The 109644-nt window shown below is 38.0% G+C and overlaps 2 protein-coding genes across 2 annotated transcripts; both read right to left on the reverse strand.

Moving 5' to 3' along the window:
• Window positions 1–3903: 3903 nt before the first annotated feature.
• On the reverse strand, window positions 3904–55804 carry LOC131689367 (protein I'm not dead yet). The gene is made up of 9 exons (XM_058974415.1): window positions 55547–55804; window positions 15030–15147; window positions 14229–14742; window positions 14086–14171; window positions 13777–14025; window positions 13505–13711; window positions 13239–13336; window positions 4978–5258; window positions 3904–4906 (listed from the first exon to the last, which is right to left on the reverse strand). The coding sequence occupies exons 2-9, from the start codon at window positions 15068–15070 to the stop codon at window positions 4631–4633; spliced, it is 1752 nt and encodes a 583-aa protein (XP_058830398.1). The 5' UTR covers window positions 15071–15147; window positions 55547–55804; the 3' UTR covers window positions 3904–4630.
• Window positions 55805–75081: 19277 nt separating this feature from the next.
• LOC131690309 (protein I'm not dead yet-like) lies at window positions 75082–91239 on the reverse strand. Its single transcript, XM_058975979.1, has 11 exons — window positions 91050–91239; window positions 85171–85383; window positions 84965–85110; window positions 81818–81912; window positions 79193–79697; window positions 79026–79105; window positions 78722–78970; window positions 78448–78654; window positions 78082–78179; window positions 75628–75908; window positions 75082–75566 (listed from the first exon to the last, which is right to left on the reverse strand). Exons 4-11 carry the CDS (start codon window positions 81838–81840, stop codon window positions 75291–75293), a joined length of 1719 nt encoding a protein of 572 aa, XP_058831962.1. The 5' UTR covers window positions 81841–81912; window positions 84965–85110; window positions 85171–85383; window positions 91050–91239; the 3' UTR covers window positions 75082–75290.
• Between the last annotated feature and the right edge of the window lie 18405 nt (window positions 91240–109644).

Here is a 109644-nt window from a genome sequence, read left to right on the forward strand (position 1 = left end):
TCTGGCAAAATCGAGTTTATTTCAACCTGCTCACCTCTATTGAGGACTAGAAAGATTGTGGTGTGAAGTAATAACCGCTTGATGAATGAAAGTTGTCGTAAATTTTACATATTTATATATTTATTTATTATTACCTTTTAAATTTTTTTTTAGAAAATTTTGCATATTTATTGTACATTGCAGGAATGTTATCGTTGATAATGACATTATTTTTCGTGAAAGAAACGCAATTTCGTTCAATTCAGTAAATGTTTACGTATATGATGAACGTTTTCTTTGTCGCACGAATTCATTTCGTTTATCTTAGAAAAGTTTTCGTATTTATTTGCCTCTTTGTGTTTTCAGTCGATCATTTGGGATCGATGTTTGACAACATCAATTTTTTTTATTTAAAAAAATGGATGTGGCCAAATCTATTTTACTGTGGTACGAAGAAATGGCCGCTTGATGAACAAAAGTTTTCGTAAATTTTACTTATTTAGTTTACATTGCACGACTATTATCGTTGATAACGACATTATTTTTCGTCAATGAAACGAAATGTTTCGTGTATTTTAATAAACGTTTATGTATATTACAAACGATTTCTTTTGTCGCATTCGATCTTTTAGGATCAACGTTTGACAGCACCGATTTTTTATTAATTAAAAAGATCGATCTGGCAAATTCGATTCTATTTCAATTTGCTCATCGTTATTGAGTACTAGAAAGATTGTGGTGTGAAGAAATGGACGCTTGATGAACAAAAGTTTTAGTGACTTTTACTTATCTATTTTACATGGCACGAATGTTATCGTTGATAACGACTTTATTTTTCGTGAATGAAACGAAATGATTCGTTTATTTCAATAAACTTTTGTTTATATTACGAACGACTTCGTTGGTCTCACGAATTTATTTCGTTTATCTTAGAAAATTTTTCGCATTTATTAGCCTTTTATTGTTTACAGCCTATCTTTTGGGATCGATGTTTGACAACACCGATTTTTTTAGTTAAAAAACAGATCTGGCAAAATCAATTTTATTGTGGCATGAAGAAATGGTCGCTTGATGAACGAAAGTTTTCGTAAATTTTACTTATTTATGTACATTGCACGAATGTTGTCGTTGAAAACGACATTAATTTTCGTGAATGAAACGAAATGTTTTGTTTATTTTAATAAACGTCTATGTATATTACGAACAATCTCGTTGGTCGCACGAATTCATTTCGTTCATCTAAAAGAAGTTTTCGTATTTAATAGCATATATTCTTTTGACATTGCTCCGGCAGAGAAAAACTCAAACTTATTCATATAAAACCAACGAGCGATGTCTCAACTGAATCCGTACTGCTCCGGATTCTGGATCAACTGGAGGCGGAAGAGGTTTAGAAAATCTTCCTGAAACCGGCAGATACGGATACGGCTACTAAATAGTCAGACCGAGACCGTCGTGATGATCAACACTTATCTGACGTATAGCAATTGAAGCTCTGTTGACGTTGACGGTTCGACGAATGGTGCTCGTAAATATTATAAAGATATTCGTATATACCAGCGAACAATTCGTTTGCCGAACGAAGCAGTTTCGTAATAAGCCAACGAAAGTCATTTCGTGGTATTCACGAAATACTCGTAATAAAAAATAAATGTGTTTCAATAGAACTACGAACAATTCATCATATGTACGGAAAAATCGAATATTTTTTGAAAATTATCTGTGCGAAACTAATGCACAGCGATTTACGAATATATTTTATCAGTTTATTGTTGAAGACTGTAAGTAAAAATACTCATTAGTTATTAACGGTTGTAACATTTCTTACCAGCAATTACAAAATTTTACGAAAAGGAACCGAAAAAAAAAATTCGTTGATTTTTTTATGAAATAAGTAAAAAAACATTACAAAGTGAGCTTACCCTATTCATAGGTTTCTAGAGTGCCACGCATCAAACCTTTATTATGCGTGGTCTGGACATTGAAAATAATGCGTGCTCGTCCATTTTGGTTTGCACTCTTATGCGTAGTTGAAGTTGGTGTAAAAAATTTCAAATTCTTCAATAACTCTAAAACGAATGACCCGCGCCGCCGATTTCAGGTAAAAAATTTCCATGCTGTCTTCAACAATAATTTATTTTTTACATGCAGTCTTCAATAATATTTTGTGGTTTTAGTACCACAACATTTGCTTGGAACATCATTTGCACGAAAAGTTACAGTGAATAAAGTTATATTAAAAAACTAAATTAAAGGAGTTGCCTTGGAAAACGATAACCTTAAGTTCTACAAGTTCAAGTTGCTCAACAAAATTCTATGATCATTTCTAAAACTTTGTCGAAGACACCAACTTTCTACCTCGTCAGTATAAAAAGTTAATTTTTGTAGTTCAATCATAGTAAGCCATGCCTCAATTAAATTTTTATCAGATTGTGGGGTATATTGATACGAACGATTGCTCCAAAGACACCCTGTGAATATATCCGATGGTTTGGCCTCTAGTGAATTAAGTTCATGTTTTTGGCATTTCCGACCACTGTGCTTTGCTTGCTGGCTCGTGGTGGATTCGGATTGGTTTGTAGTAACTGTTAAGTCAACCGACTAAACCTAAACCTCTTGTATTTCGCAATCTCTATCCATGGAGGCAACCGTTAAGTACTGCTTTAGTAGGGATTGTGCTCTTGTTTATTTTGTTTTGTGTTAATCGTCATGTTTTTATCCATAGCTACACACCAAAAAAAATTGAACTTTATCGTTGACGTAATTGCAAACATGACACAATTCAACAAACCGTAATTTACGAAATGACGGAACATTACCGTGTATCGTTTAATTTTACATGAAACATATACTTTACATGCGCAATGACATAAAATTACGCATCCTACCATTCAGAACAAAGGCTGTATGTGGAGTAAAATTACATGATTTACGAAATAAAACGTCATGTAAAATTAAAATCAAACGTAAAACTAAGTCATTTTTGATGCTCGTGTATGTCAGGGTCAGGAGACGTAAATTTACACTATTTTTTCTAGGTGTGTACTTTTCCTTACTTGCTGTCCAACCTTCGTGATATATCTGACCTGCTCAGGTCTGCTGCAAATATAGTCATCTGTTGAGACATGAACCGATCCGGAGGTGTCGACCATAAGGATTTATCTCTGTACAACTTCTCGGCAGCGGTATTTCACTCTATACCAATGCCCATTTTCGCGATCCATTTCGCTGCCACTCCAACGGAATAATCATCGGCGGTAAAATGTCTCTAGATAACGATATCCAGATTTTCTCCAATTTTGTGTTTTTCCTCCTTAGCTGGCGTTGCTAACCCGCTGACCGACATCTGCTGTCTACTCATTACTGTTGCTAATATCGAAGCTTGTCGAATCGTGAACTGATCCTTCAGAGAAGTCGTCCAACTTGACATACATCCCTTTCCAGCCACTCTCGCAAAGTTTTGTCCTTGGTTTTTTCATTGACTTGTTTCTAGAGTGACCAAACTCAAACGACATTTCATGTGTCAAAACGGTTTTCATTATATTTTTTTCCTGAACAGGCAATTAATAAATTTTTAAAAGTAATTCAAAACCCTCATGGGGAGATTGGAATCCCCAACCCTTCCTTGCGTACCGGCCTGAGCATGAATCATGTTTCATCAAGCTGACCAACTCTGACGAAAAAATCCGGACACCTTCCAGCAACGAAGCGTAATCGTTCACCACACTCAGGTAGAAAGTTCGCATAGCGTACGGGTTTTTCGGCAGAGTTGGTCAGCACATGGTCAATTCGAATACTTCGAGACTACCTGTATGTCAACAGGCATATTGAAACGTGACGGTTCTCCCTCTAAGGAAAGACACGTTGAATAATTAAAATAGTATATAATTAGTCTGTGTGATATGTTATATTAAAACTGGTATATAATTTTTGTATTTTATTTAATTAAATTAAATCTCTGTCAAATATTGTCCTACCAACATATGTCATCCAGATTGATGCACTAAAACAAATTACAAAATCTGTGCTATTCTTAATGTACTTCGTTTCAACTAATCGTGTTGTTTCGTTTTATCTGTAATTGTTCTTGTTAAAATCTATGAGCTCTTAGTACTGATTTTTGCTATTGGAAGACTGCTCTATTTCGCACGCAGAATTGCGAATGGTCAAAATTATAATCATCAATAGTAAATAGACTGAACTTGTAATTTCAGAAACAAAACTCAACCAACACCAACATTCAAGTTAAATGCTTTTCTTTCTAATTTTAATACCATCGTTGGCTGAAACATTAGAAAAAAATCAGTGGATTAGATATGCATATTTACCTAGGTAGAATTAATTTCCACTGAATATCGTTTGAATGGATTCATTTGCCACAGCCACATATTCAACTTCAGGTCTTCTAACATCCTTTATTGAAAACTTAAACCATTCTTCTTTATTGCTTATCTGCGAAAAATGAGGGCTTTTTATCGTGTGAAATGCAAAATGTTTTAACATTTGCCCTTTCTCTAATAACCCTTCTATTAAACCTATCCTGAAAGCTTGCGCACCCGCACACTGCGCACTTAAAACCAGACGTTTTGGCACAAATTTTGGTTCCTACTCAACGTTTAAGTCTCCGAAAAGCCACCTTTAAAATATTCGTCTAGTGTATCGTCATGTTTGTTGGTCGTGCCCAATCCGGGAAGCTGGTTAGTTCTGGATACACAACAGCTCCCCAGGTCGGAAAGCTGGCCCAAACCACAAACAGTGTGAAGATCGATGGCCCAATACCAGCAATGGCCATATCCTTGGTTTGAATGTTGCCCACTCCGGCTACGATGGCATTCGGCGGGGTTCCCACGGGCATATGGAAGGCGAAACTGCAACATAATTGCGCCGGCAGCATCAGATACAGCGGGTGAATCTCGATCGCGATAGCCTGTGGAGAGGTAGAACAAGTACGTGTGTAATCACATCTTACCCAAGACTGTTAGCTGTGAAAAGTTTTACCATTTCTGCCAACACCGGCAGCATGATATTACAAATTGCCACATTGGAGGTGAACTCAGTCAGTGTTGAAGCGGTGAGGCATACTACGAACAGCAGTACTAGCGGTGGCAGCGTTTTCAATCCGGATAGCGATTGGCCCAGCAGCGCAGACATTCCGGAAACACGACCACCTTCAGCCAGCGCAAAACCACCACCCAGCAGGAAGATAAGACTCCATGGTACTTTCTGGTGAATGAATTTCCAGGTAATTAGAGCAGGGGTGGGTTCACTTGGGAGGCGACCTGGAAGGCGAATAAAAATTATATTTATGCATTATATGGATACTTAAGGGGTTACATATGTTGAGGTTGGCCAAAAAACCCATTTTTTATTCTTCTTTCGTAAAGTTCAGGTTCTTAAGAATGTTTTCTCAAATTTTTATATAGATCCGGGAAGTGGACGCAAAGTTATAGCGTTTTTCATGTTGCTCCCTTACGGAGGCGTGGCTTATACTTGAAACTTTAAACGAGATTATCTCGAAATCATGTTTCCCGAAAATGTTTTTGTTGTGACTACGATTGCCGAAAAAGTTTTCAACCGATGTTAAAACTTATTTTTTAGCTTTTCGTAATTTAACTGCCGTGTCCTTGAACGATTCCATTTTTTGGTCAAAATTTTCATATTAACGTTAGGATTTCTTTAACAATTTTTTTCAGGTGAAAATAGTTTTGTTTATTTTTGGTAAAATTGTCCCCGTTTCCAAAAAGAAGAAAAAGTTTTTTCAATCAATCTTTCAAGAACACCACAGGTACATATACTAATGAATTTTATTTTGTTTTATGGTTTCAGTTGAGCTGTTGGACTGGAATCATAGTTACGGAAAACTTCCTTGAAAAACGCGTTTTACGGAAATTGCTCTAACTTCGACAATTATTAATATTTTTATTTTCAAATGGATTTTGCAAATTGGACATTGTACTACCCTAGACGTATAACAAGTATTTCATAAAAATATATACCTTTACAAAAAAACAAACTTTTCAGTTTTTCCCGCATTTCAACATATATAACGCTTTGCGGAAAAAAATTCTGAAAATTCTGGATTGCTCGGTAGCTATTGATAAGAAAACTTATTCTCTATCGTAGTGCATAGCGGCTCGCAACCTTTAAGACCTGATCAAGTTGTACCAAACGACGATATTGTCAGTAAAGCAAGTCGGAAGATTCTGCTTACGCTCCGATGCGAACATAAACTTCATCAAACTGGACAGAAAACAGTGTAGTTGTTTGCGGATTGATTTAAGAGGCAAGCAGTCATCGCTAATAATGAGCTCCTAAGTGCTAGCGAGTGGAGGAGATTCCGAGAAGTCAATTGAAACAAAACATTCTATGTTGATGGATCGAAACCCGAGGAGTTAACTGGCTGCGGAATGTCCTATCACAATCACCACAGATTCTTACAAAGTCAGTAATATGATCATTGACACTTTGCCAACAGATAACCTATGTTCTATAGAATTGCCTTAATTTGGATCCCTTCGAAATCATTCCGCGTAATGGGAAGATGGACACTTTGGCGAAGGTGGCTAAGTATTAGCAAGTGATATTTCTGAAAGACCAATTACCTATAATCAATTTTTCAGTATTTCGTGTCAGGGAACGCTAGAAAGTATGCAAATCTCATGTAACATGAGACTTAGGAAGGCGACTACATTTCGTTTCAAGAGGATGGATATAAGTCGAGACTTAATTAGGGTGATGTCCCAGTTCATTTCAACTCATTACATTACATTACGCCTGTGGAGAGCTTGAGCTTGTGGCGATGGTTATCGCGACATCAAATATATTGTCTGGTCGTGCGTTTACTATTGTGGTATTCCTCAAAACGAACAAAATTATTTCTTGCATCACGAAACACCGATGTCGCGGGATGACCTGCTAGCTGCCCTGATCTTAACCCAATATAGACGAATTTTGCGCCAACTCGAACAAATGATGGCAGCACCCTCTCAGATTTTAATGAAACTTTCTGTACATGAGAACTTTGTCACAAAAAGCAACTTTGCATGCTTTGTTTTTCCAAAAATGATCTAGACTGTCTTTTTAAAAGGGCCAAACTTTTTTTTACCATTTTTTTCAAATGGCTGTAGTCTAAAAATGACAAATCTTACAAAAAAATTGTTGGAGTGATTTTCACAAAATTAGTCAAATTTTTTAATCAAAATATTGAAAAAATTCTTCATCAACTCCTACACTGAAAAAAAAAATCGATTTTAAAAATTTAAAGTCGGTTTACAAAAAAAGCATTTTTGATTTGGATGGAATTTTGTTCCAAGATAGATAATTATGTTTCCTACCTACCGTCAAAATTTCAAGTTGGGCACATTCAAGGAAAAAAAGTTGTTTGAAAAAACTTCTTTGTCCAAACTGATTTTTTTTCAGTGTATTTTTATCGAAAACTGAACCAATGAAAGTCATAATCATCTCAGAATCCATTTTCCCAACTCCTAATTGCCTGATACATGCAAAAAGTATCAGTAACGAATTGGGTATATATTCATAACAAAGTTGAATGAAGACTGAAAGACTGGAAGATTGGAGGACTGGAAGACTGCAGTTCATTTGTTTATCTCAAAAATGATAGATTTTATGAAACAATTGACAAACTTTTCTAAAATATATTTTATGTCTGATAGACCAGCAGAACAAGACAAAAATAAGAAAAACTTCGCAAGCTTGTGTAGATTACAGTCAAAATATGAATTAAGTGCAGAATGGCATTTTTTGCAATATCCCATGGAGAAGGACACTGTGATGCTATTGGTGGCACTCTCAAGCGAATGGCAAAAGGAGCCAGTATTGCTACTGTGAAAATTCCACAACAACTCCCCGAATGTTATATAACTGGGCAATTGAACAAACTGATAAAAATATCAAAAATTAAATTTGTGCCACATATCCACTGAACACTAGAACAAAACGTCAGAAGAACTCGAAGAACTGTATAATAACGCCAAAACAATATCTGGCATTCAGAAATTCCACAGTTTTGTGCCTATTCCTGGTGGCAAAGTAGAGACGAAAAGGTATGCTAATTCAGAAGATGAACCAAAAATATTTACCTTGCTTAGAAATAATACAAAATATCATGCATGAAGATAGTTTTAAGACAAATTTTATATATAAACATAAATAAATGATTATGTAAAATTCAATACATAATGTTGTGGTTGTTATTTCTTTCCCTGATCTTTCCTCAGCATTAAACAAGAAAATAAAGAAGTAATAATGGAATATTTGTTTAATGACATAAACATACATACCTTTTTGGGACAAAAATATCAAGAAAGTTTGAATCTACGTAAAGGCATAAAGCAATGATTTCATTACATCACACTTATAGTATTTTGGTAATACATTATTCAGTGAAATAAACAACCATAAGTTTTAAAAAATATATTAATATTTGGCGGAGTTATGGCTTTTTCCCCGAAACCCTTTTTTATTTAAGAGGTTTCCGGTGATGACGATTGAAGACCAATAGATTATCTAAAATCCCAAAACTCAAAAAATTTCATTAGTATATGAGAATTCTTCATCCCTTAACGATTAGTTGAATAAATAATAGTTTTTTCCTGCATTCGACAACGTTTTTAGTAAAAAATTGTTGTTTTAAGCTCTAAAAATTGTACTAAAAAATTCTTATTCATGAAACAAAAATTTAAGCATAAAAAAGGAATCGTTAAAGTAAGAGAAAAACTAATTACGATCAATTGAAAAAAATTTAAGAAAATCGATTAAGTAGATTTTCGGTAATCGTGATCACGGAAAAACCATTTTTAGTAAAACGACATTTCGAGATAATTGAGTTTAAAATTTCGAATTACCACTGCTCTTGGTAGACGAAGCGTGCTTGGAAGCACTGTAACTTTCGATCTATTTCTCAGATCTCTATAAAAATTTGAGAAAACAGTCTTGAAGAGTTGTATTTTCAGATAAGGTAATAAAATAAATTTCGATTTTTTGAAAAATGAAAAGGTATGTATCCCTTTAATAAAAGTATACTTAGTTGCTAAATTAGACAATATCTTTTCACAAACTGAGTTTTATTAAATTCTGAGATGATTATGACTTTCATTGGTTTAGTTTTCGATAAAAATACACTGAAGAAAAAAATCAGTTTGGACAAGAAAAAGTTTTTTCCTTAAAATTTTTTTTCCTTGAAGTGCCCAACTTGAAATTTTGACGGTAGGTAGGGAACATAATTACCTATCTTGGAACAAAATTTCATCCAAATCAAAAATGCTTTTTTTGTAAATCGAGTTTTAAATTTTTAAAATCGATTTTTTTTTCAGTGTAGAAGTCGATGAAGAATTTTTTCAATATTTTTATTCAAAAATTTGACTAATTTTGTGAAAATCACTCCTACAACATTTTTTTGTAGGATTTGTCATTTTTAGACTACAACCATTTGAAAAAAATTGGTAAAAAAAGTTTGGCCCTTTTCAAAAGACAGTCTAGATTTGAATTTACGTAAAGGCATAAAGCAATGATTTCATTACATCACACTTATAGTATTTTGGTAATACATTATTCAGTGAAATAAACAACCATAAGTTTAAAAAAATATATTAATATTTGGCGGAGTTATGGCTTTTTCCCCGAAACCCTTTTTTATTTAAGAGGTTTCCGGTGATGACGATTGAAGACCAATAGATTATCTAAAATCCCAAAACTCAAAAAATTTCATTAGTATATGAGAATTCCTCATCCCTTAACGATTAGTTGAATAAATAATAGTTTTTTCCTGCATTCGACAACGTTTTTAGTAAAAAATTGTTGTTTTAAGCTCTAAAAATTGTACTAAAAAATTCTTATTCATGAAACAAAAATTTAAGCATAAAAAAGGAATCGTTAAAGTAAGAGAAAAATTAATTACGATCAATTGAAAAAAATTTAAGAAAATCGATTAAGTAGATTTTCGGTAATCGTGATCACGGAAAAACCATTTTTAGTAAAACGACATTTCGAGATAATTGAGTTTAAAATTTCGAATTACCACTGCTCTTGGTAGACGAAGCGTGCTTGGAAGCACTGTAACTTTCGATCTATTTCTCAGATCTCTATAAAAATTTGAGAAAACAGTCTTGAAGAGTTGTATTTTCAGATAAGGTAATAAAATAAATTTCGATTTTTTGAAAAATGAAAAGGTATGTATCCCTTTAATAAAAGTATACGTAGTTATTAAATTAGACAATATCTTTTCACAAACTGAGTTTTATTAAATTCTGAGATGATTATGACTTTCATTGGTTTAGTTTTCGATAAAAATACACTGAAGAAAAAAATCAGTTTGGACAAGAAAAAGTTTTTTCCTTAAAATTTTTTTTCCTTGAAGTGCCCAACTTGAAATTTTGACGGTAGGTAGGGAACATAATTACCTATCTTGGAACAAAATTTCATCCAAATCAAAAATGCTTTTTTTTGTAAATCGAGTTTTAAATTTTTAAAATCGATTTTTTTTTTCAGTGTAGAAGTCGATGAAGAATTTTTTCAATATTTTTATTCAAAAATTTGACTAATTTTGTGAAAATCACTCCTACAACATTTTTTTGTAGGATTTGTCATTTTTAGACTACAACCATTTGAAAAAAATTGGTAAAAAAAAGTTTGGCCCTTTTCAAAAGACAGTCTAGATCATTTTTGGAAAAACAAAGTATGCAAAGTGGCTTTTTGTGAAAAAGTCTTCATGTGCAGAAAGTTTCATTAAAATCTGAGAGGGTGCTACCAACTCCGAAAACGATTTGGCGCGAAATCCGCCTATAGAACATTTGGGATATTTTGTTTCAGCGTGTATTTCTAAAAAGACGATAAATTGATACAACACTTTAGCTGAATATAGCAATTCAACAAGCATGGGAATAAATCGACGCCTAGGTCCTGAAAAAACTGGTTGATTCAATGCCACGACGTCTAGCAGAGCTCGAGCTGGACGTCTTGAAGCTCGAGGAGACTGAACAAAGTATTAAATTTCGTATTGAAATCTAATTTGAGGATAATGGTTAATTGGGTTTTGTACGATATATTTATTTCTTATGAGATGTTTGTAAATGAATTCATTTGAAAATAATTATCAAACAATAAAGTCAAGATATAATCCATGTGACTTTTTTCGGTTCGAAGTATCACATAGAGCTTGATTCACTTTGGTTTTGGTTGTAGAACTATTATTTTAAAATTTTCATGGTGTACTGAAGCAGACGAATCAAGTTAAATGCGAGTGAATCCTTTCTTGAGCATATTTTTATCTTGTAAATGCATAATATGAAGAAATAAATACATCATTTTTTTTCATTTTGCATTAGAAGACTCCCTTAAGAAAAATTTATTTAAAATTTTAAATAATCAGAAAGTGAAATTATGACTAGGGAATAAAAAAAAATTAACAGCTTCGGTTTAATAAAAAGAAAGAAAAAATATATCCCGATTTTGCTCTTATTCCCACTAGCCAGACTAAAATACACCAAGGGGTCGATAGAAACAGGTCTTCACTGTATTCTCCCTTACGACAAACTAAATGGGAACTCAACACACTCTAATTGGTTTCTTGTCGTACCGTGTACTGTCGTGATGATCTCAAAAGCATTAGCTCAAAATTACGACTTCTCCCTGCTTTAAAGCTTAATCGATAACTGAACAGTAAGCTAACGATACAAAGCTCCACTGAGTGGAATGCCATAAAGCTTCAGTAAATCAAAAAAGCTTTAGGATGATTACACTGCTTATCGTGCTTTGCCGAATAAGTGAAATTTCAACAATTTTTCGTTCTACTACAATTTATCAAAAGAATTAAAATTTTAGAAGTAATAGAAATTGTAGGTTGTATCTATTACAAACGATATTTGTATAAGCACATGTAAGTCATAATTTTTTTTACTAAATATGCGAAATTTCTGTATTTTTACGTATTTTTGTAATGTAGAGAATATAAAACTGTTTTCTAAAAACTATAGCTGATGTATTCAAATATGTAGGACATCGCATTTAAATGAAAGCTTTTTGCAAATAAGTTAAATTATTGTACTTCTACCAAGATTTCATTTTTTTTATAAAACTGTAACTGTAACTGAAATTAACTAAAAATTAGGAGTACGTCATGTAATTTGGTAAATATGTTTGAACATCGGATAATCGAGTTACGGATAATCCAATCTGGCCTGAAATTGTGTAGTAGTGGTTATACTTTTTGAATATAGCGTCTGGTACTTATTATAGTAATAGAGCCTATAGTTACCCTATTTTGCATCTCTTGCTTTCGATTTAAGAAAGGAAGATAATGGCAGTATCAAATTGTTTAAAAGGTGTGTAATGATAAGGTCGGATTATTTTCTTTATTAATTATAAACAACATTGTGGATAAATTAACGGTCTGTCATATGAATTACATCATGATGGGACATTCTTTGCTCATCTTGAGATATTCATTTGACTGCTTAGGGTGATGGTTCACTCTGTTTTACCCTGTTTTGAAAGATCGTTTATTAATTTGGAATGGCACTGATAGATAACATTCACTGTTGGCATCACTGTTCGTAATGTGGAAGGCTTCGCTCGTAAAGCTCTTTCCGAGCAGTTCGCGGTTTGTATAGGATTTTCCATACAGAGTTTTGCCTCATTTTCATTATTGCACCATATAGTAAATACTTAGGAAATCATCTACCTTTTGAAGAATAGCTGCAAATCAAGGTTTTTTTAATTTTCAACAATGCACTGCTAATAACTGAGCCGCAAAGAACTTCAGTAGATCAAATTTCTTGTAGAGTATCGCAAAACTACCCACAAAATACTCCGTCAGTACAAAATGCAGTGAAAAATAGGTAGTAGGTATGTTTTCTTCATTCATGCATGTGAGCTTCGCGAACCTAAATATTGACAAATATTCACGAGTGAAGATTTGACGCTGCTCTTAAAAATTTCAAGTTTCATCGTCTATTTGCAGTTTTCCCATTTAGTGACCTACTGTGAAGCTTTCAGACTGCTCGCTTGGTGTGTCGTTCATGATTAATTAGTGAGCACAAAGTTTTGGCTACTTTGTGACCCATAGTTAGCAACAGTCGCGCGAGTGAACGAATTTTCCCATGCTTGCTCACACACGCACACATAACCAACATATTTTGTTAGGGTTTCACACGCCTGTTTCAGGAAAATCAACATCCAACATAGCTATTCAATGAAAGCCTTAACATCCCCGGTATAAAATCGACAGAGTTCTTAATACATACCAGGATTCCTTCTGAAAAATTTCAAACAACGCCAGTTTGCAGGAACTACGAATAGCATCATGACGACGAATATAGCCGGAGTGGCGTCCTTGATTTTCCTGTAAATTACAAAATGGGAAATTAAAACGACCAAAGCTACAGGTAGGAGCGATGTAAATGGCTATGACAACATTTTGAGGCCTTGTATAGCATTTTTGACTAAAGGGTTTAAAGGAGTAATTGGTCCTATAATGAGCCACTAAATTGCTTATAAAAATAATACTTACACGCCTGGCAGTAGATCGGCCCATCCCGTAATAAATCCAGGCTCTCGCAGGAAGAACAATACTACAGAAAGCACGAACAGAAATGCGACACTCTTCTCGTGGGACGACATTGGACCAAGTTCATTATAACGGGTCTCAATTACACGACGAGCCACAGCTTCGCCTTCTTTGCCAATCTCAGCTGCTTTGGCTTCAGGGCTGTTTGGTCTGAAAATCGAAAAGCCTAAATTAGCTTATCCGTTCTAAACGACGCGACAATTCAGCCAAAATACCTGAACATTCCCATGAAAACCCACTGCAGATATACCCAGGTGAGATACGTGTAAATCAGCATACCGGGAACGTTGTAGAACATGTATCTAGGAAAATCAATGCCAGGAGCGTTAGGAAAACGACTTTCGTAGATGCCTTTGAAGGTCAAATTGGTTCCTGATCCAACGATCGTACCGCAACCACCAAGAGATGACGCATAAGCAGCTCCGACGAAGTAGCAGGTTGTTATCTTGGAAGGTTTCAGAGGTCTACGAAAGACAAATGACACCATAACCATAGTTTATGTTAGAATATGGCAGAATACTAACTCATCTGACTCCTTTTTATCTTTGCCAAGCATTCCTTCCTCCTCACTGGACTTCTTTGGTCGAACATACATTTCACACAGCCCTTGCTGGAAATAATTGAAATGTTTATTTTCGTCATCATATCATAGGTAAAATGCTCATACCGATTCCAGCTCTTCCAGCACAGCCTGCATAATCGGACACATCATTGCAACCGCAGCCGTGTTCGAGATCCACATCGAGATGAACATCGTAACTGCGATCAGACCGAAATTCAATCTTCTCTGACTGCATCCAATGATCGATATAACTTTCAGCGCCACCCTTTTGTGTAGATTGCAGTACTCGACCGCTAGGGCAATGATGATACCACCGATAAACATCAGCATGGTTTCCTTCATGTACATCATGGTAGTCCGGTCGGTGCTCAACACCCCGAGAACCGGAAATAGTACGATCGGCAACATTGACGTAATTGGCAGAGGCAAAGCTTCCGTCACCCAGTACATCGACATGATCAACACTACGTACATACATCGGTAGGCAGGTGACGTATCAATGAAGAAAACTCCTGCCGCGATGATTGGAGCAAGAACAACCAGCAACGCCCGCCAGTATACGGTGATAAACTTGGATATCCGCCTGCAGCAACCCACTCTGGGGGCAGCTATCGCTTCTCTGCAAAGAATAAGAGGGAAGGTAAAAAGATCATATCAATATTAATTCTCCAAAAGAGGTAAAGGGTTTTTTGTAAACAAACTTATTTTGTTCATTATTCCGCTGTCGAATTGAATTTCATCAAAAATGCACATGAATCAACATCTTTACCCTTGGTAGAAACAATTTCAAATGTTTTCTGGGTTGAAATTATAACAAAATCAGCAAAACAGTTTGTTTACAAATCTTATTAGCCCTATTCAAAAGTTGATATGGATATCGTATTTGTTAAAGTTCGATCAACTTACAACGCGATCGCCTCTTCGACGCCATTCGTCTTGGTCGCCATCGTGTCAATTAGGGTTCTGAACGGTAGTAGAGCTAATACTATCTACCCTTCCGGTTGAAGTACATTGAACTAAGTGTCTGCAAGAAAGAGAAAAATATTAGAAATGAAAAATTGAAAAAGGTATAATGCTAAAAGAATGGGTATTTTCGTATATTGTCAGGATTATGTTGTTGCCGATACATGAAAATTAAAAAATATATTTTAATGAATTCATTGTAAAATATTTGGATCGAGGGCGGCTTGATTAAATAATTCTGAAGCTTATCAAACATTTTTAAGTGTGGTTTGAAAATTCACGTAACAGTAAATATTTTATACTCAAGCATTTTATGTCCAATAATGTCATTCTAATCTAAATTGCTGCGTTATTTTGTGTAATGTTACCGTTTCATAAATTTGTTTTCTGAAAATCATTTAGAGCCGTTTTTTCCTCTTCGTTTAAGGGGTTATATACAAATTGTTGCAAAAAAGTCAGCTAAGTTCGTGATTTTTTTAGTGTTTTGGCAAATTTTATTTGAAAAAGTGAAAGACTGTTTGTTGGTAGCACTATCGAAGATAGAAAAAACAAGTTTAATTAAAAATATTCCAGGTTGTCGTAGTTATAGCCCATCCCCCGAAGCATGTTTTTGGCAGAGGTTTGCGGTGAACGCTCTCCCAGCCGAACCACTCAACTGAAATCCAAAAACTAAAAGGATTATTGAAGAAAAATGTATTGTGGTGTACTTAAATGGATCAGTTTCCCAATATTTTTTTTCTTGCCAAAAAACATGTTGGTCGAAAAATTGAGTTTTGTGGTGTTCAAAATTTTAAACAAAAATTCATTGCAAAGAATCGAACATTTTTTGATGAAAAAGGAACCGTTCAAGTACATGAGAATGTTAATACAAACAACTCAAAACAAAAAATTTTAAAATCGGATGAATTGTTTTTGAGATATGACGTTCACCGCAACGGTACTTTTCAAAAAACTTCATTCCGAGATGATTGTGTAAGTTTTGTGTAGACTTCATTCGTAAAAGAACCAGCACACGGCAAACGGCTGTAATTTAAAATGTAATGCTCCGATCTGGATGAAATTTTGCACCGAAATTTTCAAAAGTATGTATTTTCAGAATATTCAAAAAAAATTATTATTTGAGTTTTAACTTTGTATATAACCACTTTAGTTTTAAAACTTATACAAAAGCTGGACGTTGCTGCAAATATTGTCCCTTAAAGTTTCAGATCATTCCTCGAAAATTTGTAAAAGTTTTTTTTATTAGTAGGATGGATTGATTAGTCATAAACGACTTCTCTTGTATCTTACAAAATTTATTTACTTCATTTTAATGGTAATGGGATTAATAATTTGAAAGATTTAGAAAAGGTACATTTTATGTTCCACGTGCTGGTAAAGTGGGAAAATTATAGACGACATAGGGACAGAATTCAAAATCTACCAAGGTTTTGTGCATGACACTGAAAATTATCATTTAGATTCCAAATATATGATTTGTCGTGATAATTCGTTCACAAAGGACGCTTGCCTTGTGAAAGAAACCATAGAAAGTTTCAAATGCGCTGATTGTCACGAAAACCCTAAATCGAATTTCTGGGTATGTCTTATTCGAGAAAACAATATGAATTCTCGTTCAAAGCTACAAAAAACAACATATAAATTTTTTACCTACTTCATTAGCCATTTAACAAAACATTTTTAAACGTGTCAATCCACTTCTAAATAGAAATACAACTTCTCTACCTACACAAGGATCTTATTTCTCCATTCTATATCCTACAATGGTACGTCATCTCATGCTTCAGTCACAGGTAACGCGGCTAAAAGAACGATGACTACCATGCTTCCAATTTCATATCCACGCAACGCTTCCTTTGCTCCATTGTATCTAGGTAGCGTTACAGAATAAAAATTGAATCTTTTGTAGCAATCAGTGTTTCAGTTGATGACTGTAATGCTAAATTCTACCTCATTGTTTGAAGCTTTTCAAACTGGATGCGAATTTTCCAACAAAAGTGAATTTAAAGTTTAATGATTTTAAATAATCATTTAAATTTATTATTTCAATGCTCGTTCACTAAAAAAAGAACGAAAACGAATTTTTAAACGTCTTGAGAGTACACAATGTGCATGTACTGCCGTTGTGACCGAAACTTTTTAAAACCAAATATTAAAATGAAGAGTAACTCTAATTTTGTTCTTCATCGATTTGATCGAATTGTTCGGCGGAGGAATAGCAATAGCGGTTAATGGCAGAATCAAGCATCGCGTTTTACCTTCTTTTAACTCAAAGGTGATCGAAAGTTTGGGTATTGAAGTTGACACCGACCTTGGTGTCATTTTTATTGCTGCAGCTTATTTTCCCTTTCAATGCAATGGCCAGCAAACAAGCCTGAAGGGAGACCTACAAATGCATGCAAGGAATCGAACGAAATGGTTTATAATCGGTGATTTTAACGCTTATCATCGATCCTGGAATGATGCTCAGTGCAACGGTAAACTACTTTTATTGATTGCTCTGATGGTTATTATTCTGTTTTTTTACAAATCCACCTACGTGCTAGCCGTCCATAAGGAATCCATCAACAAGATTTGCATTTGTTACTATGTTTTAATTGCCGCAAGGTTCTGCTGTATCGATTTTGTTGGCTATTTAAATTTAACTAAGAGAAATGAAAGCAATGAAATTGATAGACGGATATATATTCTAGAGTGAATCAGTAGAGTGACAAGAAAAAAATGACCCCTATCGGCACATCCCTGAGTCGATTTCTAGTCCCACCAGGAGTACTTGCACCAAATTTGAAACAAATCGGACGAGTGTAGCTACCGGACCAACGTGCCTGAAGTTTGTATGGGATTTTTCAACAATTTACATGGAGAAAACCCACTAGCTCGCAGTTTTGCCGCTAGGTGGCACTGTATGCATCGTATTATCACTGTTAGTGAAAATTAGAAAGATAATTTAATTGTCTACAATTTTGCCGTAGACTGCTAGTCAATCCGGTTTTGTTAAAAGAAGTTATTAAACTTTTAACGAAGTGATGTCAGAGCCAGTTTTGGGGCCTAACAATGCATGGTTGTGTATCAGTACTCGATTCGTACGAACAAAACTTTTTTTGTGAAATAATCGTTAGGTTTAGCTCAATGGTATGTTCAGATAAATTATAGTAAATAATACGAGTCATATTTTGATTAGAAAATTTTAGTTCCACATGCTACCGCATAGAGGGCGCCAACACTATCTTTTCAACGGAGAGAGATACAAATTTGGTGTCTTCTACAAAGTTATAGAACATGCATTTTTCAGTATTTCTTCCGAGCATCGTGATACTCTATCTCTTTTCTATAAAAAGTTAGTATTGGAGCCTTCTATGCGGTCACAGGTGGAACTAAAATTTTCTAACCAAAACATAACTCGTATTATTTACTACAATTCTTGTAAACATACTATTCAGCTGAAACTAACCATTATTTCACAAAAATGTATAGTTCGTAAGACTCGAGTACTGATACACAACCATGCACTGCTAGGCCCCATGTAAAACTGACGCACACATCACTTCGTTAAATGTTTAATAACTTCTTTTAACAAAACCGGATTGACTAGCAGTCTAAGATAAAGTAGTAGACATTTAAATTGCATTTCTTATTTTCACTTATAGTGATAATACGATGCATACAGTGCCACCTAGTGGCGAAAATACGAACTAGCGGATTTTCTTCATGTAAATTGTCGAAAAATCCCATACAAACTAGCTACACTTGTCCGATTTGCTTCAAATTTGGTGCAAGTACTCCTGGTGGGACTAGGAATCGACCCAGGGGTGGGCCGATGGAGTTTTCAAAAATTCATCATTTTTCTGGGCAGTCTAGTGAATCAGTTATAAACTTAGAACGGAAAACTAAGACTAGGCGGGCTCATATGGACATGATCGAAAGGAAATGTGAAAAATTCTTTGCCTTCTGCTAAGTAGGAGTTGGGCGTTGTACCCAAGTCTACCGCATGGTCATTGATAGAACATAACTCATCATCATGGTTTACCGCCGACATATGGGAACAGGACTCTTCTATAACGTGACGTAGTATGTTTTTGCTGAAAGCTATACATATAGTCTCCAGTCCAGAAATAAAATATTTTTCAATGTCTCGATTACAACCCCATCCAAAGCACTTTCAGAAAAACTAAACAGAACTAGATTTCATTATGTTAAATGAGCGTAAGAAATTTTAAAATTTAGGCCTATTTCTTCGGATTGCTTTTTACTTTGAATTGCCCTACTTCCCGTCAACGTAGGAATCTAATATTTAAAAAAATTAAAATATTTCATGACCCAACACAAGTAGCAATTGAAGTTTTATAGCACGCTACACGTGCATTCTAAGTTTTATGAGTGGCTATAAAACTACCGTACAACCTCAATTGTTACTAGGGGCAATAACATGTTTTAAAAAAATGGGTGGGTAATGTCAGAGACATAACCGGAGTGAACTAGAATACACTTTAGACTGGTTATACAAATGCTACAATTTTGACTATCTTCTGATAGGTTGTATTAAAAGCAGATATTTCGTTATTTCTAATGAAAATACCGAAATATCGATACACGTGCATCGAAATCTAAAATATTCGAACATATTTATCTATATGGTAAACCTAAAAAGAGCATTTAATGAATGTTATTGTAAATTGAATCATTACACGAAACTGTCAACAAATCATACAAATGATAACTTTTTATTTCGTGCCATTCTACGACATGCCGACGATATTGTTCACAAGGGGCTCACTTACTATCCAACGCTCTTGGCAAGCTACTTTCTGATGCTTGTAATAACAAACTTCCATTCGATTCTTTGTTGATAAATGATGGCCCTGAAAATGGCCTTTTGTTTGGGGTGTATTCGGAATTTAGTTGGAGCTAGTGTTTTGTGCCATCTGAGACGGCGTGCTTGGTGAACTTTTCTGACATCTACAAACGGACGGCCGCTTCTTCTTGTATCCTTCAACAATGTTCGGAAACATTTGGATCGACGTATATGGTACGACGATACAAACTGATATTGAGCAGCAGCATGCTAAGTTTTTATACCTGACTACAGCACAATGAAAGCTCGTCCTTTTTTGTGTTGTCCTCAATATGTGTTCTTCGTAGCTCCTCCTCTTCGTTGGTCGATACACAAACAAATTATGTTGAACGCATCGGAGTGCCGTTTACTTAGTAGCTGTAATGGAATACCTTGCTGCTAAAGTGTTTAAATTGGAAGGGAATGCTGCCCGTGACAGCAAAAAGACGAATTATCCCACGTCTTCAGCAGATGGTGATTCGTAACAACGAAAAGTTAAACAAACTGCTCTCCGGAGTGACAATTGCTCAGGGCGGTGTGTTGCCAAATATCCAAAACCGTAAAAACCGTAATTTTCAGGACGACCACATATTTTTTGATAAAGAACAAAATTGAAATTGTGTTTCCAATACGGAGATTATCGAACACTCAGGGTAAATAAAGTAATGTAATACGGCACCTTGGTAAAATATTTGAGAATTGAAACCTTTTTTGAATGCGCCTAGTAAAAATGTTTCCCCTTCACTTCAGATTGTTTCTGACCATATTTGCAATTTGCGTACTGAAATAAATCATAATTTAGGGTTTAACCCAAATTGCTCTCCAGAGAGAAACAGTCCATGAAACAGAAAATGCAAACTTATTCTTTGAAATGATTGGCTCTGAAAAGGGCCTTTTTTAATGATACAAGCGAGTTCTACCTTTGCAACTTCCAAATCCATACAAAGTGCGTCCCTGCCGCTTCAGAGTATAGACGACATTCATTGCGGTTTTGCGCTTAGCGTGTTCAGTGTAGGTCACGGCATCTCGGATGACATTTTCCTGCACACCATCAGCATTCGTAGATTAAATCGGAGATGCATTTTACACCACCATGACGAGCCAGACGCCGAATGGCGGATTTGGTGATTCCTTGGATTTTATCACGAAGAAACTTGCGATGACGCTTGGTACGGGAACGCAAACATGATACCGCTCATTGTACCGTCCGGACGAGCATGTTGCTCGTGTGGTAAGCGAGCACCCACTACTGATACAAAACAAGCTCGCGTGACCTGTATATATAACATTCCCGTATGTAATGAAACGCTTACATGCTCCTTTTTGACGGCTCTGCGTGAGATATGCTTGCAAATTGCGCATTTTCCTCGCTGTTTTCGAAGGATTTTCTAAAAAGCCTTACTATGCTATATTTTGTATATTATATAAGGATTTGTGCCCTCAAGTGCAAAGACTGGTTTTACCAACAAATTTTCACCTCAGTAAGAAATTTTGGTTTTTACCAAATTTTCCTCCTTAAGGTGAAATATAGCATAGTGCTTTCGCATAGGCCTGCTAAGCCAAGACAAGTTTCGGCTTCACTGTGTCTCATCGGCATAAACAGAACTTCTGCTCGAACGGGGCATCACGATTGATCAGTCGTTCGATTGAAACACAAAGTGTGTTTTAGTTTTAAGGGATTTGCGTCAAGCCGGCGCTAATCTATTCCGACAATAAGTTAGTGTCGGTTTCTGATGAGGCGAAGCCAAAACGCAACTGAGTATAAAATCCTTGTTTTGGTTTATTTATAGTAGTCGCACTAATTCCGAAATTTAATACGAAATACGCGCACGAGTTTCCGATCAGATAGTGCAAAAATATTGCGATTTCGTTCAGTAGAACGGAAGATATTCGCAATTCAAAACTGGGAAAATTTCTCAACTGAAATTTTTGAATCGGAACCCCATATTGAAACGTTAGAAGTATTCTACTTCAAAATTAGAAAATTTACTTTCTACCCTCAACATTGCTCACAACTTCTACAAAATATTTGTATTTTGCGTTACTTGAACTACATGGTGAAATACAGCTCCATATGTCTATCAAAAACGAAGAAAAAGGGAATCCGCCAGCTTACCCCAACCGCCAACTAGACCCGAGCTCCCCTACTCTAGTTTCATTATCAATGAATTGGATCACTCAAGGATGCATTAAGACATTCTCCGCTTTATATTATTGCGCCTGTAGTACGCTGTCATTGCTGTTGCTTGGGCTGCTGTAGGTCATACAACTCTTGTGTGGTTTAAATCTTCCCACTAATGGCGGTTCACATCTTCATGCTACACAAATTTAGGGAATAGCACTATCTTACCTTTAGAAATGACTGCAAAACAAGAATACAAATGTCACAACACACAAATGGCTAAAATAATCTCTTCGTGTAATTTTTGACAACTCTTTACGAAAACACTAAGAACGCGTGCTGTTACTACAAGTGCCAACTGGAAAGTAAATAGTTTACAGTAGCTGTAACAAATTAATCATTCACAGCATAATGGGTATTGACGGGGTTTACAACTCCCCATCGTTTACTACGTGAATCAGCTTGTTGATCTACGGTGGATGTTCCCTGATTAGCATTATCGATGTACCGGGTGCAGCGACGCTGGTGGTTCAGAATGCTGGGAACACGAGTGCACAAAAACTGATAAGAACCAATGATGATAGCATGTCAGCAACAAGTTTATATCCTGATGATTGATAACAGCGGCACTGGTCGTGCCCACACTGCTAAGTGGTTGGGCGTGAACTACACAGTAAACTTAACTAATAATGAAAGAGCAACGACTGACTGTAGGTCAAGTTTTTAGTGTTTGGTGTCATCGTTTGCAGTATGTAAATTACATGGTAATGTTCATAGGCTTGCCTGATTTGACGACGATTTTGGCAATAAAAAAACTGAAGATTCATTAAAGCAATCAGACAGGAAATGACAGATTAAGTATTTTATTTTTAGCGTTAAAGTCACAAAAAACATTGTGATAAGTTGCGTGACCCGGAATTAATGATTGAAGTTTATGTCGAACATCATCTAAAGATGCACCTGAATCAAGGACACGCCTCCAACTATTGTTTGGTCTCCAAAAGATCTATCATTTATAATCAAATTCTGCAATAGCAGATTTTAACATATCATACTCTTGAATAAAACTGTTAGGCGCTTGAACTGAATAAAAGTTTCATGCTTCTCCGTTGATTACGGCAGTGTAGAACATTCATCAGCACATTTAATTCTTCAATTGATGAGGGAGTATGAAATCAACAGCTTCACTAGTGTTATGAGAATGTAGATCATGTGCAAATTGAACTGCGACTCGTGTTAACGTCGCAGTATTGGTTTTTTGTTTATTAGCTGTGGCCCATTCGTGATTCGCGATTTTAATTGAGTCTGAAATCAATTTCGCGTCAAAGGCAACACGAAATAGTGCTTCCAGCAAACATCTTCAGCTCTTCGCTTACCCAACAGCAATATCTATATATGAATATACTATGCTAATCTAAAGAGTCTAAATCAATTCATCGATCGTCAAATAAACAATAAAATGTGCATGGATAATAACAGTAAAATGTGCAAACTATAGCTACTGCTAATTGAACAAATGGCTATAAACCCGCACTTATGGGTAGAGATGTCAAACTTAGTGACTGTATTAACTCTCGTAAGCATGGAATGTGCACAGATATGTTATCAAAAACAAATGCATGCAGTAAATCTTGTTATAAGGGATGTTATCCCACGCCAAACAACCTTGAAATTTCCTGTTCAACAACGCGTAGATAATAAAGACTGAAACCAGTTAATGCAGGAACGAAAGTGTGACCCTAATTATCTCCTGTTACACAGGCACATCATTCTATCAATTAGCGCAGTATCACATCCAGAACTAGTTCTGTGCGGCTGCACCTTAAACCAAGAATATAGGAATCGACTCGTGACTACGTGCACGTAGTTCTACACTAGCAAAAATCTAAACGGGAATTCTACTTTCCGTACACATGAAATGTATGTCAATAAAATTATTATAATCTTAAAGGCTCGATTAGGCGCACATAAACTTCTCACGAGGAAGTTGCCATGAAATCGAGTTTGATGTGGAAAACATGTATAATATCAATCTGAACCACAGATGTTGGAATATTTTGCACATGTTAGTTTTGTGAACATAAATATACAATAGATTCAGAATAGCAAATTTTATTAGTGCACGACAGCCGCATACATTACGACCAGTTTTCAATAAATGTAAAATAACACCAAACAAACCACATTCCACTTCTAAGACCCGGGCTTTCCATTCTAAACGACCACCAGCGATAAGCCAGGCGGTAGAAACAGAATCGTCCTACTAGCTCGCAGCGTGATAACGCGCAATGCACTGCGTATGTATGTAGTATCACTGTTGTGTTGGCGTTGTTTTTTGCTTCCTTCCACAGGTTAGCTTGGGTGATGACGTCTCATCTATTCCGGAGATGTCGTGTGATGCAATGCGACACCCCAATCACATGGCGCAGTTCCATGCGTTGTCTATGGCTAGATGGAAATTGTATTAGATCGGTTCCCGCCAGAGTGATGCCTCTCTTTTCTATCTCTCCCTCAGTTATGAGGAAAATATAAAATTATCAGGATCAACTGTTTCCTAGGTGTAGAGGAGTAAAAACAGCAAGCCTCTATAGACGATGAATGACTCCATGTCATCCGCTTATCACAACAAATCTTCCGGAGGCACGCTCTGACTGTTGTTATGATGTAGACAAACTACCTCGTAGGTTGTTTTTCTACTTACGACATAGTGATGTTAGACAAATCTGTTTTTGTTTGTATGATTGGACAAACAGCGCCTATAGAAATACTATGGAATAGCATGGCCAAATTCAGGTCAATGTTCGAAACTTGACGCTGATAACAAATCATTTGAAATGAACAACAGTTACAAAATATTTTTTTTATTTTGATTATAGAGGTTTTAACCTTAGGGTCATAAGCCTCTTTTCGGTATTTTTTAATTGTAGACAAACCACTGCACTGCGACCAGTATTCATATCTATTGTGGTAGAGTATCTCTTTTCGGGTTAGATAAATCAATTTTGGAAAATTCTCTCTATTCTATGTAGGGGGTTGGGGATCGAACCCAGGTGAAAGCTAATCGATTTATCAATTATGCTAAGCCTGTCCTCAATTACAAAAGATGGTGAAATCGGAACGGAGATGTTTTTATTAACTTACATGGAAGATAGTATACTTTACATGATTTAGGTACAAGGGAGATAACAATAAAAAAAATTAGCATGCGCGTAGAAAATATGTGAGCAGCTTCGTCTCTCTTTCAGTCATATAAAACCCTAATTAAACTATAAAATAAGACAATTACTTCATAATTCTGATTCACATTATACATGAAGATACTGAAAAACTATAGACGTATCTATAGGGGAGAGTGGGGATAGATGAACCACGGGGATTGGTGAACCACTAAGCATAATACGTTACATTCTACCAATTTTGGTCAAACCTTATGCGTTTTGGTAGCTTTGTCGGTAAGCTTACCTCACACGCATTTGTAAGTGTTTGTTGTAACTTTTACAGATAGTCAAAGTTATTGTAGATTAAAAGTTGCCTCGATTGAGACCTTGCGTTTTTTTGGAAAAAGTTTGTGGTGTCCCTTCTGTAAAAGTAAATATTTCCTACCAGCTTAACATCAATTCAAATTTGATTTGGCATGTGGGGATGCATGAGCCATCGGCAGGCTGAAAGTATAAGTTTCTACCAGGTTAATCACCAAAAACTTGCGCGGATTCCCAAAGGCTCAACCACGTGAGTCTAGAAATTAGGAAAGAAGACGAGGAAGAAGTAGCATCACCACCGACTCACCATAAATGAAATTGATCAAAGAAAAACACGATGGGAGAAAAGAAAGAACACAAAAATACTAAAAACAAATAATTTGTGATATGGCTTTTATACTACAAACATACAAATGAAATTATTTTTAAGCGCAAAAACAAAATGAACGAACTTTTTTCGTATGGTTCTACGTGTTTTATGATAGTCTGGATAATGGTTCAACTATACCCATAGTCTTTTTGCATACTTAACAAAAAATTATAAAATTGTGATAACACGTTACTTTTGTTTACAAATGATATTGCATATAGTAAGGCAATGTTTGTTCTTTCATATTCATGCATGTAGAATATTTTATCGAAAAAGGTCTAATACATATAACAATTACCAACAAATTAGTTCATCTACCCCCACTCCCCCTACCTGCATTTAAAAAATATCTTTCCGTCACATAGTTTTATTGCACGGTCTTGCAGTGTGTTAGTGTGAAAACCGCAGCTATTTTTTTCAAAACCTTTTATCAGACATGTGAACAGTTTTCCTAGTAACTGTATTGAATAATTCGAATCATAACGGATTCATATAACTAATATAGAGACGACAGTACTGTCTTTACGCATGGGCACACTGTTCCCGCGATTTAAGTGGCCCCATACTGAGGATGGATCTATTCATTATAAAGTCTGTATTCGGTGGGTAAAACTCACGTATGGAAGCTGTGCACTGTCGTTCTACGTATAATTGTCCCATGTATATAGGGACTCACATAGAACATGGGACAAATATGCTTATAACAGCAGTGCAGGAAGTAGAAGAAAAAGCTTTCACACTTGGCCAAAAACAACAGGAGACAGCCTACTGGGGTTGTACTGTTTACGTAGAACTACACTGCTAAATGCTGAATAATTTTATTATTGAGTGACCACTTGAAAAACACGGTTGGGTTCTCCAAAGATCAATTGAGTTATTCAACGCTTAATATTGATTTTATATGATTTAGGTATATATCTAGAAGGTTAGATCATTTTATTTAACCTCAACTCAAACACAACCGCACATGGATAAGACTAAATGAAATAGATAAAATATAATTTGGTGAAAATACAAATATTTTTACATCGTTTGTCAATATAGTAATTATATCACGGATGGTTTGCATTTTAGCGCGATATAACCAAAACTAAAATAAAATTAAATAAACTCATAATTAACCAATGTATCTATCAACAGCAAGTGAAGAAGCTAATAATTAGCCAAAAACCTGTTTTAATCTACCTAGTGGTGCAATTGTGCCTTTTCGCAAAACTATGATTCCATAGCTGGTTATGTTCTATTCTATTGAGGAAATATCTTTTACATTCTTAGTACACCTATATACAATGGCTCGCCATCCACGAACTTGATGAGCTACTTGTCGACGCTGAAACTTTCGAAACAAAAAATATATATCATATTTGATTACCTTAAACAGAATTAGTTCCGTGGGTGTAGACGATGGAAATGAGGGAGTTGTGGGTCAGTAGGAGGTGGGGTAGTAGTCTGAGGGGGAGGGGTTGAGGGGATTGTTTTGCGATATGTGAAGGAGTAACAGCTTGCAACATAGCACTGTTGAAAACCAGAATACCTATTTAAGTCAAAAAATTGGTCTGGATTAGGTTGGCTATTTTCAGAGTGCGAGAAAACCTTTCTATATGAAAGGAAAAAAGTGAGCACTATGATGGAATAGGTATATGGGAAATTCCGCACTAACCAATCTGTAACTCAGGAACCGAAAGTCAGATCGGAACGAGATTCAAAAGCAGCCAATTGAAGCATTGCATCGATTATTTCAAATTTTGAGAATAGTGGAAATCGGTCAATAATTTTTTGAGAAATAGGTGGCAGCATCGGCAAGTTCTCTGGAGCATTAATAGCTTCACGCGATTAATTTTAAAATGTAACAGATCAGGAATCAGTACCGACTGGCTCAAACGGCACGTTCCCCATGTTGATAGGAGATTTGTGTATTGTCATGATTCGCTTTTACATCATTTCACCGATGAGAAGGACTGGGGATGTGGTAAGGTTAGGGGTAAGGAATATAACGACACAGAACAATTAAAACAGAGGATTCTGAACCTCCGGAAGGATGGTGAACGATCTGCAGGTGCTACAATAGCATAAATAAAACTTCCAACCCCCGGAGGGATTTGGAATTTTTATTTAAACAGTGAGCGGATAAATCAACACCCCCGAGGAGATATTGGGATAACAACACCCCCGAAGAGGGCTAAATACGGCTTACACTATAGCTCTTTACAACACTGGGTTAAGAACAATAGCATATCCAAGTTTAAGCTCTCTGTACATAGGTTCATCTATGTATGAAGAACCAAAAATCCGGAATTGTATTACTTGTATATATTAAATTATAAGAAGTTCCGTAATTGGATTCACAAAGATCACACAAATAGTATTCAGAACGCTGAATAGTAGCCAGGTGATAACTCAATTTGCAATGGTCAATCAGTTCCCTGACTAGAATTCTTCAATTGTGCTTGGAAAAATGCAACAAATTCTTTGACATTTTCGGACTCCGGAATGACCGGGTACCCATAGAAGGTAGATAGTATTTTAAATGCTAAATTCTTCGCCTTGAGTTCGACATGTGATTACTAATTTCGATCTCGAATCTGCCGAACTAAGTGGTTTTAGGACAGCCTGACTGCTAAAGCAAAAATAGATTCTTTTACCGCAAATTCCCTGTTAAGTGTCGATTGGACGCCACAAAGATTTCTGCTTGGAATACGGTACAATATCTACCAAGCGAATGAGACTGGTTTGATCAAATTTCACGACAATAGACACCAGCACCGGCTCGGCCTTCCAACAAAGAACCGTCAGTATAACAACGGCCATTTCTCGCGAGGAGGAATTCTCATATTGAAAGTTTTAAAAGGAAAACTGCGTGTGAGTGTAAGGTCACTGGGAGCAAGTGTGTACTTATCCAAAGTAACCATTTGTGGCCACAGCCTTGTGTGGCTAGTTGCACGATCTATTGGGTTACTGCCATCGACGCCAAGGCTCCATGGAAGTGGTGACAGTACACCAACTTAAGGACATCTGCAGACACTCAGTTTCCTTATCTCTACTTGTCCTAACGATGAGCACAGATATCGGTTGCTAAGCGTTGCGTGTATCCAGTTCGTGATATATGAAGGCACTCAATGACCTCGTGTTGCTTCCAAAATCGATTCAAAAGACACGTTTTCCAAAACACTTTCAATATTGAGAAAAACTCCTAAACTTAATTGCTTTGGTGAAAAAGCTTTTTCATTGTTGTAGACAACATTGTGTAACAGGGTGGTAGTAGACTTCCTCCGCTTATATGCATGTTGCATTGCATGCAGCGGATGCTCGCCAAAGCCAACATCTCGAATGTAGTTGTCGATTAAACGTTCCACTGATTTGAGATGGAAGGAGGTTTAAAGCTTTTGCCTCCTCATAAGTGAGGCGGCCACCTTGGAAATGAATTTTACAGTTACTTCCCGCTATTCTAATGGAATGTATCCTGTTGCAAGACTACAAGTAAGAACCTTTTTCAGAATATGATTGAATTGTTCATATGCTCCTTGTAGTAGAACTGGAATGATTCCACTTATACAGAGCAAAACGTTCAATCGCCCATTTGATCGTTTCGGTTGTCACGGTTCTATGAGCAAAGGCCCAAGAATCAGAACTACCTGCAAAGAACTCAGGGGCAGTCGTCAGTGATGGCTCCGTACAGCCTGGAAAGTGTGTGTCAAAAAGACAGTTGAGTTCTACATCTTCGTCATATTCACCATTATCAATTCTAATAGAACTGACATAAAAGTCTTTTGATTTCGAAAGTAACTAATTAAATCTGCCAATCTCGTTGAAACTTGAGACATTTGGGCAAAGGCTTTTACAACCATTTCGCTCAGAGGACCGAAGGGCATTTATGTATGCTTTGCGAGCCAACTTAAATGTCTCAGACCAGTCCCTACGTGTGCGATTCCGAGCTCTTCTATATAACTTTTTGAGTCGAGCGAGTTCGGTGTTCCACTAAGCACGCGTAACTCGAAACAGGCAAGCCTCTTGGTATGCTGCAACTATGAGTGAATTTTTTATCCATAACCTCATCCAAAGTCACGCAGAAATGTACTCGTCGAAGATACCCCCGAAACCTAGTTGCCAAGCCCTCTTCGTAGAGGTCCTAGTTCGTAGATTTGGGATTACGATATGTGACAATATCTAGCGAGACCCTTATGTTTCAGTGTGCAATACAACAGAATGTACTAGACAAGAATTGAGTTTGTTTCATTTTGTTATATTTTACACATTTTGCTACATAAAAACCAACGGCTCAGTTAAGCTAATGCAGGGAGCCATGTATAATACAATAATTAAAAAAATCTAAAGGCATGCAAACAAGCGATTAACTTAAATCAGACTCTCCACCAAAACAAATTCAAATTATCTCCGTAAGCCAAACATTTATTGCTCTAAGAAATTTGCAGGTTGAGGATTTAAGCTATAATGTTGGGCAGGACAACTGCCGCTGCAGTCGCGACACTAGCATTTTTATCCGCAAAAACTGATCTTGGAACATAACAAGTCGAAAATAAATAATTCCATTAGCCTGATTTTACGACATGCCAATCAGTTTTATCTTAGTACTGAGAACTACCGGTACAACAGTTCAATCATTCATTGCAGGCAAGGATAGTCGTCAATGTTTAGAGGTTTGTGACGAAATGTTATGAGTGTTTAAATCATTCTAAAAATGCTGCGTCATTTAAAGTTGTAGCCTTTCTCAATTCGTTTCATAACATTATCGAAGCTGATGAGCGTTTTTTTATTCTATTTATTCTCGTACATAATTTTAACATCTAAGTAAAATAGAGTTATGGAAATTTGGATATCACGAATTTCTTGAAAATCTGTAAATCCTTTAACCCTTTCACATAAGACTGTTGGAGTCAAGAAACAAGAAAAACCTGTTTTATCGAGATATGGGTGTATCTCGCGGTGTCAGAATCTGCTTAGTTTTTAGATTCCGATGATCATTAATATTTTCATAAAATATTTTCAATAGTCTAATTCATGGAAAGGACAATCGAAGACAGTCTGAATTGACAGTTTTAATCAGTTTTCAATAATATTGCGAGATAACCAAGGTATGTCAAAACTTTAATTTTCATTGTTGAGGAATTCCACGAAGATCCGTCCGAAAATCTTTAAAATCGTGACCAACCATTTTAGATTTCTATGAAACAATCATTTTAGATTTCTATGAAAAATTATTGAAATTAATGCACATAGAAAAGTCTACGCCCTTTTGAAAAATTGCTCTTGTATCAAAATATTGCAATTGTCAAAGAAAACGATGGAGATTCATAAACCGAACACAACTTCAAAGTTTCGTTAGAATTGACGATAGACATATTTTGTGATCGGCCGGTTTCTCATGGAATCCCTCTGCTCACTGAAACTATTGCTGGCGACGCTGCACAGTGGCGGCTCTTCAAACAAAGGTCGGACAAAACCTCAAATGTAACCTAATTTGGCTGAAAATCACAATTTAAGCCAATTTTGAGGTGCTGAGCTCATTTTTGATGTCAAATATTAAATGCATTTTTTCATACAGTGTCATTGAACCTTTCTTATAACTATGATCCCGTTTTCATGATAGATTTTCCGTTACTGTTCACCAATGTCAACAATATCATAAAAAATGAAGAACACTACTTAAAAAGCATTGTTGAACGTGTTGGTTTACTGTAGATTGTCTAACTATTTTACACAAAACACCATGTGTCTCCATATCAGCAACAAAGCTTCAAAATCTCCTTAAACCTTTTTGCGCACCTAGGCGCAGAACGAGACCATGATATTCGAAAAGTAGAGGAAATTTCACATAGAATGTATACTATGTGACCGTTCCGAAATGATTCCGAAATTTGTACAGAATACATTAGTGAAGAAAGTATTTTTGATCTGACCACCTTATACATGTTTAAACTAAAAAGTCATAGTTCCAAGCAAATTTACCAAATGTATTTTACTCACTAATCAAGTTCTTTAGTTCCTCTACACAATGAAACTAGTTGTGCTAAAATCGAACCAAAATCAAAAGAGCAACATGCATTTGAAGTGAACAGAGCAATGGTGGTTTCGGAAATGAAAATCATTAAAAAATCCGGACTTTGGCACGTTTAAACTCGTGTTAAAAATCGTGTTCTTATTCAATGATCATAAAATTTCGAATATACATCATTCAATACATGAGAAATTTAGGAAAAATATAAAATATCAATATTTCAAAAATAAATTTTTGAGGTTTTGACCAGCCTCCGGCCACTGTGCGCTGCTCCAGTGGAATCTAAAAGACCAATTGCAGTATCTTCAGTTCTACTGATAACTGCTAGTGGTCAAATTAAAAAGGTGTCGAAACCAAAAGTTATAGGTATTAATACACTTTGTTCTTTATAAATAGTATGGATATGATACTTGCAAAAACAGGTTTTAAGGATTGTCGTATACGAAATCTAAATTACAGTTTTTGATAAATCTGAAAAAAATCTCGGAATAGTCAGATTAAAGTGATACTGCACTGTCTCTTCAGTGCTTTCAGTGACAACAAATTACTTCCTCATAGTCGGAGTCTGTGCTGTTATATTCTTCAAACAGACTATTTCTCTAAACGACTTGTATTTGAAATACATATAAATTTTCTATTGAAACTCCAACGAGCGTAAAAAAATGTTATCCGGTTACAAAGTATGCAAGGCTAGACCAAATTATTATTATTATCGTGCAATCGTTTGCACACTATCTTAAACACGTACCCAAAAAAAAAATCAGATGTTGTTTTCACCCTGAAATTAGGTTGCGCTTATCTCCGGTTAGATTTGAAGATAGATAAGTTAGCGATAATCCATAACACAAAAAGTACAGTACTAACCACAATTTATTTAGCCCTGTGTAGCTGCAATAATAAATACATAAATGTTAAAAATCAATTGCTCGATGTTTCAAGCAATACCTACAACTCACCGGTATAGTTAACAAATGATAAGAATCGTCCAAGATTCTCAGCCGAATCTAACACAACCGCTTTTGTCTCTAAACTGCAGGTGGCGATAATCTAAACGACACTCACTAGCAGCGGTATCCCGGTAATCACATTATGCAAATTTGCGCTGGAATTATTCTCGCAAGCAATGATTCTATTAGCAGTTACCGCCAACCGCATCGTTACACCAAGTCGGGAGCTACAATTAAGACGAAAGCCTTTTTACAATCGTTTAGTCTGGCCCAACAACACGACAATCAGTGCTAAGTTGAAACCGGTGTGGTGTCAAATAAAAGACAGTTAAATACGCAAGCCGCATGGTAACTGCTAATTTATTAAACCATAAAACGAAGGACGGCGAGAGTTGAAATGCAGTTCAAAGCTGTGTCGAGTTGTTGCTGATCAATTAGAACTGTTCTCTTCCTGGATGGACATCATAAGTCGGCGATGCGTCAACGAATCACTTGAATATTGTTTATCTATATGTACGTTATTGATTGAATAATTTAAATTGATAGTTCAATTGTCCACTGAATAAGATTTCTTGAAGTTTAGTACCAAACTATGGTGGAAACCTATCGTACATTTCTTTCCAAAGATATAAATTGGTTGAGGAAAGTGGATTCTTATGAATTCTGGGTAGGGATGATTCGAGTTCGAGTTATTGAACGATTCTATTAAAAATGCCATTGGAAGACTAACAACTTAACCCCAAACCACGATGCAAATTTTCTTCTGCCCAATGTGCTCAGCGTGCTCTTCGTCACGTATTACTTATGTGCAACGCAAAGAAATAGTTTATATATTCGTTAGCATCGCGAATTGATAGCGGTTTGTCTATCATATCGTCCATCCAGTCGGCCGGGTCTATGAATGAACAGTACACAACAGCTGAGCAACAATGGTCAAAAGCTGACGCAAGCAAGCGGTCAAGTTCAAGAAATCCGATGCGCGTGCAATAATGCTTTATGACAGACGTTAGTTCTACTCATCTAGAGTCTCCTTTTTAAGTTCTATTTTTAGGATTAAAAAAATAATACTAACTGGATATATGAGTATATCGCTTCTCGAATTTTATTCTTACTTGCTTCTTAAAAAAAGCAAAAAGATGATTATGGCTCTAAGAGCTTTGCTTACTTGGCGTGGAAAGGACGTTTATTAACGATGGGCAATGTGATTTATCTAACTGGTATAAAATTGGTGTTAGTTACTGACAAGGAAAATCTTAAACACTAAAAAAAACCAAACTTTAATGTAGGCATTGTGGCCTCATAGACAAAACTTGGTCTAATTCTAAAATTTCTTCAGCTTGGGAATTTTACATGCTTTTTTGTTTTTTTAAAATTCAACATGAATGAAAAATTGGAATAAAATAAATGTATGTCGAGTGAAATTCGGCATCGATTAAAGCAAGATTCCATCAAAACTATTGATTATAAAAGTTGAATACCTTCGTTTATTTCTTTTAATTAATGTTCTTGTTTATGGATGTTGGAACAATAGAAAGAAAACACCCATGTAAAAGTTTCCTGGTAATATAATTATCAATTCATAATTATGTATAATAGTGAAAAGTATGCCGCGAACATGAAGGGTAGGAAAAATAACTAAAAAAAGTCGTTAGCCGAGAAGCAAATTCCAAAACCTAGCTTAGTGGTTTTGGCATCTTTCGTGATGATCCCGAACATCACTGCTATTGTAACTTCCCCTTTTATGAGTCAAGAAACTCAGGTATTTAAGTAGTTGAATACATTGCAATAGGGTTTTGATTATAGTTTTCATTTCCAAACGGTTATCAGCCTCAGCGGCATTCGGGCAATAAATTAAAAAAATCCCCTGATCCCAGGAATACATAAGAAAAATAAAAGGAATGACTTATGCCCTTGAAAATAAAAGAATGAATTTAAAAGTTTTCAAACCTGATTGATAGCATATATATCTGTCCTAGAACAACTGTCAGAAGATATCGACAGACTACACAGCATTGAATCATATGATTACTCGTCACTCAGTTTATACAATATCATCTTCTTTTGAATAATTTTGCTTGGATCAACCTTGGATAACCTAAGTTCTGGTAATCACGTTTACGATTGGGACGATATCGTGAACTTGAGTTACTATTCAAAATTGGAATTCATTGCAGAACATTTCGATGGGATGGGATCAATTCGATGTAAAGCATCTTTAATTACCTTGGATAAAATGATTCGGCTGCTCCAGGGTATTATGCGATCAGGCGAAAAAATGTGATACATCGAATCCGTTCCCAGCACAGTTGGATTCAGCATCACTCCGAATTAAGATTGAATCAAAATAAAGCGGATAATGGACAAACTACTCAGCGATGGGTGAAGTCTACCATCGATTTCCTGTTACGAGCGAGTATCCGAATCAAGCATGGGGAAAATTGCATCACGAACCGTTCGTTCGCACTTCACAAAGAAGCTTTCTTCAGTGACGATGCATCCTATTAGCTTAGTAAACAATGCATAGCAACCTGTCGCTGCGGACACACGCGAGCCCACGGCTCACAGAAACGAGGCTTGCTACTCCGCGAATCCTTGAGATAAACAAATGGATTTCTCGAATGATGTTAATTGACAATATTTGAGCTCTTACGGTGAAAAAAATAATATGCAACGGATTCATGACGTAAATTACGCCATAATTACTCTAGACACAGTGGATAATCAGTGCATCTTTGTGATTATTAGCGAAAATCAGGAATTTGGCTGCATGCCATAGAAAACATATCTCATCGTAATTTCCTGTTACCAGAAAAGGTTTTGGACGTCGGCATAGCTTCCTTGTGATCCATCAAGTGCCGATCATTCGTTAGCAGCAAACAATAAATGAATTTCATCTAATTGTTTTCACCAACGATTTCTATGACGCGCACTCGTCAAATGTTTACACTCTAACCAGCTAGCCTAGTATATGTAAGCCGTGACGCGAGCCAAAGTAATAACAAACATCGAAGAAGTACGTCACTTGCTTATGGCTTCGCTCGCGAAGCTTTTCTTGAGCAGTTCACGGTGTGCATAAGATTTTCATTACACAAATTTATTTCATTTTCATATTCGCACAATTCAATAAATACTTGGAAAACCATCTACCGTTAGCTGATAATCAATATTTTTCAAAATTTGCAACAATGCTTCGCTAACAACTGAGCCGCAAAGAACTTAAGTATGTCAAATTCCTTGTAGGATATCAGGAAACTACCAGGGACGCGCTTTTTTAATAAAAAAAGTGATAAAATATATGTATGTTTGATACATGCATCAAGAAACCTTTGTGAGCTTCGCGAAGCTATGTGACAAACATTCACGAGTGAAGATTTGACGCGGCTCTTAAAATTTCAAGCTTCATCGTTCATTCGCAGTTTGCCCATCTAGTGACCTACTGTGAATTTTTAAGACTTGTTGCTTGGTGCGTTATTCATGGGTAATTAATGACCTCTAAGTTTTGGCTAATTTGTGATCCATAGTAAGCAATAGTCGCCCGAGTGAACGATTTTTCCCATGCCTGATCCGAATTGCTTGGTCTTCAAAATTACTGCATCCTTGAAAGAGATATTGAAAGAGTTGGATGTGATACGGTGTTCTGTACTTCTTCTCGTACAGATTTAAATATCTCGGAATGCAAAATTGTATGCATAATTCATATAATAAAATTTATATTGCAATTCCAGTATAACACATTAGACGAAATATGCATTCCGATGAACGGACCAAATACCGTTTACAAACCATCCCAATTTTTGAAAATAAAGCTAATCATTTTTTTAAAGAAATCAGCCCAATTTCCGTAACTAATCCCTGTTAGCAATCACTTTCATCGAAAATCTATTTATTTAAATAAGAAATAACCATTCAACAATATATGAATTGGTTCGTCGGTTGCGGAAATATCATGCGCACCACTAACGCTACTGTAAGGAGGTACTTCGCGGTAATAGTCGGTGAATTGGTCGATTTTGGCATGAAAACATGAACATTCATTAGCGAAGACTTGCGTAATGTTTGGACGCTATACCTTAAAAATCACAAAAAATGTCTTCATAGTTCATATTACCGAGTTCAAAGATATATCGACTATTAATCTGCGAGCCAATTGAAAACGTATAATTTACAATTACTACCCCCTCCAAGTATTTGTCGGTCGAGATATTGCCTGCAGATTTTTATTTGCAGAAGGTAAGTTTTATGAAATAAATTTAAAAATCCTTTTCCCGGAATTCCCGAATCCCGGGAATGAGGAAACACCGGTATTCTGGAATCCCGCGAAAACTAAAAATCCCGGGATTCCCGGGATGGAACCTCTAGATTTGAAGAGGTAATACTCCATACCATACGAGGTAATACTCCAAAGATAATATCTCAGATGTCTTTGTAAGATATTAACTATGTTTAAATAAGCAACGAGTACCAAGTGGTGGTGTCATGCCACAAAATCAATCTGCAATTATTTTATTCATACTGTGGATCGAATACGTAGTATGAAACAGCTTGCAAGTAGGACGCGAAATATGTTATCATCGATTTGGATTACTTGCTTATCACCAAAACATTAAGCAAGTATACGCGCGTGCTACCTTTTTTCGAGGCTTTCTTGTTATCGTAGACTTATTTATTTACACCGTCTGGGGCGCAGTTCTTCATTGAACGACCAAATGAGAAATTTTACGTGAAAGTAGATTTTAGATTAAATAAATGATCTATTGCTGTTGAGGCAGGATCGTGATTTTCAGCGATTTAAACATTCGGGGTTCGATCACGGACGACTCGTGGAGGCGAAATTTCAAGCGGGCCAGTTAACACCGTTGGAATGGAGATCACTGGGAATAAATACACACTACTAGCACAGCGGAAAACTTTTTCGCGGTGTGGTCCTCTCGGCGGTTTAATTGGGAAAGTGTAATATTATTAGTATTCTAACTACAATTTAAAGCTACGTTCAATTTTCTTGCACTAATTTTGTGGCAAGTCAACTTGTTGGTCACATTTCGCATATCCCCATTACCGCGCCGATGTGGGTGGTGCTTTTATCTGGACAGACCACGTGGTGCTATCCGTTAAGTTCGACCGAAATTCAATGATCTTGTAAGAAATTTGCAACTGCGGATTCAAAACCAACCTTTCCATCAGCAACAAAACGATGTTCGAGTCCATCGTAATATATGCCTGTTTAATTGAACAACAGCGTCCACAAGGTCCTGGTTTTCCACGTTGATGGGCAGAATAAATCTCCTTTACTCGTTTTCTATCTACCACATCTTTTTATAGACTGCACCTAACTAGGCGAATCATTCAGTACTGACTCTAGGCGAACCAGGCTTTACATGCATTACTGAGTCAATGATGAGTGAACTTTGGTTTATGATATCAGTGACAGTGATGAATAAGCTTATTTTTTGGAAATCACGCAAATTTGAGTTTGGAGTACGGATGGATCGTTCATGGTACTATCTTTCGTGTTTCTGCAACTCACACAATTCACTGGATAAATTGCTCCTCGCATCAGCAGTTTCTACTCAGACAACATCGTAAACATAACAAATATGGTTTACAGTGAGTTCATTGAATAGACTAGAGATGTTATTAGCAAAACAGTAGAAATAGCAACCCTCCCGCAACTTGACTTTTAGCCTAAGTTGCTTGAAACCACCGTGTTTCGAATGATGTCGCCACCATAGAACGCCGTCCACTAATTGCGATACTGTAAATTTCCATGCGAGAAAATAATTTCGTGACGTCTTTTACGAACTTGTTTTCTTTATTTACATTCGGAAGAGATAATCAAGATGATCATTTCCAAACAGCGTAATAATTTAAGATAAATACAAACAAGTTAAGGATTACAAATTGTGCCGAATGTAAAATATAAAATGCATGATTTGATTTGAGTGCGCTTCTAGTGTGAACTTTTTCCTCTACCATTGCCCTTGAAATATCTTTCGCATATGACAATTCTCGAAAGTTTGTCGTTAATCTTTACATACATTTAGTTTTGTGATTATCATTTTTCACTTCGCATTTAACAAAGGCAGGATTGACTTCGACTGTTTATTTCTGACAGTATAGCATCTAACTGATAGGTGCTGCGACATGTACGGTGCAAAGGTTTCCACAAAAATCAGAAGTGATGACAGTTCATTTTTTATCGGAGAGGGAGCAAAATAGTCCAGTATCATTTTGTGTGTTTTTTACATAGCAAAACAAATATTACTACCTAAGACTAAATAAAGGTGCTCACTAACTAGTATAAGCGCCGCTTGTTTGTATGCTGATGATTCCAAAAAATCATGAATCATTTAAAAATAATGCATCGGAATAAAGATGCATTTTTATAACAAAACAACACCAAACGCCCAAAAAGTCTTCAAAAATGAATTATCGAAAGCAAGTAAAAGTAAGTAAAAAATGAACAAGAAAAATTTCACTGTGAACAAGTTTACGCTTTTTTTAGAAATTGTTCTTGAATAAAAATTCATCCGCCATTTTAGACCCACAGACCCAAATAAAGTGGTTTCAACGATTTTTATAGGAGCTGTCAAGTTGTTCCCCCTCTGAGAAATAGCTCCCTAGTCAAACGGAATTTGAGCCGATTTTCTTGCTTGTTGCGAATCGGTATCGAATGTTTCGTTTGAGCCGGAGGTCTGGCGGAAGCACCCTGAATTTCAGCTCAAATTTCGATAAATTTTCCTGTGTCAAAAAGTTTACGTTCAGCTTAGTTTAGATAAGCTATTTCTTGATCAATCGTAGTGTACATATTTATATTTCGATGGAGCAAAGCAAAGCTGTGGTAGCGTAGACATGCCCTTGTTCATCTCATTAGTCACGATGTCACACTATTTCGCTGATAACTCGGTTTACACCGATTGGATTGCGTTTAAATAGGTATTAACATCTTTGCTTCGTTCTTAAGAAGCAGATCAATAAAAAATCTTGTTTTGAAAATGTAAAATTCTTGCGTTAGAGCGAAGCGAAAAGTCGAGTACAACGCACCCTTATTCATCCTACCATTTGAGCTGATGCGTTGAATAGAGATAGCAGACACTGCTCTAACTAATGTGTTCAAATGAGCGGGATAAATATAGGTGCTAAGATGAATTATTGCACGGTAACCCTACAGCATTTCGTTTCGGAACATGACTTTCTGTTGCGATATAATTTGCAACTGATTATTAGTATAGAAGAAAATTACAGGATCAGTGTAATGCTAATACAGATTTTAATTCCTCTAGTCAGGAATCGAACACACGATTACTATCGTGTCCTACCTACGGTATGACCGGATCAGTTTAGCTTTTCGTATATGTTTCATTGATTTCCCCAAAACTTCTGGCTTTGATGAGAACAAACAGTCTCGCTCCTGTTCCCTAACAATGTTTCCAACTCATAAATCTGAGCATTCCCACAATGCACACTTAAATCTCACTTGATAGGTTAATTGCTCCATTACTCATCTTAACAGACCAACACTCTCGGAAAAAGTCGAATAAGCATACGTGTATTCAACCTATAAATCAAGGCCTAATCAAAATGAGTTTGGCCCGCACCTAATATTTGTTATCAAACTTATTATATTTTGTTTCAATAAATCTCCATTATCTCGTACCCGAGCTCATCTCGCTACATTGGCGTAGCCAAAGGAATTTAACGTGGCTAGATAAAATCTTGTATCCTATAAAATAACATATCATCCATTGCTGAATAAGCAAAATAAGCATCAACACAATTATTTCGCCATTAGTTTAGCTTAGTTGACCGCCCGTGAGTTTTCCGTGATTGATCAAAGCCTGTTGAAATTGCATATTGAACCAATTGTGTGATACTTGGGAGTAGTAGAGTAAGGTGGGGTAAAAGTGCGCGTGGGGCAAAAGTGCGCATAAGACTTTTAGAAGCACACAAGCGCTAGAACCTGGCAACTCTGTATGGATTTAGTGTATCATTAAGTCAACTAATCGCACATATAAGCATGAAAGGTTTGAATATAGTGGCTTGAAATTAAGGGGGAAGGACCATTTTTCGCTGATTTGATATTTTTTTTTGAATTTTGGGAATCATAAATTAGCTGTTTGAATAAATCAGGATCTATAAAACTACAGTACCCTAAAAATCTTCAACATATGGTTCGTTGCGAGATATATTTGATTTAATGAAAAAAATTCAGTAATTTTCGTAACAATTGAATAAGTTAAAAAACTGACAGTGGGGTAAAAGTGCGCATAGCATATCCGCCCAAATCAAAAGACGCGAGTGAAGCTTTTTATATAAAAATTGAACTAATTCTTCCATGATTTAAAGAAGGGATAAGCATCTTCAATAACTGCGAGCTCACCGGTCAAATTACGACTGATATGAGCGGTTTAGGAGCAAAAGCATCAGCATAATTGGTTCCAAGGAAAAATATAGAGTGCCGAAAGCTCAGAGTAATTAAAAAAGAACCAAAAAACTATGAATATGTAAATAAAGATGTATTTCCAATATAAATAGCATATTCGCAAGAATTCTTGTAGTGATCTACCCAACTATGACAAATAATGATGTTACCAGGGGTGACAGTTTGATCATGAACCACATTGTCTAAAAGATGAAACATCCAAGTTTTTTCAACATAATGGAAAACTGAACAACATCAACCGAGGCAGAGGGAGGGGTACTTTTTAGTTAGGAAGGAAGAGTAAGAGGGGATGGATATCCTAAAATTGATTAGTTTAATTTATGGGCGGAAATAAATCGGCTATTTAAGCTGTGCGCACTTTTGCCCCGTGCTATGCGCACTCTTGCCCCGATCATGGGGCAAAAGTACGCATTTGAGTATTCATAAGAAAATAACTATTTCTCGGATTACAAGCAAAACCAAGAGATATCTAGTGTTACGTTTTGAAGATGTGTGATGAGAGTTTTAATTTGTAATCATGCCGATTTTCTAGTGCTTTTCTACCAATAGTTATTTTACGAAAACTGTTAGGTGCGCACTTTTGCCCCACCTTACTCTACATCATACTCAACGTGCAACCTAAAGAGACTAAGATTATAATATGATCAATAACGCCTTGCAGGTCAATGTTAGGATGGGAAGGAATGTTAGTTCAACACTTCTGACTATTATGACCGAGGAATTCCCTGCATCATCCACAACTGTCGCAGAATAGGATAATGATAGTAGATTATTCAGGATATATCTTGGTAGATATTGTGATTTAGCTAAGTAGTTACGCGCGTTGTCTTTTCATTTCAGATCAAAGTTTTCAGGTGTGCGACCTCCAGGATAAATATGAATGCCGTTCGAATAGACATTTTAAAAATTATTCTTCCGCGAGGCGTTACATAAAAGGATAAAGCCGCGGAAGTATTGCGTCTTACTAACACTTAAATAATCATTTCCAAAGATTGCAGTACAAAGAAAGCGCACAAAAAGTGTAAAAGATATCCCAAATGAAAGTGAAGAAATTCACTGCGAAATGTTAATGACAAGTTGGCATCTGGGAGCAGAGCAATACCGGCAAAGACCAACCGAGTGCAGAGTACTGCACTGGATGATTTTGAAGAAAGGACCAGGAGTGCGATTTTGCAAAGTTTTAGCTTTTGATGGCCCTACATTTTCTAACCGAGTTAAGCTCGGGAATGTTGAATTTTTTCCACTGTTTAGCTATGAAAAAGTAGTACAGAGCTAGTGTCAGACCTTCATGAGACCTCACGAAGTCACTTTTGGAGGTATTCATCAATACAGATTTGTCGGTAGACGGTTCCAGATTTTATAAAAAAAACCTAATTTGACACATCTACAGATCGCTTGCAACATAAAAAAAACTGTTTGTGCAATTCGACAGCTTCATCTTAGGCCAATTCAATAAATTTCCTAAATGAAAGTTTACCTTTTTAAAAACGGTTTTTAAACCAAAGCTTTGGAAGTTATACCTTGGCGTGGAAGAGCCGGTATGTCAATATATGCTGTTACTTAGTGTAGAATTAAACTTCATCCTTTACGGCTATTATACAACCACCAGAAGAAACCTAAAACGTTGGTACACAATCGGGAATAGCGAATCAGAAAAGGTGACTATAAGTCAGTGATTCACTAAATACAGAATGGATAAAGGCTATGATGCAAAACCTTACGGTCCGTCCAGGTTAAGTCTTCCGTACGTAGCAATACTTTGACCTAGGAACTCCTAGCATATTGTAGTTTTAGTCGCCTCTTACGACATGGGAGAAGTTCCCAGAGGTCCTATTCTTGGCTGAAATAGTGCAAAAAGATTTCAGCCCGCTGGACACCACACGGCTTACAATACAATTATTTGGCTATCACGGGATACATTTTAAATTAGCTTCAAATTTAAATTAGGTTCAATTTTAAACTAGTTTCATACACAAAATCTTTGAAAATCTTCTCCCAACTATAAATTAGTATTTAATGACATTTTAAAGTATCACCAAGCCTTTAGGGTAATAGACTTGATGATGCGAGAAACGGAGGCCTGAGGAAGGAGTTTTCTACCACGTAACAGGTCGACAAAGATACCCGGATACCAACAAAACTGAAATACTCATTACTATGACATTTTTTAGCCAATTTGAACATTTTTGAATGCGTTGGATTCAGGATTCAGGATTCGGTATTGAGTAAGTCTACTTTTAAACTGTGTGAAAATAAACCGAATGAATTAATCTTATTCGCAGGAATTCGGGTTTCCGGAGGAATGTCCCAATATTGGGATACTATGTGTGAATTTCAAAGGAAAACTGGCAATATGGGTATTAAAATTCTTAGGATTAACTCAAAACACAGCATCTCGTAATGGTGGGACCATTTGGTGATTTGACCCCGGAACGGACATTCCGAAACTGATTCCCATGGGGGCCGTGAGTGGCCGTTACGCAGTCAAATTATAATCGTTCTCTTTACGTATGGGTCGCAATACAGTTGGTTTTCGTCAGTTACAAGATCAACATAAATAAAATGTAAAATGTATTTCTCCTTTCCTTAAGGTTTGCTCCTTAAGTGAACAGCCTCATCTCTTTAAAATGATCATTAAGCAAACTGTAATGCTACTTTGATAATATATTCTCGAGGAAACATTACGGGTCACAACAGTAGTAGTAAAATTAGTAGAACTAATTTCTCATTTCAAAAATTTTAGCTTTAAACCGTTTATCGGGATTTTTCCTTCAAATTATTTTTAACACTTTATTGGTCTTCGAAAAAAGCAAGGCCATTTTTATAAGATAATAAGGGGCCGTTCATATACCACATTGACAGAAATACCTTGGTTTTTCACCCCCTCCTACCCCTCCGTGGACAATGTACCCCTACCCCCTACCCATGATGTCAACGTGGACTTTTCCCATTTTTTGGCCGGTAATTTCACAAAAAAACCTTAAAATGCCAAGAAATTATGGATTTTTCCAGTGTACCTGACTATTTTGATGTTGAATGTTATCCTAATAACATACATTTCGTTTAAACTATGTGCACAGGTTTTATTTTTTTTTTTATTTTTGTAAAAATCTCTCACTTTTAGACAAAATTTGTTTAAAAGAAGTTTTTAAAAATTTTGTGCCTAAAAGATACATTTTTGCATCCATCATAAAATCTCCAAATGGAAGTAACATATGAATGCTAGAATTGGGTCGTGTAACAAATCAAATTCAAAAAAATGAGAAATGGTAGAAGATTAGATGAAATGTTTCTGCGAGCAAAATTGTGCTAGGTGAGTTACAGAACTGCATGAGCGATTTAAATGTTTCCTACTATTGGAAAAAAAATGAAAAAATATCAAGCGCTTATACCAATGATGGTGCTAATTTATTCTACTTTCTAAAAAAGGAAAAAAATAAACAAGAACCCACATGGAAAATTCTCATATCCAACTCTCCTCTCCATGGACAAACGTGGACTTTTTCGTACCCCCAACACTCCCCTAAACTGTCCTCTTGGCATATGCATGGCCCCAAAGAAAAGACATAGGATTAAAACTTAAAGCCAACTACCAGAATTTACTTAGGAAAAATTTCTGACGCACCGTTCCTCACCAACCAGAATAGAAATATACAAAACCACAATTTTTGCATGAATTCAGTTCAATAATTTTGCGTTATGTTTTCTCTTGATATGCATTTTCCGTGCAACATTACTTCATCTTTGGCAGTTTCATTAATAACTTAAAATTCATTCTGCAAGTATAATTATTATAAGTAAGCTCTCATCACACTGCTAGCTGGATGCAAAGATTTTTCATCATGCTTTAAGTCGAAGTCAAAAGATTGATGGTGCAGTACGTACATATTGCCCTCCCGTCTCCCAGTTCATGTAAAAGTTAAAGAGCTATTCAAACAGGGTTGCTATGATTAATAATAAAATCCACTTGTTTTGAAGTCATGCTGCTTCTTTAGTTAATAACTTTTTTCAGTGAATTTTCATAAACTTAAAATGTTCACCGAATGTGTTCAATAGAAGAATACTTTTAGAAATAAATAGAGTTCTGAATAATTGATTAATGAGGTGATTTTTTAAGAATTTATTTTCATTGTTAACCGATTTTCCATACAAACTTCCATATAAACTTTGAAATTTTTGGAGGGTCCGTAGACACAACCGATCGGTACCAAAATTACTCAGGGCCATAAAAGGAATCAGTAGAGCCTGGTGGAGCTAAAAGTCAAAAATTGAACTAGTCTAGTGAGCATCCAAGTCAGCCTCACATGGTATGTTAGAGGCAAGCACAAAAGTAAGCCTAGCAAGGTACGAAAAAGTTGAGCACACAAGTAAGCCTCGCATGGCGTGATAGAGGTGAGCACAAAAGTAAGCCTCATGTGGAGTGTTAGAGAGTGAATCAAGGTGTGACAGACCGAGCACCCAAGTTAGCCTCATACAGGATGTATGAACGCGTGAGCGAGAGTGAGTGAGTGCATCAAGTACAGCCATCCCCCAGAAGTAATACCGAGAGGTAGTCCCTGGGGGAAAAATGGCGGTGCCCAATGGAATTTAGTCGGTATTACCTAGTCATGGTGTCACCATGAGAGCCCGACACTCCAGTACACCCCGTGTGGTGGCTTGGCATCTACTAATTGCACGTGTACTAGGTTAGCGCGTAAATTGCATTGTCCATTGAAAAAAAAGACATGGTAAAGCTAATTTATTTATGAAAATTATTTTTTCTTTATTTATGTAAGTTAAATGTGCTTAGAAATCTAATGGAAGGTTCGTGGACATTAGAGTGACAGGAAAAAATGACCCCTGAGTCGATTCCTAGTCCCTCCAGGAGTACTTGCTTTAAATTTGAAGCAAATCGGACAAGTGTATGGGATTTTTCAACAATTTACATGGAGAAAACCCACTAGCTCGCATTTTTGCCACTAGGTGGCACTGTATGCATCGTATTATTACTGTAAGTAAAAATAAGAAAGATAATTTGATTGTCTACAACTTTGTCGAAGACTGCTAGTCAATCTGGCTTTGTCAAAAGAAGTTAAACTTTTAACGAAGTGATGTCTGAGCCAGTTTTACATGGGGCGGAGCATTGCATGGTTGTGAACCGGTACCAGTACTCGATTCGAACGAACTAAACATTTTTGTGAAGTAATCGTTAGGTTTAGCTCAATAGTATGTTCAGAAGAATTATAGTAAAAAATACGAGTCATGTTTTGGTTTGAACATTTTAGTTCCACATTTTACCGCATAGAGGGCGCCAACATTAACTTTTCAAAGGAAAGAGATAGAAAGTAGGTGTCTTCCACAAAGTTGCAGAACAGGCATTTTGCAATAATTCTTCCGAACGTCTCGATATTCTATCTGTCTTCTATGAAAAGTTAGTGTTGGCGCTTTCTATGCGGTCTCAGGTGGAACTAAAATTTTCTAACCCAAACGTAACTAGTATTGTGTACTATAATTCTTCTAAACATACTATTGAGCAAAACCTAACGATTATTTCACAAAAATGCATAGTTCGTGGAAATCGAGTACTGATACACAACCATGCACTGCTAGGCCCCATGCAAAAGTGACTCAGACATCACGTCGTTAAAATTTTTTTAACTATTTTAACAAAGCCGGGTTGACTAGCAGTCTTCGACAAAGTTGCAGACAAGTAAATTATCTTCCTTATTTTCACTTATTGTTATAATCTGATGCATACAGTGCCACTCAGCGAACTAGTGGGTTTTCTCTTTGTAAATTGTCGAAAAATCCCATACAAACTTCAGGCACGTTGGTCCGGTAGCTAGACTTGTCTGATTTGCTTCAAATTTGGTGCAAGTACTTCTGGTCGGACTAGGAATCGACTCAGGGTGAGCCGATTGAATTTTCAAAAATTCATTATTTTTCTGGGCAGTCTAATGGACATGTTCTGACTGATTAGTGCAAACATTGTGAAAGTCCATTCAGTACGATGGAAGTTAACAACTTTCAAAAACACTACCTTCTATTTTTTCCGAAATTTTGAAAGGGGGCATATTGTAAAGTGAGTCGTAGTCAAGACAAAAACATTAAAATTCGAAAATAAGTTATTTGTTTGAAAGAATCTTTTTGTAGGACAGCATAAGTGATTAAAGTGTGAATTGTTGTACAATTAGGTGAAAGATGTCGGTGTGTATTGCGAAGATTGAACTAGTAGCGACGAAGAAATTTACTAGTGTACTAAGCACCCGATTTTGAATTTGAAAATATAAATACTTTTATACAATGATTTGAGGACGAATTGAAGTTCACGATTTTTTTTTCGGATGTGTCGAATTGTATCAAGAAAATCATAGAACTTAATAAAGGCAAACTAGAGTAACTAGTAACAAGCAAGTAAAAATTAAAACCTTCATTATAGAACGGAAATCACTAAAACTAGTTTTTGGAAGATTTACACTAATTGCTGAAACACTGAATCATCCTATTTACTATAATTATCATCAACTATCTAAACTTAATTAATTTGTCAATATTTATCCGAATGCAACGGACCATAAATCACGACCATCCAGATCATTTTCCATCCAAATCTGGAATCAAAGTTACGCTTGTATCATATCGGTATACTTAATGCACCAAACGGCGCCAGGTTTCTCAACACACTGTTAATTATATTAAATTCTAATACATTTCGGGCGTGATGCGCAATGACCAGGACAAATATTTGATTAAACGCTTCCCTATGTAGAGTACGTATACTATTCAGTTTCTGTTAACAGTGTTCTGGCGCTGATTTGCACACGTAATCGTCGGCTTTTATCAGAAGCGACAAGGCCTACACGTGATCGAGTGCGCACCGTGACAAACAACGGCGTTTACGTGAATGGTGAAAATTTGGTCATGTGGCATAAATATTGCTAAGAAAACCTAAAAATAAATCTATATGACTAAAATTAACTTACTCGTCAGCAGCAAAATCAAGGTAATAAACGAACTGATTTCAATCACAATATGAGTGAAATTCTCTCCAAGGAGAACCATGAGTGCTACGCTAACCGATAAATTGATCTCGACAAAAAGTGAATGATTGTGAATATTTTGCAATACTAAATCAGCGACGCGTGCGGACTGCGGAATACGTCACAGTGGGGGCCAATCACAAATATAATCTCGTGGGTGAAGTTGATGCTAACTGCGCCGTGGTTGAATAAAGCGACGTCCGATGTTTTTAGCACCGTACGTCTTGCTGACGTAGTTCACTAGAGTAATTTGTGATTTTTGCACAGCTCAGTTGTTACGCATCAAAAACTTCTCGGATTCGTTTTTTTTTTGCAAATTCTGAACCACATTTTGCAACTCATTCTAGCGTAATTCACAGGGCAAATAAATAGTCAAGGAGCAGCAGATCGGTTTGAATGAGTGAACAAAATACTGAAATTATGTCCGGGTTGTTTAAAAGTTATTTATAGGGTATTGTTTATTTGGAAAAAAAACACCTTCAATTGACATTTTATCTTAACTTGGACATGTTCCTTCATTTAACGTTGTTACATTACTACAATTATATTTGGAAGATCACTTTCAATATTTTGTCATAAATTTGTTAAGCATTAGGTACTTCATTATATTTATTTCTATTCCCGAAAGCTACAACGAAACGTTTTGCATGCATGAAGGTCATTCAAGTGTGGGTTCTTCTTTTAGAATAGATGCAGATGAAAGTTGAACTCATCACTATCTTGCCGGTTTGTATTGATTTGCGCGTCTGATATTAATTGGTAACGTGACGTCAAATGTCGCTACTCTGGTATTATTTACGTTTACTCTACATTGTGTATGTTAATTATTGGTACAAGAGCCAACTAATTTATCTTACTTACCGCGTTAAATCCTAGTCTGCAGATTTTTATATAACGGTTATCCCACCTAAACATACTGTACGGGTCAATCAATGAGTGTATAAGATTCGAAATTGCTGCTAATTGTCATGGTGCGATAAGTGACTTTTTGTAACTACAATTATCATTTATGGCAAAATACGACTTTGTTCCATATGATTTTTTACGTCTACGGAAGTTCTTCTTAGGACGAGCGTAATTATTTTGATTGCTTAACAATGAATTTGTTTTTTTCCTATCTATCGATGGAAGTAATGACTATTATTTACACCAATATTTTGGTTTCATGCAGTCTGCACTGTATCTGTAATCATAGGCGGCTCCAGCCAACTGATAATAGGGGGCATGTCTTCCTGACAAAATAGAGTCGAATTTTGGCAACTTAACCCATTCATGTTGATGGTGTTTGTGGATAACAACGTTTTTAAACAGCTATAACATAACATAACATGTTTTTAAACAGCTATAATTTTGGCAACTTAACCCATTCATGCCCATGGTGTTTGTGGATAACGTTTTTAAACAGCTATAACATTTGTTTGAGGCAATATTTCATCACAAAAACAAGTAAGTCTAATAATTGTGACTATTGCCTTTCATTTGAGAATTATCAGTTGCAAGGATCAGCTCTAGAACTGAAGTTATTGCAATTAGTCTGATTGGATTCCGATGTAGCAGTGCTGCCAGGGACAGTTTATGTTGATGACGGAAAATTTATTTTTCATATAGCTTCGTTATGTTCAATATTTTTGAAAACTGATAAAACTTATCAATTTAGACTGTCTTTGGCTACGTTTTCCACACAATTGTACTATTGTAAATATTCCAGAAGAATTGCATTGAGCATTAGAAGGTAAAAATTGAGCAGCTTTTAGCATTGCAAGGGAAGCACCTATCTTTCTGAAAGAAGGTTTTTCGTGATGCTTGATCCCACCGTTTTCAAAAAAAAATATTTTTGAAACATTACATGTACTAGAAAAAAATTGGACATGAACGGGTTAATTTTTAACAAGGCTCGTATTTGGAGTTTGACGAATAGTTGAACAAATCACACCATCCTATAACTATTTTTTCTCTACTAATCTTCAGGGAGACAATCTCGCCATTGATTCTTTTTTATTACAAATAGCTCATGGTGATTCTTTTCGTGTTGCTCCTATTGGTCAATCTGAAGAGTTTTGCTATAGCAAATCTGTTAGTGATATAAACTCAAAGTAGTGTCAATGCACAATCGTGTTATTTCACGTGCAAAGTCAAACATCAAAATTACAGAAAAGTTTTTGATATTAGCTTCAAATTCAAATCTAGATCGTTTATTCAAAATGACATATCTACAGTGAGTGACTCTCTTTGTTTACTTTCTCTTTCTATTTTTACGGTGTCACTATAGCACTTTTCACTTATTTTAAAGTACAGATCGAAAGAAGGTAGTTTTGAATAGCATATTATGCAAAGAGTTGAGGGATAAATGTTAAAGCGACAGAATTATTAACAGAAGACAAAGTAAACAAAGAGAGTCACTCATTGCAGATATGTCTTTTTGAAAAAACGCCCAAGAAATGATAATTTAGAAGTTAAAATGAGCAAGGACTGTTGTCTGCTTTATTGTGGGCGCAGGGCCACCGAGAGGAGGGTGAGACGGGGTGTTTCCCTCCGAGCCCGGAGTTTTGAAGGGGGCCCGGATTTTTCACAGAAGCTAAAATTTTGGACAATACTTTCAAAAAAAAAGGTCCATATCTTGTGTATGATTTCACTAAATTATAAACTACTGCATATTGGATATCAAATATATGTATTTGTACCCAATTAGAAGATCAGACAAGGGCGGGCATAGCATAGTTGGTACATCGACTGCCATGTACGCAACTCATCTGGGTTCGATTCCTAACCTCGCACAAAGAAATAGAGAATTTTTTAAAGAAAATTTTCTAACTTGAATGAAGTGAATGGGTTAAAATTTCCATAAACGAAAAAATTAGATCAGACTTGCTAGGGGTAATAAATTAATTATTTGATTCGAAGTCATGAGGTTGTCTTCAAATTTCGTCAACATGGAACCGATTTTTTTGATTTATTGTCATATCTTCGCAACTGCTGGGAAATTATCAAAAGTAATTAGAAAAAAAAGGAAACCTCTCAACGTTGCCACACCGGTTTATGGAGGAAAATTCCGGGTCTTTGTTCATGTAATTCGGATTTCGCCCGGATGAATCCAGTTGGATTATTTTGCAATGTTTTCTTCATCAGGAACTCATTTTATAAATCGTCTAGCACACAGTCATTATAAACATCATTCTCGGATTGCGGACCCTAATCGATAGGTAGTGCCCCTATCGGTGTTGGCCCATATATTTAAAAAGTGCTCACCACCATTTGGGTTCAGATTCACTTTACACCAAAGGACCTTCACTTCAATGGATCAACGTATTTTATGCTCCTCACAAAGATTTTTTAAGACATTGAAGTATGATTTTACGCTCCGTGTTTGTTTACTGTAGAGCAGAGCACAGTTCGCTTGGGTTACCCTTCACAGCGAGAGTGGCTGGTGCTTTTTGATGTTTTGCAGATATTCAAAGATGTGAAGTACTGCCCCCACTAAATCAACAAAACTCTTCACAAATGCGAAAAAATACACCTAAATGCTCTACCACAACATTACACTCTGCGGTGAACGTGAAGAATATATGATATATTTTATGATACGAACTACATAAGAAATAAAGCAGAGCATATTTATCTTTTATGAATGTTTTCGTAAACAGCATAGCGTAAAATCCAACCACAACCCTTATTTGTAATTTCGCTATTTTCCCCATTTTTACATAGATTTTTTAAAAATTGTGTTAATATTTCGTTTATCAATTTTTTTCAGCACTTTAAAAAGCACTGTTTTAGGGCGACTTAGTGGAATGTTATATTAAACACTTTTCTTTTTTGATGTCTTTCGCATATTGATACACACACTGATGAAGGCTGCAAGTCGTGGTATATCTGCAATTTCAACACTCTGCCTTTTTTATCTACCAGCAAAAACACAAGTTTTATATCGAAATTCTAAAAATGATGTTGGAACGTTGTGCTAGGTGTAGCTCAAGATTGCGATGAAAGTTTGGTATTACACATATTGCCCGTGCTTTTCCAAAGGAGACGCGGCGATTATTTTTCGTCACAGTAAGATTCGTAGCGCTATTCAGCGCACGGTACGTCGCAATGTATTTCTTATGGATTAATGACACTTTAAAAAAAGTGGTGCAATATTGTGTAAAAACCTTATTGTAGATAAAGCATGCGAAAACCTGATACTTTGGAAGTACAGTTTCAGTCAGTTTTATTGACAAATTCACTTAAAGTAGCACACATTAAACTTCAGTAATACATATTTTCGATGTTTTTCATATTATCACCAAATGCGCCAATTTGTAACCCGTCAGGGTAACAATTCACCACTGGGTGAAAATATATCCTTTTTGTGTATACACTCCGTAGAGTGTATTTGTTTACTTAAAGTTATGCTCACTGCTGTTCGATACCGTTCACATTTAGTGTGTAAATTTTTGTATAGTTTCGCATTTGTGAACGGTGCATGCCAATGCAGATAGGTGTAGTAATTTTTGTTGTACAATTGTTGATAAATAACGTAGAGATTAGTTAGGTCGCCGTTCTCCTTTTGCTGTTCAATTGGATGCTGCATGCAAAGGCGATGACCGCTATGCATCGAGGCGGTTTGTCGGTTTTGTTTTGGTCGGGTTGAGGGTGGCCATCGCAGACATCTAGAAAATAGTCTTTTTTGGGACTATTTTCCGCCACCGTAACTGTGAGAGCTAAGTGCGCGCGTGCGACAATGAAAACTCCTGTCGAAAAGTGCCAGCCCGTGGTCCAGGTACTCAATAAAGAGTGGTGCTGGATCGCCGAAGTGGGATAGCTAAGTGCAAAGGAGTCTTCGCTTCCACGGATAATCGTCAAAGATCCCCAGCATCCGCCCCTCTCACTGTAGAGAATAAACCGAACGAGCCTTGCTCTCCTCTACAGCCAACAGTCAAGGAGAGGGAAGCAGGTAGGACAACGGCTCCGCCTGAGAACAACACTGTGGTGTCTTATGGGATTCCTTGCGGGGAGCATAATCCGGTGATCCGTCACCACCGTCGCTAGGAAGTTTCCGACAAAAAAGCAAAGCTCACCTTCCTGGCTAATTGTTAAGGACCGCTGCCGGAGGAGCCAACAACCAAAGGAGAACGCGGCCGATGTTGTCCCGGCCGGTCGGGGGAAAGAGCCCGCCTTTCCGTCCGCAGCAAGGACTCACCACCAGCAGCAGCATTTAAGTGGAGAAGTGGAAGAAATAAACACAGTACAATTTATTTCTTTGTTTATTTTTTGTTGTATGCGAAAATCCGAAATTCTGTAGAAGCACCTAGGCCGCCCTGAAAAGAAGGGTCTGCCGGGCAAACAAGAACCCGAGTAGTGGGCAAACCGCTACTTACAAATTCAATTCGTGGCCTCAAAATGATTGAATGGCACGTTTCCAATGAAACGTACAATATGATTTAAAAATACAGTATAATTTTGACAATAACCGATGGAATCTTTCAATGTGAAAATTACCCCTGCTTATTGTAGGTAATGTAAGTTTTAGTCAGTGGTTTTTTTCTTGACTTAGTATCTAACTTAAGTAGATTACTTCTGTTATTTTGGAAACGAATCTTGTGAGCCATTTAAGCCTGTGCGGATCATCTAAATTGATTTTAACATCATTGTGCTCTTTTATATATTTAAAAAAGGCTTTTCTAAATCCAACATTTAAATATTCATAAATGCGGATGTATGCGAACTAAAACATTTAATTTATGAATAGCTTAATATTTCAAACTGCACTGCAAAATTTTCAAGCAACATACATCGAATAAGAAAAATTAACTCCAACAAGTACAAACTATACAACTTTTATATAAAAGAAAGCTACACTCTTAGAAACATATTCCTAGAATACGATAATTGTCTGGCTGCTCTCAGGTTCACTGACTGCGATGATTGCCCCTAGCCCTCTATTCGTTCTCGTTTGCTAATAACTTCAATCGTCTAAAGTGCATCGTACCAGAACAATACATATCTGATCACACGTCTCTTTTTGTGCAGCAAACGATCCACTGATTTGCCGAGTTGCATAACTGCACGATCTACAATAAGCGGAAAAGAAACCGTCTCCACAGCCTGGCAACGGAACGAACGAGTCAAAGGTAGAGGCAGAACTTGAAGACTGAACCGCGTGAACGAATGTTCGATAGTGTCTGTGTGGCTGCAATCAATTGTCGAAAAAGCCGAAAGTGTATCGCTATGAAAATCCTTATCAATACGCTCGTCGGACCTGACCCTGATGCTCTGTGATTTATCATGAAATTTTACGAGTTTTTTTTAGTAAGACCTTACATCACCCGATTCAGGTTGCAATAGAGTATAGATGAGTTAACAACATGCTAGATTACTTGGATTAAACTGAAAATATTCAAAAAAGAAAATAGTTGCATGTGACAGTGCACCAAACCAATTAATATCGACGTAGTTGTTTCAGCTAGTTCAGCTCGTTTTAAATAACGAATTCAGGTGACTGGTATGCTAGTAGGACTAATTCGTAAACCGCCAGTAAATGCATTATCACAAAAAAGATTGCAATAAATAATGTAATTGCATCACATCACATCAATAGATATCTTCTTTTATACAAGTAGTGCAGGCCAACAGACTGTCAAGCTCCTCTAGATCTGGTTTATATTCTGATATTCCAGTTCTAAAGTAACCACTTAATTAATATGGATGTGCAGGAGCTTTCAGGCTTTAACCAATTATCTGTTCCCTTAACTAAAAGCCAAAATAATTCTTCGAGATTACGTAAGTTACAATTTTTGGTATTAGATAGCAATTTAGTCAATATAAGCCCAACAGTCTAAACAATTCTTGTCGTCTCGACAAAGGTATAATACATAAGTTTTTCTTTGCCCGGTTTATTTTACCCCATTCCGATACTGGTGATCTTGTTCAAATAGACAAATTTATTTTTAGCTCTCCACGAGTTTTACTTTTTTCTATTGATGACTCGTTTTTACCAAACAAAAAACATCAACTTTAACTAAACCCAACATTTCCACTTTTTGAACCTTGACCATGTATCTATTTTAGTTTCCTTCGACACGATGTCACTAATGCAAATATTCAACGTCACATATATCACCGAAATAACATAGTCCGAAGCTGGAAAATACCACTATGTAATGTACATGGAACATTTGTCGAAATTGATGCAACACCATCCCACAGTCCAGAAACCAAGAGCAGGATTTATCGTATAATAATAAGAAGACTAACACTCACAACTATCATGAAATATTTTGCAGCAATCCCACTCGCCTCGATAGATTTGGCAATCAATGAAATTTCACACACTTTTTCTTGACTTCTGCCACAACTTTCCTCTGCCGCAACTAGGCAGAAAGCGCACAAGGAAACACACCGCCGTCCGCCACGATTATCGTGCCAGCACTGAAACATATGAAAATTTAAATTTGAACCCGACTTGCCACTTGCCTTTGCCGGCCGCTCGAAACACTCCAAGCAGGCGGAGTCATTCAGAACTGGGACTGCGAGTCGGTGCGCCTGTGGGACGCTCAGCGCAACACGAAAGTCACTTACTTATACTGCGCGCAGTTGGACAGTGGGTAGATGTGGGGAAAATTTTGATCAAAATGTTTAATGTTTCTTTTCATAGGATTGCTTCTTATTTGTGTACAAGTTCTACTATAACATATTTTTGGATAGGGGAATGTGGTCGGTTGTCGGCACACCTTTGTTTTTTGCTCACAACATTACTCCAATTATACAATAGGGACATAGGCATACTAATGAAAAGCTAGAGGCCTTAGTCAATAACTGGCGAAAGAATTTAACGTATTTTGTCACCATGAAAGGTTTACCAGCAATTTAGTAAAATGATTTTTTTTTTCAGTTCGTTTATTTGATAAGGCAGGTTTGCGTTAGCTTAAAGGTGCCAATTTTGTTTTGTTTTAAATTTTAAATTACTTAAAACTAGGGGCTTACATATTGATTTTTGAAATTAAACTAAGGCTAATTTATAGCTATACATATACACAAGGGGGTAGTATAATTTTCGTAAGATTAGAGGGGTCATTTAGTTTTTATGGCAATATGGTTTGACATTTTTAGCAATGAGATTATTGGAGCAAATAATGTTTAACTAAGGGGGAAAAATTTTACGACTATCTTAAAAGTAGAAATAATTAGAGGGCGTGATTAAATTTTGTAAAGATTCGGAGACATTAATTAGAGTTATTTTATGTGGTAGTAGAGTTGGGCATTTTCAACGAGATCATATAATATAATAGTTAAAACTAGAAAAGGCAAGAAGAGCTAAATGCTTCATGAAGATATTTGGGGGGGGGGGGGGGAAGGGGTGTTACTTCTGTGTATAAGAGTCAGGCGAAGTAGGGTGGACAAACATGGCAGGGGGAGAACATTATTTCAGTTTCAGACTTCGGGAGATCAACGGATGGATTACAGAATCAGGGTGGTTTTCATCAGGAAGAATCATGTACTGGGACGCCGGGTGGTCGTTCTTGAGATGGCAGGGGTTTCTCCAGACGATTTCGTAGTGCGGCTCAGATGTTGATCGGCTACATTTCGAGTTGTGCGTGTGATGTTCGTGCTTTAGGTCCCGTGTTTGTTGGCTCATTCGACAGGGATGTTTTGTGTCGCCTTGGAGTCGCATCAAACCATCGTGGGTGTATGGTACAGGTGGAAGAGAGCGCTTCTGAGAATGATAAGGAAAAAGGGGAAGTTAAAGTTGGATATTGATGGTTTTTATGAAGGTGTATATAAGGGACATATAGAGGACATCGCGGCTTGCCAACACATCTCGAACCGGGACGTTGGGTGGTCTTCCTCGGGCCCGGAGGGTGTCCATAAGCCGAGACCTGGCGGAACTGTACTCGGTGCACGCCCAGACTATGTGCTCTATATCGTGATAACCGTCGCCACAAGCGCAGATACCACTCTCCACGAGCCCAATACGTCGGAGATGTGCATCCAGCGTGTAATGGTTCGTCATGAGTCGGGACATCACACGAATGAAGTCACGACCCACATCCATCCCCTTGAACCAAGGTTTCGTCGATACCTTAGGGACTATCGAATGTAGCCACCTTCCTAGCTCCCCATTGCTCCACGAGGTTTGCCAACTTTCGAGGGTTCTCTGATGAGTAATACTGAAAAATTCGTGGAAGCAAATTGGTCTTTCAAAAACGTCACCTTCAATGGCACCCACCTTAGCTAAGGAGTCCGCCTTCTCATTGCCCGGAATGGAGCAATGAGAAGGGACCCACACCAAGGTAATCTGGAAAGATTTGTCAGATAAAGCACTCAGTAGCTCCCGTATTTTCCCCAAAAAATACGAGGAATGCTTTCCATGTTTCATCGAGCGAATAGCGTCAATAGAACTCAGACTATCCGAGACGATGAAGTAATGGTCTGCGGGTAATGTGTCAATGACTCCAAGGGTATACTGAATAGCAGCTAGTTCTGCGGCGTAAACTGAAGCAGGGTCACTGAGTTTGTAGGAGGCGGTGAACTTTTGATTGAAAATACCGAAGCCAGTGGACCCTTCGAGGTTTGATCCGTCAGTATAAAACATCTTAGAACAGTCGACTTCTCGGAATTTATTATAAAAAATATTTGGAACCACTTGTGGGCGTATATGGTCCGGAATTCCAATAATCTCATCTTTCATGGATGTGTCGAAGAAAACAGTAGATTCAGAAGTATTTATGAAATGCACACGGTTGGGATTGTAAGAAGAAGGATTAATATTTTGCGCCATGTAGTCAAAGTACAGGGACATAAAACGGGTCTGAGAATTGAGCTCAACAAGCCTTTCGAAATTTTCAATCACCAACGGGTTCAAGATATCGCATCGAATGAGCAATCGATATGAGAGTTCCCAAAATCGATTTTTCAGCGGGAGAACGCCCGACAGGACTTCGAGACTCATCGTTTGGGTCGACTGCATGCACCCTAAGGCGATACGCAAACAACGATACTGAATTCTTTCGAGTTTGATGAAATGTATGTTCGCGGCGGATCGAAAGCAGAAGCATCCGTATTCCAGTACCGACAGTATCGTTGTTTGATACAACCTAATTAGGTCTCCTGGGTGGGCACCCCACCACGTTCCGGTTATTGTACGAAGAAAGTTGATCCTTTGCTGGCATTTCTGTTTCAGATACCGAATATGGCATCCCCAAGTACCTTTCGAGTCGAACCAGACCCCTAGATATTTTACTGAGAAGACCTGAGCGATAGTTTGACCCATTAATAGAAGCTGTAGTTGTGCTGGTTCACGCTTCCTAGAAAATACAACTAGCTCAGTTTTCTCCGTGGAGAATTCGATACCCAGCTTAATAGCCCATGCAGACAAATTGTCCAAGGTATTCTGTAATGGTCCTTGTAGATCGACAGCTTTGGGTCCCGTAACAGACACCACGCCATCGTCTGCAAGTTGTCTTAACGTGCAGGAATTGTCAAGACATTCATCAATGTCGTTGACGTAGAAATTGTATAACAGGGGGCTTAGACATGAGCCCTGGGGAAGGCCCATGTAGCTAAATCGTGATGTCGATAAGTCACCATGCGAAAAATGCATGTGCTTTTCCGACAACAAGTTTAGTAAAAAGTTGTTTAAAGTCGCTGAAAGACCATGCTGGTGCAGCTTCTCTGAAAGAATGTTGATAGAAACTGAATCAAAAGCCCCCTTTATATCTAGGAACACTGATGCCATCTGCTCTTTACTAGCATAGGCCATTTGAATTTCGGTTGAGAGCAACGCAAGACAATCATTCGTCCCTTTGCCTTGGCGAAAGCCAAATTGTGTATCTGACAGTAAGCCATTTGCTTCGACCCAATTGTCGAGGCGGGATAGGATCATTTTCTCGAACAACTTCCGGATACAAGATAGCATTGCGATCGGTCGATACGAATTGTGGTCGGAGGCTGGTTTTCCTGGTTTTTGGATGGCGATGACCTTCACTTGCCTCCAATCGTGTGGGACAATGTTAGCCTCAAGAAACTTATTAAATAAGTTCAACAAGCGTCTCTTGGCAGAGTCTGGCAGATTCTTCAACAAGTTGAATTTGATTCTGTCTGGCCCTGGAGCTTTATTGTCACACGACAAGAGAGCAAGTGAGAACTCCACCATCGAAAAAGGTGTTTCGTTCGCGTTATCGTGACGGGACGCGGCGCGGTAGATCTTCTGTGCCGGGGCGGAATCCGGACAAACCTTCTGGGCGAAATCGAATATCCAACGGTTTGAATATTCCACGCTCTCATTAGTACTGTTTCGATTTCGCATACGTCGGGCTGTTCCCCAAAGAGTGCTCATCGATGTTTCTCTCGTTAATCCGTCGACGAACCGGCGCCAATAACCGCGTTTTTTGGCTTTCATCAAACTCTTCATTCGCTTGTCTAACGTCGCGTACTGTCGAAAACTAGCGGGTAACCCGTCGTTCCGGAAGGTCTTAAACGTGGCGGCCTTCTCTGCGTACACGTCTGAGCACTCTTTATCCCACCAGGGATTGGGAGAACGTTTTTGTATGTTCGCGCCGGGTACTGGCTTAGTCTGAGCTTGATTCGCGCTGTCGAGAATCAAGCCAGCCAAAAAGCTGTACTCTTCCTCCGGAGGAAGTTCTTGAGTAGATTCGATGTTGTCGGATATCGCGGAAGCATAGCTCTTCCAATCGATATTTCGTGTGAGGTCATACGAAATATTGATTGTTTCCAATGGCCTTGAGCCGTTATTGATTGAGACTACGATCGGCAGATGGTCGCTACCGTGGGGATCAGGGATTACCTTCCACGCGCATTCTAACTTTAGCGAGGTCGAGCAAAGGGATAAATCTAATGCGCTTGGGCGCGCTGGTGGGGGAGGAATCCGTGTCATTTCACCCGTGTTTAGAATTGTCATGTTGAAGTTGTCGCAAATATTGTGAATTAAAGAGGAACGGTTATCATCATAAAGGCAACCCCATTCCGTACCGTGAGAGTTAAAGTCGCCTAAAACTAGTCGCGGTGCAGGCAGGGATTCTATGATGTCATGTAGCCGGCGATGCCCAATCGCGGTGTTGGGGGGAAAATATATGGAAGCTATGCAAAGATCTTTGCCTTTGATTGTTACTTGACAAGCGACAACTTCAATACCTGTTATCGAGGGAAGGTTAATTCTGTAAAAGGAATAGCGCTTTTTGATCCCCAAAAGCACTCCTCCATAGGGGGTGTCTCGATCCAGGCGAATAATATTAAAGTCGTGGAAGTTGAGATCTATGTCGGAAGTTAACCAAGTTTCACATAATGCAAATGCATCGCAAATTATTTATTAAAATTTTGAAGGAATCGATTTTCGGGATGATACTTCTGCAATTCCACTGTAGAACAGTGATCAAATCCGTGACCTCGTTCGATGAGTTAGCCATCGAAGGATACAATCGCTGAAAGGAGGGGCCATTTAGCAGTTAACTGCTTCAAAAATGTTCTTACTGTAGGGAGAAAAGCTAACATAAGACTTTTAATAGGATCAGTTATATTGAAAGTTTTTATTATCCAGTCCACAATGTCCGAGAGTTTGATAATTAATAGAGGAACACTTGGGATTTTTGATGTTCCGGGAAGTGCTGGGAACTCCTTCTCTGAGTTTAATCCTCCGAGACCAGGAGCTAATTGCTTCGGTTTGGTTGCAACACTTCCAATAGATGTGACTTTCTGAGTCCCGTCAAGGGATACCTTCTGGCCTTTACAACGAACTTTAGGAGAGGAAATGTTCCTCCTCTTCCTATAACTTCTAGGCGCCCTAGTAGATGTTCCCTCTTGTGGGTCATCAGCCTCGCCCTCGTTAGGAGGCAAGTGAGCATAGATGTTTGTTGAGGTTGGTGGTGTAGCTTTCTTTAGCATTTCTGCAAAAGAACGTTCGGATCGTCCAGCAAGGGAACGTTTTAGTTTATCCCCGCGTAGTTTATACGCGGGACATGCCGAGATATCATGCAGATTCTCTGCACAGTAAGGACACTTCTCAGCATTCTTACTGCACGAATCATCTAGATGATTCTCCCCGCATTTTCCACAGCGGGCCTTATTGCTACAATGGGTGGCTGTGTGACCCAATTGTTTACACTTTGTGCAATTCATGACCCGCGGCACAAACAGACGCACAGGCAGACGAACCTTGTGCAAGAGGACGTAATTTGGCAAAGCGGTACCAGCGAAGGTCAACCGATAAGAGTTTGATTGGGGGTACGTTTTTGAACCATCCCCCGCAACACCTACTGAGTGCAAACGCTTGCACTCAAGTATTTTCACTGGCTGAAGTAAGCGGTCTCTGAAACGGCCAACCCCGTACTGCAGCAGATCCTCGCATGTCAAACTGTCATCGGTGACAACGCCTTCAGACTGTACTTTCACAGCTGGAATATACACGTGATAGTCCTTCGTAAAGTGCTCGCAGCAAGCAATATCGTTTGCCTGCTTTGAGTTAGTCAGCACGACCCTCAGCCTGTCTGAGCGGACCTTTTTTATTTCGATCACAGCCGAGAACCGTTCCGTTAGGTCTTTTGAAATCTGTAATAGATTCAGCGATTTTGTTTTGGGCCGAAAGAAGACCACAAAGGGACCGGTCGAGAGCTCTGGATATTGTTTGGGTCGGGGGAGAGCCTTAGGAGTCGACTCGATCTCCATTTGGCCATCCGGGGAGGAAGCCATCGACACCGTCAATGCACGGGGTCAGCACCCGCGCAGACGGGAAAAAGCCGTAAATGTATCAAAAAGGTAGATTTCACTTATCTGTATACTCGTTTCCCACGACGCACCAGTCCAGCTTAAATAGCTGGTTATTGTTCAATCCTCGCTTTACGAACAAAAGGTTGAGGAATGTGGCCTAACGGTTAACACACGCACAAAAGAAAATAAAAGTCCAAACCTCGAAGAGGCAGAGAATGGCAAAATAACCTTGAACGCGGATTACTGCACTGTTCTTTTTCCAACAGACCGAAAACAAAACACTTCTATCTCGATCGAGCGATGCGTAGAGACTGATAGTAAAATGATCATTTTTTTTTGCTATTTGCAAAAATGTGGTCGGTTGTCGGCATCCTAATAACATTTACTAAAAATAGAAAAATTTTAATCAAAATCATCAATATTCAAAGGGAAAAGACAATTTATTTATTTCAACTACCATCAAGAGCATTTTGAACATTATTCTTCATCAGAAGCACAACATGTATGTGTGAAAAACTGATGCTAATATGACGCACTGCTAATACACTGACTCACCACATTCATTGTAATTAAATGAGTTCCAGGCAGTCCATTTTTTACTAAAGCTTCTGACAAATCAGACAGAAGTCCACGCTGGCACGTAGGCAGAGGGGGCCGGAGGGTCTAAGAGGTAACCCCGCTCCACAGTGGGATGAGCCCTGACTTAAATCCAGATATGAAGGTCACGCGATATATTCATCAATATTTTACTTGTGTTGGCTTATGTGTCAGAGACAATTTGGTAAGATTTTAGGTTATTTGAATGAATAATGAATTTTTCACAGTTTTGAGAAAGCCGTTACTCCAGTGTTTTTCGCATAATTTGCACACACGAACTTTATCCAGTTTTATTTGTTTTTTGAAGAAAAAGTTGTTTTTATGACATTGTTTATTCATTGTTTAGATAGCTGCTTGTTATGATAATAATAATTAATAAAGCACGAACTTCTAAAACCACAATAACTACGACGCCCGCGAATGCCTGCTACCGCACTATATCAATTTATTATTAATTTTATCTTTCACGTGAGTTCATGGTAATTTTGCGAAAACTTGCGATAAGCAATCAAAATTTGAAAAAAAATAAAAAAAAGCATGAGGAGACGCGTGGTGATTATTAATATAAAATTTGAGTAATGTTTTAATAATAAAACAAATTCAGCGCACGAACATTAAACAATTTTATGAACGATTACACCAAAATAATTGTTTTTGAGCCACCCTAATGAGTGAGAACTTTATTTTTCTGACATATTTTAATATCAAAAGCGAATCTAATGCACAAAAGTTTAAAAATATTTTATGAACCATTTCGTTAAAAAAAAACTATTTTAGTCACCCTAATGAGCAGTAAATGTTTATTTTCAATGTATTTTATTATCGAAAACGAATTGAGCGTAGCCAAAATACATAAAACCGTCTTATTTGAACTAATACAACCAAGTTTTGACTTTAGTTCACCTTTTGTTATAATCCGAGCCACTGTGTACTCCCCCACCAAATATAATATAATGGATCACAAATCAAAAATTTATGTGTATCGTGGATAGACTAGAAAATGTTCGGGCAAATGGACGTGAAAATGATGTAGAATAAGTTTGATAGAAGACTGTGCAATAGGCTGTTCCAAAAAAAATCAATGTTCGAAAAGTCATGGTGCTAAACCCTATAATGAAAGATAAGCATATTTTATGCAAGTTTTACAAAAACAAATCAAGTTTCGCAAATGCGATTTATGAAAAATTACCATTTTTGAGCTAAATTCTCGTCTATAAGCAGTTCTCGCAACTTTTTCAAGGCGAATTATTTTTTTAAATATTTTTTTCTATTTTTCTGTGGAACTTAGAGAACAAATCCCATTTAAAAGTTTTTAACAAAAAGTGCTTATACCAATGATAGAACCTCTTATGGCGAAAAAAATATATTTTTAGTTAATTTTGAACAAAATCTACGCAAAATTAATATTTTTTTCACTAAAGGCATATTGAAAAGTACATTTTTAGTAAATGCTTACCATGACACTTTGCAACATTTTTTAAATTGATTAATATCTCAACTGTAACTTGACCAGTGTAGGCATATTGGGTGTCAAATAAAAAGGATTTCTCCAACGATATTTCTCTCTGTTTTACAAAACTTTTCCATATGTGGAATTTACCATCTTATTCTAAGGTAGTTAATGAGATATTTATGGAATTCTGCATGTCCAACAACTTTTTCGAATAAGCAGTGATAACACATATGATGCTATAACCTATATACCATTCACGAATGATTAGATTTATTCATTAATGTAAATGTATCATAAGTATTGTAATAAAACACTCAAATTGAAACCATTTCATATGTTATCGGATAAATATAGCACGATTGAAGTTTTAGAATGTTTATTTCAACTCTTCCTATTTTGGGTGATGGAGAAAACTGTTTATCTCGTTGCAAATTTTTGTACCATTTTCAGTTTAACCTTAAAATTTCCGAGCAAACTTTGACATGCCTGAAGCGATGTATTGTAGCCCACGCTAACTGACCTGTGTTAAAGACAAATCCAGTTATATCGAAATATTGCAATAAATTTGGGCCAACTGCTAGCGTACTGAGATTCGAACTGTTTTACTCTGATCAAACATTTCCCATTACTTTTCTTTTTCAAGTTCTTAACCATTGCACAATTAATTTAACCATGAATATCTGATTAGAGCTAAATATTTCGAAACCCAAGCTGTCAGATTATGTTAAAACTTCACTCCAATATTTCAATGCAACTTGTCACAGATCAATCAGCACGGGCTACCAAGAATCGTTTCAGCCATGCCAAAGAGTGCTCGGAAATCTTAAACATGCTCGAAAAATATTTCAGTAACGATCGAACTGTACGATTAGCAGCTTCACGTGAAGAATTCAACAAAGATGGCCCAAAAACGATGGCGTTGATAAAAACGAGTTATAACTATCTATCGCCAAAAACAGAAAGGGCCAAAATAAAAAGCTTCAATTATCCCATATGTATACGATAATTTATGAATCAGTTCAATTTGATTGTTTTAGCGTACATTAACATTAATAAATAAATCTAATCAATAGTCATTGTTATACAGATTATAGCATCATGATCACTATTCACTATTCACTACATTAGAATAAAATGGTAAATTCCATATATGGAAAACTGTTGTAAGATTAAGAGAAATCCATTTATTTGACACCAAAATGCCTACGCTGGTCAATTTAAGGTTGAGACATTGATCAATTAAAAAAATGTAGGAGTGTCATGATTTGTAAGCATTTACTAAAAATGCTATATCTCAGTCCCGAATTTTCATAATATTTGTCATAAAATATTTTTGTTATGAATAGGACTTTGATATTTGTTTTCTGTGGATTTTTTCCACAATTGACTAAAAAAATTTTAACGCGGCCTAGTCAAATTCGGACCTAACAACGCTTTATGGGCTAAAGAACTGGTTCGTGTTCCACCAGAAGTGTCTGTTTCAAATTTGAGCTAAATCGACCAAATCTATGTACCGGATTAAAGTGATTGAATTTTGATTGAAATTTTTTGATAGTTTACGCGGAGAATACAGTAGATTCTCCTAACAATGAAGGCTATTCGCACAAACACTATCTTTTCAATGGAGTGAGACAGAAAGTTGGTGTCTTCCACAAAGTTGTATGAAATGCTTTTTGGAGGAGCTCCTCTGAAGAAGTCAACGACCTATTTACCTTCGTTTGAAAGTGGTAGCGTCATCTCTCTGATGTAATTAGGAACTAATATTTTCTTGTATTCCAATTGTTCGGAGCATATACTATTTAGCTAAATCCAGACATTTTTTGGTAAAACAAATAAGTTCGTGAACTACCACCATGCGAGGCTAGCTCCCGTGCGAAACAAACTCGGACACCACTTCGTTAAAAAATTCAATATCTTTTCTATTTAAATCGGATCTTCATGAAAATCAATCAATTATACTCTTCATGAAGATTTTTCCATATGGCATATGAATAATTGTTTTTTCTTCTGTTCATTATTTACAGGGCGAATAAGGAAAAATATTGAGAAGAGGGTCTAAATTTGGGTTATGACATGAACATTGTATATACTTTTTCAATATTATTTATTATTAGAAATATCATACAGTTTTGGAACTGTGTAAAATTCCGGGTCGATTGTCTGTGAGCCGACATAGCGAATTGCTTTTGAAATTTGTGTACAAATTGGGAAAACATACTATTTTACATTTTCATTTCTAGAGACGTCAAATTTTTCAAGAATGCAACAAATAATGTATATGTATAGTATAGGCTACGCCTAACAACTTTGCCATTGGCGATTCTACGTTGAAACCGCTCACAGATAGCGCTGGAAGCAAAGTGTTGCTTATTTGATTCTGTTCTGTTATAGTGCATATATTTTCTGTAAACATTGGTAAAAAAAATTTTAAACGCCAAATCACCCATCAATTTGTTGATAATTGTTTATGAAAATGAAGGAAAACCATCATTTTATAAAATGATGAGTAAACATCTGGCGAAATGGGTGTAAAACATAGTGGTTTCTAATATTATTCGCAGAGCTATATTTGTGCTGTTCTGAAATGTAATTTGTTGAGCACCGTAGCCGCCGCAACACCATTTCCCGTTCCTCATAATTCAAGCTAAACCTTCATGAGATGGTGTAGATTCAGGAAACTCTCCAGATCACGCGAAGAAAGAATATATCCGGTTAATAGGAAAGTGTCAGCTTTGTATCATAAACAGCCGATCCTTCTCTCTGATAGTCTTCACTGAATCTCCTACGTAGTCCAAAATATGAAGGACTTTGTCATTGGTACTGATTAAGTCTCGGTTTCGAGTTGAAACTTTATTTATGGAACGATCTTTTATAACCACAATAATACCCCGATTACATTTCGAAGAAATGTATGAGCCAAATAGTTGTAATTTCAGAATAATTGCAAATAAAACTAAATTTCTTACTCGTTTCATTCATATTTTGGCAGTGTTAAGCTTTTTCCGAGAAGAAAATGAAGTTTTTGTTGTAAGCTACGAATCACTTGTGGGTAAAAAAAAGCAAACTGTATCACTTTGCCAGTTCATAAGCTGAATTATAGGTGTCGCATGACTAATTTTAGTATTGCCACAAATTGCCAACAGGAAGAATGGATCTAAAATGTTGCTGAAAAATGTTATGGCTATTCAAACTTCAATGATTCGAATTAAATGCTAAATCTCAGTTTTTGACAACAATGACAATTGTAGTTATATTTCACAGTAAAATCACATCGTTTTTTTTTTGTTTTACCGATTTGGTACGTTCAGTTCACTTCCATAGCTTCAATAGACGTAGTTAGAGAACAAACTGATCGGATGGAGAGGGGAGCGGGACACACGATTAGAATGAAATTTTATCAAGTTGGCATTAAATCATTTGATCAATCTCATGTCACATTTGCTAAACTCGGTCAACCCCAGCTTTATTTTTCAATCCGCCTTTGATTATTAATAACTTTTCCTGAATTTATTTTAGGAATGAAAAAAATACACATATGACCTTCATGACAGCGCAAACCGTTTATCAAAAAGTCTAACCAGAATGAGTGGATACTTTTATGCTGTTGAATAATTCCGGCGCCTCTGTGTCACACAAAATTACTACCTGAGTAAGTGCTATTTCATTCCGAGCATACTTACGGATACCGATTAACAATTATTTTTAATTATTTTCATTTTAATTGACAGTTACAAGTTTCAAACGAATTACTTGAACACAATAAAATAGGTAAATATCTATCAGAAAGCATTCATGTGGATGCTAGGTCAAACTAACGGTAGGGAGCTCTAAATGTAACCAAACATTTCGTTAAACATTAGACGCATTTGCTGACCAAAAACCCATTGAATCAATTTTGGTCACGATTTTACACTGCCTTCCCCTATGTGCGGCGGAGACGTGCAGCACTACACACGCAAAGCATTTGCGAATTTGATTTGCTCTTTCTCACTCTCACTGCATAGATAAGAGTTTCACAGTCAGCAACGGTGAGCGAGCAACTACCACAGCGCTAAGGTCAGTATTGAGTATAGTGTCGTGTATATATCGTAGGCCAATGCACTATTGAAACATGCCAAATATCAGTCATTTAACTTCGATTGCTTCTTAGTTATGGCGAATTTAAATTGTACGTACGAAAAACTATTCCGGCTATTTCAAAAATCGTACTTTTTGGGACTCAGTTGCCCGTTGTCACAGGAATGAACCTCTCAGCGTAGCTAATCCATTCATTTCATACATCTCTCGCAAACCTACTCTTCGTCGGCAGCAAAATGAGCACAATTTTTGTTGAAAAGTAGGGGGTTTTTCCCATATCTGCTGTGCCGGCTGCATGCGCGAGTGCATAGCGCATGGGAAATGGGTAAAGAGACAGATCAATGTTTCCCGCAACATACAATTATGTTTGCACTCATTATCTCTTTTTTGCTGTGGACTTGTATTGGTGCGTAATGTTAGTTAGTTAGTGTTGGAATTGCTTGAACTTTGAAAGAGAGCATGCGTAAACACGTGGCGATGATGCCGCGTATCAATAGTTAGGGTACATTAGCCAGTGTTGTTCTGGTCTACAGTTTAGGCGGCTTTGAAAATAGATTTCATACTCTGGCTTTCGAATTTTTTGTTTGGTAGATTTCAAAGTCAACAAAAAAAACTCTTTGAATGCTAGTTCACACTGTTTGGATAGAATAAGATGTGTACCCCACGATGAAAACAATCTGTATGTGCGTACACCTCCTGTTTTTAATAACTATCCGTAATGTGGGGTATTATCCAAGAGATAAAAATTTACCCTACTCTCCTCTGCCATATTCTTTGTTGAAAACTGAATTGTTTACATTGAAAGATCCCTAGACTATTTATGAGTGAACTTACCTTAACTCCAAAAGGTATGCACGTATATGTAATGCTGATGTAGAATGTACGTATCTAAATGGCATGTATACAAAAATAAACTGAGAACAAAATAAACAAACACAACACAGTGCACTAGCGTTTTTAAAATAGTGACGAATTTTGCGTTGGGTGAAATGATATAAAATAGTGTTTTAAAACGTCGTTTTCGTGCTCAAAATTAAGAGCGTCTAAACCGTTAACTTTAGAAGTATAGTTTGTTCGGAGAAATTGTTGCCCTTATAATTACGCATATACAAAAGTATATCTTTTAGTGATTAATTTACCTATAAGTGATATGCAAAATTTATTTTCTGAACTAATTAAGATAAAGACTTTGAGTCTTCAGCAAAGTTGTAGCAAATGTAACTAAAAAAGAAAATGCTGAAGACACCATATATCTAGCTTTAATAGTTTGCAAGTTATGGAAAATATTATATGGAAGACCCCTTAAAGTTAGTTTTTTCATGATAACTTTTTAGACTTTCTCCTACGTTCTTGGAATCTTCAACAAAGTTGTTTGCGGTATAAAACACGTATTTTTGCCGAACATAGCTACTTCCTATCTGTTGAATTTATAAAGATATTTCAAATTTTTTAATATTGTTGGGGTAACTTCCAACTTAAATAACTCGTTAAAGAACAAAAAGGAGCAAACAACATCATAATATTCTGAAGGTACTAGCTTTTTACCTTTATATAGTGGCCCGATTGTTAGTCGACGCGATTCTCCCCAAATGTTATGTTCAAACAATATGCCATCGCAGTAGTTTAAAATGAAATATTCAAGCGCACTGCGACAAGCAGCTTCATCTTTTCATGGTAAATTGCATAAAATATATTCATCGATAATATACTATGTGCAAAAAAAGAAAAAAGATCTTCGACCATAATCAAGATTAAAGAACGAAACGTAGCCTATCGTGTGTTCGAGAAGTGTGTCAAGTGAAATTTAAGCAATCAGTGAATACTGGTAAGCTTGAAAAAATGACGGAAGTCCCACCAGCAGGTTTGCAACAATTTTAATTATTGCTATGGACTTTATTAATGTAACTCGTCACATTTATATTGGAGCTTGATAAACGTCACCTGTTTACAATGTAGTTCCTGTCGTGACTGAAGCTCGGGGATGGCAAAAAAAGTATAAAACGATTTTCAGAAGACGCCAAAGCTCTTCTTGCGGAAGAAGAAAGCTAAATTTATTAATCTAATTTATAAAGAAAATTTCGACATTATTAGATACATCCAAACACTTCGATTTTTGAAAGGCAAACAATATACATTGCGTCTTATTGGCGAACGTGTTCTATGCAATTTACCATGATGAAAAGGTGAAGTTGCTTGTCACAGTGCGCTTGAATATTTCCTTTTATACCACTGCGTTGGCATATTGTTTTGAACAACACTCTCGGGGAGAATCGCTTCGGCTAACAATCGGGCCACTGTATGAAAGTAAAAAGCTAGTACTTTCAGAATATTCTGATGTTGTTTGCTCATTTTTGCTCCTTAACGAGCTATTTAAGGTCGAAGTTACCCCAAAAATATCGCAAAATATGAAATATCTTTTTAAATTCAACAGATAGGAAGTAACTAAAATATGTGTTTCGATACCACAAACAACTTTGTGGAAGATTCCAAAAAGGTAGGAGAATGTCTAAAAAAGAAGATCAGGAGTGAGCACAACAGCTGGAAAACCTTTGTCAACAGGTGAACGCTCTGAAAGGGCGGTTTGAAAGGCGAGCGCAGCGTCGACCCGCAAAGTCACAAGGATTCCCGTACCAAAAGTCCACGCAGGAGCGATGCGTAACATCGAACACAGTAAGCAACATACCACAACCGCTGACGCAGAATCAACCGCGGTCGCAGCAGCAACCCCAGCAGACTCCCATTCACGTTCAAGAACCACACGATGTAGCAAGGCGTTCAACGCTATCATGCTGGAATTGTGATGAAGACGGACATCGATTTATGGACTGCCCGAAGCCCCAAGCAGTGTTGTTTTGTTACCGTTGCGGCAGGAAAGGTTATTCGCTTCGCAGCTGTCTCATCTGTTCGACGGGCAGAGAAACGCACAGGCGAGGAGTCAATAACAGAGGGAATAGCATCCTCGCAAAACTTCTACAGTCCCTCATAATTTCCCGAACTACGACACATCAACTCAATAATCATAAACATGGATGGAGACAAAAGACCTCACGCAAACATTTCGGCACTCGGAAGACAGCTGACGGGTTTGCTAGACAGCGGCGCAAACTGTTCGTTAATCGGAGGAAGTACGGTAAGGATCGTCGAAGAAGTAAACCTGAAAAGGGGTTTCCTGCGTGGCGGAATCCAAACGGCCGACGTACCAAGCACAACATCGCCGAATTCGTCAAGCTTCCAGTCGCCTACAATAATCGAAACGAAACAATACCGAGTTATCATGAAAAAACTAACTTTAAGGGGTCTTCCATATAGTATGTTCCATAACTCGCAAACTATTAAAATTAGATATATAGTGTCTTCAGAAATTTCTTATGTTACATTTGCTACAACTTTGCCGAAAACACAAAGTCTCTATCTTAATTAGTTTCTGAAAATAAATTTCGTACATCACTTATAGGTAAATTTATCACCAAATGATATACTCCTGTAGATGCGCAGTCATAAGGGCAACAACTTCTCCGAACAAACTATGCTTCTAAAGTTAACGGTTTAGACGCTATTAATTTTGAGCACCAAAAAGACGCTTTAAAACACTGTGCAATGGCGGTCTATAATCGAGTAATCTGGAAATTTGAAATACAAGGTGAAAACATCGAAACAGAAACACTGGAAGGTTCATCGGTACTTTATTTATCCGCTTTTCCAGATGCTGTTGAACCAACCTTTAAATAATAGGGTTTCCAAAAATATTTCAGGACTTTTTGAAACGATGGCCGTCAAATTCATCTTTTTCGTTTTATTTGTTCGTTTTCAGTTTCAATCATTTTTTTTCAGTTCAACCGTTATGTTCAGATATAAACTTCATTAATTTCATTCAATTTATTAATTTCAACCAAATTCGACTGGCTGATTCATTAGTTTTGGCAGCTGAGTCTATTTGTTTGTTTTTTTAGAAACGAGATATAACGTGTTTCATTTTTGAGCCATCCTCAAAACAAAAATCATTTTAGTGGTAAAACCGTGATTAAATCAACAAATAAAAGTGAAAAATAACATGTATGTGTTTTGGAAAGCTTGAGACTCCTGTTTTATGCAATGATTTTTGTTTGGATGAAAACACAGATATTTTCAAGACGCTCACCACTTTTGTGCGAAATGAGCATATGGGGCTATTTGGACTCCCTATTCCATCACTCACCGTTCAGCGGTCGGTGCCTAAGCACTCGATTGCACACGCCACGGCAGAGAAAATACATGAAGCGCCAATCGACAGCTGTGACTAACCAGATTAAGTTTTTGTAACACAATTTATTTATTATTTGTAATTTATTATTTATTTAATTATTTAATTATTATAATTTATTATTATTTGTAACACAATTCCAATAAATCTTTCATAGGTAAACATAATTCCATTGTAAAACTAATAAAAATTATGGTCTAAATTACCCAATAGGGAGGTCCGAATTACCCTTACATTGAAACAAAATCGAAAAACGTAGAGTTCTGTAAATCGCCGCCTAGGGCTGCCAAGGAGTGGTGCAAAAAACTTTCATGGCACCTACATGTAGCTGAGGTTTCAAACTTACAAGTAGGAGCTTTGACGGATAAATTGTTTCACATCTATTCACCTAAAAGGGTGATTTGCTTAGGTAGGTCTGAATAGCTCCGGGTTCTCATATATATTTTAAGTATTAGGTAGGGGGAAGTGGTGCAATTCGGGCTGCTGGCCAATTCGGACCCCCAGCTGTTTCTCAGCTATGGTAATATTATGAAAAGCGTATATATCATTTTCATGGTCACCGTGTAGCTCTGTTCTGTCTCACAAAATATAGCGATTCTCAGTTTTCGTGTACGTGTGCTAGGAGCGAATGTTGCTTCGGAGCTCTTTTTTTTAAATGTGTTATCCGAAAAACAAGATTTTTGTTGGCAAAAACAATTAATTAAATCAAATGCATTATTGTGATTTTGGATCTGCGGATAATATCTTTCATTTATATCCTGTTTTGGACGAGACTATCAACTATTACTTAGGCCAAAATAGGAATTCATTTCTATTGAAAGAAATCGAAAAGAAATGGGTGGTCCGAATTGGAACAGGGCTGGGGAAATTCGGACCTTTCATGTACTTTTGCGCAGAACGGATTATACACAATACGGTAAAAGATCGAAAAAAGTCGAATTAGAAAAAAATATGCGCAATTGATCAGGCTTTTAGGAAAAAATATTTATTTGTGATTCGGTTGAGACGTTTCAGTTCTATAGCTCATTAACCCTTACTAGGTCCTAATTGGCCCAGTTCTCCCTATTAATTCGACAAATTTCAATTGTTGTATAATAAAATTAATTCATTATTTATGCATTATTTTATTAACAGTAGGTATTAACTCAATCCTGTCCATTTGTTTAATTTATTTACTTTAAATATTTCTTATTAACCCAAGAACGTTACACTGCGCTACAAAGGTACCCCCAATCTTTGGAGCGGTGTAAAAACGAGAATTCGGTATTTACCGACTTCGAACCCTAACCATATTTCAATTTAGAGTTCATGGTGAGAGTAGGAAAAAGTGGCAAAGTCACTTTGCTTTTGGCGTTCGTTGAACTAACAGTCAAAGTTGGCGTGGGGTACATTTCTACCCCAGTGTACAGTTGCCGTTAGCATTACATGCTGTCAGTTGAAATGTGACTTGTGACAATACCAGTTTAAATACCGCTTGTTTTACCACGCAAATAAGAATTAGGGAGAGCGAGTAACAATGGAACAGCAGGAACTCCGAAACATTCGCAATAAAATCAGCGATCATCATGAACAGAAACGTTTCATTCCCTCATATTTCAAGATTTCTAATGCTTTACACGTATTACTATATTTTGAAAGACTTCTAATAACTCTATCTCTTTTAAAGCATATGTGTTTGTTTTATAATAGCCATAGTAAACTTGAAATGAAAAACATTATTCGATTTTTATGAGATGCTGTTTATCGAATAAATGTTATGCGTATTTCTATTTATAGCAATTTTTATGCTCAAAATTTGCTGCGAACAAAGTTTTTTGGGTAACTTGTCATGATTCTGTGTAATTTGACAATTTTCATAAATAGACCCATTGGGTATCTGTGAAACTATGACGTGCAGGGAACAGTGAATTTTTTTTTATTTTTGCCTACTACACACCAAAAAATAATGAAAATTAAACGACATGTAAATCAATACGAATGTAAATATACAAAACTTGAATCAAAAATTTGATTGAAAATTAAGTTGAATTCGATGCACTCAATGAGAGCATCAGAAAGCATGTGACTTTACACTTTCGTTTGTGTAATATTACATATATCATTTATTTAACAGCAATATGGGATTAAAAATGCATTCTAGAGCATTGGTTTGCCGTTTAATGAAACTATAATTTCCAATCAATGTGTAAAATTACAATAAATATCGCTAAAAAATCACGATAAGTTAAGTGTATTTGAGCTGGAACTTAATTTTACATTTACATTCGTGCTCCAAATATGTGCATGAAAATAAATTCAAAATCACAAAATATTTTTTTCTGTGTATTTTAAAATGTGAATGTGATATATGATTTTTTGTTATTAATTGAGGTTTAAAGCACGCATGACTCAGAGCTATACTCACCCCATTTACAAACCAATAAATGGACAAAACAGATATGTATAAGAAGTGCCTCATCACACTGTTAAGTGTATTAAATCGGGTTTTAATGGGGTTAATTGGTTTTTCAAAACACATCGGACAAAGACAAAGTTAGAATATATTTTTGACCAAATTAAATATATGCACAATTATTAATTTAATCAGAACATAAAAATGTCTCCAGAATGTGGTGTGGAATGTGATATCTAGCGTTCAAAACAATTTCATTATTTTTAAATATACTATTACATCCATGTTCTACAACATTATTAAAAAGAAATGCCATTGTTATATATCAACAAATAACGAAATCAGTGCTAATTCTAACGAGATCGTATTAACAGGTATGAAATTGTTTTGATAAAAACAAAAAAAAATATTCATAAACATATTCAGAAAAATCCCGCATACACAATCAGTCTATTTTGGCACAAATTTTGATTCCTACTGAATGGCTAAGTCGCGGCTAAGACCTAGAAATAAGTATCCCCAAAGTTTAGTTTTCAGTCGAGTTCGACTGAAGTATCCAATCTGGAAAGGTATTTATCTCCGGGTACACGATAGCTCCCCAGGTCGGAAAAGTGGTGCACACCACAATAAGCGTGAAGATCGTGGGCCCAATGCCTGCAATAGCCATATCCTTGATAGAAATGTTTGCCACTCCGGCCACGATGGCGTTCGGTGGAGTTCCCACTGGCATGTGGAAAGCGTAGCTGCAACATAACGACGCCGGTAACATCAAATACAGTGGGTGGATCTCGATAGCGACGGCCTGCGGAAAAGTAGAGTTGCAGATAAATTATTCGTAGCATTCCGAGACTGAGTAAGTTCACCATTTCTGCTAGTACAGGTAATATGATATTACAGATGGCCACGTTGGAGGTGAGTTCAGTAATTATGCTGGCGGCAAAGCAGATTACAAAGAGAAGCAGCAAAGGTGGCAGCGATTTCAACCCGACCAGTGCATTCCCCAGCAGGGTACACATTCCTGAGACACGACCTCCTTCAGCTACTGCAAAACCACCACCCAGCAGGAAAACAAGATGCCAGGGCACCTTCTGGTGGATGAACTTCCAGGTGATGAGTGAAGGGGTGACTACAGCCGGGAGTCGTCCTGGGGGGATAATATAACATGTGAAAATATGGCAACAAAAATTAACAACTGCCTTGTTCACTAAGTGTAATTACAATTTCTGATGGTGGAAATGTACCTCAAGATTGTAACTGTCCATGTGAGGAATATTTGAAAAGTAGTACTTATTTACTTTAAGTTCCCTTTAACGGGGTCTGACAGCGCAAAATTAAAAAAAATTGATATCCAAGATAAGAAATATATGCCCAAGAAAGGGTTTACTTGAATTCAACTTGGCTCGTCTGCTAGAGCCCATCAAACTACCAACTATCAATTTTCATATGAAGTTGATAAAATCGGGTCAAAAAATTGATAACATCGGAGGTAGATAAAATCGGGTCTCCACTGTACTTATAATCAGAGTTACAAATATTCAAATTTATTAAATGAAAATTGATAATATTCAGCCGCATTCATTTTCCATATTCAGTGACGCAGCTGAATACGACAAACGAACAAACCGCCCATTCATCCATGCAGATTTTCATTCGTCTGCGATTATTACACGAAACGAACGTGCAACAACGAATCAAATGCATCAAAGCTGGCCCTGGCACAATGTAAGCGATGATAATTGTTATTTTATATACTTTATCGGCAATTGAAAACATTTGCCTAGATAATTAGTGAAATGAATATTATTGCACGATATTCAACTGAATGAATAACATGGATTTTTGAATGAATATTTATTCTATTCACCACGAGTCGCATCAGGTTCATTTTCAGACGTCAAAAAGAGCTACGATTATTTTTAACTTGGACATCAAGCTTGAATGGTGGATTGATCAGGAACACAAATTGTGTTTCAGTTTTTTGGAACTAGCGCCAATCGTTAGTGTCGAATTCTGATGAGACGAAGTTGAAACGTAATTTCCATAACTAATTTAGTTATAGGTTTTGTGCCCTTCACGCGCAAAGATATAGCATAGAACGATAATCAGCATTTCACAATAGGATAGTACAAATGTCCAATATCTTAATGATTATGTAAAGTTCGTTTAAAAATGCTCACATAAAGAAACATCGAAATCATTCGAATCTATTAACATAAAAGGTACAACTAATTCTATCAAGTTGTCCGAGGTTCTTCAAATATCCACACAAATTCGCCTTGATTTGTTCAATCAGATTTAATGTAAGATAGAATAGATTTAAGTACACATTTTCAATAACTCTTTCACAAGGGGATTTTCAAAGTTTTTTGGAATTTTTCGAAGAGAACATTATAGATTTTTCCGTTGACGATCCCTGATGTGATGAATAACTGAGTATTTGCCACATCTGCGGATCGGTTGCCAATCAAACAAGCTTCCTTATGCAACACCCTGCTCTAGTTACTGCTCCTGACCGGTATCTTTCGAACTTTATATACGGGTCGTACAAGGGGCGGCGAAACACTTTACGCCCGAGTGGGTAGAAAGCATAGGGTGAGGGGTCCATTAGTAAGGATTTTTTTCCCCTTTTCGCAATGCACACGCTTACATTACATTCACATTAAATCACGTTCTTTTATGCAAATGGAATTGTGGTACGTCGATGTTTTCAAATATATGCGTTGCACATCTAATTTTTTTGAAATGGTTCAAAATTTCGAGTGGGTAATTACCCACTCGATTATTTTCGAGTGGGTAGTACTACCCATACTACCCACGCTTTCCGCCGGCCCTGGGTCGTACAAAACGTTTAATTTTTCTCGCTCAAAATAAATTGAAACTTGAACAGAAATATTGGATTGACGTTTGAGTTAGATCAATACCATCCTGGGAATACAGTGCGTAGTTTCCTACCGCTACCACGACTGCGTATGCTTGTCTGATGCTCTTGAAACGTCTTGTTCACATGGGATATGGTACAATGCGTGATTCCTAACTGCTTCCAGTCCATTGTTACCCACACGCAAAAGTGTTATACACAATTGAGCAACTATATTTTTAACATATCCCTTAGAACCCTGGCCCAGTATGTGCATGCGTACAGACGGTCATGAACATCACCTCCTCCCCAACTTCTTTTGAGAATTTTTTCACGAAAGGGGCCTGTGTGGCACTTATACTAATACTGTGATAACTGACACAAAAGCAATGTTTTCAATGTTTGTAAGTAAAATAACAGTTTTGAACGATAATGATCAACTGTTATAAAAAAAACTTACCTGGGTTCCTTTTGAAGAAATCTAAGCAGCTCCAGTTAGCAGGGAATATGAACAGCAGTATGACAATAAGAATGGCTGGAGTGGCGTCCCTAATTTTCCTGTAAATTTCATAATCACACGAGTGAGACAACACCTTGGAAAATTTTCAATACTTAGGACCTAAGTACTTTGAGAGCAAAAAGAGAAGTAATGTAAAGTAAGTAAAGTAATGGGAGCCTCCCAATGTACTATTGAAAGCATTCTCGGGATATGCAACTAAAATCGAAATGATACTTGAAGTAACGAACATAGGAAACCTGTCAGCCCAAACGGTTTACAAGTAGAACATGAGATATATATTTCGAAGTGGTAGAAAGTTAAACTTACGCGTCTGGTAGTAAATCGGCCCATCCGGTCATGAAACCAGGCTCACGAAAGAAGAACAATCCTATAGCAATGAGAAACAGGATTGACACGCTCTTTTCATGTGATGACATTGGACCTAGTTCACTGTAGCGGGTCTCAATCACACGACGAGCCACAGCTTCACCCTCCTGCCCGGTTGAGGCAGCTTTAGCTTCAGCACTGTTCGGTCTGGAAACCGAGTTATCTTAAATAATCTGTAACTAAACCTTTTTAAAAGCAATTAAGTTGAACATACCGGAACATTCCCATGTAGAGCCACTGTAGATAAGCCCAAGTGAGATAGGTGCTGAGCAGCATACCAGGCAAGTTGTAGATCATATATCTAGGAAAATCGATTCCAGGAGCCTCTGGGAAACGACTTTCATAGATACCTTTGAATGTCAGGTTGGTTCCGGATCCAATAATGGTACCACATCCCCCTATAGTTGACGCATAAGCCGCTCCGATGAAGTAACAGATGGTTATCTTGGATGGTTTCGGAAGTCTACGAGAGACAGAATAAATGGAGGATTTTTGTAAAAACACCCTGGAATGCTTACTCATCTGATTCTTTTTTGTCTTTACTGAGCATTCCTTCCTCCTCATTCTTTGGTTTAATATACATTTCGCAAATCCCTTGCTGTCAAAATGGTTTTTTTTAGTATTGGTTGATCATCTTGTTTTGTTCAGTTGGTAAGATCTTTTTTTGATAGGTAATATATCATACCTCTTCCAGCTCTTCCAGCACAGCTTGCATAATCGGACACATCATGGCTACGGCAGCCGTGTTTGAGATCCACATCGAGATGAACATCGTAACAGAAAGTAACCCAAAGTTCAATTTCCTGTGACTGCATCCTACGATTGAGATCACTTTCAGTGCCACACGCTTATGCAAATTGCAGAATTCGATCGCGAGGGCAATGATGATACCACCGATAAACATCAGCATGGTTTCCTTCATATACATCATAGTTGTTCTATCAGTATCCAGTATTCCGAGAACCGGAAAAAGGACAACTGGAATCATCGATGTTATTGCTAGTGGCAAAGCTTCCGTCACCCAGTACATCGCCATAATCAATACCACGTAGATACACCGATAGGCGGGCGTAGTATCAATCGCGTAAATTCCCGCCGCAGCGATAGGAGCCACAATCACTACCATCGAGCGCCAATATACACCGAGAAACTTGCATATCCGCCGGCAACAGCCTACTTTAGGAGCCTCTCTGTAAAAAAATAAAAATTAAAGGTAATCCTCGATGTATTCGCACGTAATCCATTCCCTGCGCGTGATGCCATGTGGCATCACCAGACGTGACATGTGCCATATAAAAAACCTGTTTTAATCCACCTAGCGGTGCAATTGTGCCTTTCTCATTTCTCTAAACTATGGCACGGAGGCTTTTTATGTTCAACATAATTGTGGAAATGTCCATTACATTCTTAGTACACTTTGCACTTATACACAATGGCATGCCAGCCACGAACTTGATGAGCTACGTGTCGACGGTGAAACACTTGAAACAAAAAAATATCATACTCCATTAGCCTAATCAGCATTAGATCAATGTTATCTGCTTGCTAACTCATTTTGTTATGCGGGGCTGGGTATGTGAAGAGGGCGAAAGTCCCATGAACGAACGACTCCCCAGCTTAAATTATTATGCTTTGTGATACAGTGGTGGTTTAAAGATGACGGGGTTGAAAGGGAGGGGTATGAGGGCTGGATGGGGTGGTGGTCTGAGGGGTGATTTAAGGAGATTTTTAAAGGAGGGGCGCGAACAGTAGAGGGGGGGGGTGTAACCCCTCTCCGTAAACCATCAACTACGCCCCTGTTAAAATCCAGAAACCTTATGCGAGTTGAAAAAAAAATTTAGGTTTTAGGTTGACGTTTTTCAGAGTGATTGCATAACCTTTCTACATGAGAAAGGCAAAAATGTGCCAAAATCCAAAAAAGTGAATCGTAGTCAAATTTTTTTTTCGAGTTTGCATCAAATCTCGACGTTTCATGCACCTTGAACACATTTAGCATCAAAAATAAAAATTCTATTTTTAATTTTTCCTATAGTTTATATGAGAAATTTCTGTGTGGCCGTACTCTGAAACCCGTAATTCCGGAACCAGAATTCCGATCGATCCAAAATTCAATAGCAGCCGATGGGAAGGTTGCACCTTTCATTTGAGACTAAGTTTGGGCAAATCGGTCCAGCCATCTCTGAGAAAAATGAGTGACATTATTTGACACATACGCACATACATACACACACACACACATACACACACACATACATACATACACACACACATACAGACTTTTTCCGATCTCGACGAACTGAGTCGAATGGGATATGACACCCGGCCCTCCGGGCCGGGATTAGGTTGACGTTTTTCAGAGTGATTGCATAACCTTTCTATATGAGAAAGGCAAAAACATGTGCCATATATCAAAAATATTCGAGCTGGTTCTTGCACTTAAGGGGTTACATACCTTTTTGTGAAAAAATGTCAAGAGAATTTACATAAAGGCATAAAGCAATGATTTCAATACATTCAACTTATAGTATTTTGGTAGCACATTTTTAGTGAAACAAATAATCATAAGTTTATAAAAATGTATTGAAAATTGGCGGAGTAATGGCTTTTTTTCTCCGAAACCATTTTTTATTAAAAAGGTTTACGGTAATCACGATTGCAGACCAATAGATCAACTTAAACCCAAAACTCAAAAAATTTCATTAGTATATGAGTATTCCTCATACCTTAACGATTAGTTGAAAAAATAATAATTATTTTTTGCATTCGGGAACGTTTTTCCCAAAAAATCGCTGTTCAAAGCTCTAAAATTTTTATTATAAAATTCTCATCCACAAAACAAAAAAATGTGCACAAAAAAATCGTTAAGGTACGATAAAAATTAATTACGATTAATTGAAAAAAAAATTGAAGAAAATCGGTTGAGTGGTTTTTTAGCAACCAAGACCACGGCAAACCCATTTTTGGAAAACGAAATTCGAGATAATCGAGTTTAAAATTTAAAATTACCACTGCTCTTGGTGGACAAATCGCGTTTGGAAGCGCTGTATATTTCGATCTATTTCTCGAATCTCCATGAAAATTTAAAAAAAAATATTCTCAATGAGTTATACTTTCAGATAAATTAATACAAAAAATACGATTTTTTGAAAAATGAAAAGGTATGTAACCCCTCAATGAACTGAGCATAGATTAAGCAATTTTTTGGTGTATAATACATTAACTATCATATCGTAATCATGAAAATGCTGAGAAAAAAGCCATGCTTTTTCGTTTGTCTCTAGCGGGGAACGAGTTAATTAGATCTACTTACGCATCTTCAGCATTATTAGCCATTTTGTGAGCAAAAGAGTTCTCAACAGCAGTATAGCTAAGATTTTTTTCCCATCCGGTGACAATTCATTGAATCTGTAAAAGAAAACAAAATGTTGATACTTCGCTTACAATTTTTATCATAAAATATGATTCATGGTGTTATGATTTCGAGGAAAAGGGCCACACGAATTTCCCAAGAATCAATTGAGCGTCCAGAAATAAACCTCGCAATACATACTAGCGTCTTAAGTAGCCGGTTTAAAAGTTAAGCGTGGGCGAAGAAATCGGTCCTTAGAGAGAAAAGAAGAATGTTTTGCCTCCTTCTGTCGGAAGTCGAACTGCATTTCATCTACCCGAAAACTTTGACTCAGATGGTTAAAATCTCAAATTTTTGGAAGGAGAATATACAGTTCTACAATGTTGTTATTATATGAAATAAATTGGAAATTCATAGGACGCTTAAATTTCATGTTATGATTATAGTTACTAAATTCATAGTAAAGCGGACACAAAAGCCGGAAAACTTCCAGCTCTTATTTCAGGAAGAAAATACTGGCATCCCATGCAAATGTTCAAGCTATAGTCTAATAGTTTCATTGTTGATGTCGTCACTAAGAACTTTACAGGTAAAACAATTTCGAATATATGATATGGTCATATTTGTGCGAATATCTCTTGCTGTTACAGAAAAACTGTTGTTTATTATTGTTTCTCTACGCTCGATATCACAAGGAAAAAGTAAAATAATGATCACCATAATCACAATACAAATTCATATCCAGGGTTTCGAATTTTCCCTTTCATTAACAAAAATAGGTGAGACGCTACTACGGTGCTACAGTGATTTTGTACTTTTCATGTGACCTAGTATAGGTTATACAGGGTGTTTGGTTCATAGTTAAGAATCTCTCGAGGGGTGATAGAGAATCATATTTGGGGAAAAGATCGTTCTATACGTACCATCAAATCTCGACCGGTACAGAGTTACTGATCTTTTTCTGCTAATAACTAGTTAGTCTTTGAATACACCTAATTCCAAAAATATACTTTGTACTTTAAATCCATTGGCAAGGTGAGAAAATTTCCTATTGAATTGTTGATTGTTCGGCTAAAAGACCTGCACAATTTGTTCTTTGACATGATACACTTATCTCTTCTTGTTTCCATGTATTTTGATTACTGAACTTGAATATTTTTATCTTATTTTCTTTAATACTAGCTTTTATTGAAAAATTATGTTTTTTTATTGGAATGCCGTTTTTCTCGGCTTGCGGTTTTTCAATATGGGACTCTTATGCTTTTATTGGCAGCGTAGTGAATTACGAGAAAACTAGTGAACCAAATTTCTTCGTAAATCATTTATTTGCGATATTGTGTCAAACGTTGTCCTATCTCTACAGAAACTCGATAGACATTCGGGAAGTGTTCACCAAGTTTTTTTCTTTGTCAAATATTTGACGCAGTGTAGTACCCGCTTTAGAGGGAAGGCAATGAACCTCTGTAGAATCAAATGTAAGCCTAGGTGAAAAATTTATACTTTCCTGACCTCCCATATCAGGGCAAACCTAATCTTCTGAATTGTGGCCAAGGTCAAAAATGAAATCGTAATCGTATGTTAACTGTGTATCGTAACATTCTTTCAAGCGCATGTGTTAATGATTGTAATCTTAACAAAAATGCTATATTGAAATTGTGCTCTTGACTAAAATAACACAAACATGTATGCATTCCCATTTATTATCTTAAGACATATTTATTTATGGGTAGTATATGCATTTATGTTTGTTGAATGTTTTCTCATCACCTTATCACTGATATTAATTATTAAAGAAAAAAGGAAAAGTAATTTCTAGTACACCTATGGCATTTTCTCTTTTGACATTGCACTACATACTAACACGGTGAAGTTGGTTCTACACTCATTCAAACTTGGGTGTAATCAGTATATCTTATATATACATCAGTATATATACACTACACCAGAGCAAAATTGTACAAAAATGTAAATGCTATTGATTATGTACATCTATAATATAGTCGCGAAATAATTATCGAGTGTATTCAATTCGGCTAGTTTACAATTAAAAATCGAGCTCTGTGGCGTTCTTAACCTTGAAATGTGAGTTCTAGCTGTAAATAAATAACGAGAAAGCTCTCGGTATCAGCTATGCGTGGACTCATAGCACTCTAATAAATTGATAAACAAAGTATGAAGTATACTATTTCTAAACTAAATACAGTTTCCACATGGTAAGTCTAAAATGTGCGTTAATCATTTGACATTACTAGACAAGTTTGAGCGGCCCTGCGCCTCGTTTATTCCACTGAATCGTTTAAATCATTGGCTTTCAACCTTTTTGTTCCACGTATACCTTTCCGAATATTGATCCCCATAATGTACCCCTTTTTGAAAATTGCTCACCATCATTACCCTGTCAGAAAAAAATATACCAAACCCCTCTATGTGGATGAATTTTATAAAGGAGTGATGCGGCTTAACCTGCATTTGACGAGTGATTTGAGGTAATAACTGTGGGCCTTCAATATTCATCCCATTCTTCAATGACGTTTAGTGTTTAACCCCAACGAATTGAAAGCTTTGTTTTCCTCTGATAATTTTAACATGTAGTAAAACATCTCGGTTCTGGAATTTACGTACCTTTTTAAAATACGAAAGACTAATTTATTTTAATGAACGTAGAAGTAGAAACCTAGTAAAGTTGTGCCAACATGATGTCAAAGAGAGTAATTCTGATTTCGTTATTAGTCCTCCGGCACTCGCGCCGTTGTATTTTGTGCAACACCTTTCGAAACTCTAGAGAAATGTTCTTTCAGCACCAGCGGCTGCTCATTCGGGTTGTCATTCACGCGAGTGCCGGCGCGTTAGGAAGAGCTATTTTAAATGTATTATTTATTATGTAGTATGAAAGTATTGTCTAATACATTATTTTTCAATGTTTTAATGCTCTTAAATTAGCTATAACAAAAAGTTATCTGTTCAATATTATATGAGTCAAAATATATGGGCCCGTCAAAGCATATGGAAAAATACACATCCAAATGACTAGGCAATTCGAAATTCATCTTGAAAAGAAATTTGCCAACACAAATTGAAAAATTATTAAAACAATTTTATGCAGCTTACCTTAATTATTCACTATCCCAAATACTGTTGCGATCGAAGATCGATATGTACTTTATTATTCTGTTGTTATTCCTGGTCGATCAATTTGAAAGAGCGCAGCAACGAAAGTTGAAATCTGGCCTCAATTTCTCTATAAGACCGCAACACTGAAAGCAATTTTATTTGATTTAGAAGCCAAGAAACCACTACGGACGGCATAGAAATACCTCAAGATTTTTTTTATTAGCTGCATTTATCTTTTTTCGGTTGACATCTTCGGAACTGATTTGTAACTGTACATGGCCTTCTTGATTAGTTTGCAACATCAACTGATATAAGTGGTTAGATTCACATGGTACATCAACGGTATAGATCGTCAACTTCGGGCTATGATTCCGTCAGGATAAGTTGAATGCATTTCTCATGTGCGCAATAAAGTACTATTTACACGATACATTAGGCTTCCATCACCGGCACGGAACGTCAAGATTAGTGACATGCAGTTAAATGGAGGCATTCTCAAATAACATCAACGGCACGGAACGCTTCAACTTACGGCACGTGTGAACGAGAACAAGAGAAACGCATCTAACTTATCCTGACGGAACGGTGGCGTTCCATTGACGTTCTCGGAAGCTGATGTATCGTCTGAATCGTCCTTAATACGTTCTCTATCCGGCAAATCAACGTTCAACGTCACCGTTCCGTCAGAATAAGTTAAATGTGTTTCCCTTGTTCCCGTTGACACGTAAAGTTTTCAAGTTTACGTGACAATATCACCTCTAGGGTTGTGGTACCGGTAATACCTGTACCGAAAATCCCGGGAATACCGACCCATTATTGGTACCGTAATACCGTTACTGAACAAAAACCAGTACCAGTATTACCGGTACCACACAAATTTTACGAAAAATATGTAGACTCAGTTTTCAATAGAAAACAGCGATTTAGTAGCTTACAATTTTAGAATTGGTGAACTGCTTCATATGAGCGACTCGTAATTTTTGGTGATCGAAAAATTCAGCAAAACTCCATAGTTTACAGGAAATTAGAAACCTTGGTATGCATAAAAGTCTATTTACAGCAAAGCGAAAATGCCGAAAGGAAATGTGACCAACGTACACGTATTTTTCTTAGATTTACCATCTGTTGAAGTCGACGAAAGTGGTAAGTGGTGCACCAATTATTGAATTCAAAATGGCCTACTTCCGAAATAAAAAAAGGTGCCGCATTCGAAAAATACCTCCTGCGGCAATGAGACATAAGTTTGGGCAATCAATTTCACTTTGAAGCGCTTCTCGAATTATTTGAAAAAATATTTTAGTATCGGTTTTCGCCAAAATGGGTCGGTACTGCGAACCCCAATCACCTCGCTCGCCATAGGAAGCAATTTCTGTTTTGGTGGGCATCTCGACCGGGGCTTTGATACTTCGTCAGTGACAGAGTATTTTGTTTGAACTTGTTACGATAGTCTTCATCCAGGTCCATCATATTAGCCACATAGTATTGATATCGTGAAATAAATTGGTCCATTCAAAAAGATTTATTTTGTGTAATCAACCACAACACGTGGTTGACGACATTAGAATCCACATCCCCGCGTATAGAGACAGCGAAATATTGAGGACAAATAAACAATTTTTTCGCCGCGTATTTATGATATGGCCAATCGGTTGGCAAAGCTGTATTATTGTGCAACATGAGGCCACACTATGCCGTCATTCACCTCTGATACAAAACTCCTATCCCTTACCTCCCCGAAGTGCCAACTGGGGTAGGAGCCGCCTTATGCCGTTTTACTTTAAACCGGGGCTAGGTCGGGTTTTGGCACCAGCCGCTGTCAGTTCATATATTTTGTCAGCGGTTGGAGTTGGATCCTGACTCAGTTTCGTGTCGAACGGAAGCGGCATTAGTGACGATCCGATGCTGACGTACGCTGACAGAAAGTGGAATAAAAGATGCGCGCGTGTGCTGCTAATGAATTTTATTGTAACTTATTTTGGGACCGCTTATATTTTTTTAAATTCGATAGTTTCCTGTTGTAGCTTTATTTTGTTTACAACCTTTGGTTAAATTTTTCGCGATTATATTGTACTCTTCCTTTTGTTTGTATGGGCGGTCGCACAAACTTAAACGAAAACTAAAAATTATTACCTCAAAAATCTGTAAAAGATCGTTGAAGTCCAAATGAATCCGGCGTTCAAGTTGCTCAATAAAAAATTGCAGAAATTGATCGCACTCGACTTTCATGCACATAGCTAAGATCATATTATTTAACAAGACATCTTCTGATCTTTTCCCTCTCCTTCACAATTCTTGCAGATACAGATGTAGTCTTGGTGTCCAGTAACAGCGAGTGTCGAACTAACATTCTTTTCCTTCCGCGGTAGAATACCATTGGACGTGGCCGGGGTCGTGGTTGATCATCATATGAAAATGTTGAATCAGTGAAATATGCACAGTGAGAATGATTTGCTTCTCCCAAGCATATTTTTTTATGGTGCATTTTCACTCACTCGGTCAATCACGAAGTGCAACTACGGGCAGTCCATCTAAGCTAAGCTAAGCGTGTTTACGATATGACCAATAACAACTCATGCCACAGTACGAAGAAATGGAGACCCTTACGGAAGATACATGCTACCCAAGCAGAACTACCGATGATTTGAGGTGAGAGTACTGTTGACTAGTCAATTCCTTACTATCCGACTGTATGTTAAAAAACACAACGAATTAAGGTTACACATATTATGCTTTGGACATATCAAAGACAAGATTATATGAGCCATTACGGAATGCCATCTACAGAAACAAATCAAGCAAACTGATTTACGAAAAAATCATTCACGTAGTCAGCAATAGTATTATCTAAACCAAAAAATGCCAAATTCGTAGATGCTATTCATGCAACTGCTAAAGCTGCATCTAGTACCTCCAAAGAACTAACCAACACCATCAAGGATAGAACAAATGATTAGGAAAAAGTGCGTCAGTTGTATGATTATGCAAGTTTGTTATTGACGAACCTTAGGGAAACTGTGCGAATTTGAACGGGGAAAGAACTGTTGGTTCAGTTATGTGTGCGGTCAAACTCATTTATTTGCAGCATGTAGTTGCCCGGTGCTAAAATTAAATCTTTTATAGAGGCATCAACTTTTTGAAGGCTTTTAGAGTGTTTACAACGTGGTGAAAAAACCGGAACAAATGATTTTTTGGCAATATTTCAAGAGTGAAGTTCAATTTATTACCCCTTATTCAATGTCTACTCCGATAATTATTTTTTTTAATTTTTATCAATAAAAGAACGACCACCGATTTAGTAGCGTATGAATCATTTCGAATGGTGCATTTTGTGATTCGCTGACGAGTGGCAAATGCAGTTTCTAGCAAGAAGTACATTAAAGAAAGGCGCCATCGTATGCAAAAGAGATGAGCAAGCAGGAAATCGTTCTGAAACATTCATTAGAAGGCACCAAGTCTCTGCGATATTTTGGAAATATTTAGGATTGAAATGTTGTTGGTGGTGCATTCGCAATGTTGGCAGAAACAATAAATTTCAGCAAATAACTGGACTCTTCTCTTTGAAAATCGTAATAGCGTTTTATAAAAAATTCTGGCAAGTTACAGTTTTCGGCAAAGTTGTTAACCACATCCTGAACAATCTTTTTGTAGGATTGATTTTTGAGTGAAGCAGCGATCTGAACGAGCAGAGATGAAAAAAAGTACTGCTTCCGATGCTAATTTTCATACGCCCAAAAATTTACAGTCATTTCAAACCACAGAAGAAACTCAAAATGGGCTGTGCTGAAAAATGATGAGCTTCTCTAGTGTGCAAGCGAAAAAGATGCGAAAGATCGTACGACAGGCATGCTCACACGGAAAAAATACTCCAAAAATCGTGAAAAAGTACCATAGAACAATCACGTTTTTACACTAGGAAAATAGGACCTTTAACATAGATAACGTGTATTATAATTATGTTAAATTTCCCTCCAACACCTGCATAACGCTTTTATTAGTGGAGTTAATTGTTTTTGTTTTGTGAACATCAGTCACTGCTTCCGCCATGACATTACCAAATCGACTTTCTGTACGTGAACTAGTTCACAACTTTATGCAGATTATTCATAAAACCGAAGATTGACTCGTGGTTTCTGATTCATGATTTTTTGCATCCAGATCATGTCCATGGTTTCCGCGGTTGTGAATTCGTTTACAAAATCAAAACATATTTTCTCGTGACCTAGTTTACGAAACTCGGAAAGTTATTCATGAATCCTTTCAAACATCGTCAACTAGCTCATGATTACTTATCTAATAGTCACGGATCGGAATGCTTCGTGCTCGAGAAATAGTTCACGAAATCATGAAGCATTCGTCATGAATTCGTAAACTGGTTCATGATTCCTAGTTATAACTCACTATTCGTGGTCGTGACATAGTTTACGAGATTCTAAAATATTTTTCATGTACTTGTGCACTAGTTTTATTACCATTTTTGTTAACGACCTATTGAGTCAATTTGTCAACAGTTGTTACGGCATTTAATTAGCAAGGGACTGGAAGGAGAAATATTTTTTTCAATATTAACAGCCATAGTACTCAAACAAGAGCAAGGAGTTGAAGGGAGAAAGTTTAGAAAAGCGTGGAAGAATCATATATGCAAGCTTAGAGCTTACCGGCAACTTAACTTTTTGTCTGCTACCGTAGGAGTCAAGATCTTTTGGCATTAGAAATGCGAATTACCTGAATCTACGGCATGTTCGTAGCGTAAAGTAACTTGTTATTTCATGCTGTCGGTTCCGACAGCGTCAGCGAGCAGTACAACGTTTTTAAACACTGCCCGTTAGTGAAATGCTTAGTAACTCTAAAAATCAATCCTAAACGTGACGCCTTTGATGATATAAAAGCAATGTGATCCTTAAAAGTAAGCTTGGCATCGAGCTTAAAGATTTAGGGGTTCTATCTTTAACTGTTGTTTCCCTTCTCAACTAAGTTTCATGTATCTTATAATCAAAATTTATGACGTCATTTTTTCGAGCAAACGTAATCACTGAGTGCTTCGAAGTATTTAAATGCATCCTGTTAGTTGTACACCAATTAACGAATGTGTCTGAGATTGTAGAAACAAAGCATCGGAGAGATTTTTAACTACGTAGAATAACTTGTAATCATCTGCATAAGACACCTTGAAGCATTCAATCAATAAATCCAAATCGTTAAGGTATAAAAGGAAAATATATGGCTCCATGTAACTCCCTTGAGGTACGCCGGACGTAACGTCAAAGAATAGAGATACATGATTTCCAATTTTAACAGACATTTTACGGCCGGTCAAATAAGATTTGAACCACTCTAAAACGTTGCCGCAGAATCCTAGTCGTTTTAATTTAGCAATTGCAGTTTGATGTCCATGGAACAACCACAGAAACCCAACCAAATATTCAAATGTATATTTTTGGCGCGAACTATTTTTTTAAAAACACAAATCGTTTCATGTATGCTAGGTCACAATTTTGGCGAATCATTCAGTTCACGAACTCGTAGTATTTTCATGTGAACATATCTTTTTCCTGCCAAGTGCATCTTCACTGCATACAATCATTATTCGGAGCTTCCGGATTGTTCAGTCACGATTATTTCAATAAAAGTCTTGCAACTTCTTATTAGTTCATCATATTCAAACCTTATCATCACTCTTCGTTTTTGAAAAAAAAATCACTATTGTCCGCACACAGAGGTCATTTAGCTTTAGAGGTCGTCACCCTATTTCAACACGAGCTTTTCTCAAGTCTCGTCGTATATTCGTCGAATATTCCACAAAGAGCTGCTAAAGCTATGCTAGGATTCAGGATGATCCGAAAGAATCTATTAATTCGGTTGGGTTTAAAACCATTTCTTGCTAGCGCGGAAAACTGTTTAGAGGCGCCAACAGCATGTTCTTACCTATCAGAATTATTGCTCAGTTAAATGTAGCTTGATAATTTATAGGGGCAGTTGAAGCCCACATTTCAATAGATGTTTCAATTAAATCCCACTTTAAACCATGTTAATGGTATTCAATAGCCATAAACTGCAACGAAGCACATAATTGAACTTGAACCACCGATGCTGTAGAATGTCTCCTCTTCTCTCTTGGAAATCATTACAACACACACTGGTCAATGTGCATCAGTATTGCGACCGGCAGCAGATAACGTCAACGCCCTCGGCAAGTACACTTCTGGCCATCCACTGATTGGTCACATAAATATAATGTACAGAACAACACACTGAACCACCGTTTGACTCACTTGACTGATGCCGCGGAACTCAGGTCGGAATGCTTGATCGACATCGCATAGTAGCTTCACTTTCTGTCTGCAAAAGCTTGACATCACCATAACTGGGAAGCGAGTTGCATGTGGCGCTAATGATAATTTCATACATTTGGTTTACTTGCTGTCATTAGTCTGCGGTACCTATAGTGTTGAAGAAAATATTTCCTTTTATTACCAACTGTTGAAACGTACAAACTTGGTATTTCATTCAGCTTATGTCTCAGCCATCAATCTTCACGCGACGGTGGTATTTGCTTTCCATAGCGATATAAATATTGATTGGTTCATTATATCGAACGGCGAAGGAAACGCTGAAGACTGGGTAGCCCATTCAACCCGGTTCTGACGCATGTCCCACTGTTACGTACGCGATGTCTCGGACAAGCGCCAGTAATTTCACTACCGTTCACCTTGACCGACTGGAATACGTATGGGAATCGCGCCACCCGGGGACAAACTTTGTCCTTTCGATAGGTTGTTGCGTGATATAGATCATCGTAAATTATTGACTTGTCATTTAGACACGTAATCTGAAAACGGATGTACCACTAACATGGCTCTTGATATTATTTCAGTTGCATGTACCTTCAGGATCTAATATTCTGCTGCAAGGAGAAGCAACTGAGAGGGACCACCCTGCACGTGGTTCAGGCAATGATCGGCCCATCATCAGAACATCGTGTCTCACCGTCATTGAGTCACCCGTTTCCCAACGCGATCCATAACATGCCAGACGACCAACACTAGATATGGTTGGGTTTCAATTTTTTCGAACCCGATTGGAATTGAAGATTGGAAAACTCAAACCCAGGCCCGTAGCGAGCGGTTGGCCGGGTTGGCCCTCGGCAAGGGCGCCAGCCTTAGGGGGCACTGAAATCTTGATGTGGTGGTTCATAAAATAAATGGCACAAGGGAAATCAAATAAAATAAGTTAGAATCAGTGTGCCATTATCAGGTAAACACTAAATTAGGCCATTACAAATATTTTTTAAAAATTATGTCACTCCCCCCTTCAAAATCACTGAAAAAAATCAGGGGGCAAATAATTTTTTTAAAATAACCAAAATTCAAAAAATTGTCACGTTTTATAGAACAACAATAGCTTCCATAGAGTTTTGCTTTTCGTAACTGAGAACTATTATGGTAGTTTTAGAAATCCCATGATAATTTTTATTTTGACCATTCTCGGGTAAATGTGAAGTTTAAATGAGATCATCGATCCAGTCCAACATCAAATGAAACGTTTGCTGGTCGCGGAAGGAAGGACCCATCTGTGTATTATCAAACAAACATCTCATGGAAAGGGTAATACAGACCGACTTCTGAATCGATTCCATTTTAAACGCAACAGTCGATAGAGACATAATCGATCGTTGCATTCGAAAATAATTTCGATAAGGAAACAATCTGAATTCAAATCTGACTCCTGGAGATTTATATGTGATTCAATATTTAATATACATGAGCTTTACCGAAAGGTTTTTGACATTCAAAGATTTCATATGGGATCGTAGTATTCATACCGTATTTCCGCCATATGTGTGATTCTTATGAACTTGATCAGATCAAAATCTGCTACCAAACCTTCCATTTAAGGCTAAGCTTGTGAAAATTGAATAACCCGTTTTCCAAGAAGCTGAAGAGACATTAATTCTGAAATATTCCAAGAACCAGAAACATGCGAAATTTTCGAGATAGACGCTGGAATCAAAAGAACTTTGTCTGGCCATCAGCGATCAAGAATGCTCTAGCAAAGCTAAATATAGATCTTACAAATAATGGTATCATCGGCACTTACCGCAGGAAGAACCGGGAATCCATCATCGATGTCAATATTTGTAGCCTTGGAGTAACCGGAAAGATGGACTGAAAAGTGTGCGAGGATATATCCACAGCGATCACCAAGCGATTTGGTACAGCATTGATAACAGGACTATGAACTACACATGAATATGAATATGTAGGAGATATATAAACGAGTGAAGATGGAAAACAGCGATTTTTCACAGGAACGTGTCCGTCGAAGAACTTGAATTTGAGGGTATCCTCTTCAACCTAAATGCGAACGAGTACACGGCACTACTAACAAAGGCGTGTAATGCGACCATACCAAGGGATGGGAAACTGAGAAACGGTCGCCGGGTGCAATACGACGATTATCGATCTACGTATAAGTTGCCTCCGAGCTTGGAGAAGAAGTCGGAGATCACTTCGTTTTCTCATCTAGCTCAGTTCAGAAGCTAGAAAGTAATCAAATTTACCAGCGCGACGCTTGGCAAAAATTGATTCTGCCTAGTGTGTGATACGTGAACAAACAATGAGTGACAATGCCAAGCAAAAGTATATCACGATGCGGGCAAACTGTGTTGCTGTTGACTACACGAAATGTCCGGTAATACCATCAATTCATGAAGGGGAGCAAATGTTGAAGGTGAACTTGAAGTTCAACGTAGCTTGCGGTACTTTATGCGGTGCAATTCCACCATTTACGTCATGCGGTACTGAATATGTTAAAAAATATTAGTCAAGCAGAATAATTCGCTTCCCAGAACAACATGAAACACGTCATCGAATGTAATGACATTTTATACAGTATCCCAACGTATATAAATGTTGACATGACCTGGCACCACGTACTAGTTCCTTCGCTATCAAACAAATCCTGTCAAAATACGGAGAGGTGAATAGTGTTAAGGAAGATAGTTGGAGGAACTTCTTCCCAAGACTCCGCAACGGAGTTCGTGTGGTGAGAATGCGTCCGACAAAACCTATTCCCTCTTACTTGACTTTCACATGCAAATCACCTCATGGTGTTGAATATTCTCAACGAACACTAGTCACGCACCCAGGACAGATTCCTACCTGTCAATATCGTGATCATCCGCTACATCACGGGAAACCTTGCGCAGAGACTGCTAAAGAAATTCCACCTGGTACGACCAAAGCCGGTATACAATCATCGTATGTTAAACCAGAACCAGTTGGTAAACCAACGACTGCAGACCGGACATTCACAAACACCAGCTCAACAACGATCGGCCCCAGTACCACTCAACAAACTGCCATTACCAACATCGAAGTAACAACGATTACAGCAAATGTTTCCAAACCAACAACCAACACCACCAATAAGGAATCTAATACCGATGAAGAAGGATTTACAATAGCGACCCGTAAGCACAAACAACAAATAAGAACATCCGACGATGAGCAAGATGAATGCAGTACCGATATTGACATGGACGTAAACGAAAACGCGAGAGAAGACGGACCAAATGACCCCCAAGGTGCGCTCCACGGCTCAGTTGTGCTAACGCATTGAGCCGTGTCAAATATATTTAAAATTAAAAAGAAGTCAGAAAGCTCGAGGGAAGCGAGCTGCAAGAACCGCTCTTAACAAAGCAGTCAAGCTGTACAAGAAAGCCTTGCCACAAAGCCAACGCGAATTTCCTTAGGAGAGACCTACAAAGTTGGCATAACAAAGATAAAAGGCTCAGCTCCACCACCTGAAAGGTGCCCGGAAAAGATGGAGGTCACCATTGAAAGGTTTTCCCCACAACATGAATCTATTTTCGCCGTACAGTGAGGAGGATGATCACAAAGATGAAGATCGATTTACCAACAGACAGCTTATCGAGATGGCGAAAGCCATAAAAGTGAAGCGATACATGAGAGCCCGGATATGTTCAAAACGATCCGATAATTGGAAGCGACAAAAGCTGATGTTGCTTCCGATGCCGGGACAACATGGAAATCTTCCAGCGTAGTCAATATATCCCTTGGTAATGTTAGAGAGAAGGAGTAATCCTGAACAAGCTAACGAAGTACGCGGACCGTGAGAACGGCATCTCGTGTAATTCGGCTTCCTTATAGGCAGGTCTACAGTGAAATCCATCCAAACGGTTGTGGGAGCTGTGGAGACAGCAAAGATAACGATATCGTTTTTGCGTGGTGGTTCCCTTAGGCGTGAAGAATGCTTCAATAGTACTAGCTGGGAAGCAATCGCCCATTCGCTGTACAGCATGAGTAACTCTGCAGGATATTATAGAGCTACTTTCAGTACCGAACACTGATCTACGAGGCAGACAAGGGGGAATCACAACTACAACTGACGTTCCTCGACTCGACGCTGTGGAACGCAGTGTACGATGGAGTATTGAAGCTGAACCTTCCCAGAGATATAACGATTTTCGGCTTCACGGATGATGTGGTGTTCCAAGTAATCGGACAATCGCTAGAAGAGGAAACACTCGACACGGAGACGATTGCCCATCATAAAACAGAGTTGGTGATGACTAGCAGCCGAAAGACAGCGCGGTCGGAAAATATATCATCGACTTGAACTTTTAAAGTCACGACGATTATGTTAAGGGGAAGGCTGTGAGAGCAACCACAGCTTTGCTTGAGGCGCCAGTGTACTGGGCACCACGATCCAGCGGAAATCGCTGGACCGAGCAGACTAGTTTCACCGTCAGGGACAAGATCGAGTAGGTCGAGTGAAGCACTAGCGGTGGGTCGTCGAGTTTTCAACGAACCGGAAGCAGCGAACCATCCGGTATCGCCGAACCGTCCTCGCCAAGTACTGGTTGGCCCTTTGAGTAGGATTTATTGACTATGCGAGTAGATTGCGACAAAACTGGAAGCTAAATGACTCGCGCAACAGGCATCGGTATCGGGAGAACTTCCGACGAGGAATTGAGATGGCTCGCGAAAACAGGAACTAAATGGTTTACAGAAACGGGAGCCAAATGGCTAACGGAAGTTCATCACTGCGATTAGCCGGATATGTGTTCGGAGCTAAACTGCTCTAATGTATAATTTTGTCTTGAGACTGAATCAGCCTCCCCACGATATAACGCTTCGATGCAGTCTCGTGGAACAAAAGGAAGGAAGGAAAGTGAGGACTGTTAGTAGTGGTTAGGCACAAAAGTGAGTCCCACCTAGGGCCAATGCAGTTTTGAAGCTATTTAACCATACTATAAAACATACAGACATTTTCAGATATCGACGAACTGAACCTAGTGGTATATGACACTCGACACTCCGGGTGTAGCTTAAAAAGTCGAGTTTCAGAGTGATTGCACAGTCTTCCTTATATGAAAAAGGCAAAAAATGAACTGATGATTGCTATACATTTCATAAATCCGTACGACTATCAAATGAATTTCTCTGATGTGGCTACCTACTGCGCAACAAGATGGAGAAAAATGCAAAGATTTCGAAGATACACACGGAACCGAGCCGAATTACTATCATGTACCAAACAAACAAATCTACAAGCTTTCAAGCACAAGCGATAAACCAAAGCTGATGTTTCCACTAGAGTTCGAAAAAGTATAGTATGCACAGGATGTACGTTCACCAGGCTACTGTATACGAAATACGCAATAGAAAAAAATATCAGAGAAAACCATATCTGAGATGAATAATTCCATTGACGCACACTTTACCTTTGGATTCATTCCAGAATGTTTTCCAAAAGTCCATAAGTGAAATGTTGCAATCCTGTTTCTGTACATTGTTATCAAGCAGGTTCACCTTTGACCGATTTTCATGCCTTGTGTGTACAGTCGGTCCATGTGCCGCCACCACGGAACGAAAACTATTCAAGCAACCAAAAGTTAATACATAAAGTACTCTTAAATGTTTACATTAAGTTCTAGAGAACTTTCAAGCTTTTATTGGGAATTTAGAAATTGCACTGTTCGGAAAATTATTTAAAACGAAAACTTTAGCATCTCTTTCCTATGTGAACTTTTGATTGATTCAGTAATGTTTGCTTGAATTTTTCTAGTAAAACAAATAGCTCAACCCTGCTATACGAAATCGCCCTGCGGAAACGTCCACGATCGTTCAATCGAAAGAAAATGTAAAAAGAAAAAAAATGTGTTTATTAAAATAAATATTTATTTTTTGTTTGCCCCCCCCCCCCTTCAGAAAAAAATTTGTACTTGGACATAATTTTTAAAAAAGATTTGTAATGGCCTTATTGCCCGAAAGAAAAACTGAAAAAGAAAGCCAACAAAGTAACATCAAAGGGACGCAAAATTTAGACTCCGCCAAAAGCGGCAAAAGACCACGCCACGGCGTCAGGCCCAACCAGATTTATTCTGATGTCTCCGAGCGGATCGTCAGAGTTGAACTATTCCTGTAAATCTATTATGTATTTTTGAAAAAGCGTACGTAAAGCGTCTTTCAAGGGAACGCGGGCAGAGCAATAGATGATATGGACTCTCCCTACAATAAGCACAGTCTTATCAAACAGTTCGACTAAAGGCCACCCGATATAAGCTTGTAGCAATATACTATTTTGCCCCGTTTTGTGCGGTTGCCATCTTAAAACCGAAGCAAGAGGTCCTTAAAACAACCAATCCCGTGCTTCAGTAGATCAATATATGAAAAACTCGAGTCTGTAACCGCACCATCAATCTCAACTTCGTAAGCGAGCTTGTAGGCGCGGTAGTCCATCATAAAATACTTTCAGCCAATAATGTCAATTGCTGTCTTTAGACAGGCTATCACAAACCCAAGAATATCTGGGCAGACTTTTGAGACACTTACCAGAAGTTATTTGATCCGAAAGCACATCAGACATGGTCCGATGGAGTTCAATGTGTATTATGTTGAACGAGATATCGGAATCTTCGATGACGAATCTTATTCGCCTTCCGGAAAGATGCGGGTTGTGTTCGCCAATAAATCGTCTGCTTAGTGAACCGATCTGAACTTATTGTCTACCGGAAAAATTCTGTGTCCGTCGCCTTCGAAGACCTAGCGTCAGCTGACTTTATAAAATTTCCCGAGAAAATGTTCAGTTCAACTCCTTTAAATACTGCAATGATGATGTTACAAACAAATTTACACTGAATGTGTATTTAAAAAAATCTCGTTACTTTATACTTGAGTTACGGACGGAATTGGAGTAAAACTCACAGGGTACTCACGTTTCATGCGGTCGTTCTAACTATATTTTGACGATAACTGAGATTTTTACCTAATAATTATCAATTTTGATCAGCTGCAGTTAGTCTTTTATCGAAATACAGAACCAGGATCAACTTCAAACTTAAGCTGCGCGAAGAATTGGTGTAAAATGGGTTTAGACGTTTCGTGAGATTATGTCTATCTTCAATCGAATCTCTACTAACTTTGGTTAGCCGCATTCAATCAGTTATATATCAAGTTTTGAATAAAAACTCAAACAAAAAGGGGAATTTAACAAAAAACGTACTGTACGATAATTGTAAATGCAAGCAATCAATTTTTCAGACCTTTCTGCATAAGAAACACTTTTTTTGGGAAACTTTATCCAACCTATTTGAAAAAAGTCGCTTTTGGGTACATTTTCCCCACTGTGCATCTGTCAAACGGTATGCAGCCAAATGACATTTGACCAAACGGCATTTGACCAAACACCACTAAGAACTACAACCCTTAAGAAATGAAAATTTCGCGAAAGAGGTTAAATGAATCAATTCCTTTTCAAAACCTTTCTGCAAACTTTCTAAGGTTCTTAATAAATCTCAGAAACCAATTCCTACTTTGAAAGAAGATGGCCACATACTTCTTTCAAACGGGGAAAAAGCTTCCGAGCTTGCTAAGCAGTTTGCGAGAGTCCACAGATTTATTCTCAACGTTGTGAGTCCTATTGGAAACGTAGTCTTACAATAATATCAAAACGTTTCAAATCAAGAATTGTCTACAGACGAAATGTTTGTTGAAACAAACTATGATGAGATCAAATCCATCATCAAAAATTTAAAAATTATGAAAGCTCTAGGTTATGAGGTATTTTTAACATTCTTCTCAAAAATATTCCTGAAATTATCTTGAGATACTTGGCCAAAGTAATCAACAAATACTTTCCATTAGCATACTTTCCTCAATGATGGAAAATGCCAAAGTTATTCCCATTCCGAAGCCAGATAAAAATGCAGCAGAAGCAACTAGTTATCGAACAATTAGTATAAGGGAACATGGGGAGAATTGACCAGGTTTCCAGCAAAACCTGCATAAATCTTTAAAAAAGGTTTCAATCCTTCCAAAGTCATTGTGATATAATGTGAAAAGGTATTGTGTGTGTTCATGATTTTTTTGCAGAATTTTTAATTTGCTTTTTCAAAAGTTATAAAAGTTTTTCCCACCGCGGGGAGACTTGACCAAGGCCTGGGGAGACTTGACCAAGAGAATTTAAAAAAATCGAAGCGAAAAATAATGACATAAATCATAATCCTTTTTTTTCATATTGTCGAGGTTCTTAGGTAGCATTAAAAAATGTAAAAGGGTTGTATTTCATTAATTTCGACTGTGTTTAATACATTTCCTTTTAAGGATTAACTGTACTGCTTACACGCCACGAAATCGGCCACACGCCACGAAATCGGCCATTTTACTACTAACTTTGTTTAACAGTACTAAAAGATATAGACTGATATTTGATGTGGGATTTTTTGTGACGTGATTATCACTAACACTAGGTACCACAGCATAGTCAATATCAGAAAAATTTTATCTTTCTTTGGCTAATTCCCACTTGGTCAAGTCTAACCATAAAATCTTGGTCAAGTCTCCCCAACATTAGTTATTGCGTTCAATTTCGTACAAATTTTAGTAATAACTATTTTAATGCTCCAATCTATGTAAAATCGTTTCACTAGTTCATAAAGAATAAAATGAGCTATGAGTACTTTGGAAGTAATTATTAGTCCAGTAGATATGTCCATACAAAGTGTGATAAAAGAATACATCATTTAACGCAAATTTATTAAAATCGGAATATTTTCTATAAGGAAAGAATTTTGCATTCCAAACCTTTAAAATTACCCTAATGGGACCGAAAATCCCCCACTGTCTTTAATTAATTCCTTATTTAGTCTATTTATTTGAGAAGGCACGTACCATTACAGCTTGAAGGTGCCAATTTGGGGGGATTTCAAAAAGGGATTTTTAAAATTACATTTTTTGTTGGAGACGAACCACAGCGACCAGTATTTAGATCTATTGCGGTAAAACTACATTTAACAACTAAGAAGTAATTGTTAGACTATCTTAAGATAGAATACAGTACATAGTTATTAAAAAAATCGTTGAAGCAGATTGGTCGTTCATAAAAGTCACCTTCTAGAGTACCCACCTTAGCTATGGAGTCCGCCTTCTCATTACCAGGAATGGAGCAATGAGAAGGGACCCAAACTAAGGTTATCTGAAAAGATTTGTCGGATAAAGCACTCTAGCACTTCCCCAAAAAATACGAGGATTATTTTCCATGTTTCATCGAGCGAATATCGTCAATGAAACTGAGGCTATCCGAAACGATTAAGTAATGGTCTGCGGGTAAAATGTCAATGACTACAAGGGTATATTGAATAGCAGCTAGTTCTGCGGTGTAAATTGAAGCAGAGTCACTGAATTTGTAGAATGCGGTGAACTTTTGATTGGAAATACCGAAGCCAGTTCGAGGTTCGATCAATATAAAACATCTTACGGCAGTCGACCTTTCGGAATTTATTGTAAAAAATGTTAGGGACCACTTGCGGGCGTATGTGTTCCAGTATTCCACGAATCTCATCCTTCATGGGTGTATCGAAGAAAACAGCAGATTCAGAAGTATCTAAGAAAGGAGCACGGTTGTAGTCTTATGAAGACTGGTTAATGTTCTGCGCCATGTAGTCAAAGTGCGGGAACTTGAAACGGGTTCGAGAATTTAGCACGCAAAACTTTTCGAAATTTTCAATCACCAATGAATTCAAGATATCGCATCGAATGAGCAATCGATATGAGAGTTCCCAAAATCGATTTTTCAGCGGAAGAACGCCCGAGACGATTTAGAGACTCATCGTATAGGTCGACTGCACGCACCCTAAGGCGATACGCAAACAACGATACTACATTCTTTTCTTCTTTTCGAGCCTGATGAAATGTATGTTCGCTGCGGAGCGAAAGCAGAAGCATTACCGACAGTATCGTTGTTTGATGCAGCCTAATTACGTCTCCGGGGTGAGCACCCCACCATGTTCTGATTATTGTACGGAGAAAATTGATCCCTTGTTGGCACTTCTGTTTCAGATACCTAATGTGACATCCCCAAGTACGTTTCGTGTCGAACCAGAACCCTAGATATTTTACTGAAAAGACCTGAGCGATAGTTTAACCTATTAATAGGAACTGTAGTTGTGCTAGTGCTGTAGAGGGCGTACTGGAGCTGGTGTCTACTGTCGTGAAATGAGACTGGAACAATCTCACTCACTAGGTAGATACTGTACTGTATTCCAAGCAAAAATCTTTGCGATTATGTGCGGAGTACAATCGGCCCTTCAACTGAGTTTGTCCGGCAGAGTTATAAACTTCTGCTCCGATAGTCAGGCTGCAATCAAGGCCCTTAGCTCAGACAAATCACGGTCCAAGCGAGTGATCGCGTGTCGAACCAAAATCGAATAACTAAGCAGTGTCAACGCTATCTACCTTGTCTGGGTTCCCGGACATTCCGGTATAAATAGAAATGAATGGGCAGACGAATTGACCAGGGCAGGTTCAGCGATTGACTTCGTTGGTCCTGAACCCGCGCTGCCAATTTAGACAAGTTGGATAAGGGAAAAATACGGTCCTGGGCCTCGTCCGAGCACCACAATTATTGGAAAAATCTACAAACGTGTCGCCAAACAAAGGCGTTTCTAGAACAACTGTGCCCAGTGATTTCGAAAAATCTCTTAAGTTTTTCGAAACTCCTCTGTGGCATGCTGACCAAGGCTTTAACCGGCCACTACAAACTCAATTATCACATGACAACTATTCAGCGCGCTAAGTCTTTCATTTTATCTTTGTGAATCCGACTACGGAACATCATATCATCTGATATGGAACTGTCCAGCGGAAGCGCAATTGCGATTTCGAGTTTTCGGCCGTCCTTATATAGACGAAACCATGTTTGGACGACTGAAACTCAAAGACATACTAAAGTTTCTTATCCAATGTGGTAAAGAGCTTTAGGCTTACTCGCAGGCGAGTTGAACTACTTGTGAGTTTAACTTACCTGTTGTTATGCAAAATTCCCAAGTGGGAAAAATTTTGGACAAGACCAATTTCTTTGTGCATGAGGGCACATGCCTTACATGAAGTATGGTTTTTTTGTTTTAGTGTTTCGGATTCTCCTCGTCAGTAACTAGCACCATCTGGGTGTCCAGTTAGACTATGTATCTGAACTAGTACCCAAATTAGCACTAGTTAGACACTAAATTCCAAAAAGTCACACGTCTTGCGTGAACACTAAACCACTGGCTTATACCGAGTGATGTCTCGATAGTAAGCACAGAGGTTCTGTTTGCCGACGAGGAATATGATGGTGCTAGTTACTGACGAGGAGAATCCGAAACACTAAAACAAAAAAACCATACTTCATGTAAGGCATGTGCCCTCATGCACAAAGAAATTGGTCTTGTCCAAAATTTTTCCCACTTGGGAATTTTGCATAATTCCAGGCGTTTGGTACTTATACCAAAAGACAGTTTCGGTTCATATTCCTCATCGGCAAACAGAACCTCTGTGCTTACTATCGAGACATCACTCGGTATAAGCCAGTGGTTTAGTGTTCACGCAAGACGTGTGACTTTTTGGAATTTAGTGTCTAGCTAGTGCTAATTTGGGTACTAGTTCAGATACATAGTCTAACTGGACACCCAGATGGTGCTAGTTACTTACCTGTTGTTTATTTTTGTTTTTGTGCTGTTATTTTTTCCCACCCATCCAGTTCTACTTCCCCACACCTTCTTGGCCTTTCCTTCCGCCTAGGGAATGGTCAAAACACACGGCAAGGCACAAATCCTCGACTATATACGGGAAACGTGCCATTTAAGCTAATATATTCTGATTCCAGATTCAGGTACCTAAAGTGACATTCCCAAGTACCTTCCGAGTCGAACCAGACCCCTAGATATTTTACTGAGAAGACCTGAACGATAGTTTGACCCATTAATAGGAGCTCTAGTTGTACTGGTTCACTTTTCCTAAAAAATACGACAATTTAAGTTTTCTCCGTAGGGAGTTCGATACCCAGCCTACCAGCCCATGTAGACAAATTGTTCAAAGTATTCTGCCATGGTCCTTGAAGGTCAATAGCTTTAGGTTCCGCAACAGAAACCACACCGTCGTCTGGAAGTTACCTTAACATGCAGGATTTGTCAAGACATTCATTGGTGTCATTGACGTAGTATAGCAGAGGGCTTAGGCATGATCCTTGGGGAAGACCCATGTAGCTGAATCTCAACGTTGACGAATCACCATGCGAGAAGTACATGTGCTTTGCCGACAACAAATTCAGCAAAGTATTCTTCAAAGTTGTTGAAAGACCATACTGATGCAACTTCTCAGAAAGATAGACATTGAATCAAAAACCCCCTTAAAATCCAAGAAAACTGATGCCATTTGCTTTTTACGAGTACATGCCATTTGAATTTTTAGTTGTCAACAACATCCCAATGCTTTTGTGGAAGCCAAATTGTGAATCTGACAGTAAGCCATTTGGTTCAACCCAATTGTCGAAAATGAATAGGATCATTTTCTCGAACAACTTCTGGATGCAGTATACATTTCAATCAGTCGATACGAATTGTAGTCGGAAGCTGGTTTTCCTGGTTTTTGGATGGCGATGACCTTCACTTGCCTCCAGTCATGAAGTACAATGTTACACTTCTGAAACTTATTAAATAAATTTAACAAGCGTCTCTTGGCAGAGTCTTGTTCAACAAGTTGAATTTGATTCTGTCTGGCCCTGGGGCTTTTTGTTAAATCATAAGAGAGCAAGTGAGAGCTCTACCATCGAAAAAGGTGTTTCGTTCGCACTATCGCTATCGGGGACGCAGCGCGGTAGATCTTCTGTTCCGGGCGGAATCCGGACCTACCTTCATGGAAAAATCGAATATCCAACGCTTTGAATATTCCACGCTCTCGTTAGTACTGTTTCGGTTTCGCATACGTCGGGCCGTGCCCCCAAGAGGACTCATCGATGTTTCTCTCGTTGGTCCGTCAGCGAACCGACGCCAGTAACTACGTTTCTTGGCTTTCATCAAGCTCTTCATTCGCGTTTCTAACGTCCCGTACTGTCGATAGCTAGTGGGTAAATCGGCGTCCCTGAAGGTATTATACGCAGCGGAATTCTCCGCGTACACGTCTGAGCACTCTTTGTCCCACGACGGATTGGTTTTTGACTGTTCGCACCGGATACTAACTTAATCTGAGCTTGACTCGCGCTGTCGAGAATCCAAAAACCAAAAACCTGTATTCTTCCTCCGAAGGAAGTTTTTGAGTAGATTCGATGTTGTCGGATATTGCAATCGATATTTCGTGTGAGGTCATACGAAATATTGAGCCGTTGTTGATTGAGACTGCGATCGGCAGATGGTCGCTGCGTGGGGATCAGGGATTACCTTCCATGTGCAATTTAATTGCAGCGATGTTGAGCAGAAGGACAAGTCCAAGGCGCGCGGGCGTGCTAAGGCAGCAGGAATCCGTATTATTTAAATCATGTTTAATGTTGTCAAATTGAAGTTATCGCAAAGATTGTGAATCAAGGAAGACCGGTTAACATCATAGAGGCAACTCAATATTAAAAAATATTAAAGTCAGGGAAGTTGAGATCTACATCGGAAGTAAATCAAGTTTCACATAATACAAAAGCATTCAAATTTGAAAAGAATCGATTTTTGGGATGATACTTCTGCTATTATACTGTAGAACAGTGATCAGCTCCGTGACCTCGTTCGATGAGTTATCCAACGAAGGATACAACCGCTGAAAGGAGTTACCATTCAGCAGTCAACTGGTTCAAAAATGTTTTAATTGTTGACAGAAAAGTCAATATAAGACTTTTAAGAGGATGTTATTGAAAGTTTGAAAGTTATTGAAAGCTCTCGAACTGAAACCAAGGGACACTTGAGATTTTCGATGTTTCGGAAAGTGCTGGAAACTCCTTCATTGAGCTTAATCTTCCGAGACCAAGAGTTACTTGCTTCGGTTTGGTTGAAACAATTCCAACAGATGCCACTACTTTCGGAGTCAAGAGACACCTTCTGGCCTTAGGAGTTTGATTAAGAAGAAGCAATGTTCCTCCTCCTTTGGTCGACAATGACTGGGCAGTGCGTAAGCCTCTCGTACCTGAAGGCATAAAATAGACCCCACTTGCGGTCCTTAGCTTCCTGCCCAGTAACTCCTAGCCCTGGCCTCCTCGTGGCGTCGACTGGGATACGAGTAACCTTAGTGAAGATCGGGTAACCAACCCCGGTGGGAACTTTGGTCGTATGCTGGCAGGGAAGGGGGGTTACCCTTCTTCGGAAGGTGTAAACCTGTCCTGGTGCCCAGGTGGGACCTTAAGCAGTCCTGGCACGATGGCCCACCGGCGAGACAGGTGGTTGGCGTAGGCCCTATAAGCCACCCCTTAAAAAACCCACATAACGAACAATACAGAAGAGAATACGACCCAGAACAATCGGCAACGACCCAGGCGACGAATAAAGGATCACGATTGGAAACTCGGAACATGGAACTGCAGATCGCTCGGCTTCGCAGGATGTGACAGGATAATCTACGACGAGCTACACCCCCGCAACTTCGATATCGTGGCGCTGCAGGAACTTTGCTGGACGGGACAGAAGGTGTGGAAAAGCGGGCATCGAGCGGCTACCTTCTACCAGAGCTGTGGTACAACCAACGAGCTGGGAACCGGCTTCATAGTACTGGGCAAGATGCGCCAACGTGTGATCGGGTGGCAGCCGATCAACGCAAGGATGTGCAAGTTGAGGATCAAAGGCCGTTTCTTCAACTACAGCATCATGAACGTGCACTGCCCACACGAAGGGAGACCCGACGACGAGAAAGAAGCGTTCTACATGCAGCTGGAGCATACATACGACGGTTGCCCTCTGCGAGACGTGAAAATTGTCATCGGCGACATGAACGCACAGGTAGGAAGGGAGGAAATGTACAGACCGGTGATCGGGCCTAACAGTCTGCATTCCGTATCAAATGACAACGGCCAACGATGTGTGAACTTCGCAGCTTCTCGTGGAATGGTAATCCGAAGCACCTTCTTCCCTCGCAAAGATATCCACAAAGTCACCTGGAGATCACCGGACCAAGTAACAAAAAATCAAATCGACCACGTTCTAATCGACGGTAGATTCTTCTCGGACATCACAAACGTCCGCACTTATCGCAGTGCGAATATAGATTCGGACCACCACCTGGTTGCAGTATGCTTACGCTCAAAACTTTCGACAGTGCATAGCTCTCGTCGAAGCCGAACGCCGCGGCTAAACATCGAGCGGCTACAAGATGGCAGAGTGGCTCAAGAATACGCGCAGCAGCTGGAAGTGGCACTACCAACGGAAGAGCAGTTAGGCGCAGTTGTCCTTGAAGATGGCTGGAGAGATATCCGATCCGCCATAGGTAGCACCGCAGCCACTGCACTAGGTACGGTGGGCCCGGACCGAAGAAGCGACTGGTACGACGGCGAATGCGAGCAGTTAGTCGAAGAGAAGAATGCAGCATGGGCGAGAATGCTGCAACACCGCACGAGGGCGAACGAGGCGCGATATAAACAGGCACGGAACAGGCAGAACTCGGTTTTCCGGACCAAAAAGCGCCAGCAGGAAGACCGAGATCGCGAAGCGATGGAGCAGCTGTACCGCGCTAAAGACACACGGAAATTCTACGAGAAATTGAACCGCTCGCGCAGGGGCCACGTACTACAGGCCGACATGTGCAGAGATACAAACGGGAATCTTCTCACGGACCAGTGTGAGGTGATCCAGAGGTGGCGGCAGCATTACGAAGAACACCTGAACGGCGATGCAGCAGACGACGAGGATGGCACGGTAACGCACCTGGGAGCACGCGCGGAAGACATTACACTACCGGCTCCGGATCTCCAAGAAATCCAGGAGGAGATTAGCCGGCTCAAAAATAATAAAGCCGCTGGGGTTGACCAAATACCAAGCGAGCTACTAAAACACGGTGGCGAGCCACTGGCTAAAGCGCTGCACTGGGTGATTACCAAGATTTGGGAGGAGGAGATTTTACCGGAGGAGGGGATGGAAGGTGTCGTGTGCCCTATCTACAAAAAGGGCGACAAGCTGGATTGCTGTAATTACCGAGCAATCACCCTGCTGAACGCCGCCTACAAGGTACTCTCCCAAATACTATGCCGTCGACTATCACCAATTGCAAGAGAGTTCGTGGGGCAGTACCAGGCGGGTTTCATGAGCGAACGATCTACCACGGACCAGGTGTTCGCTCTTCGTCAAGTACTGCAGAAATGCCGCGAGTACAATGTGCCCACACATCATTTGTTCATCGACTTCAAAGCCGCATACGACACTATCGATCGAGATCAGCTATGGCAGATTATGCACGAGTACGGATTCCCGGACAAACTGACGCGATTAGTGAAGGCGACGATGGATCGGGTGATGTGCGTAGTACGTGTCTCAGGGACGCTCTCGAGTCCCTTCGAATCACGCAGAGGGTTACGGCAAGGTGATGGTCTCTCGTGTCTGTTATTCAACATCGCGCTGGAAGGTGTAATAAGAAGAGCAGGGATCGACACGAGTGGTACGATTTTCACAAAGTCCGTTCAGCTACTTGGCTTCGCCGATGACGTTGATATTATTGCACGAAACTTTGAGAAGATGGAGGAAGCCTACATCAGACTGAAAAGAGAAGCCAAGCGCGTCGGACTTGCCATCAACACGTCGAAGACAAAGTACATGATAGGAAGAGGTTCACGAGAAGAGAATGAGAACCGCCCGCTTCGAGTTTGCATCGGTGGCGACGAAATCGAGGTGGTTGAAGAGTTCGTGTACTTGGGCTCACTGGTGACCGCCGACAATGATACCAGCAGAGAGATTCGTAGACGCATCGTGGCAGGAAATCGTGCTTACTTTGGCCTCCGCAAGACACTTCGGTCGAACAGAGTTCGCCGTCGTACGAAGTTGACCATCTACAAGACGCTGATTAGACCGGTAGTTCTCTACGGGCACGAGACCTGGACCATGCTCGTGGAGGACCAACGCGCACTTGGTGTCTTCGAACGGAAAGTGCTGCGTACCATCTACGGTGGAGTGCAGATGGAAGACGGCACATGGAGACGGTGAATGAACCATGAGTTGCATCAGCTGTTGGGGGAGCCGCCCATCTGTCATACCGCGAAAATCGGACGACTACGGTGGGCCGGGCACGTAGCCAGAATGTCGGACAATAGCCCGGTGAAAACGGTTCTCAATTGCAATCCGACCGGTACAAGAAGACGTGGCGCGCAGCGAGCACGATGGATCGACCAGGTGGAAGACGATTTGCGGACCCTTCGCAGATTGCGTGGCTGGCGACGCGCGGCCATGGACCGAGTGGAATGGAGGAATCTTTTGTATACGGCACAGGCCACTTCGGCCTTAAACTGTTAATAAAAAAATAAAAATGTTCCTCCTCTTCCTATAACTTCTAGACACGTTAGCAGATATTCCCGCTTGTGGGTCATCAGCCTCACCCTCGTTAGAGAGCAAAAGAGCATAGCGATTCATTGAGGCCAGTGTCGTAGCTTTTTATTTAACACTTCCGCGAAAGAACACTTGGAACGTTCCGCAAGGGAATGTTTCAGTTTATCTCCGCGTAGTTTGTAGGCGGGGCATACCGAGATATCATGCACTCTCCGCACAGTAAGGACACTTCTCACTATTATTACTGCACGAATCATCTGGTTCTCACTTCATTTTCCATAGTAGGCCTGATTGCTACAATGGGTGACTGTGTGACCCAATTGTTTAAACTTTGTGCAATTCATGGCTCGCGGTACAAATAGAAACGCTTGCACTCAAGTATTTTCACCGGCTGAAGTAGGCGGTCTCTAAAACAGTCAACCCGTACTCCAGCAGATTCTCACATGTCAAACTCTCATCGTAGAGGACGCCTTCCGTCACCAACCCTATCATTATAGTCGCGCGTTATGTTCGTTTGCCTGCTTTGAGTTGGTTAGCAAAACTCCGTTCTGTCAGGTCTTTAGAAATTTGACGAAGATTCAGCGATTTAGACCACTTGTGTCCAACGGCGAACCGATATAGCTGATATAGCTGACTATTGTTTAAGCCTGATGCGCGACAATAGACTGAGGAATGTGGTCTTGAGAAAAAGACACAAAGCAGCGTCTTATCGCAACCAAGGATGCAAAATGCCTACCTTTTCCACGGCTGTAATTTTTCTGCCTACATTCTCATTTCTCTCTCGATGCTGCTGTCATTCGCTAGTGCAGGACGCCCAGCGCGTACGGCTGCCTGTGTGTAAAGCAGTAACATGACAGAAAACTACTGTCCCCAGTACAGCCACCAGACGCGAGCGGTACAG

The sequence above is a fragment of the Topomyia yanbarensis genome, chromosome 3 (genome assembly GCF_030247195.1).
Source record: "Topomyia yanbarensis strain Yona2022 chromosome 3, ASM3024719v1, whole genome shotgun sequence".
Classification (NCBI taxonomy): Eukaryota; Metazoa; Arthropoda; class Insecta; order Diptera; family Culicidae; genus Topomyia; species Topomyia yanbarensis.

Coding starts and splice junctions, on each gene's coding strand:
- LOC131689367 (XM_058974415.1), bottom strand. CDS start 15,070: ATGGCGACCAAGACGAATGGCGTCGAAGAGGCGATCGCGTT. Junction 14,743..15,029: donor GTCGAAGAGGCGATCGCGTT/GTAAGTTGATCG, acceptor TATTCTTTGCAG/AGAAGCGATAGCTGCCCCCA. Junction 5,259..13,238: donor ATTTTTCAGAAGGAATCCTG/GTATGTATTAAG, acceptor TTCGCCTTCCAG/GTCGCCTCCCAAGTGAACCC.
- LOC131690309 (XM_058975979.1), bottom strand. CDS start 81,840: ATGGCTAATAATGCTGAAGATGC. Junction 79,698..81,817: donor GCTAATAATGCTGAAGATGC/GTAAGTAGATCT, acceptor ATTTTTTTACAG/AGAGGCTCCTAAAGTAGGCT. Junction 75,909..78,081: donor TTTCTTCAAAAGGAACCCAG/GTAAGTTTTTTT, acceptor TTATCCCCCCAG/GACGACTCCCGGCTGTAGTC.